The sequence below is a fragment of the Schistocerca piceifrons genome, chromosome 7 (genome assembly GCF_021461385.2).
Source record: "Schistocerca piceifrons isolate TAMUIC-IGC-003096 chromosome 7, iqSchPice1.1, whole genome shotgun sequence".
Taxonomy (NCBI): Eukaryota; Metazoa; Arthropoda; class Insecta; order Orthoptera; family Acrididae; genus Schistocerca; species Schistocerca piceifrons.
This window is the reverse complement of record NC_060144.1, coordinates 336,810,131-336,954,309: the sequence shown is the minus strand read 5'-3', so window position 1 is coordinate 336,954,309 and position 144,179 is coordinate 336,810,131. Positions and strand designations below refer to the sequence as shown.

At 41.0% G+C, this 144,179-nt stretch overlaps 1 protein-coding gene across 4 annotated transcripts; it reads right to left on the bottom strand.

The window, feature by feature from the left end:
- Positions 1 to 40,810: 40,810 nt before the first annotated feature.
- On the bottom strand, positions 40,811 to 126,544 carry LOC124804890 (ADP-ribosylation factor GTPase-activating protein 2). Of its 4 annotated transcripts, XM_047265259.1 has the most exons (13): positions 126,350 to 126,544; positions 125,945 to 126,136; positions 114,346 to 114,477; positions 112,537 to 112,608; positions 97,622 to 97,678; positions 78,346 to 78,471; positions 70,744 to 70,896; positions 70,504 to 70,659; positions 70,203 to 70,333; positions 58,823 to 58,963; positions 54,587 to 54,866; positions 54,038 to 54,259; positions 40,811 to 41,121 (listed from the first exon to the last, which is right to left on the bottom strand). In XM_047265259.1, the coding sequence occupies exons 1-13, from the start codon at positions 126,422 to 126,424 to the stop codon at positions 41,104 to 41,106; spliced, it is 1,755 nt and encodes a 584-aa protein (XP_047121215.1). In that variant the 5' UTR covers positions 126,425 to 126,544; the 3' UTR covers positions 40,811 to 41,103. The 4 variants fall into 4 exon arrangements, with proteins under 4 accessions (XP_047121215.1, XP_047121217.1, XP_047121218.1 ...); XM_047265261.1 differs by lacking the exon at positions 97,622 to 97,678; XM_047265262.1 differs by lacking the exon at positions 112,537 to 112,608.
- Between the last annotated feature and the right edge of the window lie 17,635 nt (positions 126,545 to 144,179).

Sequence of the window (144,179 nt, the reverse complement as noted above, 5' to 3'; positions counted from 1 at the left end):
ACAGACTCTATCAACTTATCAGAACTGGCAGAAGAATGTGATTTATAATCTATACAATCTCTCTTATGTGAAGCCACTGCACTATGAGATGACTCCACACTGGCTTCTGCTTTCTCCAATTGAGGTTCCACTTCATTTTTAAATACTGTAAAATATTCTACAGTCCTAATTTAACTTAATCTAAATCATCTCATGATTGCAATAGTTCTGTTTTGAACATCTGATCTTTGTTTACTGGAGCATTTTGATCTGAACTAATAGTAACAAAATGTTTAATATTGTCATCTACTGTTCTTCCATCACATTTACACAATCATCCAAATCAGCTAATAATTTATCATATATGTTAGTTATTACTTACTTTTCCTGTAATAATATGTTACTTATATCCAGGATGGAAAACACACACACACACACACACACACACACACACACACACACACACACGACTGCAGTCTCAGACAGTGAAATCACACTGCAAGGAGCAGCACCAGTGCATGATGGGAGTGGCGACTGGGTGGGAGTAAGGAGGAGGCTGGGGCGGGGAGGGGGAGGGATAGTAGGGCGGCTTGGCGGACAGTGAAGTGCTGCAGGTTAGACGGAGGGCAGGAGAGAGGTGAGGGTGAGGGGGGGATAGCGGAAAAAAGAGAGAAGTAAAAAGACTGGGTGTGATGGTGGAGTGGGGACAAGGGATGGGCTGGATGGGTGAGAACAGTGACTAACAAAGGTTGGGCCAGGAGGGTTACGGAAATGTAGGATGTATTGCAGGGAAAGTTCCCACCTGTGCAATTCAGGAAAGCTTCTGTTGGTGGGAAGGATCCATATGGCAAAGGCTGTGGAGCAGTCACTGAAATGAAGGACATCATGTTGCGCGGCGTGCTCAGCTACAGGGTGGTTCACTTGTTTCTTGGCCACAGTTTGTCGGTGGCCATTCATGGGGATAAACAGCTTGTTGATTGTCATGCCCACAAAGAATGCAGCACAGTGGCTGCAGCTTAGCTTGTAGATCACATGGCTTTTTCACAGGTAGCCCTGCCTTTGATGGGATGGGTGACGATTGTGACCGGACTGGAGTAGGTGGTGGTGGGAGTATGTATGGGCCAGGTCATGCATCTAAGTCTATTACAGGGGAATGAGCAATGAGGTAACGTGTTGGGAGCAGGGGTTGCATAGGAATGGATGAGTATATTTTGCAGGTTCAGTGGACACCAGAATACCACTGTGGGAGGAGTGGGAAGGATAGTGGGCAGGACATTTCTCATTTCAGGGCACGATGAGAGGCTGTTGAAACCCTGGCGGAGAATGTAATTCAGTTGCTCCAGTTCTGGGTGTTACTGAGTTATGAGGGGAATGCTCCTCCGTAGCCTGACAGTGGGACTTTGGGAGGTGGTGGGAGACTGGAAAGATAAGGCATGGAAGATATGTTTTTGTACAAGGTTGGGAGGATAATTATGGTCTGTGAAGGCTTCAGTGAGACCCTCGGTATATTTCGAGAGGGACTGCTCATCACTGTAGATGCGATGACCACAGGTGGCTAGGCTGTATGGAAGGGACTTCTTGGTATGGAATGGGTTGCAGCTGTTAAAGTGGAGGTATTACTGCTGGTTAGTAGGTTTGATATGGATGGAGGTACTGATGTAGCCACCTTTGAGGTGGAGGTCAACGTCTAGGTAGATGGCTCGTTGGGTTGAGTAGGACAAGGTGAAGCCAATTGGGGAGATATTGTTGAGGTTCTGGAGGAATGTGGATAGGGTGTCCTCACCCTCGATCCAGATCACAGAGATGTCATCAATGAATCTGAACCAGGTGAGGGGTTTAGGATTCTGAGTGTTTAGGAAGCATTCCTCTACATGGGCTATGAATATGTTGGCGTAGGATGGTGCCATATGGATGCCCATAGCCATACTCTGGATTTGTTTGTAGGTAATGCCTTCAAAGGAGAAGTAATTGTGGGTGAGGATATAGTTGATCATAGCGACTAGGAAGGAGGTTGTTGGTTTGGAATCTGTTGGCTGTTGGGAAAGGTGGTGCTCAATAGTGATAAGGCCATGAGCATTAGGGGCGTTAGCGTAAAGGGTCATGGCATCAATAGTAACGAGCAGGGCACCATGTAGTAAAAGGACAGGAACTGTGGAGAGTTGGTGGAGGAAGTGGTTGGTATCTTTTATGTAGAAGGGTAGATTCTGGGTAATAGGTTGAAGGTGTTTGTCTATTACAGCAGAGATTCTCTCAGTGGGGCACAGTAACCAGCCACAATGGGACATTCTGGGTGGTTGTGTGTATAGACTTTAGGAAGCATGTAGAAGGTAGGCATGCAGGGAGTGGTAGAGGTAACCAGAGAGAAGGACTCTGGGGAGATGTTCTGGGATGGGCCTAAGGATTTAGGGAGTGACTGGAGATCCTGCTGGATTCTAGAACGTGGTCACTGTGGCAAGGTTTGTAGGTGGAAGTATCTGACAGCTGGTGGTATCTTTCTGCCAGGTAATCCTTGTGGTCCAAAACAACAGCGGTAGAGTCTTTGTCCGCAGGTAGGATTAAAAGGTTGGTATCAGTTTTTACAAGGTGGACTACAGTTCTTTCTGTGGATATAAGGTTAATTTATATGTTGAAGGATTTGGGGAATGATGGTGAGGCAAGGTTCGAGGTTCAGAAATTCTGAAAAGTTAACAGGGGGTGATTTGGGGGCAGTGGGTTGTATCTAGGGTGGATGGAGGAGTGAACTGAGTTAGGCAGAGTTCAACATTGGTCTTTGGTTGAGTCTGATTGGTAGGGTTGGTGGCAATAAAGTATTTCCACTGTAGAGACCGGGAGAAGGAGAGAAGGTCTTTAACAAGTCGTGCATCACTGAATTTTGGAGTGGAGCAAAAGGTGAGGCCTTTGGAAAGGACTGAATTTTTGTGAGGCTAAGGCTTCTGGAGTTAAGATTCATGACTGTGTTATGGGTCTGTTTAGGTTCTCGATTCTGTGTGGTGGTGGAAGGTAGTTTTGGAGGGCAGGGCAAGTGTAGTATGTTTGTGAGACAGGGTTTGTCAGTTATGAGGGGATGTGGGGCAGGTTTGGAGGTTGTTGTAGAGACGGTGGACAGTGGTACTCCAAGGTGGGAGTAGGTAGTGTGCAGGGTGGAGAGCTTTTTGAGGTGGTGTTGTGTATGTTGCTCTAGTTCCTGGAGGGCAAGAGTTTCAATGTGTGTTTTGGGTTCCAGGAATTTGGGATTGCATAGCGGGAGAATTTTGCACATGGAGAGAAGGTACTGCCAGGAGGTTTGGGCTTGGTTGATATGGTTTTGCAGGCCTATGTCAGTGAGGGCTAAGGATTGGCACAATCTGAATAGGTGGAGGTCATTGTGGAAGGAGGCATGGCAATCAGAAATGGATAATTTGAAGGTGAGGCCCTTTGGGGGGATTCGATGAGTCAAGCAATGACACAGGAACGGTATGTGGGACTGGGTTCTGGCTAAGGATAAGGAAACTTTAATGTACTGACACAGGTGGAAGGAGCAAGGATTCAGCATGGTGGAAAAATGCAAAAAATTACTTGAATAATTTAGAATTATGTCTAAAAAAATTCGCAAAAATACACCCAAATACATGTGAAAAATCACGGATTCTATCCCAGTTAGTACCCCTAATTCCACATCATCCAGTCACATCTGCCATCCCCCGTCTTCACATTTATCCAGACTCAGAGCCGCTACTCACAGTAATAGTTAGCAGCTCTGAGTCTGGATAAATGTGAAGATGGGGGATGGCGGATGTGACTGGATGACGTGGAATTAGGGGTACTAACTAGGATAGAATCCATGATTTTTCACATGGATTTGGGTGTATTTCTGCAATTTTTTTCAGCAGCTCTGAGTCTGGATAAATGTGAAGACAGGGGACGGCAGATGTGACTGGATGACGCGAAATTGGGTTACTAACTGGGATATAATGGTGATTGAGTGCGGGTTGTGGAGGGGGTTCACAGGATGAGATACAAGATCATGTGGCACTGGAACGGTGCAAGGAATAACGTGCGAAAATATGGGAGAGTGACAAGGAGAGTGATCAATTTGAAGGCATTGCATTGATGATATTGGCGGGAGTAATGTGGGACATAACATGCTGCACCAACAATTAGTGTGGTCTAGTAGCCAACAGTTGTGCATGGCCAAGATGGTTGGTAGATTGTGGTCATAAGTAGAGCATGCAGTGCAATTTGTAAGGCAACAAGAGAAACACAAGATAGAAGAAGGATACACATTGATATAGTGATGCATTAGAAAATAGTGACAAAGGATACCAGCACTGGGCTAGGATCAAAGGAAAGCCATCAGGCAAAAATTAAACAATGGAAAATCCTGGATGGAATGTAGCAATATTATGAAAAGGTAAGTTTCTCTTTTTCTTTGATCTCTTTGTAACTTCACACCAATTTTAGTGAGTTTTCGCCTTTCGCTATCGTAGACTCCGTAAGATTTCATCTTGTTTCCCCCTTCTGCACCCACTTCATCCTTCTCATGATTTTTCACATGTATTTCGGTGTAGTTTTGCGAAATTTTTTGGACATAATTCTACGTTATTTATGTAATTTTTTGCATTTTTTTCCACCACCACGGATTCTTGCTCCTTCCATCTGCATCAATACTGAAAAGTTTCCTTACCATCAGATTACCCATCTCTGTCTGCCACCCCTCCTTCCACAATGACCTCTACCTGTTCAGATTCCACCAGTCCTTAGCACTCACCAAGATAGTACTGCTAAAACATATCAACCAAGCCCAAACCTCCTTGCACTACTTACTCTCCATCTGCAAAATTCTCCTTATATGCAATCCCAAATTCCTCAAACCATGACACACATTGAAACTCTTGCCCTCCAGAAACTAGAACAACATACACAATGCCACCTCAAAAAGCTCCCCACCCTGCTAACTTTCTACTCCTGCCTTGGAGTACCACTGTCCACTACATCTATAACAAATTCCAAACCTCCCCACATCCCATCACAGCTGACAAACCCTGTCTCACAGACCTATTACAGTTACCCCACCCTCCAAAACTCCTTCCCACCACCACAGAGAATTGAGAACCTAAACAGACCCATAACACAGTCATGAACCTATCCTCTAGAAGCCTTAGCCCCACAGAAACATCAGTCCTTTCCAAAGGCCCCACCTTTTGCCCCACTCCCAAAGGGGAAACACTTTTTTGCCACCAACACTACCAGTCTGACTCTGTCTAACTCAGTTCACTCCTCCATCCAACTGTGGTCCACCCCCACTGCCCCAAATCCCCACCCATTAACTTTTCAGAATTTCTTAACCTCGAACCTTGCCTCACTATCATTCCCCAAATCCCTCAACATGCAAACTAACCTTACATCCACAGAAAGAACTGCAGTCCACCATCTAAAAATTGATCCCAACCTTATAATCCTACCTACAGGCAAATGATCCACCACTGTTGTTTTGGACCACACGGATTACCTGGCAGAAAGACACCACCAGCTGTCAGATACTTCCACCCACAAACCTTGCCAGTGACCATGTTCCAGAATCCATCAGGATCTCCAGTCACTCCTCAAATCCTTAGGCCCATCCCAGAACATCTCCCCAGAGTCCATCTCTCTGGTTACCTCTACCACTCCCTGCATGCCTACCTTCTACATGCTTCCTTAAGTCCATAAACCCAACCACCCAGGACACCCCATTGTGGCTGGTTACCGTGAGCCACTGAGAGAATCTCTGCTGTCATAGACCAACACCTTTAATCTATTACCCGGAATCTACCCTCCTATATAAAAGATACCAACCATTTCCTCCATCGACTCTCCACAGATCTTGTCCCTTTATCACACCATGCCCTGCTCGTCACTATTGATGCCACCTCCCTTTACACTAACATCCCTAATGCACACGGCCTTATTGCTATTGAACACTACCTCTCCCAATGTCCAATGTATTCCATACCAACAACCTCCTTCTTAGTTGCCATGACCAACTATATCCTCACCCACAATTACTTCTCCTTTGAAGGCATTACCTACAAACAAATCCGAAGTATGGCTATGGGTACCCACATGGCGCCATCCTATGCCAACCCATTCATGGGCCATCTAGAGGAATTCTTCCTAAACACCCAGAATCCTATTGCCATCACCTGGTTCAAATTCACTGATGATATCTTTGTGATCTGGATCGAGGCTGAGAACACCATATCCACATTATTCCCGATCCTAAACTTCTGACCCATTTGCTTCACTTGGTCCTACTCAACCCAACGAGCCATCTTCCTAGATGCTGGCCTCCACCTTGAAGGTGGCTACATCAGTACCTCCGTCCATATCAAATCTACTAACCAGCAGCAATACATCCACTTTGACAGCTGCCACCCATTCCATACCAAGATATCGCTGCCATACAGCCTAGCCACTGGTGGTCATCGCATTTACAGTGATGAGCAGTTCCTTTTGAATTATACCGAGTCTCTCATTGAAGCCTTTGCAAACCATAATTATCCTCCCAACCTTGTACACAAACATATCTCCCATGCCTTATCTTTCCAGTCTCCCACCACCTCCCAAAGTCTCACTGTCAGGCCACAGAGGAGCATTCCCCTCATAACTCAGTACCACCCAGGACTGGAGCAACTGAATTACATTCTCTGCCAGGGTTTCAACAACCTCTCGTCATGCCCTGAAATGAGAAATGTCCTGCCCACTATCCTTCCCACCCCTTCCACAGTGGTATTCTGCTGTCCATTGAAACTACAGAATATACTTGTCCATCCTTACACAATCCCTGCTCCCAACACATTACCTCATTGCTCATTCCCCTGTAATAGACTTAGATGCAAGACCTTTTCATTTATTTAGATTTTTTTTTTTTTTTTTTCCGTAGAGTCCTCAATATGATGGCTTTTGCAAATGTCGAGTACAGTTACAAACATAAAATACATTTAGATCTTAGTCTTACAGGTTGTAATTAAACAGTAAATTGATGCTTGTGAAAATACATAACATCTTACACATATTAATACAGCCAAGGCATTCTGTTTTTTTCATGGACTCTGGCAGTTTATTATACCATATCAGTCCATTAGTATATGGCCTCTGGTCTGTCATTTTTAATTATGTTCTTTGTCGGTAATAGTTCTCTTTGGACCCGATGTTGCGGCCAAGTATATCACTATATTTAGTTACTTCAGTTTTGTGAGAGACCAAAACAGTAATTAATTTATAAAAACACAAAGAGTATCTGGTGAAGTACTTGTGTTGTCTGAAAACATCACGGCAAGGGTCTTTATAGCCTAGTCCATGTATAATCCTTAACCCTCTTTTTTTTTTGTGGCAATAGTACTCTGTTAAGGTGAATGTCTGCAGCAACCCCACATATTTCTGCACAGTAGCTAAGATGGGAATAGATTGTCCCATAATATACAGTTTTAAGCCTGTGGGTGGGCACCATTTTGGACAGTTGGCTATGAAGATACAGCCCATTGCTGACTTTTTTACATACAGTGTTAATGTGGCTAATTAATCAGAGGTTTGAGACCAGATGGACCCCTAGAAATTTACACTCGTTTGCTTCCTCTGCCACTATGCCACATACCTCATTTATGCACGAGTGGCGTGAGCTGCCAGTTGTAAATATTAGCATCTGGGATTTATTTACATTGACGTTTAATCCTTGTGCATGAAAATATGAACTTTAATTCTAGTATCCCATTACTTGTTGAAAATTTGTTCCTCACAGTCTTCACCATGAAATAAAATTGAGGTGTAATCAGCATAATTTACAATGTGCAAGTTAATGGGGTGTACAGTGTCATTACTATGTGCTAAAAAGAGGATAGGTCCAAGAACTGAGCCTTGAGGGACTCCCTGTGTCACTATTTCACTTGTGGATTTAAAGGTTAAGATCTTATTGTCAATTTGAGGTGTAAGTTTCGTACACTGTTTCTGATTCACCAGATAGGTGGATAGAAGTTTCATTGATGCATCACTGATATTGTATGCCCACAGTTTTTTTAAGAGAAGCCCATGGTTTACTGAGTCAAAATCTTTGCTCAGGTCAAGGAATATTCCAGCTGTGTGCATACCTCATTCTATACTGCTATATACTTCGTGGAAAATACTGGTAACAGCAATGTCTGTGCTTAGGTCTTTCTTAAACCCATTCCGAGTTTCAGTAAGCATTTTGTGTCTTGAGAAAAATGTTGTGTGTTGTGGTAGGATGACTGTTTCGAATATTTTACTGAAGGTAGGGATTAGTGATAATGATCTATAATTTGAAACTTCTTCTTTACTTCCTTTCTTATGGATTGGCTGAATTACACTCATTTTTAAGGCATTTGGGTATATGTTTTCATTAATACTACAGTTGATAAGGCAGGTAAGGGGTTAAGTTATTTCATTGGCTCATTTTTTTAACACCACACTTGAGATACCATCCCATCCAGATGAATGCTTGTTCTTTAGCTTTCGTATTGTGTTAAATATTTCCTGATGATTCACCTCCATAAATTCGAGCTCTATACCGTCCATGACATCATTTGGTGTGCCAGCCTGTAGATCTATAATAGGGGATGGTTGGTCAAAAAGAGAGAGATAAAATGCTTGTTGACTAAATTACATACATCATTTGGATCTTTCACTAGATGGCTCTTGAGTCTAATGCTAACTGGTTCACTCTGTCCCTTGCTGGTGGCTTTACAATGTTTACTGATTAGTCTCCAGGATGCCTTACCTATGTTGGCTGAATGCTCTATTGCATCATTGTTTATCTGTTTCCCCAAGTGTAAAAGGTCTGTCTTAAAAGTTCTTTTGGCTTGACTATACTTTTCCTTAATATATGTAGATTTGTTTCCTTACATAAGCAGTCAAGATCATATATATTCTGCTTTAACTTAATCAGCCTAGTTGTAAGTTTCAGCCTAATATTACTTTCAAGGCGAGAGTCTGTTCATACCCTGCTTATTTCTTTGTCCCATACATCCTCCCACCACCACCTAATCCAGTTCAGTCACAAACATCACCAATCCCATCAAAGGCGGGCTACCTGTGAAACCAGTCATGTGATCTAGAAGCTAAGCTGCAGCCACTGTGCTGCATTCTTTGTGGGCATGACAATCAACAAGCTGTCTGTCCACATGAGTGGCCACTGACAAACTGTGGCCAAGAAACAAGTGAACCCCCCTGTAGCTGAGCACGCTAACAAACATGACCTCCTTCATTTCAATGACTGCCTCACAGCCTGTGCCATGTGGATCCTTCCCCCCTGAACTGTGTAGGCGAAAACTTTCCCTGCAGTACATCCCACATTCCCGTAACCCTCCTGGCCTCAACCTTCGTTAGTCACTGACCTCACCTACCCAGCCCCTTCCCTGTTCCCATTCCAGCACCACACAGCCCTCATTCCACCACCGTACCCAGTCTACCAAGGCCCTCCATGGTTAACTACTAATAAGCACTTAGTAAATGGTCTTCTCTAACAGGATCCTCTAAATATTTTGCTTGAATAATTCTGAAAGTAATTTCTTATGTGCACTTTCAGTCCTGTGCTTGAATTTAAAGACTGCCGTGAACCCACTGTAAGTCTTCCAATTGAAGTGTTTGTTCTAATAAAAAGAATTATTTATTTTGTGCACACAAAGGAAACTACCGTGCCTGCACACAGATATTTTTTAATATAAGATGCAGTTAAAATGATAAACTGATAAATAAAGGATTAATATTATTCCACTGAGTATAATTATTACAGAGTTTATATTTCACTGTGTCCATTACAGCCACAGTGGCACACCCTGGAGTGCCCCATTAAAGTGACTTATGGGAAACCATTTTGTTTCAGTCACTCCAGACCTCTTGTAACATACTCTTAAATGCCTTAAGAAACAATACTGAGCATACATCCCTTGATAGAGTAGAAGTTCAAATTTTATAGTTCAACTGCTTACCTACATACAGCAAAGAAATCATTCCAAGCATTGTATCGTAACTTATGTTTCATTTATATGTAGTTGTTCTGATTTCTTTCATACCTCTCATCTTGCACAGTCAGGTTTTAGATATTTTTTAAGCTGGTGAATCAAGTGTAGTATAGCTTTTATTCCTATTTGCATTTAATGTGGATCTTATGTCAGCTTGCACAGTAGTAAGTGAAGACAGTAACTTATCCTCAGCAAATCACTTATTTCAATCAGTAAACTCATTAATTTAATCTCCCATAGCCGAGTCTAATTTTCCTAAATATAGTCCTATTTCTGATTACTGAAAGCATTACAAAGTTTTAGTTGTGGCTCTTTGTAAATTACCATTTGTATTTAACAGTTTCTTTTCTAAACTTTCTATCCTCTTCACCAAATTGGCCTGAACGTATTTAATTGTATGCAAATATTCTATTTTGCATTCCATCCATTCATCTACAAATTTTAGATGTTCTTCTAAGTCTTTTACATGTTTAAATCCTAATTCAACTCCCTTTATAGTATGTCCATCCTTGCATTTAAGTGAGAACTTAAATCCAGTTTCTTTTATGCAGCTGAAAGTGTTTTTGTCGATTTCTGCTTTTATATCTGTTGATTGCTGTGAAATCAATCATAATTATTCTGAAGTAATATTTCAATCTATGAAAACAATTATGGCAATCTCCTGATGAATATTAATGTGAAAAGTTATAATTGGTATGGTAAACTAAGTAATAATCAATTAGTTTTCTTTTGAATGTGCCTTTCGGTAAAGAACTAAATTCCCTCCATTATTTTCTTTCTTAATTGACTAGTGTTCTACAGATTGACTTTGTAACTGGGTATCCACGTAACCACTTCACTCAATCAACTGATAACATCTGGTGCAATTGAGAAATCACCTCACAGGATATTGTACATTAAAGGAACAGACCCCACCAGATTTAAAAAAAGTTGACCCTCTTGGGATGTCGTATGTGAAGTGCCAATGTCTCACAGACCATTGCTGCTTGTCTGCATTGTTGTCTCACCTCTAAATGCCAATGCTGCTTGCCAACTGCTTGTCGTCTTGTTGCTTGTAGTGTGGTTGCTGCATGATAATTACTTACTGTGCCACCTGGGTGTGTCTTATAGAAATTACTAGCAGCAGAATGCAGACTGCCAATTGACATTAATGAAGGAGAGCCTGGGTACAGCACACTCTAGACTTTTTGAATTAATGTCACAGATTCTGATTATGTTTGAAGAATTTGTAATGCTTGTGAATTTTTAAAATTTGCTTTTCATGTGCAATGTTTGATTACGTTCATCTTGAGAACGATTTAGAATTCCTTCACTACTTTTGAATTCTTCTTTATGTTTGATGTATGCTGCCAAAAGTCACTTTATAATGTGCAGTGGCATATTTGTCTTCTTCTTGATTTTTTCTGACAACAGCTTGTTGACTAATATTGTCAAGAAAAAGTCATTTACATTTCTTCTTTGCAGATAATAATAAGTATTTTAAAACTTTTTTTACTTGAAGTACACAGCACTTAGTAACTTTCCAGTGTCATAAATAAACATTTATTGCTTTCAATTATTGTTGATTCTTCTGCGGTGTAAATATCAGGTGGTTAGTTCAGAATGTGCAACAAGTGATGCCCCAAGGGAGGCTGTAATGCCATGACTTTGCTCTTCATTTTTTGGCACTTGTTCTTTAGACAGACAAGGTACATTTTTCTCTGAACGGTGTCAAGAATGTACAGAAATGTCACATATGGGGTTCTATTCAGCCACATATTGTGCAGGAACAACCACTGCAGTCAGCTTATGTGACTATGTGCTGTGGTTTCACAAGCTCCCTCATTCTCGGTCCGTTTTTCTTGAAACACATGACATCTTCTGGGCCTGTTAGATATGTAGAGACATCTGCACATTAAAGTACCTCATTATTTAATGCTCGATTCCAACCTAGCATGAACGCAACTACATCCACACCACTATTTTAATAGAGAATGAGGCGACACCACATGTCACTTAGAAACTTTGGTAACAACTACATCATCTCTAGGCAATTTAAAGATGTGTGGCCTCCCAGGACATAAATCCTTGACTTCTGCTTGTGGGAACATATGAAAGACCACATCTATCAGGCATGTATAAAGGCTCTTTCTGATCTGAAGGATAGTGTAGGACAATATATCGCTATGATCACACTGGATATGCTGCAAGCAACTGCCAACCATGCAGTGCTATGGGTGTAGCATGTTGCCAAGTTGGGAGACCCTGTAGAACACATGTAACTTGTGACCATATCCTATTATGTGTGCCATGACCACCATTATCATGTGTGTGATTGTTCATCCCTTCTCCTGCAAACATATTCCGACTGCTTACGTCAGAAAGTAGGGCTTGTATGTTTTCAGCATACTCTGTGAGCAGACCAATTAATGAACATACTTACCGGCAGGATGTTTCAACATCCTGCGAATGTGTACAGTCCACACTGAAGCACTCAGAATACTGTCAGTTTAATTATAACCACCAGGTATTATATATATATATATATATATATATATATATATATATGAGAAAAATTGCACGTGTAAATCACACCACATATTCACAGTTCCTCAATGTAAATCTTAAGTAAACTCTTAATTCACCTGAGATGAGAAGTAAAATCCAATATTCAGTAACATAACAACTTGAAGTTATTGCAAAGCCTTAAGTTTCTATTATTTACCACATCTGCCTAATCTTGCTCTCATTCGGGAGGACGACGGTTCAATCCCGTGTCCAGCCATCCTGATTTAGGTTTTCCGTGATTTCCCTAAATCACTCCAGGCAAATGCCGGGATGGTTCCTCTGAAAGGGCATGGCCGACTACCTTCCCCATCCTTCCCTAATCCGATGAGACCGATGACCGCGCTGTCTGGCCTCCTTCCCCAAACCAACCAACCAACCAACCAACCAACCAACCTTGCTCTCAGTACTAAATTGCTCACTAATGTAATGACCTTGTCTTCCACATGCAATAAAATAATCCTCAAACTTGGTAAATCAAATTACAATGAAATTATCTTCGGTACATCTTATAGTAGTATCACACTCCAGATGAAAATAATGTTTAATTATTCTTTTTGTAAATCACTTTTTCACAGTACATCCTCATCTTACTCCATACTTGCCAAATGAGAAGGCACATAACAACAAAATGTAGTAAATTATCAATATTATGAAAAGAAAAGTAGCCACTCACCATATAGCGAAGATGCTGTCGCAGATAGGATACACACACGCATGCACGCGCTAAGGCAAATCACACACGTGACTGCAGTCACAGGCAACTAAACTCACACTGCGAGCAGCAGCACCAGTGTACCACAGATGGGAGTGGCAACTGGGTGGGAGTAAGGAGGAGGCTGGGGCAGGGAGGGGGAGGGATAATAGGGTAGGGTGGTGGACAGTGCAGTGCTGCTGGGGAGCACACAGGGACAAGGTGGAGAAAGGGTTGGGCAGCTATGTGCAGTCAGGAGGTTACATGGAGAGCAGAGGAGAGGTGGGGAGGGGGGGTAGGGGAAAATGAAAGAAGTAAAAAGACTGGGTGCGATGGTGGAATGAGGGCTGTATAGTTGTGGATGGGAACAGGGAAGGGGCTCGATGGGTGAAAAAAATGACTAACAAAGATTGAGGGCAGGAGGGTTATGAGAACGTAGGATATATTTAAAGGGGGGGGGGGGGGTTCCCATCTGTGCAATTCAGAAAAACTGGTGTTGGAGGGAAGGATCCATATGGCACAGGCTGTCAAGAAGTAACTGAAATGAAAGATCATTCTTCATTTCAATGACTGCTTCACAGCCTGTGCTTCCACCTACAAATCTTGCCACAGCGACCCCATTCCAGTAATCCAGCAGGATCTCCAGTCACTACTCAAATTCTTAGGCCCATCCCAGAACCTCTCCCCAGAGTCAATCTCCCTACTCACCCTTACCACTCCCTGCACTCCTACCTTCTACATCCTTCCTGAAGTCCATAAACCTACCCACCCAGGACACTCCATTGTGGCCGGTTACTGTGCCCCCACTGAGAGAATCTCTGCTCTTACAGACCAACACCTTCAACCTATTACCCAGAATCGACCCTCCTATATAAAAGATACCAACCATTTCCTCCACCGACTCTTCACAGTTCCTGTCCCTTTACCACACGGTGCCCTGCTCATCACTATTGATGCCACCTTTAATACTCTAACATTTCTAATGCCCATGGCCTTACTGCTATTCAACACTATGTTTCCCAATGCCTGACAGATTCCAAACCAAAAATCTCCTTCCTATTCGTGATGACCAATTATATCCTCACCCACAGTTACCAGAAAGCCTTCACTGACCGTAATTATCCTTCCAACCTTGTACAAAAACATATCTTCCATGCCTTATGTTTCCAGTCTCCCACCACCTCCCAAAGTCCCACCATCTGACAACTGGAGAACATTCCCCTCGTAACTCAGTACCACCCAGGACTGGAGCAACTGAATTACATTCTCTGTCAGGGTTTCGATTACCTCTCATCTCACCCTGAAATGAGAAATGCCCACTATCATTCCTACCCCTCTCACAGTGGTATTCCACCATCCATCGAACCTACACAATACATTACCCCTGCTCCCAGTCCCTTATCTCATGTCTCATACCTTTGTAATAGACCTAGATGCAAGACCTGTCCCATACATCCTCCCACCACCACCTACTCCAGTCCGGTCACTATCATCATCTATCCCATCAAAGGCAGGGCTACCTGTGAAACCAGTCATGTGGTCTACAAGCTAAGCTGCAACGACTGTGCTGCATTCTATGTAGGCATGACAACTGACAAGCTGTCTCTCTGCATGAATGGCCACCGACAAACTATTGCTGAACACACTGCCAAACATGATATCCATTTCGATTACTGCTTCACAGCCTGCGCCATATGGATCCTTCCCACCACCAGCTTTTCTGAATTGCGCAAGTGGGAACTTTCCCTGCAATACATCCTACATTCCCATAATCCTCCTGGCCTCAACCTTTGTTAGTCGCTATCCTCAGCCATCCAGCCCCTCCCTGCTCCAATTCCAGCACTACACAGCTGTCATTCCAACACCACAGCCAGTCTTTTTTTTTATTTATTTCTCTCCTTTTCCACTACTTCCCTCCCCCCGTCTCTCCTACCTGCCCCCCAGCCTGGAGCACTTCACTGTCAGCCAACCCCACATACTATCCCTCCCCCTACCTGCCCCAACCTCCTCCTTTCCCTCACCCAGTTGCACACTCCCATCATGCACTGGTGCTGCTGCTCACAGTGTGGTTTCAGTTGCCTGAGTCTGCAGTCATGTGTGTGACTCTGTGTGTGTGTGTGTGTGTGTGTGTGTGTGTGTGTGTGTGTCACAAAGGCCATAGGCCGAAAGCTTTAAGTGTGAAAATCTTTTTGTTGTGAGAAGCAACTTTCATTCTCATAATATTGTTACATACCATCCGGATTTTCCATAGCTTAATGAAAGGATATGGTTCTATGAGTCGAGACGCGGAATGTCAGGAGTTTCAACATGGTGGGGAAGATAGCAAATTCGAAAACGAAAATGCTAAGGCTCAATCTAGATATAGTGGTGGTCAGTAAAGTGAAACACAAAGAATATAAGGATTTCTGGTCAGGTGATAATAGGGTAATATCAACAGCAGCAGAAACTGATATAATGGGAGTAGCATTCATTATGAATAGTAATGAAAGGCACAGAATGAGTTACTGTGAACAGTTCAGTGATAGAGTTGTTCTTGTCAGAATTGACAGCTAACCACCACCGACAACAATACTTCAGGTATGCATGCTGATGCAAGCAGAAGGTGAAGAAATAAAGAAAGTACATGAGGAAATAAAATGTGTAATTCAAAATGAAAAAGGGAGATGAAAATTTGATAGTCATCATGGATTGGAGTGCAGTTGTAGGGGATGGAGTGGAAGAAAGAGTTATTGAAGCGTAGGAGTAGGAGGTATACTTGGAAAAAGCTTTGACATATGGGAAGATTCCAGTTGGATTTCATCATAGTCAGGCAGAATTCTGAAATCAGATATTGAATTGTAAGGCATAACCAGGAGCAGAAATAGATCACAATTTTGTAAGGAATGAATAAATAAATATGCTTGAAGGTCTCCAAGACTATAGACAATGCGATAATAGGCAGTTCAGTTGAAGAGGAATAGGTATCTCTAAAAAGGGCAATCACAGAAATTGGAAAGAAAAACATAAGTACAAGGAAGGTAACTGTGAAGAAATCATGGGTAACAAGAAATACTTCAGTTGACTGATGAAAAAGAAGGAAGTACAAAAATGTGCAGCAAAATTGAGGAATACAGAAATACAGCACTTAGAAATGAAATAAATAGGAAGTGCAGGGAATGGCTGCATGAAAAATGTGAAGAAATCGAAAAAGAAAGACTGTCAGAAGGACTAATTCAGCATATAGAAAAGTAAAAACAACCTTCTGTAAAACTAAAAGCAAGGGCGGTAACATTAAAACCACAGTGCAAAAGCCACCATTAAATGCAGAGGAGAGAGCAGACAGGTGGAAAGTGTACAGTGTAGGCCTCTATGAGGGGGACGTCTTGTCCGACATTGTGCTAGAAGAAGAAACAGGACTCAATTTAGAATTGATAGGGCATCCAGTATTTAAGAGAGCTGTGGAAGACTTAAGATCAAATAATACAGAAGGGTTAGATAACACTGCATTGGAATTTATAAAATCATTGGGGGGGAATGGCACAAAAACGACTATTCACTTCAGTGTGTATAATGTATGAGACTGGGTATATATCATCAGACTTCTGGAAAAACATCTACACAATTCCAAAGATTGCAAGAGCCGACAAGTGCAAGAATTATTGCACTATCAGCTTAACAGCTTATGCATCCAAGTTGCTGACAAGAATGATATACAAAAGAATGGAAAAGAAAATTGAGGACATGTTAGATGATGATGATGATGATGATGATGATGATGATGAGTTTGGCTCTAGGCAACAGAAGGCATTTCTGAAATCAAGGTTGATAATGGAAGAAAGAATGAAGAAAAATCAAAACACGTTCATAGGATTTGTCGACCCAGAAAAAGCGTTCAACAATGTGAAACGGTGCAAGATATTTGGAACTCTGAGGAAACAGAGGTATGCTATAGGGAAACACAGGTAATACACAACATTTACAAGAACCAAAAGGGAACAACACATCATTCTCAGTCTTGCACTCTTACTAAGATTAAAAAGATTGGGAGACAAGGATGTAGTCTTTCACCTCTACTGTGCAATCTGTACACCAAAGAAGCAGTGACAGAAATAAAAGAATGGTTCAGGAGTGGAATTAAAATTTAAGATGAAACAATATGATGATAATATTCACTGATTATATTACAACTCTCAGTGAAAGTTAAGAGGAATCAAAGGGTCTGCTGAATGGAATGAACAATCTAACGACTAAAGAATATGGATTCAGAGTAATTGAGGAGTCCCAGAAATGAGAACAGAGAGAAACTTAACATCAGAATTGGGGTTCATGAAGTGGACAAAGTTAAAGAATTGTGCTAGCTAGGCAGCAAAATAACCCATTACAGATGAAGCAAGGAGGACGTAAACAGCATGCTAGCACTGTCAAAACAGGCATTCTTCACCATGAGAAATCTGTTAGTATCAAACTTAGGATTTAAATTTCTGAGAATATACAGTTGGAGCACAGCATTGTGTAACAGTGAAACATAGACTGTGGGAAAATTGGAACAGAAGAGAATCTAATCATTTTAGATGCAGTGCTACAGAAGAATGTTGGAAATTAGGAGAACTGGGAAGGTAAGGAGTGATGAGGTTCTCCGCAGAATCGGTGGAAAGGAATATATTGAAAACACTGACAAGAAAGCACAGGATGACAGGATGTGTGTTAAGACTTAGGACAACAGGGAATAACTTCAGTGGTACTAGGGGGAGCTGTAGAGTGTAAAAGCTGTAGAGGAAGACAAAGATTGCAAGTGCTACTCTGAGATGGAAAGGTTGGCACATGACAGGAGAGGAATTTGTGGTGGGCCACATCAAACCAGTCAGAAGACTGATGACTTTAAAAAAAAATGGGCGGGGGGGGGGGGGGGGGCTGGTGATACATGTTATGTACAGTAGTTGCCAGCTGTGAGGTCACTGGTGCTAATAGTATCAACATACATGGGCATATGTTGACTTGGGGTTTGACACACCTGCTTCAACTTTGTGATCGCTATGTCACATGCCACGTTGAGTTACAGCCCACCATCTCTATTAAGGGTGCTTCTTTAAATACGCAGTCATAGAACCGTCTGTGGGAGACATGACAGCAGTTTTGCCACATTCGATCTGGTGACTATTTTCTAGAGAATGTTCAGCTAAAGCAGATTTTTCGGATTAGCATAGGCTGTAAAACCCCTCATGCTCCTTGCTGCACTATTTTGCAGTGCACGCTGTTGCCCAAAGTAAGACTGACCACAATCACAAGGCATCTCGTAGACCCCAGGTGTTCCGAGATATACCGCATCTTTAACTGATCTCTGTAAATGCTGGCTTTTTGGCGGAGGCCTGATCATCAATTTGATTTTGTGTCTATCCACCAGGCAGCTAATTTTGCCTGACACTGAGCCACAGAATGGCAAAACAGCAAGTTCCTTTCCTCACTCCTTGCAGTGGTCTTATTGTGAGTCTTGCTCGAGTTCATGTCATTCATCTGGTGAACATTGTACCCTTTGTTTCTGAAGGCCTAGCAGAGGTGGCTCAGTTCAAGGCCCCCATGGACATGAAGAACTAGGCACATTCTTGGAACATCTCAATGGTATGAACTGTAACATCCATTTCGCCATGGAAGTGGAAAAATGCAATGGATTGCCCTTCCACAGTGTCTGCATCCACTGAAAATAAAATGGATGCCTTAGTCACAGCGTCTACAGAAAACCTATGCACACTGATCTGTACTCCTCCACCATCAGACATTGTCACACGCCACATAAACACACTGTGTTACGAACATTAGTACATTGTGAAATAACAATATTAGATGCTGATAACCTGCCCCCATGAGCAGTGCCACCTATGCAACATCTACAGGGACAATGGCTACAATGTTCAACAAATAAATGAATTGATCTCAGGCAAGAATCACAGTAAGGCCACAATAAGAAGCACAAACTTGTTTTTTTGCCTTCCTATGACACTACACTGGGTTAAGATCAGCCATCTATTGAAAACAAACAAAATCAAATTGATCTTCAGGTCTTCTCAGAACACCTGGGGTCTCATTTGGACAGTATGCACTGCAGAATACTGCAAGAAGGAGCACAAGAAATCTTATCATCTGCACTATCTTTGTAAAATCCACTTTACTTGAGCAAGCTCCAGAAAATGAGCAACAGATCAGATGTAATCAAACCTCTGTCAAGGCTCACACTAATGGCTTCCTGGGCTGTGTCATTGAAGAAGCTGTTGAATTAAAAAATTACCCTTAATAGAGATGGTCACCTGCAGCTCAGCATGACATTGGATCCAGAAATCATGAGGCTGAAGCGGGTGCATCAAGTGCAGCATCAACGTATGCCTATATATGGTGATACCATGAGCACCTGTAACATCACAGCTAGCACTAGTGTGTATTAGAGATCAGAAATGGAGTGAGTATGAGCATAATGATGAGGGTCACCTACACAGAAATCAAGGTGCCACTGTTACATCAATGCTGTATTGGGTGCTTCATTCCTGCTGTAGTTCTGTGAAAATAAAGAGGTTGAGAGTGATGGCACAGCACTTGCTTTCCGCTTGTTGCCTCATTCTCTCTTACTGGCGCATGCAGGAGTGCAAAGCAAGTCATGACTTACTACAGAAGTTGAATGCATGATTTTGGTACTGTAATGTAGCACTGACAAGGTGAAATCAATGGTTATAGGGATCAAGTAGCCTCTAACAGAGCTGGTTTTCATCAGGCTATGAAGGAGACAAGGCTAAAACTAAGTGATGTAATGTATTCAGTTGGTCCATTACAGGAAGGGTGATTTACAGAGAAAGTTCAATGCTATAGTTCAACCTTCCGACAAATCACCTACAAAGTTCGTCAAATGCTAACAAAATTTTTGTATTTTTGTTTATTCCACCTCTGCCATGAGAAAGTGTGCACTCCATCAAATGAAAACAGGTTACAGAGCAATGTCCTGTTATGTCCCTATGACCAAAAGCATGCTATTTGTGTACTATTTTACACATAGCAACTTGTGTTTGTGGGCTAGTAACGAGTTTGTATTCATTCCTGTAACTTTTTCGAAGACTGCTATAAATTAATTCTAATAATTAATCACCATTTACAGTATACACTTCATAATATAGTGCTATCATCAGGACTTGGTATTATGTCAAAAATGTGCATCTGTCAATATAATTTTTATATGTTCTCTAAATAGAGATTAAATATTAAAATAAATTAACAAGAGTTTTCGAAAAATTTTCACTCAAAACACACTATGTTAATGCCTAGCCAGTCATTTATTGGTATAAAATAATCATCATGCCCAATGATTGCGAACATAGGAGCAATGCCACGAGTTCTTAGCTATACTTGCGAACTTGTGTACTTGCTCTCCATTCTACACTTGATGAGTTCACTTACAGCAGACAAGACTCAAGTGACGAGTTTACTGTTATAAATGGACAGTAGCAGACACTTGCAAGTTGAGTCTCCCAGCTCACAGAGATGGCAAGTTTGGATATGACGACCTAGGACCCGCTGGTGAATTTAAAATGAATATGTGGAGCTCATTTCTGATCTCTTGTGTATGTAAGGGTGAACCAGCAGCCCACTGGCAGTCATACCAATCGTTAATGCCCAAGGAGTGTTTTGTCAAAAGCAGATGGCATTTTAACCACTTATAGTAACTTTTTGATGCAAAAACATATTAAATCCTAGCAGCAAAATTCTTAGTGGTTCCTTCTATCTTCTAAGTTTAGTTCTTGATTTAAACTCCTTTTGTTATGGATTTGTATTTCACACCAGGGTCACCGACCAATAGGGTTCTGGGTGGCAAAGCTAAGATGTTCTTTGAGTATATTCCACTTCAGTATATTACTTTACTTTTTCTTTTGTATACTGTTTTTATATGGATTGTGTATCCATATACAGTACAATATATTGTCACTGTGGATGTTTGCGGAGTTGGAAGCTCTGTACCATACTTTCTGTGATGTAAGGTGTCTGCTGGTAAAATTACCAACACATAAAATCATATGCAAAAATACAAGGCAAGTGTGTATTGTTTAAAATGCACTGAATTTAGCATAACAATAATAAACAACATGATTACTCATTGATATATGACGACGAGGGTATATACAACTTCACACCTCTGACTAAAGGAAAATTCCCGAATTTAACTAAGCAAAAATTCTGTACCCTCACATCTACATCTACATCTACATCTACATACATACTCTGCAATCCACCATACGGTGCGTGACAGAGGATACCTCGTACCACAACTAGCATCTTCTCTCCCTATTCCACTCCCAAACACGAGGGAAAAATGACTGCCTATATGCATCTGTACGAGCCCTAATCTCTCTTATCTTATCTTTGTGGTCTTTCCGTGAAATATAAGTTGGCGGCAGTAAAACTGTACTGCAGTCAGCCTCAAATGCTGGTTCTCTAAATTTCCTCAGTAGCGATTTACGAAAGAACGCCTCCTTTCCTCCAGAGACTCCCACCCGAGTTCCTGACGCATTTCCGTAACACTCGTGTGATGATCAAACCTATCAGTAACAAATCTAGCAGCCCACCTCTGAATTGCTTCTATGTCCTCCCTCAATCCGACCTGATAGGGATCCCAAACGCTCAAGCAGTACTCGAGAATAGGTCGTATTAGTGTTTTATAAGCGGTCTCCTTTAGACATAAACCACATCTTCCCAAAATTCTACCAATGAACCGAAGACGACTATCCACCTTCCCCACAACTGCCATTACATGCTTGTCCCACTTCATATCGCTCTGCAATGTTACGCTCAAATATTTAATCGACATGACTGTGTCAAGCGCTACATTACTAATGGAGTATTCAAACATTACGGGATTCTTTTTCCTATTCATCTGCATTAATTTACATTTATCTATATTTAGAGTTAGCTGCCATTCTTTATACCAATCACAAATCCTATCCAAGTAATCTTGTATCCTCCTATAGTCACTCAACGACGACACCTTCCCGTACACCACAGCATCAGCAAACAGCGGCACATTACTATCCACCCTATCCAAAAGATCATTTATGTAGATAGAAAACAACAGCAGACCTACCACACTTCCCTGGGACACTCCAGATGATACCCTCACCTCCAATGAACACCCACCATTGAGGACAACGTACTGGGTTCTATTACTTAAGAAGTCATACGTGGCCTGATCAAAACAGAACCTGCATTATCAATCTGACCTAATATTGTTGTTGGTTTTTTTTCCACCCTGGAAACTGTAGGGCAGTGACACAAAAAAACTTCACAGAATTTATGTTTAAATGGGTTGCAGTTTCTGGCCTCTCTTTGAGACAAAGGCCAATTATAAATTGAAACTTCGAGTCAGTCCAGGTGGTGTGCTTGGCTGGCTAATTATAATCATGTATTTCCTGTGAAGCACATGGGTCTAGGTTCAAATTTTGGTCATGCACTCCGCTTTAACTCATAACTTATAAGCATCTATGGAAGTGTTTGGAGGCACTAGTACACCTGATCATTGTGGTGTTGTGCTGATCCATCATTATGTTAGGCCTTATAGGTATCCGTTCAGGGCTAATTTTTGGTGACCACTCAGTTGACCTATAACAATCACAAGTCTACTGGATGTGATCTAGAGCTACAGCATCTGATGTTGTTGGAGCATAGAGTAAATTGCTTTACATAATAACAAAATAACTAAAGTTACTTGTAGGAATAAGGGAGCATTAAAGAGGATTATTTATTTGTGTGTTTAACCTGTTCCGATTATTATGGAGACTGCATCAGCTAAGAATACTGGGAAGTGAGGAAGATCAGGTTGGAAGAGTGCATACAGGGACAATGATTATTCTTATGTGTCTTCTGCTGGATATGTTATTCTGTTCTCTACCATAATACAGGAGGTTATTCCAGTCTGGTCCCTGTTACTGAGATGGACTTCAAGAAATGGCTGAATGATGGAGTGGGACAGAAAGGATTTTGGTCTGATGGGAATGGGTATTTTTGCAGTATTGTTCAGACAAGTGCTAAGGTCAAGGAGAAATATGAGGGACAGTGTTCATCGGTAAGACACTAGAGAAGACAGAAGTTATGGAAATCCTTGTGCATCTCTGTTAGAGAGAACAGCTGTGCATATGATGGTGAAATGTGATCACAGAGTTAAACTTCACAGATACAATACAAGCATTCACAACCAGTTCCTGGCACCATGAGCTTTCCTGAGAAATGCTGTGTAGGATAACATCACTATAATCAATAATTGGAAGTATAAGTGTTTGTGCAAGTTTGTTTTTCAGGTCAAGAGGGAAGAGCTTTCTATATTTTTGTAGGGCACAGAGAGACGCTGATGTCTTCTTGCACATTGCAGTTACATGCTCAGTCCAGTTCAGATTTTCAACTATTATTACTCCTAGATTCTTTGCTGAAGGATAGACGTTATTTGTCTTATTTAGGGTTAAAGATGGTAGGAATCCTGACATTTCAGGCTAATGAGCCTAGAATTATCAACCAGTATCGCTTGGGTTTTGGAGTAGTTGAGCCTTAACCCTATATGCCGCACCCATTTTGATAGTGGACACAGATTGGTATTGAGATTCTTGATAGTTGTCTCCAGGTTTATTGGTTTTGCACTGAGATGCAACTGGAGGTCTTCAGTGAACACACGGAATTTTCACTAGGGCAAAATTGACGATACACCATTTACATAAAATGATGAGAGTATAGGACTTACTACCAAAATATGGGGGATACCTGATACTACCTGCCTCCATAGTGGCTTTAAGGTGCTGGACAAGATGCACTGCTGATGAGACACCAGGCTGCTAAGTTTGGCTAGTAAAATGTCATAGTCGACAGTTCAAAGGCTTTGATGAAGTCTAAGCAGCAGATGGTAGTTGCTTCTTGAGCATCCATGTCAAGCACCAGGTCACCTGTTACCTTTAATAAAGCGGATGTTGTGCTGTGATGTTTATGGAAGCCTGATGGCATTCATCTAGTAGATACCTTGTAGTTTCTGCATAGTTTATTAGTTGATTGTAGACTATTTATTCTAAGGCCTTGTACAGTGCAGGAAAAATGGAAATAGCATGATAATCAGAGGGTGCTGTGGCAGTGTCCTTGATAAGTAATGGCTTAACTAGTCCCTGTTTCCAGGTCTCAGGAAAAACACTTGTGGTTAAGGAGTAGTTGAAGATATCTGTTATACTGGGCAGCAGTAAATGTAAATGTCATGTGATTAGGGCCTCCCATCGAGTAGACCGTTCGCCGGGTGCAAGTCTTTCAATTTGACGCCACTTCGGTGATTTGCGTGTCGATGGGGATGAAATGATGATGACGATGATTAGGACAACACCCAGTCCCTGAGCGGAGACCACACTGACCACTCAGCTACTGGGGACGGATGTGGGTAGCAATGAGTCAGTAAGAAGCTTCTTCATTTGGACTGTGACGCCGTTGTCTCCAATGGGTGCTGATCTGATACACATGATGGCTTTTTTTGACAATGTTGGAAGTAACATGCTTTAAGACAGAATTTTTTTGTGGCTACTGTTGTTTACCCCGTGAAGTAATCAATGAGTCTATTTCATTTGTGGCTCAATTGTTGTCATAGGTAATGTGAAGTGCCAATTTGGTTTACTGGCTGGAGCAATGGGATCAGCTGCAGCTTTTACTTTCCCTATACCACAACCATGCAGGTTTCTCTACAGGAAGGTGATCTATTTTTGTTGTTGGTGACTGCATGAGCATGCCTGAGTTTTGCATTTCTCACAGCTTGGCTGATTCTGTTCTACTTCTGCTTATAAGTAATATGATTTTCAAATGTGGGACACTGTTCGTATGTCAGATGTGCAACGTTTCAGATTCATTAGCTGTCTCAGTTCCTTAATTAGCCAAAGTGCAGGTTTCTTTCTTACTTTTCCAGTCTGTAACGGGGTATATTTTTCTTACAGTTGAGTAATTCTGTTAGAAAACCCATACAGTTTTTTGTGTACAAGAAAGGAATAGATTATGTCCCCCAAGCTGCTTCTTGTGCTTCTGTAGTAGTTCAGTTAAATTAGTGAGTTTGAAGTCTCATTATGTAGTCAGTTGCAGTTTCTTTCTGGGACATTCTTGCTGGCTGCTGTGGCCGAGCAGTTCTAGCGCTTCAGTCTGGAACCGCACTGCTGCTACGGACTCAGGTTCGAATCCCGCCTGGGGTATGGATGTGTGTGATGTCCTTAGGTTAGTTTGGTTTAAGTAGTCTAGGCGACTGATGACCTCAGATGTTAAGTCCCATAGTGCTTAGAGCCATTTGAACCATTTTTTGGGACATTCTTACAAATTTGTGTTGAAAATGGGCATGCCAGATGCAGATATTTGAGAAGTACGAATTACTCAGTTTGGGGATTTAATTGCAGCTATATCTTTGACAGTGTGAGTACTGTTTGTATGATATATAGGAGCACACTGAAGTAGGGACACATTTGAAGAAGAAAGCATCAGCTTAAATTTCACACTGGTGGGATTATTACTGCAACCAGTGATGATTATACAGGATGGTCTATCTGTATTTTCGGATGAGATTATCTCGAAAACTATACATCGGGTAAGAAATACTACACGTTACCCTCAGCTCCCGCCCCTTTGGGTGGGGTGGGTGGCAACTTCTAAATCTTAAATGGAAATCCCCATTTTTTATTGCACATTCGGATTCTACATAAAAAAGTAATCAAGTTTTGTCTGAAACATTTTTTGTAACCATTGGCAGATGGCACTGAAATAGAGAAAAATTAAAATTGGGGAAGAACTCAGATTTATTTAGAATGATCCAAGAAGGACGCATAAAATTGATTCAAAATGTGCACCAATTCTTTCATTACACCAAATTAAGCTATTGTTTTACAAAATGTATCCTGCCTGCCACAGTTTTTGATGGAGAGAGGCGGATGGTGTTAAAATCTCGTTAGGGAACTCTTCACAATTGCATTACTCACCCAACTGTGGCGCTACTGTGGCCAAACTGCGTACTATGGATTAGTATAAACATCTGTGCAATGCGATCAGACATCACTTCACTTTCAGATTGTGAACCGTAAACATAAACAGACGAAAGTAAATTATTCTTTAGTGAAACATGGCTCACTATCCCCCAACAGAGACTGTTGATATGATGTTAATTTTAGGTGAATGCAATAACAATAACGCTGCAGTTGCGCAATTGTATGCGGATTGTTTCCCAAACAGGTGACATCCAAGCGAAAACATTATTTGAAACTGCACTAAAAGAGCTCAAAATGGATACATGCACTGTCCATTTCGTCATCGCGAATACAATGAAAATGATGCTCGTACTCTTACCTTTCTCGCCTGTGTTCAACTGGATCCCGAAACAAGCAGTCGTGCGATTCAGAGACAAACTGGAATGCTGAAATCAACTGTTCTGAGGATTTTGAAGGCACATTAATATCATGCGTATCATATCACACTGACACAGGCATTAACGCCAAAAGATATGCAAATACGCGTGCATTTCTGCCAATGGTTTTTTTAGATACGTTATGTTCACCAATGAAGCCACATTCAAAAACAATGGTGAATTAAATCGTCACAATTGTCATTATTGGTCCCATCAATCCACAATGGCACAGACCTGTTGACAATCAACACAAACTGACGTTAATGGTCTGGTGTGGAATTTTAAACAGTTACTTGATAGGACCATACTTTTTTGACCGAAATGTTACTGGGGAATCTTATTTACAACTTCTCTGCGATGATTTGTTGGAGCTAATGGAAGATGTTGATATAGAAACTAGGCAACGAATGTGGTTCCAACAGGCTGGAGCAGCTCCCCATTATGCTAAAAATGTGCAGAACCTTTTAAATTTGCGGTACCCTGGTCGCAGCGGACTAATTCAGTGGCCTCCACATTCACCAGACCTGACATCTGATTTTTTCTAGTGAGGTTATTTAAAAAATATTGTTTATGAAAGACAGCCCACAACCCGAAACAATATGGAGCCATGCATTCGAAGAGTGTGTGCACCCATACCACAGCATGTGCTGCTCAATACTGTGGACAAATTTCGCAGACAATTGACTTCATGCATTGTAGCAAATGGGGATGATTTTGAACAAGTTCTTTGAGGCTAATTTCATTAATTAAGCACCCCAAATTGTGGGTGCAAGGGGAGTCACACAAATGAAGCACCCCAACTTGTGAGAGACAAGGGGACTCACACTAATGAAGCACTCCATGGGAACATCATTCTACTATGTCCATGTCGTCGTTCCTGGGCAACGCTAAAAATAGGGTACAGTACATTTTGTATACAAAATAGTTTAACTTGGTTTAACAAAAGAATTGGTGCACATTTTTTACCGATTTGATGCGTCTTTCTCAGATAATTCTAAATAAATCAATGTTCTTCCCCAATTTTACTTTTTTCTCATTTTCAGCACCATCTGTCAATGGTTTAAAAAATGTTTCAGAGAAAACTTGATGACTTTTTTATGGAGAATCCTAATCTTCAATAAAAAATGGGTGTTTCCATTTAAGATTTAAAAGTTGACCCCTGCCCCACCGAAGGGGGCGGGGGCCGAGGCTCATGTGTAGTATCATTTGATGTCCCCCTTTGAGCTTACTAACTTGTCTTACCCACTATTTTTCCCCGATATATAGTTTTTGAGATAATCTCATCCGAAACTTCAGATGGACCACCCTGTATGCTTGTATGTTAATTCGAGACTTGAAACAGCAGTTTCGAAGCAGGCGAACCTGCCTACTTCAGGAGACTTCCAGGGGAAACATATCCAGCACTTTCTGCTTAAGGGATGTAATCTCTACAAATATATATTCCACTTATTTATCTTTATTATTGTCTGAAGTGTGTAGCACAGTAGGTGATAAAGCAGAGCATATGTACACCCCTACTCCATCCCCTCACCAGTTACATCTGTCATGTCTTAGAAAGATGTAGCTGCCTAGATTTAGAGAACTTGCAGGTACACATGGTTTGAGCCAGGTCTCCAAAACAAGTATTACATAGATTTCTGTCTTGAAATACAGAACGGAACTCATTGAGAGGAGCTAACAGAGATTGGACATTTGCATGTGCAATACATTTGTTCGGGCACAAGGCTCGCAAGGATGCTGCTGCTGAACGTTAACTTTGGACCTGTGAGTGTGGAGGAACAAAGTAAACTGAAGCAGTGCTCTGGGCAGGTAGAGGAACAGGGTTCCCAGAAGTGAAAAGTGGCAGGTGTCTTCACGGAAGGAGTAGGAATTGTGGCCAAAGCCAGCTGGTCGTTGAACAGACGTCTGGAGACCAGAGAAGGAACTCACTAAACACAGCTAGAGTAATCTGTGCACAACAATATTGAAAGCAAGATAGATGGAATAAAAACACAGTGTATTATTAAAGGTTGTAATGATGAGTAACAACAGTATATAATGATAAATTCTCCTCCTCTTTTCCTTCAGAGTTTGTCCCACGTGCATGTGGAGGTCCGCTACATGGGTCTGTTATCTCCATTTCGCTCTATGACGGGCTGCATCTGGGTGGATGTTCACAAATTTAAGGTCTTTATGAATCGTATCAGCCCAAAGTTGCTTAGATTGTTCTTTATGTCTTCTGCTGACAACTTCAAGTGTGTAACCCACTTTGGCAAGACAGTCATCACTGGCCCATAAAACATGCCCAAACAATCGAAGACGACTCTCACACATCTTGTCTTGGATCGGTGCAACACCAAACTGTTTCCTAATGCTGTCATTGGAAACATCATCTAACTTAGTGACGCCCACTGCCCACCTTAGCTTCTTCGTTTCCATTACACTTAGGTAGCATTCTGTCTCAACTGTAGTCGGTCAGCACTCACAACAATAAAAGGTGTCTGGTCGGATGACAGTGTGATAGATTTTTAATTCTAAATTATATTTCATCCTGCGGTTGCAAGTGACTCTGGTTGTTGTTCGCCACTTCATCCAGGGTGCCTGAGTTCTGGTGTTGACCTTTTCAGTGAGTCAGCCAACAACAGTGATTGTGGAACCAAGGTACTTAAACTTACTCACGAGTCAGATCTTCACCATTAATCATGATGATTCCAATTTCATGTCTGTCTGATGTCAGGTATTTGGTTTTCTTCAAATGAAGGTGCAAACTGTGTTTTGCCAACTGGTCACCCCATTTTTGAGTTTGGCTCTGAAGATCAAGTTTGTTTTCTGCTGCCAACACCACATGGTCAGCATAAAGTAGGATCCATGGTAATGGCAAGTGCAAGTCAGCTGTCATGGTGTCCATTACGAGAATGAACAGAAGTGGTGATAATGCAGAACCTTGATTACGCCGACTGTGATGGGGAAGTCCTTGGATAGTCCTGAGGTTGTATGGACATAACTTCTTAGCCGTGCATAAAGTACCTGCACCCAGTCAATAAGCTGCTCTGGGACACCATGCTGTCGAAGTGCAAGCCAGATGAGACTGTGTGGCACCCGATCAAAGGCCTTTTCAAGATCTAGGAACGCTAGATGCAGCGGCTTGGCTTTCTCCTGATGTTTCTCAACTAAGAGTCTTGCAGCATGAATCGCATCACTTGTGCCGCAGTTCTTCACAAATCCAGCTTGGTTTCTGGAAATCTTCGATCCAGAACACGCTCAAAGATTTTCATGGCATGGAAGAGAAGTTGAATTGGATGCTAATTGGTGCACTCAGTGGGATTTTCCTTCTTCTTAAAAATAGGCACGGTGGTGCTCTGTTGTGAATCAGTTAGTGTTTGCCCCAAGTCAATGAAGGATATGATGATAAATTACTAAATAAAAACGGAAGTAAGATGGTAAATTAATTGACTGAGTTAGTGCCCTGTGAGAATATTGAAATAATAATGAAATAACGTATTACATTGTTATTGAAAGTGTGAGAATTGAACATAAATTTTATAATTAGCACTAGAAGTAGACCTAAACGAACAAATGACAACAACACAAAACTATTTTAAGGAAAGAATTACAAAAATAACCTCACAAACTAGAACCAGCAACAGTTGTCTTTGTACTTCCTAAAGCATAGGCACTTGAGTTCATCTGCATTGCGGACTGATCTATTCCCATTTTCAGTTTCACCATTATTCTGCTGTAGTTTGGCCACATATTTTGTAGCCAAAATCTCAAGATCACACTGTTCAAATCTTTAGTCTTTCACAAGTGAGATTCAGACATGACTTTATGAGTTTTTTATTGCTCTGACGATTTCAGATCTTTTGCCGTATGACACAAACTGCACTATTATGGGTCTAGGTTTTGAAGAGCCTGGTGATTTATGCTCCACTAATACCTCCATTCCTCATTGAAACAAGGAGCAGAGTACCTGTGCTACCTACTACTGAAAACACATAATGATGTCCACCTCGTCTACTTTTACATTGTTCCATATTGCAGAATGGTTGAATATGGAGAAAATAAGAGCAAACACTCCTTTGAAACTAATTAAATGTATGAGAGTTGGAACTTAAATAGTGGCAACTATTTATTCACAACCGATACAAAAAAGTTACATGTTAGTACCTGTTACTGTCCTTCAAAGTAGTCACCAGCGTTGTGTAGAACCCGTTGCAAGCGATATGAAAGGCGTAGTATACCTTTAGCAGAGTCTGATCTGTTGATGGTGCAAATGGAGCGGTCTACTGCCTCTCGAATCTCTGGAACAGTTCTGAAGCAAATGCCATGGAGTGGTCCCTTCACCATCAGAATCAAATCAAAGTCACAAGGACTTAAGTCCGGGGAGTATGGAGTATGGTACAGTACTTCCCAGTCCCATCGACCGAACAGAACAGCCACAGCTTGCACTGTATGCGCCCGCGCATTGTCATGCAAAACGTTGTGTAGGTTGCACAGAAAGTGTCACCGCTTCTTTCGAAAAGCTGGTCGCAGATGGTGCTCCAAAAACAAACAGAAATACTGTGCATTGACAGTCTGCCATGGAGGAATGTAATGCGTTAGGATAACACCATCACAGTCGTACATGAGAATCACCACAACTTTCACCATACTGGGGCTCTAACGCACTTTTGACTTTCACAGCAACTCATAATGACGCCATTCATTGGATTGCCGTTTCAGTTTAGGCTCGTATGTGTCTCATCCAGTACTACGATATGGCGTAAGAAGGCCTCTCCTTTTCACTCTGCATCTGAGTAGTGTCGTTGCGCATCCATTTCTGCATTTCCGTCAATTCGTGCAGATATTTTTCGCATGCGCAAGTGTTCCTTCAGGATGCGAAGCACGGTCATATGCCCTAATCAGGTTTCGTGGGCGAGCTCACAAATCGTATGGCAACAACCACTGTCCACTAATGCAACAGCATGCACTGCTTCTTCAGAGACCCTAGGATGTCCTGCCCGATGTGCGTCTGCCACAATTTGCCAACCTTCGTTGAAGGCTTTTGCCCAACGTGCCGCTGTTCTGTACGGCAATGCCGATTCCCCGCACGCCTCTTGAAGACTTTGCTGACACTGTCTTGCTGTACGACCTCTGTCACATTCAATCTTGATCCAATTCCGTTGTTCCGTTTCAAAAACATAGTGACACCTTTAGGTTAGACCGCTCGCTCACAAGTGACTGTTTTTCCCTAGATTGTGCGCACGCTGGTGACGGGGGATGGGCAAGTCAATTTGCTCGGAGGTAAGGTTGGTATATCAACATGTGCTATTAGCAACAATAGTGGATTTCATTGCATAGTGTCTCCACAGCAGTGTTGCCACAATTTAAGTTCCAACCGACATATTTATTAATTTATATTTGTCATTTTGACTACTGTGCCATTCTCAAGAAGCATCTGTGACAACTAAATTGCAAAAGGACCAGTCCAATTATAGAAACACATTCTGTTCTCAAAATCTGTAACAGCTAAATTATTCTTAATAATTTATACCATTTCCTACCTGTCTGTGAAACACATTAACACTGGACACTGTCCTCATATTTACATATTTCGTAGCACAATGGAACAAGGATTCCTCATCATCTACAAAAAGACACAAAACCTCGCTAAAAATAAGAACATTATGTCAAATGAGGTGTTTGACATGAAGTCACTCAATGTATTGTACACACATTACCTACTACATAATAATTTCTCTTGAATTCATGTTGTATGGCACCCTTACTTATTGTTGTAACAAAAGCTCTATGAATGTGTTGGGTGCTACTAACCAATGATCATACCTGTAGTTCCAGACATACATTTTTCATGAGAATGATCTCCTCCTAAGAGGAATGAATATGAATTGACATGCTTCACAGTTATGTGCACAACACATGTAACTTTAAAAATAATTTGCCTTACAAATTTTGAGAGCATTAAGTATTCCTCAAATTGAATTGCTCTTTTAGCAGTTCTCATTTATACAGCAGTTACTTCAGAGTGGCACACCAGCTGAGATCATGATCATAAATAAATTTAATAACAGTCCAAGCACAAAATGCTGTAATTACTAAAAGCTGAGATTTTGTTAGTCCATGAGGCAGCAAAGTGGTGGTGCTGCAGCATGGTCTCATTCCCTTTCTTGAGCTTACTCGCTCACCTCAGTGAGCTTCTCACAACAGCTGCTTGCCTGGAGTGACATATAATGTGGTTCAACCCAGAAAAGCTGTTTAAAAGACAGGCTGCACTACAGGTGTCAGCAAGGTTTGTAAACTTTGCTTTCTTGTAACTGTATATATATATATATATATATATATATATATATATATATATATATAGAGGGAAACATTCCACGCAGGAAAAATATATTTAAAAACAAAAGATGATGTGACTTACCATACGAAAGCGCAGGCAGGTCGATAGAAACACAAACACATACATACACACAAAATTCTAGCTTTCGCAACCAATGGTTGCTTCGTCAGGAAAGAGGGAAGGAGAGGGAAAGACGAAAGGATGTGGGTTTTAAGGGAGAGGGTAAGGAGTCATTTCAATCCCGGGAGCGGAAAGACTTACCTTAGGGGGAAAAAAGGACAGGTACGCGCGCGCGCGGAGCGGAAAGACTTACCTTAGGGGGAAAAAAGGACAGGTGCGCGCGCGCGCGCGCACACACACACACACACACACACACACACACACACACACACACACACACAAGCAGACATTTGTAAAGGCAAAGAGTTTGGGCAGAGATGTCAATCGAGGCGGAAGTACAGAGGCAAAGATGTTGTTGAAAGACAGGTGAGGTATGAACGACGGCAACTTGAAATTAGCGGAGGTTGAGGACTGGCGGATAACGAGAGGAGAGGATATACTGAAGGGCAAGTTCCCATCCTCGGAGTTCTGACAGGTTGGTGTTAATGGGAAGTATCCAGATAACCCGGACAGCGTAACACTGTGCCAAGATGTGCTGGCCGTGCACCAAGGCATGTTTAGCCACAGGGTGATCCTCATTACCAACAAACACTGTCTGCCTGTGTCCATTCATGCGAATGGACAGTTTGTTGCTGGTCTTTCCCACAAAGAAAGCTTCACAGTGTAGGCAGGTCAGTTGGTAAATCACGTGGGTGGTTTCACACGTGGCTCTGCCTTTGATTGTGTACACCTTCCGGGTTACAGGACTGGAGTAGGTGGTGGTGGGAGGGTGCATTGGACAGGTTATACACCGGGGGCAGTTACAAGGGTAGGAGCCAGAGGGTAAGGAAGGTGGTCTGGGGATTTCATAGGGATGAACTAAGAGGTTATGAAGGTTAGGTGGTCGGCGGAAAGACACTCTTGGTGGAGTGGGGAGGATTTCATGAAGGATGGATCTCATTTCAGGGCAGGATTTGAGAAAGTCGTATCCCTGCTGGAGAGCCACATTCATTCAGAGTCTGATCCAGTCCCGGAAAGTATCCTGTCACAAGTGGGGCACTTTTGTGGTTCTTCTGTGGGAGGTTCTGGGTTTGAGGGGACGAGGAAGTGGCTCTGGTTATCTGCTTCTGTACCAGGTCGGGAGGGTAGTTGCGGGATGTGAAAGCTGTTTTCAGGTTGTTGGTGTAATGGTTTAGGGATTCCGGAATGGAGCAGATTCGTTTGCCATGAAGACCTAGGCTGTAGGGAAGGGACCATTTGATGTGGAATAGGTGGCAGCTGTCATAATGGAGGTACTGTTGCTTGTTGGTGGGTTTGATGTGGATGGACGTGTGAAGCTGGCCATTGGACAGATGGAGGTCAACGTCAAGGAAAGTGGCATGGAATTTGGAGTAGGACCAGGTGAATCTGATGGAACCAAAGGAGTTGAGGTTGCAAAGGAAATTCTGGAGTTCTTCTTCACTGTGAGTCCAGATCATGAAGATATCATCAATAAATCTGTACCAAACGTTGGGTTGGCAGGCCTGGGTAACCATGAAGGCTTCCTCTAAGCGACCCATGAATAGCTTGGTGTACGAGGGGGCCATCCTGGTACCCATGGCTGTTCCCTTTAATTGTTGATATGTCTGGCCTTCAAAAGTGAAGAAGTTGTGGGTCAGGATGAAGCTGGCTAAGGTAATGAGGAAAGAGGTTTTAGGTAGGGTGGCAGGTGATCGGCGTGAAAGGAAGTGCTCCATCGCAGCGAGGCCCTGGACATGCGGAATATTTGTGTATAAGGAAGTGGCATCAATGGTTACAAGGATGGTTTCTGGGGGTAATAGATTGGGTAAGGATTCTAGGCGTTCGAGAAAGTGGTTGGTGTCTTTGATGAAGGATGGGAGACTGCATGTAATGGGTTGAAGGTGTTGATCTACGTAGGCAGAGATACGTTCTGTGGGGGCTTGGTAACCAGCTACAATGGGGCGGCCGGGATGATTGGGTTTGTGAATTCTAGGAAGAAGGTAGAAGGTAGGGGTGCGGGGTGTCGGTGGGGTCAGGAGGTTGATGGAGTCAGGTGAAAGGTTTTGTAGGGGGCCTAAGGTTCTGAGGATTCCTTGAAGCTCCGCCTGGACATCAGGAATGGGATTACCTTGGCAAACTTTGTATGTGGTGTTGTCTGAAAGCTGATGCAGTCCCTCAGCCACATACTCCCGACGATCAAGTACCACGGTCGTGGAACCCTTGTCCGCCGGAAGAATGACGGTGGATCGGTCAGCCTTCAGATCATGGATAGCTTGGGCTTCAGCAGTGGTGATGTTGGGAGTAGGATTAAGGTTTTTTAAGAAGGATTGAGAAGCAAGGCTGGAAGTCAGAAATTCCTGGAAGGTTTGGAGAGGGTGATTTTGAGGAAGAGGAGGTGGGTCCCGCTGTGACGGAGGATGGAACTGTTCCAGGCAGGGTTCAATTTGGATAGTGTCTTGGGGAGTTGGATCATTAGGAGTAGGATTAGGATCATTTCTCTTCATGGCAAAGTGATATTTCCAGCAGAGAGTACTGGTTGAATCTGGGAGTGGGGCTGAAGGTGAGGCCTTTGGATAGGACAGAGGTTTCGGATTGGGAGAGAGGTTTGGAGGAAAGGTTGACTACTGAATTAGGGTGTTGTGGTTCCAGATTGTGTTGATTGGAATTTTGAGGTTTTGGAGGGAGTGGAGCTGGAAGTGGGAGATTGAGTAGATTGGAGAGACTGGGTTTGTGTGCAATGAGAGGAGGTTGAGGTTTGCTGGAAAGGTTGTGAAGGGTGAGTGAGTTGCCTTTCCGGAAGTGGGAAACCAGGAGATTGGATAGTTTTTTGAGGTGGAGGGTGGCATGCTGTTCTAATTTGCGGTTGGCCTGTAGGAGGATGCTCTGAACAGCCGATGTGGATGTGGGAGAGGAAAGATTAACGACTTTTATTAAGGATAGGAGTTGACGGGTGTGTTCATTGGATGTGTAGGTGAAGGATTAGGTGGGTGAGGGCAATGGATTGTTCAGTTTGGAACTGGTATAGGGACTGATGGAAAGAAGGGTTGCAGCCAGAGATGGGAACTTTAAGTGTGAGGCCTTTGGGCGTTATGCCAAATGTCAGACAAGCCTGAGAAAATAAAATATGCGAGCGTAATCTAGCTAGGGTGAAGGCATGTTTGCGGAGGGAATGTAAATAAAACTTAATGGGGTCGTTGTGGGGGTGTTGTGAGGGTGACATGGTATTAGAAGTTGGAAAGTGTAACATGAGGCTGAAATGAAAATGAAAAATGGGGAGAGATAAAGGTGAACTAGAAAGCAACTGAAGATCTGGTGTGAAAAAAGGCGAAAAAGTGTTGGTTAAAGCTGGGCTATGTTGATCCTGTGGTGAACTTGGGTTGGTAGACAACGATGTGCATAAAGGTTAGGTGGTTGTGTTGCCGCCAAAACACGTTAAAGGGTGGAGAAATTCGGGAAAATTTCGAAAAAACTACGTGTAAATGTATTAAAAGGAGTGGTTTTGTGGTGGCAGATTATGAGAATGAGGCTAACAATTGTCTGACGAAGAAATAATGGCGTTAAAACCTGTGGGAAGCGGCTAAAAATGATCAATGATGTGTAAAAAAAAAAAAAAAAAAAAAAAAAAAACGGAAATGGAAATAAAGCGAAAGTTATTAGAACTAGCCGAAATGGTTGTTTAATAGTTGAAAGGAACTGTTTGTGAACTAGAAACGGTGGATTTTATAGCGGCGGTAGTGTTGAAAGCGGAAAAAAAAATTTTTTTTTTTGGTTATGGTTTGGAAGTTGGTTACGTATTACTGAGTATATATAGGCGGGATAAAATTGTATAGTAGATTACGGTAAAAAGGAGAAGGTGAATACAAAGTGAACCTACTGGCAAAAACAGAAAGAGAAAATAAGACGACAGAAAAGATTTCGAAATGCAACAGGACAATAAAAAACGTGATTGTTGGGTTCAAATTAATGATATGAATATAATAGAGGGAAACATTCCACGCGGGAAGAATATATTTAAAAACTAAGATGATGTGACTTACCATACGAAAGCGCTGGCAGATCGATAGAAACACATACATACACACAAAATTCTAGCTTTCGCAACCAAAGGTTGCTTCGTCAGGAAAGAGGGAAGGAGAGGGAAAGACGAAAGGATGTGGGTTTTAAGGGAGAGGGTAAGGAGTCATTCCAATCCCGGGAGTGGAAAGACTTACCTTAGGGGGAAAAAAGGACAGGTACACACGCGCGCGCGCACACACACACACACACACACACACACACACACACACACACACACACACACATATATATCCATCCGCACATACACGGACACGAGTAGACATTTGTAAAGGCAAAGAGTTTGGGCAGAGATGTCAATCGAGGCGGAAGTACAGAGGCAAAGATGTTGTTGAAAGACAGGTGAGGTATGAGCGGCGGCAACTTGAAATTAGCGGAGGTTGAGGCCTGGCGGATAACGAGAGGAGAGGATATACTGAAGGGCAAGTTCCCATCTCCGGAGTTCTGACAGGTTGGTGTTAATGGGAAGTATCCAGATAACCCGGACGGTGTAACACTGTGCCAAGATGTGCTGGCCGTGCACCAAGGCATGTTTAGCCACAGGGTGATCCTCATTACCAACAAACACTGTCTGCCCGTGTCCATTCATGCGAATGGACAGTTTGTTGCTGGTCATTCCCACACAGAAAGCTTCACAGTGTAGGCAGGTCAGTTGGTAAATCACGTGGGTGCTTTCACACGTGGCTCTGCCTTTGATCGTGTACACCTTCCGGGTTACAGGACTGGAGTAGGTGGTGGTGGGAGGGTGCATTGGACAGGTTTTACACCGGGGGTGGTTACAAGGGTAGGAGCCAGAGGGTAAGGAAGGTGGTTTGGGGATTTCATAGGGATGAACTAAGAGGTTACGAAGGTTAGGTGGACGGCGGAAAGAATGGTTTCATGAAATTACAAACATTACAGGCCTTTACAAATGTCTGCCTGTGTATGTGTGTGTGTGTGTGTGTGTGTGTGTGTGTGTGTGTGTGTGTGTGTGCGCGCGCGCGCGCGCGCGCGCGCGCTCGCGAGTGTATACCCCTTTTTTCCCCCTAAGGTAAGTCTTTCCTCTCCCGGGATTGGAATGACTCCTTACCCTCTCCCTTAAAACCCACATCCTTTCATCTTTCCCTCTCCTTCCCTCTTTCCTGATGAGGCAACAGTTTGTTGCGAAAGCTGGAATTTCATGTGTATGTTTGTGTGTCTATCGACCTGCCAGCACTTTCGTTCGATAAGTCACATCATCTGTGTTTTTAGATATATTTTTCCCACGTGGAAAATATATATATAAAAAGGTTCGCCATATCAGATCTGACTGAAGCTATTAAGCTATTACTTGAAAAAAGTTCTTGGCTAAAACGTCTAACCTGCATTATCACTTTGGCAACACACATGCTACCAAATCTCCCTAAAACACAGTTTCTGACATAAAGTGACAACTGAATTACATTTCATACTAGTCCATTTATTCACAAGTAGTAAATGTAAGCACAGAACCTTTAACCTGCTGTCCAAAGAACCACAACTTTAACCAGGCAATAAACAATTGAAAATCCACAATTTATTCAACACTTTAGTATGCTTGACCAGTACTATACATTTCATCACTACTCAGTAGTCTGAAATACAACTTCATAGTTGGCCACACTAAATTTTAGCCCAGTAGAAGAAAGTAATAATTTTTACTGTAAACGTGAAAACCTCTTGAAACATCATTTTTCAAGGATCTCATCAATTTCTCAACTGCTCAGCAGGAATTGAATTTGTACATTTTCACAAAAGTACTAGAGCACACAGAAATACTTCCTCACACCTCGTTCCTTGAATTAATGTTTTACCGCCATTTAAGACATTTTTTTTATCAGTTTCATCAAATTTCCTATGCCCACAACCTTAAATGGCATCTGATTTTGTTTCAACATATTTATAATTGTCCCGCAATTTACGCATTACGAAAAAATGATACTGGCATAATGTTGGCCACCCAGCGGTGTTTACAAATATTAATGGTTACGTTTCTTGACACCAGGGCATTCAACTCAATGGATTTGAACCAGTAAACGTGTAAAAGTTGGAACAATTTGTGTCGTATCTCCCACCGCTGCCAGGCTCTACTTGGCGCCGTAGCTCATGGGAGTAACTACGTTCGTTCGAATGAAGATATCATGACCAATCACAAGCATTTCCAAACTGTCTCTACCACGCAAACGCAGTTTAGTGATTGTTGTGATCATCGTGACACCTTTGTCGAACCATATTTAGCTTGTTTTGGTGTATGGCCACTTGGAGCGCTAGTTGACACCATCATTCACTTTGCATTGCTCAACTGTTTTTAGTTTAAACACAGCACCGGTTACACATTTTATTCATGCTGAGCAAAACGTGTTTTGAGAATTTATTCTCATTGTCAAGTGCAATATTTACGTATGTATTTTTTGTGATGTTACACAAACAATGTGAGTGATAGTTTGCATGTGTGTGTGGTTTTCTACATAACTGATGAGGCACAGTACCCGATAACCTCAAAAAGACGACTAAAGTGCAAGAGACAAAGAATAACACATATTCAACACCACACAAAATACTTGTTTACATATTTGCACTTGACAGTGAGAAAAAAATTCTCAAAATGCATCATGCTAAGCATGAAAAAATATGAAATTAGTGCAGTATTTCATTATTTAAATAATGAATGATAGCTGCAAGCTTTCAAATACATTGATTATGACATATGAAATTGAGTCAAATGTCCCTACTTCCCAGGCAGTTATCAGTTCCAGTTAAATCAACTGTTTTTATTAGATAATAAACAAGTCCCTGAGAAGTCTTTTGATGCCTGTTAAGTACATATATCATACGTAAAGTGCAAGGTGGTATCCTACATGTAACTTTTACAGCTTAAAATGTTATTTCTTACATTTTACATTTTCCTGTGTTTAACACCATTTTTTTTGAAATCCCTTGAAAAGTGTAAATGCGGAGTTTCTCTGTAATGTAAAAACCTTGGACAAATTTTTGAAGCAGCACACAGAGATGGTAAATGGATGACGAGACCAACCAAAGAATTATATTTATATTAAAAATGAAGAAATTCCTCCAGCTGTATTTAAGGTGTCGATTTTATTTTGGCAACTAGTTTCAATGTTTTAGCAACGTCAACTTCAGGCCCATACAGTTGTTGACGTCAACTGCACGCGGCAGATACTAGAAGTCAGTGGTGAGATATGAATGTATGGGTCTGAAGATGACATTGTTACAACGTTGAAACTAGTTGCCAAAATAAAATCGACACCTTGGAGGAATTCCTTAATTTTTAATTAAAATTTATACCAGCTGACGTCCCACTGTCCTCCATTTCAGCTATGGATGTACGAAGAAAAAAAGAATTATATGAACGCACAGACTAACAGACATGATCATAAATACTGGCTAACATTCTATGGATACATACAAAGAATGAACAAGAACACTCACAAAAAGGATTTGTGGTGTAATAAACAGATAAATTAAAAAAAAATTGTTTTCAAGAAACAGAAGAAGACCTGATAAATGAAAGACACAAAATTATGAACATGTAATCTGAAGTAAAAGAAAGGAAGAAAACCAGGAAAATATAAACACAGATAATGAAATAGGAAAACAGCTAAAGAATGAAGAGGTTGGGGGACAATTTGGTAAGCTTTACATATCAAACTGAGTAACTGGTAGTTAATGAATGCAAGTACATAAGAACAATGTCTACAGTATCTACTTTATTTTAATATTTACATACTGAATCTGTACAATATTTGACATTTTAATTGTAAACAAAATTTTAAAAAAAAAGAAGAAAAAGAATAAAATATCTTTGCACATTCACCAGTTTTTATCTTTCAAATATGATCTGAAAACAAAATGGAATGACACAAATTTATTCAAATAAATTCGGCTGTAAAAATATCAAGGCACACTTTGTATGAACTCTTCCAGGGGCATAGACTAAAGTTTGCTATGCCTCTTTCATGGTGCTTGTTTAAAATGGTACACTCCATCAATACCCGTATCGATCCTGAAAAGAAAAGGTATTGTTATATTAGCTCCAATCCTTCAGGTAAACACAAAAAAACTATTCAATAAGTAGTAGTGGGGGGCATAACATAAATTATATTATTATTTAATTGGATAGATAAAAAAATCTACTCCCCAAGCGGTGGCAAAGCGCTCACACACAAAAAAGGCTGTTGTGATTGACAAGCTTTCGGAGTCAGTGGCTCCTTCAGGTGGATGGTTTGAAAGGGAAGGAAGAAGGGTGAAGGGAAAGGACTGGAGAGGTCTTGGAAAAGGGTTAGATTTTGGGAAAGTGACCCAGAACCGCAGGTAAGAGGAGACTTACCATTTGGGATGAGAAGGAAAGACTGAATCAGTCTCCCCTGACCCACAATTCTGGTTGACTTTCCCAAAATCTACCCCTTCCAAGGCCTCTTCAGTCCCATTCCTTCACCCTTCTTCCTTCCTTTTCAACCCTTCTGCCTAAAGAATGAGCCACTGACTCTGAAAGCTTGCCAATCACAACAGTCTTATGTATGTGTGCTGTCGCCGCTTGGTGAGTACATTTTTTATCTATCCAATTAAATAATTTATATCTAAAAAGAAAGATGATGAAACTTACCAAACAAAAGCGCTGGCAGGTCGATAGACACACAAACAAACACAAACATACACACAAAATTCTAGCTTTCGCAACCAATGGTTGCCTCGTCAGGAAAGAGGGAAGGAGAAGGAAAGACAAAAGGATATGGGTTTTAAGGGAGAGGGTAAGGAGTCAATCCAATCCCGGGAGCGGAAAGACTTACCTTAGGGGGAAAAAAGGACAGGTATACACTCGCACACACACACATATCCATGTGTGGATGGATATGTGTGTGTGTGCGCGAGTGTATACCTGTTCTTTTTTCCCCCTAAGGTAAGTCTTTCCGCTCCCGGGATTGGAATGACTCCTTACCCTCTCCCTTAAAACCCATATCCTTTTGTCTTTCCTTCTCCTTCCCTCTTTCCTGACGAGGCAACCATTGGTTGCGAAAGCTAGAATTTTGTGTGTATGTTTGTGTTTGTTTGTGTGTCTATCGACCTGCCAGCGCTTTTGTTTGGTAAGTTTCATCATCTTTCTTTTTAGATATATTTTTCCCACGTGGAATGTTTCCCTCTATTATATTCATACAATTAAATAATTTTATCAATAATTGATTGTTTCCCTTGATATAAATTATATTATGCTTTATGACAAACTGTAAGAAGCCCTATTTGCATAATGAGTAACAAATCTAATGAATTTAACCTGACGCTATTGACTACAAAGTTAGAATATGGATAGAAGGAGGGCACCTGATGATTGTTCACCTACTGCTGAAACAGTCTTCGAAAGTTTCGCTGCTCTAATGTATTCCTGAAATTTCTCTCTCTCTTATCCAGAATTTGGCATTCTTCCCTCCAGCACTTGTTCATCTTACCATTTTCTTTTCTCTTATTTCTTATATTTTCCCCTTTTCCTAAAGATCTTTTAGTTTCAAAATCAAAGGGTTAAAATTACAAACCAGGCAACTGCCATATCTGCCTTACACATTGCTATTTCAGAAATTAATAATTTGAAGCTCTCCTGTTATAAACAAGAGAGATTTGGCATTCCCATCGGTGGAAAACATTTTGGTTCACACAAGAATCTCCTTCACTTGACCACAATGAAATCAAAAGCCCTCATTGCAAGTGTCCACTGCTATGCACAGTAGCCATACTTTCAGCAAACAACAAATTCATGTCACATAGTATTATAGTCATCTGCCCTCTTTGCTGAATTTTAGCCATCATACCAGCATTTAAGTGAATGCACAAATGCTCATCAGAGTTCTTTGTCTACTGTTGAGCTACAGCAATTTTCTTTCTGCTGTGCCACTACTTTGTCTAGTGTTGAGCTACAGTAATTTTCTTTCTGCTGTGCCACTATCAACTGGAATTCTTTGTTACATCTACCAGTACATGTTTGCATTCTTTCAAGACTGACTGCTCACATTGGTGATGACTTCGGCTGTGGTGTATAGACTTTCTGGTATCCTCTTCAGCATAGTCGTAGTGTTGTCAACAATCACTGAAACACTCAGATGTAACTAGGACGCACAGCCTTAACCAATCACGTGGTGTCATAATGTGATGCTTATCAGACAAGTCTGCCAAGTAGCACTGAAACTGCCCAACTTCAAAATCTCAAGAGGCGGAGATCAATATGCAACAGAAACTATCTGAAAAGTAGAACATAGGGAGTTTTCCATAACAGAGGATACTGTAGACAAAAACTCACAGGGATTCATAATCTACACAAGTCTGCAGAATCACCAAAGCATGAACTGTAGCCACGCAGGCACAGCATGGCTCTCGCAACGATAACCAGCACAGCTCAAGAAATCATCTTGGCATGGATAGCAGAAACAATTAATACTGCCTGCCTTCAATATTTCCAAATTCATGCAAAAAGTGAGTGAGTGCACATAAAGTATCAGCATGCAATATGAAATCTGATTGCGTGTAGAAGCAATGGTAAGCACAGCACGCGGAGGAGTAAACAGCCCTACAGGAATGGCACAAAGGTCATCGGGTCATAATATTAGACACACAGTTAATTTGTACCCAATTAGATAAATGAAATTTAATTAATCTCCCGAGCTGGACATGGGGTCATTCATAGTGCTAATAAATTTATGCATTTAGTCTGGGGTTATGTGGACAATCAGATACCTAGGGACATTCTTGGCTTGCACATTCAACAAATAAGTCACAAAACTAATGCTTATCACAGTAATGTATAAAGCAGATGTTCACAACATACAGATTTGGTGAATCTGATTTAAGAAACTATACTGTATCAGCCATTACAATTGTCAGCAAATCCTCGGGTTTTATGGTACACATAACTTATTATTACACAGCTTATAATGTTTTTTTAAATCACAATCAATTTCATTTACTCTGAAAGATCATGTAAAATAATAACTGAACTAACTCCACAAACAAAGTATTTTGCAAGCAGTAGTTTCTAGTTCACGGACACTCGCAATTTACCAAGCACAGGAATGGCATGTTACATATATACAGTAATTTCAAGGCAACAGTAAATGCACCATCAGAAACAGACATGTAACCAATACCAAACTAGCAGAGATACTACTAAAATTGGCAGAGGAGAAATGTTTACATGTTGCAGATGCCTACCAACACATCCCACAGTTGAACAACATTTTAAAAATTTGCAACATGGCTACTGTTGACAATAAGTTTTCACTTTATTAAGTCTTGCACGAATTTCCAATTCTGGCCTTACACGCCATCTCCAAGTGTAGTAGGTGTCAATACACTCTAAAATTACATTACAAAATTGCAATTACACCTCGTGCAAGATGCAATAAAGGGAATACTTGTCCACAACAGCCAAGGGGGCAACCTTTAAAACATTTTTAAAAAAAATATATGGCTGGGGTACCACTCCATATCAAGGAAATGATCAAAATTTCACTGTACCTGATATCTCATGCTGTCAACAGTCTATAGTGTCATACTATTAATTATTACTATTTAGTGCCTCAAAGACACGTTATCTTGCAGCAACATCCCGAAATTTTCGTACTGTCTGTACCAAATCACATTAATTATTTTGACAATATAGTGCAAGAGACTAAACAGAGAGACTATTTAAACAACCTGTGTGTGAGAGAATCGTAAATTTTTAAAGGTTTATTCCAGCCTCAGCTAGGCAAGGGAGGCAAGCTCGGCGACGTGCTGATCAAGTAAGCCACTGAGCAGTACTGTTGACATTACGTCCAAACGCTCCTGTTGGATGGCATTTGCAAGACTGTACACGGCTGAGGAGCATGCAATAGCTAATGCTACCAACGCAGTATGACTACAAGGAAAGTAACATTTTGTAACACGGACCACTTGCATGCTATCGAGAAACTCTCACAGTGCAAATTTAAAAGGGCTAGCAACCTGTGCTTGGTGTAGTGTGAGCTAGGAAAAGCTGACAAGATGGGCTGAGCTGGATGGTTCACATTTTTGTGTAACACTTGCAAGTAAATGGAGAATATATAGTTCTAGTTAGCAAAGATACCTTTTGCAGAGGTGAAGTTAGCCTGTAAAAGAGTACAGTGATAACCATTATGGAAATATTAGAGGAAGAAGAGTTTGGTAGGTTGAATCTGAATATCAGCCATGTGCAAACCATCGACTCTGTAGTGGCACACAAGAAGGTGGGACACAGCTGTGGAAGAAGAAATGTTGAAGTTTAGCGACTTGTTCTGTGGTCACCAGCGACTCTGGTAACTCGGCACCTTATACCTACAGGGCGTAGTACAAATATTTATAGGAAACTGTATCATATGGTGAGACATTTACAGCCATTAATGGAAGAGTTAACTGAAAAGCAACTGCAAGATTGGATCAAAGAACCCAGTGACAGCCCATGGAACACGAATATAGTTATTGTGCTTAAAAAAATCATTAAATGGAATGAAGATATACAGGGTTTAGGTTCTGCTGTGATTATGAGTTTCTGAATGCAAAACTGTTGGAGATGCTAATCCAATCCCTAATATTATGGAGACCTTGGATAATTTGGGTCAGTGTCATGTTACCACAATGGATCTCTCTAACAGTGGTTACCATCAGTTAGAAGAAGCACCTGAGGATATACCAAAGACAGCATTTACAGCACCATGCAGATATTACCAGTATAATTGGATGCTACTCAGTTTCAAAAATGCATTTGCTACTTTTCATCAGTTATTGGATGAAGTGTTAAGAGGGTTAAAGCCTAAGAACACTATAGTTTATATAGATGACATAATAATAAAACATGTGACATGAATGATGGATGTGTTTAGTAGGTTATAGTCAGCAGTTCTGACAGTGTGTGTGGAAAAGTGCCATTTCGCTCGAACCTGCGTTAACATTCTGGGACGAGTAATTAGTAAACATGGTCTGCAGACCGATCGTTCTTATGGAAGCAAATCAAAATTTTCCATCACCACAAGGAACAAAACAAATGTTGCTGTTCATTGGTTTGCATAACTGCTACTGTCAATTCATTGAAGGATTTTGCGAAAATAGCTGAAACTTTGAACAGGTTACTCAAAAAGGGTGCAAGGTTTCAGTGGACACAGGAGTGTCTGCTAGCATCTGAGAAATTACAGGAGGCACTGATTTTGGATCTGGAATTGGTTTACCCCAATTCTGAAAAAGAGTCCATCCTCACATGCAATGGTTGTAATGAAGCAGTTGTTTGTATTTTGGGTCACGTGGTTAGCGCACCTGACTGTCCAGCAGCGTATACTTTGTGGCAATAAAATAAAGTGGAATGTAGCTACAAGACAATTGAAAAGGAAATGTTAGCAGTCTTATACAGTGTTACAATATGGTGTTACTTGTATGGTAGAAAGTTTGATTGTGGCTGATCATGTGTCCTCGAAATAGTTGCTTTGTCTGTGAGAAATACCAACATGTTAGGTTCTCAAGCCCACAGAGTTCGATTATGAGGTCATCCATAAGCCAAGTAAAAAATGCCGACACACTGAGTTGCAAAGTAGCTCTGCTGTGTACAGTGGGCAAGAGTTTGTAGGAATGGCAACAAGCACAGACAGAGGATAAAGACTGTCAGGTTTTTTAAGTCACAGCCACACTTTATCATATATGAGGATTTGTCGTGCGGGGATCACAAAATGCAGACCACATGTCCAAAAGGAATTGTTACAAAAAGCTCATTACCGTGCGTTGTCAGGTCATGCTGGCCGGCATGCAACAAACAGAAGTATTTTAGACCAGTTTCGTTGGAGAAATAAGAAGCGCAATGTGGAGTAGTATGTCAGAGACAGTGTGCCACGACAAAAAGAGCAGATATTTCACATCAGAAAATCACTTTGCAGACGCTACCAAAGGCATCAAAGGCTTTTCAAATGCTAAGGCTTTAGACAGGTGGACCTTTCAACAAAACACCTGCAGGGATTAGGAACATGCTTACGATAATCTACCACTTTTCACTGTTTCTGGTGATGATAGCAACTGGATACTGAAGTCTGGAGTGCGTGATACCTTAGTAGTGCCTCACGGTGCAAACTCCATTTCAAGAAGTATGAAAGAGCTACCCTGTGTACTGCATTTCTGGAAGTTAAAAATGAGCCATTCCACTCTCAAATAGTGATGGGACAACCAACTGTTTTCAACAACTGATAGGCTAGTCAATTGTTTTTTCATCCCCGTCTTTTTTTTTTCAGTCGAATGAAACCAGTCTGCAGCCATGTCAGTTAGTTTTCACTCACTCGCTCAGTATAAGTGGTTTCATTCAGTGTGTGACAACTGATTGAAACAAGTCTCTGTCAGATGCAACCTTAATATGAATGTTTTCACTCATTCACCTGGTTCGACTGGTTTAATTCAAAGCGAGAGAATAGACTGACATAAGACCCTGTTGGTTACTTCAGATATATGAAAGTTTTCACTCAGTCTCTGTGTTTGAGTGATTTTCAGATAAACACTTTTTCACCTTTTTCTGTGGGGTCATTGAAATGAGCATGTGGCACTGTTGCCTTAGCCTCCTCCTGCAGATGCCAGGACCAGGGTCAAAGCTGGCACGAGGAGGTGGTGTGGTAGCCAGTGCGAGCGCACCATTGCTGGGAGCTGTGCTAGTGGTGATTGGCCGCTGCACCAGCTGTGACACTGGATCTGGCAGCCACAGAATGGTGATGTGAAAAATGCGTGACACAGGTGCAATTTCAACTTTTAATTTTAACCAATGAACATCACTTTTTCTCAGTAAAATATAATGCAAAACATTGCAAAAAATGTGCCAGTGTTTCTTTCTTCTTCACACACCCCTTACAAACTACTATGCTTCCTCGACATTTTACTCCCAATGAAGCGTTATTAGTTACATGTAAATTGCACCTAGAACAATTTAATGCACAGCAACCTATTTATCAGTTTTAAATGGTGAAAAGAAGCACCAGTTTTCCAGTATATGATGAAATGAAGGTGCTTATTGCTTGTTTTCACGTATATCTTAGGGTATGTGCACCTTGGTTTGTGTTGTGTACCATTGCTTTACTAGAGATTTGTTTCATACAAAAACATAACTAGTTAACTCAGTGTTCCCTTCTTCTTCACATACCCCTTAAGAACTACTATGCTCAGTTAGTTGAATGAACGAATGAATACAAGCTTCTACTGACAAAATAACTAAAGCCTGGTTTCACTTGAAAAGCAAGTTTGTTCAGGAAGGCTGTATTGGAAGCGCCGGAGAATACTGAAGCGGTATGAGTTGCTGTACAGAGAAGTTGTGGGAAAACGTGTAGAAAGGCGGCAGTGCAACGGGGAATATCCAGACGTTCCATTCAGTGCATTCTTAAAAGTGACCTCCATATGTACCCATACAAGATGACCTGTGCACAGAAGCTCACTGAAGAACACAAGCAGCAGAGACTACTGTTTGCTCAGAGGGCGGAGGATAGGGAAGAAACCCTTAACAATGTTTGGTTTTCAGACGAGGTGCGTTTTCATTTAGACGGTGTGGTTAACAAACAAAATGTACGCCTTGGGCCACTGGAAACCCACAAGTGCTTCAGGAACGACAACATTATGCTGCGAGGATTACAGCGTGGGCAGCAATTTCCAGTCACGGACTTATTGGACCCTTTTTCTTTGAAGAAACTGTGAACAGCGAGAGTTATTTGAGCATGCTTCACAGTAGCTTCATTCCACAGCTTCTTGCTACTGCGTTGCCCTTCAACACGCAGTGGTTCATGCAAGATGGAGCAAGGCCACATACAGCAAACACTGTGTTGGAGTTTTTACAAGAGCATTTCAACATGCGGATCATTTCACTCAGGTTTCCAGGTCGCTTGAATGACAGACAAAATTCCCCCCCCCCCCCCCCCAATAGTCCAGACCTCAATCAATGTGACTTTTTCTTTGGGGGTACCTCTTTTTCTTTGGGGGTACCTAAAGGAAAAAATTTTCCCGAAATGTCCACGTGATTTAATGGAGCTCAGAAGACTTATTCTTCAACCTTGCAGTGAAATTACGGAAGACATGTGCCATAAGGTAATCACCAACTTCAGTGTTTGTTTGAAGGAAGTTAGGAAACGAAATGGTGAACATATTGAGCATGTGCTGAGTTAGAACAAATCTCCATGGATGGCTCTTCATTGTAGTATATGTTCCTTTCAGATTGTATTGTCAAAGTTTATATTCAAACACAAAATAGTAACACATTTCGTGCGCCACCCTGTAATATTGATCATCAAAAATTATTTGCCGTTTTTTCTGAGGATGTGGTTAGGCAGGATCCTAAGAGCACAGTTTAAATTGCAGCAGCTGAATATTTGTGGCAAGCATGAGTAAAACTTACACTGCTGTGCACCATGCATTTCATGGGATACCCAGTTGAATAAATGTTCCACCAGTTACGTGTGAAACTGCTCAAGCACCTACCTCGCACTTTTATTTGAATGAAAATTATACTTTTTGCCGATCATCTTGTGCTAAGCTGTTCTGATTTTCTCATTATCATACCAAGACTGACATGAATTCTTCAATAGATCAACTTATGTGTTTATGGATTCATGTAAAAGGACTACTCCCATTGGTGAAAACTTTGGTGGTGCTGGACATGCTTATAGTAACCTCTCTGAAGTAGTCTTAAAACAGTGCCAACCAAACACAGCATGGATCTTAACAATAACTGTTGCTGTTTTGGGGAAATATGATAGCTGTGAAAAGTCTTTAGTGGATGTGTTTAATTATTATCTCTCTTTCTAGTTGGTCTAATATGTCCAAAACTGAATTACTTGCTTGTGTGATACATTCTTTTAAAGTTGTCCAAGGCTCGATAACCATCTCGATTTTTCAGTTTATATTCTACTTAGTGTAAATATATATGACTGCAATTGAAGACAAGTTGAATACCAGACTATGGAATGCAAATAAAGTTTACTTTACCCTCCAGAAACTTCTAGCCTCCAAACTCTTGACCAGGAAAACCAAGCAGAACTCTAGAAAACAATCATAAGGCCAGTATTGCAATATGATGCTGAAGCATGGAGCATGACCAAAACAGAAGAGTACCAAATTTCAGTCTTTGAATATAAAGTGTACAGGAAAATCTTTGGGCTAGTATCTGACCAAGCAACACACAGACGAGTTTGAAGATCCAACAAATAACTAGTTAAGTTAGCCGACCAAAGGGTAGGCCAGGTTGTCAGAATGGACTATGGCAGAATAGTCTGTCAGATATGTGACAAGAAAATGGAAGAATGAAGACCCTAGGAAGTCCAAGGAGCAGATGGCACAACGAGGTGACTTCACAACTGCACAGTGCTGGGTATCACTGAAGGGGAGGAAGCAGCACAAGACAGGAAGAACTTGAGGCAGATAGACTGGTGCAGAATCATCCCAAAGAACCCAATGGAATGAGTGAGTGCTATTCTACTTCAGATTTGTAGGTTCAAACTCTAATGTATTGGTTGAGAATGTTGAGTCTTTCACAAGTTCATTGTATTAAGTTTGGAAATACTATTTAATTTTGTCAGTCTCATCTTGAGAGTGAAATTCTGAATTTGGCTTTGACTAGAAAATGATATGAATAACAGTCTGCTCCACTGACGACATGGGGGGAAAAAAAAAAGTGTTGGACATTTATTAATAAATGTCCATCTTGATTACATATGTTATACAACTCACATTACTGGGTTCAGCTTATTGTATCATCAGATCATTCAAAGGATATAGATACAAATAAAATCATCAGATAATCACATAGCGGAGATGCTGACTCGTGATAGGCACAACAAAAAGATCCACACAATTATAGCTTTCGGCCATAAAGGCCTTTGTCAGCAGTACACACACACACACACACACACACACACAAACGCAAGTTGCATACATGTCTGCAGTCTCAGAGAGCTGAAACTACACAGAGAGCAGCAGCACCAGTGCATGATGGGAGTGGCGACTGGGTAGGGGTAAGGAGGAGGCTGGGGCGGAGAGGGGGAGGGATAGTATGGTGGGAGTGGCGGACAGTGAAGTGTTGCAGTTTAGATGGAGGGCAGGAGAGAAGGTGCAGAGGGGGGAGGGGTAATGGGTAAGTAGCAGAAAGGAGAGAAATAAAAAGAAATTAAAAGACTCGGTGCGGTGGTGAAATGACGGCTGTGTAGTGCTGGAATGGGAACAAGGAGGGGGGCTGGATGGGTGAGGACAGTGACTAATGAAGGTTGAGTGAGGCCAGGAGGGTTACGGGAACGTAAGATGTATTGCAGGGAAAGTTCCCACCAGTGCAATTCAGAAAAGCTGATGTTGGTAGGAAGGACCCATATGGCACAGACTGTGAAGCAGTCACTGAGATGAGGGATATGATGTTTGGCAGCGTGTTCAGCAACAGGATGATCCACTTGTTTTTGGCCACAGTTTGTCGGTGGCCATTCATACAGACAGACAGCTTGTTGGTTGTCATGCCTACTTAGAATGCAGCACAGTGGTAGCAGCTTAGTTTGTAAATCACATGACTGGTTTCACAGGTAGCCCTGCCATCAAAGGCACGAGAGGTATGTTGTGCTTATCGCGACTCAGCATCTCTGCTATATGGTGAGTAGCAACTTTCCTTCTCTGGTATTGTTACATTCCATCCTGGATTTCCCATTGTTTGATCATCAGATAATGTGTACACATGGGTACATAAAAAGTGCTGTACTCATGTTGTTGTTGTTGTTGTGGTCTTCAGTCCTGAGACTGGTTTGATGCAGCCATCCATGCTACTCCATCCCGTGCAAGCTTCTTCATCTCCCAGTACCTACTGCAACCTACATCCTTCTGAATCTGCTTAGTGTATTCATCTCTTGGTCTCCCTCTACGATTTTTACCCTCCACACTGCCCTCCAATACTAAATTGGTGATCCCTTGATGCCTCAGAACATGTCCTACCAACCGATCCCTTCTTCTAGTCAAGTTGTACCACAAACTTCTCTTCTCCCCAATTCTATTCAGTACTTCCTTATTAGTTACGTGATCTACCCATCCAATCTTAAGCATTCTTCTGTATCACCACATTTCGAAAGCTTCTATTCTCTTCTTGTCCAAACTATTTATCGTCCATGTTTCACTTCCATACATGGCTACACTCCATACAAATACTTTCAGAAACGACTTCCTGACACTTAAATCTATACTCGATGTTAACAAATTTCTCTTCTTCAGAAATGCTTTCCTTGCCATTGCCAGTCTACATTTTATATCCTCTCTACTTCGACCATCATCAGTTATTGTGCTCCCCAAATAGCAAAACTCCTTTACTACTTTAAGTGTCTCATTTTCTAATCTAATTCCTTCAGTGTCACCCGACTTAATTTGACTACATTCCATTATCCTCGTTTTGCTTTTGTTGATATTCATCTTATATCCTGCATTCAAGAGAGTGTCTACTCTGTTCAGCTGCTCCTCCAGGTCCTTTGCTGACCCTGACAGAATTACAATGTCATCGGCGAACCTCAAAGTTTTTATTTCTCCTTCATGGATTTTAATACCTACTCCGAATTTTTCTTTTGTTTCCTTCACTACTTGCTCAATATAGAGATTGAATAACATCGAGGAGAGGCTACAACCCTGTCTCACTCGCTTCCCAACCACTGCTTCCCTTTCATGCCCCTCGACTCTTATAACTGCCATCTGGTTTCTGTACAAATTGTAAATAGCTTTTCGCTTCCTGTATTTTACCCCTGCCACCTTCAGAATTTGAAAGAGAGTATTCCAGTCAACATTGTCAAAAGCTTTCTCTAAGTCTACAAATGCTAGAAACGTAGGTTTGCCTTTCCTTAATCTAGCTTCTAAGATAAGTCGTAGGGTCAGTATTGCCTCACGTGTTCCAACATTTCTACGGAATCCAAACTGATCTTCCCCGAGGTCGGCTTCTACTAGTTTTACCATTCGTCTGTAAAGAATTCGCATTAGTATTTTGCAGCCGCGACTTATTAAACTGATAGTTCGGTAATTTTCACATCTGTCAACACCTGCTTTCTTTGGGATTTGAATTATTCTATTCTTCTTGAAGTCTAAGGGTATTTCGCCTGTCTCATACATCTTGCTCACCAGATGGTAGAGTTTTGTCAGGACTCGCTCTCCCAAGGCCGTCAGTAGTTCCAATGGAATGTTGTCTACTCCCGGGGCCTTGTTTCAACTCAGGTCTTTCAGTGCTCTGTCAAACTCTTCATGCAGTATCATATCTCCCAATTCATCTTCATCTACATCCTCTTCCATTTCCATAATATTGTCCTCAAGTACATCACCCTTGTATAGACCCTCTATATATGTGCAGATTATTTGATGACAATATTAATATCTGAATACTTTTAATGATCTGACAGTGGCAGTATGATAAAACCGATAATGTAAGTCGTATAACATGTGTGGACAAGACAAACATTTATAAGTAAATAATCTGCTACATTGTGACTTCTGATGTGCATGTAGCTAAGACTTTTATCTTAATTTATTACACAATATCTGAGTCTCAGTAGTGCCATTGCTTCTAGTACATGTCTGTTTATGTATATCATTGTGCGCAACATAGGTGATTTGTTATGCACGTTCTTGGAAGTAGCAAACTTAAACAGTTTTATCCCATTTTCACTGCTACATTGGTGCAGATTATGGGATTCTATTGTAGGTCTACATTGATTCTCATGGCCTATTTCATAATTAGAATTACTTTAAAAATTCATAATAGAAGAACTGGTCATGATGAAACATTATTCACCACATCTTTATCACTAGAAAGTTCGTACTTCTACAGCGGTACGCCAAATGCTTCTCCCCTCCTCTTCCTCCTGTCCCTCTCAACATACAGCCTGCTTCAAATAAACAGGAAGTATCATTTTACAGCATGTCAGTATCAACTGTACCTGGATAGATGACATAACTCCATTTGCAATTGAGCTCAACTTCCCAGCAACCTTTGTTACTCCTTGTCTCACACTCTCTTTGACATCTTCTAGATCTGGTGTTTGCAATTGTGCTGCGAAACTTGAAGGGCGATTGCTTGCTGCATTACCATTACCGAAGAAGTCTGCAGATGAAATGCTAGAAGAACCTTCAAAGCGTGATAGATTTACCTTACGCTCCCACTGAAATAAAACAATTTTAAAAAAAATGTAAGATTAATAGAATATTTTATGAGGAACTCTCCTACACATATAAAATTTAAATTAAAGCAAAATCATAAAGGTACATGTAAAATATTGCTCTATACTTTTCACTATTTTTATACCCTGTTTATGTGAATTCTCGTAATAGTTGGAGACAGAGAGATAAATAGATAGATAGATAGAGAGAGAGAGAGAGAGAGAGAGAGAGAGAGAGAGAGAGAGAGAGAGAGAGAGAGAGGGGGGGGGGGGGTTGTTCAAGTCACTGATAGATATACAATGGTATTGATCACATGGTTATTAACTTACGTTATTGTCATGACTGTCTCCAAAAAATTGGTCTGATGAAATAGCTTTCGCACTTCCAAATTTCTTCTGAGCTTCATCTCCTGTAGAGGCTGGTGCTGGGATGGGATCCTTTCTGTGAGCAGGTTTCTCATCTGTACTGACTACTGAAAATGATGAAGACGGCTGCCTACTTTCTGGCTGCCAAGATCTACTTGAGTTGCTGTATCTGTCACGGCTTGAGCTCCCATCAAGGAACATAGACTCCAAACTTCTGCTCTCACTTGAGCTAGATGGCTTATACCTAGGGTCAGAAAAAATATTTATCACACTTGATCAAAAGGTATTTTAAAAAGTTTATGACAGAAAGCAAAAGAATACAAAATCTGAAATGGTACAGCTGCAAAAGAGAAGGATAAAATTTCAATCAAATAATAGAAGTATACAAACACACCATGAATTTTTAAAACCAGTCGGAATTGTCTTTAAGAGGATCTATGAAAAAACACTGGAAAGTTTATGAGCGTGTGTTTCTACAGTTCAAGAGATGAATCAGAAACACAAGTAATTAATAATGACAATCTGGAATTAAGTAAGTTGAGAAGTAAAAAGCCACTAAAGGTAGGAAGACCATTTTAAAAAGGTAAAGTCATGTGGAATTGTTGGATGGGAGACTTGTGATTGGTTATTCAGCCACCTAATTGGAAAGAAATTCCCTACCTTGTTCGCAATGGCATCTTTTATGAAAGAGCAAGTGGTATGTCTTGAGCATATCTGTCCAGTGCAGGTGGCTGATGAAGTGCATGTCAAGTTTATTGTCATGTTTGTGTTTAAAGAACAGCATCTGCAATACAGTAACGCTGTGCAACAGATGTTAACAACCTAAGCTGTGGAGGATGGTTTCAACAGAAATAAATCTAGAGGCAAAGTAGTGCAAAAAAGACATGCAAAATTGTTTACAGAATGTCTGCAGAGGTACACAACTCTCTGAAACTGGAACACTGTAAATATTTTACACAACAAACAAGATAGATGACACACATGGAACTACAGACTTGATAGCCTCTTATCTTTAATGTAGAAGATATTATCATCAATCGCATAGAACAAACATTTGATTTTCTATGCTACCCAATGTCCTCTCTAAGTGAATATATCTCAATGCATCACGCAACCTGTCAATAAAATTATGTAACAGTGCAACGAGTATGAATTACCACATTGTCTCAGATTCAGAAAGTTTAAGGATTATTTTGACTAACTTGAGAAACAAAGTCTTCAGTCAACCATGTTAATATATTGTAGAATAATGGATCAATGCTATGGCTTCCATTAGACTTCATGAACACAGGAGGATATTCACAATTGATAGAGGGGTTGTACTTTTATGCCACCAAAATAATTGTCAGTTGCCTTAGAGGAAGCTTTTTAGATCTCTAAATTGGGAAAAGAAGAAAGAGGAGGAGATGAAGAAGAAGAAAAAGAAGAAGAAGAAGAAGAAGAAGAAGAAGAAGTATGTGTCTATGGAACATACATGAATCACATTTGTTTGTGCTGATGACATTGTACTGTTTGTCTTTCACAATGAAGGCAGGGACGGAGGGGAAGAAGGAGGAGGGGGGATCAAAAATCAATTACAACAAGAGTACAATAAGGTTCAGAAAAGTCATAAAAGCTGTTGAGTTTTGTATTTATGGCTGCTGAAGTTGACTGGGTGTACAGAAAAAGAAATACAAAAATATAACAGCAAAAACTGACCCAGCATGCTTTTGATAGATTAAATAGGGTTTTAAAAACTGAATTTTTAATGTATTTCAAGAGAAGAGAGACAATGCATTAACAATTTTGACTTATGGAAGAGACAGACAGACTCTTAATGCAAAATCTGAGAACACCTCAGTCAGCAATAGAGAGATAAATGTTGACAATTACTAGAAGAGAATTAACTGTAATGAAAACGAAATCAAGATGGGCAGCACGTACCCTGGAGAATGGAAGGTTCCTTGTTCAGCTGCAGGATAAAGAAACGATGACAGAGGACACCCTTACAGGAGCTGGGAAGATGGAATCTGAAGATGTGCAGGGGCAACATCAATGCATACAGCTTAAGAACATAATTCATGGAAAACTTAAGGAGGCCTTTACCCAATGGTGGATGTCAAATGGCTGCTGCAGGTAGTGATGGTGGAGGATGCAAATTCGGTTTCAATAGATTTGGGATCATATTTAGCCCAACACAATGAATATGTGTTTTACTAGTTTGAAATACAGCTGACTTAAGTGTTTGAGAGCCTTAAAAATCAACAATGGAAGTTTAAGTAAACACTTTGTCTTTTTTTTCTTAGGACACATACCAATGTTATGAGATTCATAGGCCTGCTCCACTTTCTTTTAAGAAAATTACACATTCATTGTACGGACGCAGGGGAAACTTATTAGATTTTTTCAGATTTCATATTTTTATATACATACTGGGCACAGATTCAAATTTAATTGCTTCAAATATCTTCTGAAGTGAGAAAAATCAGAAGAGAGTACAAAGAAAAGATTTGACCAACAACCAAACTTAAAAAGGAATGAAATCACACAACCCTTCTATTCTGTACAGGAGTACTATTTCAACAAACTGCAGTAATGCTCATTGCATCAAGAGTGTCAGCAGACAGCAAGCTTTGATTTACAGTCTGATGTATGTATTCAATTTAAACAGCAGAAAGTCATTCCTTTCTCTTAAAGATTACTCCATCAAATTCTGGCTTCTAAAACAATGAGACATTTGTTCCTTTCATGGTGGAATAAACATAGATATTCTATGTGGGAATTTTGAGTGAATGACGATAGAAGGCGGCTTCCTCTAAGGCAGAGAGCGGGCCGACCGGTGGAGAGGTACCCAGGGGCAGAGCAAAATGGGCCCGAGCAGAAGAGTGGGTAATGAGAGGGGAGGGGAGCGAGAGGCAGAGGGGAGTGAAAGGTGGAGGATAGCAAGAGGGGATGGGCACAGTAGGAGAGATGGAAGGGTCAGGAGAGGAAGTAGGGGTAGAGGGGGAAGGGGAGGGGTAGAGAGGGGAGGGGAGGGGTAGAGAGGGGAGGGGTAGAGAGGGGAGGGGTAGAGAGAGGAGGGGAGGGGTAGAGAGGGGAGGGGAGGGGTAGAGAGGGAAGGGGAGGGGTAGAGGGGAGGGGAGGGGTAGGGAGGGGTAGAGAGGGGAGGGGAGGGGTAGAGAGGGGAGGGGTAGACGGAAGGTATAGGGGGTGAGAGGGGGAGGTGTAGGGGTGAAAGAGAGTGGCAAGAGGGGGAGGAGTGGAAGGAGGGCGAGAAGGTGAGTGAGGGAAGGGGTGGGGAGTGGAGGGGTGGGGTGGTAGCGGACGTGTGTGGTGGGAGGGGAGTGGTAGGAGGTGAGGTAAGCAAGGGGGATGGTCAGGCAGTCTGGGGAGGGGAGGGTAGTGAGAGGGGGGTAGGGGAGTGAGAGAAGGGATGGTAGGGGAGTGAGAGAAGGGATGGTAGGGGAGTGAGAGAAGGGATGGGAGGGGTGCCAGCGTGGGGAGGGGTGCCAGAGAGGGGTGGGGTGCCAGAGAGGGGTGGGGAGGGGATCGAGAGTGGGGGAAGGGGATCAAGACTGAGGGGTCAGGTGGGGATCAAGAGTGGGGGGGGGGGGGAGAGGTGCGAGAAAGGAGTGGGGAGTTTGAGAGGGAAGGTGGACGGGATCGGCAGGGGGTAGCAGTGTGATAGAAGGGAGAGGAGTGAGATGTGGGTGGTGTGTTTGACTGAGGTGGGGTGTGTAAGGGGGAGGGAGGAAAGTAGGTAGAGTGGGGAAGGTAGAGATAAACTTACAGTTCAACTAATTTTATTTTGTTTCTTGGTTACTACTTACTACACTTTATATCTGGAAGGAATGATATTCTTATCTTTGAAATATTTATTTTTTTATTTCACTGACCAAAAGCCAGTGTATTATGATGCTAAATAAGCAGCAGGCAATTGGTCTTTGTGGATTATATTTATAAACATTAATGTTAAATACTATTATTCCTCTTTTTTTCAGTATAATCTTCACAGATTGAAGAATAAGCCACATGACACTTATACAACAAACGGAAAGGGCCCAGTGCATCAAAGTTTTACTCTAAAGCTAGACGCAACAAATCTGAGTTATTTATATATCACTGAACTTGATAAAACAAAGGAGTTAATCTTATTTAATAAATACTGAAACTACAACTAAACAGCTCTACAGTATTTTAAAATATTATAATTTAACTTACATGCCATATACAACAAAATCGTCAAAAAAACCATCACTTTCCTTGTCAAATACAGACTTGTTGCTTGTGGTGCTAGAGTTAATGTTCGGATTTTCTTGTTCAATTGTCTTCATGTCACTGACAGCAGAATGGCTTATCCCCCTATGAAGTAAAATTAAGCACATTAAAAAAAGAAACAGCAAAACTGGATAACAAAACTACATGTTATTGTGTAGGATGATATTATTATAATAAAATTAATAATACATTAAACACACACAAACAGCAAAAACAATACATAATTTTTTTGCAGCACTTCTTTGTATGAGTAACAGTCAAAAAGATTCTGACTTTCCATGAGATGAAATAACTGTTACCATACTGTATAGAAAAACAGCACCAATAAACTGTGCCAAGTGGATACTTCTATGAGGCGAGTAAATACAAATTTTGGAATAGTACACAGTTTTTGTCTGTTTATTATTAGTAACAAATGAACAACTGTGAGGCCAACTGAATTAAGCAAAGGACTGAGTGTGCCTGTCTGTCATTAGACCAACGTACATTTTTTCCTCTGGGAAAAGGAGGTATTCAATATTCTACAGACACTCAAATTATAAAAGGATTTCTGTACTGGCAGCACCACTGGTGTGTATTCAATGGATGCAAAGTAAGCTCTTCCTACCCAGCACAAACTGGGAACAAAAGTGAAACTAATGGAGACAAAGCTCATTCCTTACACCGGTTGACAATAGTGATATTATATGATATTTTCAGATCAACACCGCCAAGTTTTCATTAATTATCAGCTAAATTCATAAGTTCACATTCGCGATAAGTTGCAATTCACATTAGAAGGGATGTTCTCTGAATGGGCAGTAGAACTGGTGGCTAGAGATCCATGAAGCATGTCTACCTGCCAACTCTTATCCCGCAAGTCCCACTATTGGGCAACTGCTGGTCTTTGTGTGAGATAAGCAGGATTACAAGTTATAATTCCTCCTCTAGTGCTACAGAAAACACAGGGTTAAGGTAAACGAGTACTTACACACATGGTACATAGGTTTATATTATCTCTAAGCTATAAATAGCATACCATCTGCCATGCACTTATGTCCAGAGTATAGATATGGATGTAGATCAGTTTATAATAATCAAACAATGGAAAATGCAGGATGGGATGTAACAATATAATGAAAAGGATAGTTGCTACTCACCATACAAGGGAGATGCTGAATTGCAGAAAGGCGGAACAGAAAGACTGTCACACAATTAGCTTTTGGCCAACAAAGGCCTTTGTCAACATTAGACAACATACATACATGCACACACTCTGCAAACGCAACTCACACACACATGAGCACAATCTCTGGCAGCTGGAGCCATCTGTGTGTTGTCTAATTTTGACAAAGTCCTTGTTGGTCGAGAGCTAATTGTGTGAGGGTTTACAATAATCATTGCACAGGAATGTTGGTGTTGTGGGAAGGTAAGACAGCATGTTCAGTGCATATCAAACCGGTGAGCAACAAAATCATGAAAATCCAAGCATGGCAGTGCAAGTGTGAATGTTCACCTTGAGGCACAACTCTGCTACCTGCAGTTTCCAATAGAAGCAGAATGTAATACAACTGGAGAGACCTATGAGCCATGGCTACAGAGTAATGGAATTGGCACTGTCACAGAGTAAGTACACATCCACCAAAGACAAATGACCAATAGCTGTGAAGCATGAAGCCTTCTCAGTCTAACACAGCATCTCTGGTGTCTGCGGACAAATCAGTTTTGTTTGTGTAAGAACTGTTATTTTGCTTTGCTGGAAAAATGATAATGTAATAATAGAGCAGTAAAATGTCACTAAGCACGAAATGTGGAAAAAAAGCTTCTGAAATTTATCTTCTACTAAAAGAAGTGTACGGCAAAGACCGTTGAATCACGTACACGTTTCTGAGTGGCTCAAGTGTTTCTAAGATGGCCATGAAGACACTGTAGATGACTCATTCCCAGAACACCCTTCAACACAAAAAAATGGATGAAAAAGTTGACCATCAGTTGAGTTTTGATCGATTGCTGAAACAGTACCGTTGAAGCCACAAACGATGGTGGTCGAGCTAGGCTTGTTCTGTGCACCTACATCACGCATCCTCCGACAGCCAATGAGCGTTCAGTAGTTCCCTGGGCACCTTGCTGGGAATGCAGTAGCCAATGCAAACATTAAATGTGACTGTGGCGAGTTGTTTAATGAATTTCTATTCCATTTGTTGCGAGTTTTAATCGGTGACGGTGGTGGTAAGTGATAAATTTTGCAGAAGCAAGTGAGAGGCGTAATTTGCAGGATATACACTTTCTTCAAGCAGTAAGCACGCTTGTACTGCGACTGTTGTTTGAAATTGTCAACAATGCAATCCCCATCCATGCCTCGACAAGTGCGAACCGCCATCTTTTATGGACAGGACTATAGTAATTGACAAAGAATGCATAAGGCAAATTTTACAGAACCAATTATAATGAGAAAAGTCTGTGGGAAACTGATGCCAAAAATTGCTGCAATCGAACAAAAAGAAGCTTGTGAAACTGTTTGTACTGACACTTTGTATACCATCAAACAGGATGATTTTGGACAGTTTTGAAGTTATTTTCACTGATACTTGCACAGGTTATGTTTCATTGTATTGTTTGTTACAGAAATGGTGAGGTGTTCATAGCCGCATATCTGCTTGTCTTAATCGCATGATCGCATGGGTCACACAGGCGTGCTGTATCAGCATGTGACTGTGTACATTCCTGGAGGCAGTTTTGGGACAAGTTTCCCAGGCCACAACTGAAAGTTGGAGTTCTTCACAACCATAATTTGGAATGTTATTTGAAGATGCAGCAACAGTAGATGTTTGTCTATTAGTTGATAGGGCATGGACATGACATCCTAATACTGCCCAATTTCCGATGCACCTGATGATGGGGCGAAGACCCCAAAACCATGTTGGTGCATAGCGACTTTGGTCATGCAGGACTTCAGTCAATAGAGTACTTTACAACTGTGGTGGATTTGTTTACCATGAACATGTTGCTGAACAGCTGTGGGTGTCCCACAAACAAAAATTTGAACTATCACTTGTTTCCGCAATGTTTTTGTTTTCCTGGAAGTAATGGCTTATAACTGATTTCTCCGAAGGAACATTTAGTTTGCGGCAGCATGACTACCAGGCTTATCTGGAGGATAACGAACTACTTTGAACACTTCCTCAAAACTGGAAGTCCATGTTTCTGTGTTACTTTGCTGGCTCTCCTCATTATCAGGCAATTTCCGTAAGACATGATCTGGATCAAATGGTATTAGGCCTGAGGCACAAAGTCCACTCTGTTTTCTGTAGAGTTTGTTGAAATCTTAGTCTGTGGCTGCTTCAGAAGATATGGATAAGCATCCTCGGAAATAGTCCCATGACTGTACTACTTCCATTCAGTTGTTATGGCTCACCACGCTGCTTTCACTGGTTTGAAGAAGCTTACATCGAATGGCTGGAGAAGGTGGGTGCTATTAGAGGGAAGGAGGATGAATGAATTATTGTTCCACTCACAGTCTTCGATAATGCATACAGACATGACTGGACAAATTGTCCTCAATCATCATTGATGGCCTATTTTGTTCCTTCAAATAACAGGGCAAAGTGATTGTAAAAAGCCAGCCTTTAAATATCGGTAAATCAAACCATCCACTATCATTCCTAATTAAGAGGGTTCTCCATGGGCCACCTTCTTGCCATGTGTTCCACAAATGCTCAGATTTATGAAGGATATATGGAGGAAACAGTTTACTATCAGCACTTGCTGCCATCATTATCGAAACACTAGATTTCGATGAATCCATAACTTTTTCAGCGTTCTTCCTCCTTTGTTTTGTAATTATCTGCTGCTTGCCCAAATCATCTGACATGTTAGTTTTGTGATAGCTGATTATGTTGTTAGGTGGGAGATTTTCCAGCGTTGGCTTTATTTTGGAGAAATATGTTTTAACTCTCATCTTGCTTACATCGCTTCAATACACATCTCTACAATAGCAACAACACGCTGTCAGGACACGCTAACACGCAAAAGCTGAATACCGTATTTACTCGAATCTAAGCCGCACTTTTTTTCCGGTTTTTGTAATCCGGAAAACCTCCTGCGGCCTAGAATCGAGTGCAAAGTAAGCGGAAGTTTTGAAAAATGTTGGTAGGTGCCCCCAGGACTAACTTCAGCCGCGAATATATGTAGCGCTACACAGGTATGCCTTGCAGGCACAAAGATAAATACTGGCGCCAAAAACTCTGCGCCAGTAAATAAATTAAAAAAAAAAGGTGGAAGACGAGCTTTTTTTCTCTGTCCCGAGTTTTGCCCACTGCATTTTCACACATTATCCAACGAAGTAAATACAAATTCCGTACTGTTCATCTTCCAATGTACCAGAATTTCAATGTACTACGAAAATTCGACTGGCAGGACTGTTTGGGATGTTTGTCAATATGGCCAACTCTTCGTTCTGAATTTTTTCGTACCTGTGAGAAGAGATGGTTGCTAATAGGAATTTTTATGAATTGTGAATCACATGCAGTATTCTCTTCACCATAAGAATAGTACGAATATAAACATTTTGCCATGTATTCTTTCATGTTTGCTGCTATCTCATTTAAATCCTGTCTGCCTAATAAACTACAAAACTAGAGTGAGACAACAGCAAACGCGGAAGAATATACATATCATGTCATGTTTATATTCGTATTATTCTTATGCCTAATAGTGATACAGTCAGAAATGAAGCACGGCAATTGACTAGATTTTTAAATCTAGGATGACTCTAATTTCTGTGCAGAATGTAATGTACAAAAGAGGCATCTGCGAAGATTTTCACACAGAGAACAATTTTAGCTAAACTCTCATTCGGAACATCTTCTATCATACGCAGTCTATTATTTGGTTCTTGTTGATCATTATCAAAGAAAGCAGCAGTGTAAGTAACAACAAATAGCAGTCTCTTGCCATTGTTTCACTAATGAGACAATTCCTCTCATTTTTTTATTGTAAGTGGCGGTAGCGCGCACAAAAGCAAGCCATGCCGCTAGCGGCAACAGGCCATAAACATTCATTATCAGAATGCGACAAACAATGCATGACACAGTACAGTAATGCAATTTCAGCTTATAGTGATGTAAACACCAATAACAAAGAGAACAGCACTTATCAGATCAAAGAAAAATAAGCAATCGATTCAAACCTGACGAAGCACGTGAAAAAGGAAGGGTACCCGTATAAATACGGACAGACCGCCTGACGCGTAGCAATGGCTACCTGGTAAAGCTTAACTGCTAAGCTTATGACTCGAACCAACACTGCTGACTACATACAATGAAACTGTAAAACTCTTTGAACTTTTTTGACTATTCCTGTACCCAGTTCCTATGTTTGGAGCAGCTTTCCAGCCAAAACAAGAATAAAAAACAATGTACGGTGAGCATGAGAAGTCTCTGTATCCCTGTTTAGTATCAAATGTTGTCATGCAGGTTGGTAGCTATGTTATTTCTTAACAATTATTGGAATCAATGATTGAAAATGGCATTTATATGTTTTTTGCAGTCCTTGTCAAGTTGTAATTTGTAGCCATGGCAGATGTTACCAATCATAGTTTCACTACTGAGGAGTGCACTAGTGACAAGTATGTGGATGCATAAGTGACAACAGACCGGGGAGACAATGAGATATGAGTATTAGAGCATTTCAGGAATTGTTTAATAAAGCTCCACCACAAAAGGCAACACTTCTGGATTGGGAAAGATGTGCTTTTCCTTTTTGCAGTGTTAAAGACAGGTAATATTTGGAAGGAAGAACATGAGAGAGAAACATGTGCCACAGTCTCTGATTTGACTGAATAATCTCCTACGACGGTGACATGTAAATGTGCTTCGGTACTCAGTATACCAGGACAATAATGTGAGATCACACGAAAAAAGACCTTAAGGTCAGACCTTTCCGACCGAGGTTTGTAAATGAGTTATTGGATACAGACTGAAAGGAGCATGTTTTAGCACACTGTGCTTTCTTACCTCAATTTCTGAATGCAGTGAACCATGCCAAGGTTATGTTTTCAGATGAATGTGCCATTTATTGCAGCTCACATGCTAGAAATATTGTCGTTTGGGCCAAAGAAAATCCTCATTACACAGTCAAGTTAGAAAAGTAATCCACCTCATATAATGATATTGGCAGCAATCACATCGCAACAACTGCTTGGGCCGTACTTTTTTGAAAGGACTATGAATGGCGCAAATTATTTATACATGTTACAAACATGGTTAATGCCTTAGCTTGAGGAAAGGGGCCTCAGAGAATACATTTGGTTGTAGCAGGACTCACTACGCTCTTGCAATGAGAGGGTTCCTAGGGGTCTCAGAGAACACATTTGGTTGTAGCAAGACATACTACGCTCTTGTAATGAGAGGGTTCCTAAATGATCACTTTTCAGGACAGTAGGTAGGTTAGTGGTTCATCTGCAACACCAGCTCCCTTGAAACGGCCACTAAGACATCCTGATGTCACCCAGTAACAACTTATTATCGGGAGTCATTAGGGGGCATGTATCTTCATGCTGTTATGCTACAAATGAAGACCTGCACAATGCTGCTGGCGATCCATTTCACACTATAACACCACATATGCTCAAAGATATGTCAAGAACAACATGGCGCCACATAGAAATGTATTTACAGCATGATCAGGAACATACCAATATACTCAACACTTAGTATGTATGTAAGTACTTGTGCTAAAACAAATCAAATCAATCAGCATTCAGTACTAGGGGGTATGCAGACTTCTTGCCCACCCTGTATGTACTTTACAAACTAAAAAATGGTTTACAAAATTAAACTTTATTATCAAGTGAAAGGAATCACATGTGGCAACTGAGGTCTGAGTTCAGGTAATCAACAAATTTGCCAGAAAAGCAATTTCATGTTTAAAAAATGACATTTTATTCTTTTGTAACTGCTTACCTTAATGGAAAGTTCATTACATGCCACTGGACAGCAATAGGAAGTACAAAATGACTGACTGATGTTTCATCACAGCAATTACAGTTATAAGTCACAAAATTGTGACTACTCACCAAAAAACTACCGTGAAATCATTTCTACTGATATCTGATTAGTATATCTCAAGTTTGGTGGGCAAGATATTAAAAGATATCCGTCAATTTCTTAAAAGCATACAGCACAAACCTGACCTAATGGAATGGGCATAGTTCCAGTTGGAAAACAACCTGACCTATGACGATATAGATACAACAACATTATACTGACATACTGCAGAACCTTTGAGGTGTCTTCTCCCAGGAATGCACCTACAACATAACTGTCATCACTAGGCTGTGCAAGTCTCACAGTGTGGATGCTAGAACAATGTTATCCTGGAAGACTTCACCACCCGGACAAGACCAATATGTTATTAAAGGAAGTAGGGTGCTTCAGAACTGGTACTTCCTATCAATTGTTCTGCATTTCAATCATTTCACTGTCACAGCCACTGTACAAGTATCTGGCACTATAACTGGCTTGAGGAGAGCACACATCTGAGCTGTTTACTGAGGTGTGTAATTCAGAACAATGAACAGTCAGTCTCAGAACACTTACACCTTTTTCATTATTGGGGGCTGGTAAAATTCGCATTTTGCAATAAATGCAAAATAGGTGCAAATTTTGCCTCAAAATGTGAAATTATTTAATAGAAGCTTCTTCATAGCGAATTGTATCCAGATGAACTGTATCAGAGATGGTTTGAAATAGCTTTATTATCTGCACATAAATATCGAAAATATAACCTGTTTGCAACTGCTGGTATTGTACATCATCTGGCAAAGCCCTGTTTGGAAAGATAATGTGCATTACAACCTATTTGCACAATAAAAAGTGCACGAATGCAACATTGTACCAACATGCACAACGCTCTAGTGCCATGTCAATTGTGGGTGGTTGAATGAAGAAACAAGCCAGGTAATGCAACATAGTACTCAGCCATGCAACACATTATTTTAACACATATGTTTGTTTCATAGCTAAAGTTCAAAAGTTGGAATAATACAGACACTTTTAATATGGAAAATTAGGTGGTGGATGTTTCGAACTGTGCCTGCATCAAATAGCACTAGAGGTTGGGCTTGAACTATGTTGTTAACAATACAATACCAACCTCAATTAGCAATTGTACGGTAGCTGTTCCCAAATGCATCGTGTTGTGCTTTGCTTGTTGTTTTCTTATACTGACATGAGTGAAGCAAATAATCCTGGTCCGTCATGGATTTCGATTATGATCCTTACAACCCCAGATAAGATTGGAAATCCCTGTGGAAATGTGTCAGTTCCGCTTTTGCAGAACACGGGTTTAGGCTGTTACCCCACAAAGAAACACAGGGCTTGTTTCCCCGCACCTATCCTCACACCTACGACAGTCAAAATTATAGTTTGTTAACACTAATCGCTGTACAGTGCCCGCACTCTGCACTACAGAAATTAGAAAACAAAATCCGTCACGTTCTTGACTGCGTCAAAATTGTTTCCCTAACATTATAATAGATTTACCAGTACTTTCGGTTCCACTCCTATGCTAAGCGTCTTGTCAGTTCTATCTGTAGCATTAGCAAGCATGGGTCACAGTGCTATAAACACCCACAAAAGGTCGAAATTAATGTTCTACAGATTTTGTAATCATGGAAAAGGGTGGGAAAAAACAAGTAATGTCCAGAAACAGCATAAATTACACGTGCTGCTTTTTCACAGAACAATCATATTCTGAAAGCTTAAATACAGCTAAACAAAGAAAATAAAGGCCATTTCGGAAATAAAAAGAAAAAGCTGTTGAAGTTTTTGCAAAAGCAAACATTGCCCTCTAAAAGTTCCCAATCAGCCACTTTTTCAACCGTTAGTCTCACAGAAGTAAGGTTTTGTTTGTTTTCACTCATGTAGCGTGACAACATTTTAAATTTGTGCACCTAATCATTCACAAACAAGAAAATAGATGTGAATTTCGACACAAATAGACACGAATTTTGCCAAAAATAGATGCTCCAACATACATTTTCTTGAATGAAGCGAGAAGTGTGTGCACCTGCAACCCCCCTACCCCAACAACAGAAATAAATTTATACTTTTATCTGGTTAAAAATATTGTTTATTGGTTTCTATTAATTCCTATGTTTTTCCTCATTTCACTACTTTTTCATTATTTTGCATACAAACAAGTGGTGAAGTGATAATTATAATTCAATGCCTATGGAGCATTGTTTTAGTTGTACGTCTGTATTCTGTATTTCCTGTTAGAAAGGTCACAGTTAATTGTAATTTATGACAGAAGTTATATCAAGTATTCCACAATGAAGTGTTGTAGGTCTTCAGGTGATTCTAATCTCACACCCTTTGGGAGACAATCTGAGCAGACCTTTGAAACTGCTCGCACGTATCATTTACTATCTAGTAAAATCATCAGAAGATCAAAAGAAATTAGTACTAAATGATTTAGCCAAGTTACCTGTATGGCACAAAACGAGGCAATTAATTCCACACAATAAAAACGTGTGAGGTCCTCCAAAAAAGAACTTAAAAGAATCCATTAAATTTTGGTTACACGATACAGCACACTAATTTAAAGGTTGTTGATTCAGCTAAATACCGAGGGATTACACTCACAAACAAACTGGAACCATCAAAAAGAAAATATTGTGGGGAAGCCAAACCAAAGCCTGTGTTTAATTTGCAGAACACTCACAAAATGCAACAAATCTACTAATGTGACTGCCTATGCTGCACTTGTCCATCTCCTTCTGAAGTATTGCAGTGCAGCACAGGATCCTTACCCGATAAGATTAATATCATGAAATAGGGGAATGGGTGTCCAAGTATATGATATCAAAATTGTTGTGGCAATCATTAACACAAAGAGTTTTTCATTACAATGAGATCTTTTCATGAAGTTTCAACTGCCAACTTTCCTCCTCTGAATGCAAAGATATTTTGTTGACTACTACTACAAACGGAGAAATGACTCATAATAAATGAAAGAAATCAGGCCTCACACAGAAGATTTAGGTGTTTGGTTTTCCTACACGCTATTCGAGAGTGGAACAATCGAGAAATAGTCTGAAAGTGGTTTGATGAATCCTCCCCCAAGTACAAATTGCAGAGTGGTTATACAGATGCAGATATAGGTAATAATCTCTATGCTCTTTCTAATTTTTTACATGTACATCTCCAGTCTGCAGCAAATACAATGTTTTCTGTAGAGGGTACACAGGGAACTTAATAGAGCAAGTCTGAAAATAGATACACTTAATGTATAATCACTAAATACAAAATGGTACAAGTTAACAATGAAGTCATAAAACCAGAGACAGGTTTTGTATTTAGAGCCATTACAAGACTGACTAAATGGTCAGCAAATGATATAAATAGAAGAGTAAAATAGAGGTTTTGAAGGACAAAATACATTTTCAAAAACAAGCTATCTGTATGTCTGAAAAAGTTACAATTTGACATACAGCAATGCATGGGTATACCAAGCAGGACCAAGGAATAGGGACGATGCGGGTATGGGTGCAGCCCCCCCCCCCCCCCCCCCTCAAAAAATCTTCACAAGCCAACCTATAATTCTGCACCTGTTACACAGAGAGATGTATCAATTCAGTATAGTTTGAAGACAGGTAGAACATGTAATGGATATCAAATAGTTGCCAGTGTATCTAGAACCATTTGTTGTAAAATCTAAAAATTGCTTCACCATTTCTGGTAAAAGTAAATACCATTAACATTAAAAACTCATGATATCCAGACAGATGTCAGAAGTATTTGATACAGAATCTTATGATATAGGGGACGCACTGAGTTGCAGAGTGTTTTTCATAACACTGCTACCTCTATGTGGCGAGTTTCAATCTATCCTTTCCATACTGTTGCTATTCCATCCTGGACTTTTCATTGTTTGATACAGAATCTTATTTCAGGAAATGCCAGTATCTAGATATTGAATTTCATATCACATTACACCAAGGAAGGCGAGACAGTGATTAGCACACATGACTTGCAATTGGGAGAGCAACTGTTCAAATCCCTTCCCAGCCATCCAGATTTACATTTTCTGTGATTTTCCTAAATCAATCCATGCAAATGCAGGGACGAGTCCATTGAAAAGGCATGGCTCATTTCCTTTCCCATCCTTTTTTAAACCGAGCTTGTGTTCCATCTCTACTGACCTAACTGCTGATAGGACACTGAACTCTGATCTTCCTTACTTCATATTACATTACAAAATACAAAATCATTGCTGAGTCAGAGAACATAAGAAAGGCAATATTAAATTCTAAAAATAATTGAATATTTCTGTAAATTACATTCGTGAAGTGAAGCCCATTCCAAGGCGTTCAACCTGTTCTGCCTTCTTTGGGTCAACTTGTTTCAACTTTTCCTCCTGTTTCTTCTGTTGTAGACTCAGATCCTTGTACGCCAACCGCATTGACAACATCTACAGAAACAGAAGATTACCAAATAATAAATGTATTGACTTTTTATATCAAGTTCCGTAATTTATTTTCATGAAACACAATTCTGATACAGAAATGGAACTCAGTATAGTGTAAGTAATTAGCTTTGCAGGACAAAGAACATGAATCACAAAAAGGAATGTTTATATACCCGCTTCTCCTCCTCTTCTGCAGCTTTCTCAGCATTTAGTTTTGCTTCTTCGGCTGCTTGCAATTTTAGCTGATCTGCCATTGTTGCTTCCTTTTCAATTTCAGCAAAATTTGCGTTTACTTTCTGTGCTCCCAGACCACCTTTCTTTCCACCAAGCTACACCAAACAGAAGAGCTATTAGGAAAATGTATTTTGACCATAAATACTAATTTCTGTGACTTAATTTATCCTCTGACTTACAGTGCTTCGTTTAGCCTGAGGCTTACGTGTGCCAATGGTTGATTTCCTTTCTTGGAGTTTCTCATTGCCCTCAGGTGCGAGAATGGCATTGACGTTTGGTTCACCACGATTAACATTTGCAGCTCCAGAGGCACTGCCATTTCTTCTAGCAGTCTAATGACCAACAGAAATAACAGCAAAATGTCAAAGACAGTCACAGGCTCGAAAAACTAAATTTATGAATAGAAAATGACACCACTTATTGACTTAACCTGTTTTGAAACTGTCTGTCAAGTATCATCCATTGTTTTGCAAACACTCTTAAAGAGTGATCTGTATATTAAAATCTTAAGATTCTATTTGGTATGTAGCAGCTTAGCTAATGATAAAAACAGATATACTATAATGAATTAACCATGGAATGAAGTGTTAATGATAACACATGAAGTCCGACACCACAAAACACAGTGTAATGATGGTGACAGTCTCAAGAGGGATGACTGATCACAACCCTGCAGTTCAAGTCAGCTAGTTTCCAGTAGTGTTCGTGAGAAAAAGAGACTGGTAGATATACTACTGAAAAAACTTTTGTACCATCCTCACAAATATTGTTGTCAGAAATCTCTTTCTCAATATTTCTTTGACTGCAGGAAGTCGTCGTGAGCGGTATCTGTATAACAGTGATAAAAGTAAATCTGCATTCTCAAAGGGGTGCAAATCATGAATGGGGCATTGTAGCTTGTGTATACTGTCAGTGCGTTAACGTACTTCAATGAGTCTTTTAAAGCTTAACCCTTAACTACTCTAGTGAAATGCTCATACACTAATACTCTAGTGGGGTCTCGGAGTACCCCAATAAGAAAAACGAAACTGTAATTTAAGGAAATTTTATTTTGAATTGCACTTTTATCACTGAATATTATAAACATTTTTACATATTTGAGATATGATTACAAACAATTTTGGCACAATGAAAATCTGTGGTTGGGGGCAAACATGTTTTGAGCATTTTTCACACACCATTTTAGTTTTCTTGTCCACATTTCTTGCACACATGTAGCATCTTGCTTTCCTCATGGGTTCTGGCTCTGAAGATGTTGAGGTAAGAGGAGTACCACCAAGTTTAACAACAACGTCTCGCAGTTCACGAGAAAGGGGTCGGACATCTCGACGTTGTATATGGGGCTTTACTAAATCCATTCCAAGCATTTGTAGCAATTCTCTTCTTTTTAAATAATTTGTTTCGTCAAGTTGTTTGGTGCACTGAAGCAAGACAGGAGCATTGACTCCTACTATGTTTAGAATGGCATAAAATACAGACATTGGCCATCTGCATGTTCGCCGTGATAACAAATAGTTGGCGCACATTTGGTCCAGTGTGTCCACTCCTCCTTTTGTGGCATTGTAATCAATGATCATTTCAGGTTTTTTCTGTTGAGTACTAATTTTCTGATCGTGATGCATAGATGAAAGCAACACAACAGCTCTACCTTTCCGAGGAACGTAAGAACAAATTGTCTTTCCTTCATTATGCTCAAATAATGCAGATTCTACTGGGCGCTTTCTGTTTGGTTTGAATTCTTCTGGGATCTGCGGTTTATTTTGCTTTAGAGTGCCTAAGACAGTCAACTTTTTGGCTTCTAGCTGATCACAGAGTTCAAGTGACATGAACCAATTGTCTACTGTCACATGTCTATTGCTTCCCTCAATTTGTGTTGTTAATTTCGAAACACCCTGTGTTGGGATCGATAATGTACTTTTATTTGTCCCTTTTCCTGTGTAAACAAATGCATTGCATAAATAAAATGTTCGTGAGTCACAAAGGCACATAACTTTGAGGCCGTATTTGGCTGGCTTCTTGGGCATATACATGCGAAATTTGCACCTACCACTAAAGGGTACTAACATTTCATTGATTGTCACGTACGCTCCTGGAGTATAATACTTTTGACATTTGTCTATAAAGAGTTCCCACACATCTCTAATAGCTGCAAGTCTGTCATCAGCCTTCCTAGCATCTCTTGTAGCAGCACAATCGAATCGCAAACAAGACAAAATGAATAAAAATCTCTGAACGCTCATAGTGGCTCGAAACACATCACGACCAGTTCCATCATTAGCAAAAAGCCCAACAACATTTTTGTGATTGGATTTCATTACTCCAGATAAGTAAAGCAGACCCAGAAATGCTTTCAGTTCTATTATATCTAGCGGCTTTATGAACGCTGGCTTAGGAGCTCTGTATTTGTTTGACATGTCATGTATCTAGACATTTGTATTGGTGAGTATTAGTTGCAATAAATCTTCACTAATGAACAGTTCCCAAGCAGATAATATGTCAGTTGAATCAATCGTGTTTGCTTCACGTTTACCACCTGGAAGATGAATAACTATATTGTGAGCACGGGTATGAGTTGTAGGAGGAGCTTCTTTTGACCACTTGTAGCAATGCTTTTTTCCGAAAAAATATTTGTCAGCAGAAGGTCTAATACATGCCTCTTCATCTGATTCTTCACAACTACTTTCTGATGTAGCTTCAGAGGTGGAATCATTATCACTTAGTATAAATTCATCCTCATCTGCTGTGGTATCCTCATCAGATTGCAAAAATGTAGGATCATTCACTATTCTTTCCAACTCATCATCTGTTAATGACCTCGATGATGCCATTCTGAAAAATAATGCATTCATACTCACATAACCTTAACAATTAACGTTATCATGGAAAGTGTGCTGTTTTTGAAGTACTCTAAGATTTCAGTCGGGTAAAACACTAATTGAGATAGTCAAAAACAACTTACGTTAATACTCTGGTGGGGTATTCTGAGACCTCTTTTTCTTTGTCTCACACATTAATACTGGAAACACGGCATTCAACACTCTGCGTTAAAAGGCAGCACGTCACTGAAGATTACCAAGAACACAGGTGCCATCTGTTGTTCTGTTCACGTACTATGTATTGTATTCTATCATCTGGGGTTCTCCGGGGCCCCACTAGAGCAGTTAAGGGTTAAACCATGTGCACAGTAATTTGGCATACACAACAGTGATGGCATTCTGACTTTCAATCACTATTGTGACACACAAAACATTAAAGATCTAGTAATGGTTATCTATGTAATACCACCAGCTGCCGACATATACCTGTAAATTATGCCTCATTATGTCCTTTAAGTAGCCCATGGAAAAAGTAACAGAACACCACTCTGCCTTTTTTTGGAAGCATTTGAGATGGCTGTGTTGACTCAGACAGTATGCTACCACGTCTACATGATTTCCCCCCCCACTCCTCCCTCTCCAGCGACATGGTGCCCTAAGACAGAATTTGCTGACGATTGATGACTGCCACAGAATAGTATGAGGATAACCAGGTACCAATGTGTAGCTCATGCATGCAGTTTCAGGTTATGCATGGAGATGGGCAGCTAGTTTTTGGACCAGTATCAGGTGTGTGTATCAAATAGCTCATCACTTTCCAGTATAATTTGAGATCTGTGCAGTATTGGCTCAGGATCCTCCATGAATCCATTCCTCCAGGGGGCAAGCATCAACTTAGATTAGATTAGATTAATACTAGTTCCATGGATCATGAATACGATATTTCGTAATGATGTGGAACGAGTCGAATTTTCCAATACATGACATAATTAGGTTAATTTAACAACATACTTAAGTTAATAAAACAATTTTTTTTGTGTTTTTTGTTTTTCTTTATTTTTATTTTTTTTATTTTATTTTTTAATTATTTTTTTAATATTTTTGTTTTTTTTTCTTTTTTTTCTTAATTTATATCTAAAAATTCCTCTATGGAGTAGAAGGAGTTGTCATTCAGAAATTCTTTTAATTTCTTCTTAAATACTTGTTGGTTATCTGTCAGACTTTTGATACTATTTGGTAAGTGACCAAAGACTTTAGTGCCAGTATAATTCGTCCCTTTCTGTGCCAAAGTTAGATTTAATCTTGAATAGTGAAGAGCGTCCTTTCTCCTAGTATTGTAGTTATGCACACTGCTATTACTTTTGAATTGGGTTTGGTTGTTAATAACAAATTTCATAAAAGAGTATATATACTGAGAAGCTACTGTGAATATCCCTAGATCCTTAAATAAATGTCTGCAGGATGATCTTGGGTGGACTCCAGCTATTATTCTGATTACACGCTTTTGTGCAATAAATACTTTATTCCTCAGTGATGAATTACCCCAAAATATGATGCCATATGAAAGCAATGAGTGAAAATAGGCGTAGTAAGCTAATTTACTAAGATGTTTATCACCAAAATTTGCAATTACCCTTATTGCATAAGTAGCTGAACTCAAATGTTTCAGCAGATCATCAATGTGTTTCTTCCAATTTAATCTCTCATCAATGGACATACCTAAAAATTTGGAATATTCTACCTTAGCTATATGCTTCTGATTAAGGTCTATATTTATTAATGGCGTCATACCATTCACTGTACGGAACTGTATGTACTGTGTCTTATCAAAATTCAGTGAGAGTCCGTTTACAAGGAACCACTTAGTAATATTCTGAAAGACAGTATTGACAATTTCATCAGTTAATTCTTGTTTCTCAGGTGTGATTACTATACTTGTATCATCAGCGAAGAGAACTAACTTTGCCTCTTCATGAATACAGAATGGCAAGTCATTAATATATAATAAGAACAACAAAGGACCCAAGACTGACCCTTGTGGAACCCCATTCTTGATAGTTCCCCAGTTTGAGGAATGTGCTGATCTTTGCATGTTACGAGAACTACTTGTTTCAACTTTCTGCACTCTTCCAGTTAGGTACGAATTAAACCATTTGTGCACTGTCCCACTCATGCCACAATACTTGAGCTTGTCTAGCAGAATTTCATGATTTACACAATCAAAAGCCTTTGAGAGATCACAAAAAATCCCAATGGGTGGTGTTCGGTTATTCAGATCATTCAAAATTTGACTGGTGAAAGCATATATAGCATTTTCTGTTGAAAAACCTTTCTGGAAACCAAACTGACATTTTGTTAGTACTTCATTTTTACAGATATGTGAAGCTACTCTTGAATACATTACTTTCTCAAAATTTTTGGATAAAGCTGTTAGAAGGGAGATTGAACGGTAATTGTTGACATCAGATCTATCCCCCTTTTTATGCAAAGGTATAACAATAGCATATTTCAGTCTATCAGGGAAAATGCCCTGTTCCAGAGAGCTATCACACAGGTGGCTGAGAATCTTACTTATCTGTTGAGAACAAGCTTTTAGTATTTTGCTGGAAATGCCATCAATTCCATGTGAGTTTTTGCTTTTAAGCAAGTTTATTATTTTCCTAATTTCAGAGGGAGAAGTGGGTGAGATTTCAATTGTATCAAATTGCATAGGTATGGCCTCTTCCATTAACAGCCTAGCATCTTCTAATGAACACCTGGATCCTACTATATCCACAACATTTAGAAAATGATTATTAAAAATATTTTCAACTTCTGACTTTTTGTTCGTAAAGTTTTCATTCAATTTGATGGTAATACTGTCTTCCTCTGCTCTTGGTTGACCTGTTTCTCTTTTAATAATATTCCAAATTGTTTTAATTTTATTATCAGAGTTGCTGATTTCAGACATGATACACATACTCCTGGATTTTTTAATAACTTTTCTTAATATAACACAGTAGTTTTTATAATTTTTGATAGTTTCTGGGTCACTACTCTTTCTTGCTGTCAGATACATTTCCCTTTTCCGGTTACAAGATATTTTTATACCCTTAGTAAGCCATGGTTTGTTACAAGGTTTCTTACGAGTATATTTAACTATTTTCTTGGGGAAGCAGTTTTCAAATGCATTTACAAAAATGTCGTGAAATAAATTATATTTTAAATTGGCATCAGGTTCACGGTACACCTCATCCCAGTCTAACTGCTGTAGGCTTTCCCTGAAATTTGCAATTGTTAAATCGTTGACTGAACGTACTACTTTGGAGGACTGTTTAGTATTGCTGAATGGAGCTATGTCATATATTGTAACTAGCTGTGCACCATGATCAGAAAGACCATTCTCAACAGGCTGAGCATTTATCTGGTTAAACTTATCTTGGTCTATAAAGAAGTTACCTATCAGTGAGCTGCTATCCTTTACCACCCGAGTAGGAAAATCAATAACAGGTGTCAAATTGAAAGAACCGAGTAATACTTCAAGGTCATTTTTCCTATTACCCTTTTTCAGAGAATCTACATTGAAGTCCCCACAAATAATAATTTGCTTCCCCCTGTCTGACAGATAGCACAACAAGGAGTCCAAATTTTTCAGAAATAGATGAAAATTTCCTGATGGGGACCTATATACAGTTACAATTATAAATGTGCCTTTATTTAATTTAAGCTCACAGGCACATGCTTCTATATGTTTCTCTACACAAAACTTTTTTGTTTCTATACTTTTTGCACAATGGAATGGCCTGTGGTGTCTGCTGACCATGAACCCCACCGAGCATGCTTGCAATCAGTTGAAACTTAACAGTGTGACATCACAGGAACCCTCCTCACACATTGGGTAACCTCATGACAACTGCCGTTGAAAAATAGGACAGGCATCAGCAGCAATGTCTCGAGTGCCTCGTGGACAGCAGGCCAAGAGGGATCCACACGTATTAGAATGGGCAGGGTAGAGAAACTTGGTACTGGATCTTACCCAGCAGCAGGTTTTAATTTTACAGAGGTGCAATGATGTGTACTTTGAAACAGATGACCTTCATTGCTTATTTTTATTTCACAATCAGTTACGTTTTCATAGCCTGATAAAGCTTATTCTTAAACACCCTGCTAACCTTAAATCTAAGTCCACACTCATTAACAGAAAGGTGCAGCTAAAGATTTATAAAATTATTTAAAAAAAAATATTTTACAAGCTTGAGCACTAGTAGCATTGATCAAAGACCTGAATTATCTGCAGCGAAATCGAATGGCAGGAATTAGTTCACCTCCTACATCGTTACCCTAAAAATAACCTTTGAAGTAATCATTGTCGTTACAGCTTAGATAACAAGGTGTTGTTATATTGTTTCACATCCATATTACATACTGGATGTAATATGAAAAAGTCACAACACATGGAACAGCACATCTGGATATTGCTGAAGACACTTTTACAATAACAAAATTTGCAACATTTAAATGATGAAATTACAACTAAATGAAGATCGTGGAAACAGCTCTACTTAACAGGTAGCACCAAAGGACTTACTACACACAAACGCTGTCAGAAATGCCATATTCCTTAATACAGGCAAAAAGAATTAATGAGATATGCGTAACACATAAGTAGAAAAGGTACCCAGGTCAGGTTAGTTACTTAGAAAGTGTAATAGGAAGCTCAAAATTTATTGTTTTGATTGTAAAGCTTTTTATTAGTTTGCAATTAGTCTGCTGCCACTTCGTAAGTACAAGTTTCTTCCCGGCCTAGTCATTTTTTCCTCTTTGTTCCTTTCTTTCTTGGATTTTATACTGTTAAAACTCTTTGTCCTGGTGCAGTCTGTTAATCACATGAAATTTACAAGAGCTTATGCAACTTACAGGAACTCAGTCTCAGAGGAACACATACATATTAACACAACTGATGAGTATTTGGTAACTTCAACTCACTTCATGTGGCTGCTCCTCTTCTAGATCACCATATTGAACAGACTCCATATTGGTATGTTCTGCAAAGAAATCTTCCTCTCTCTTTTCATCTCCACATGATGATTCCGATGTAGCATCTATATGCAACTAAAAAATGGGGGTAATTAGATACAAATACTGTTTTATAGCTAATGTAAGTACAATAAAACTGCAAGGAACTTTATATTTTTATTGGTTTAGTTCTCAGCAAATTGTTCACAGAACATCATTTATTAACAAGCACTGATCTCCTACTTGTGCAACATTACTGTTATATGTAAGGTGACACATAGGCTACATTACAAGAACTAGCATATAGGATTAGTTTCTACATGCAGCCATAAACATGCAAAAATTGCCAGATGTTTCAGGCAAGATACTTGATGGGATGGCTACAGCACACAGTCTTAAAAAAATCATTAAAAGTCATTCAGCAATAAAATGCAATGGCATCTCCGATTCTGGTTTCAGAAGGGTGCAAATATTCATTCAATTTCAGTGGCAACTGAGACATGAACAGTTACAACAACAACATAAAATGAAATGCCAGCACCTGAGAAGAATGAGTTAATACTTACAAAATAACAATATAGGAAAGTAAGAATATATAAGGCATGTTTATGGAACTTATTTACATTTCAAAAGGTCATCTGAATGGCAGTTTTCCAAATAGGGAACCACCCTCGAACTATAAACTTGAAAGTAAATGTAGAAATTATGAATACGATATGGAATAAGAAGTTTCTGCTGAAATTTGAAAGGTCAGCAACTTCAGCACAGCAAAATCAGCTGGATGTCAGTGTGCAGGGTATTTGAAATCCAATATCAACATGGTCAAGCCATAAAAAAGGAACAGCAAAGCACTGTACACTCACAACATACTCTGATGAATGAATTTCACACACTTTATTATTCCAGAGGGACATGAGTGAATCAAAGGAATTTCGGATGAAGTAAAGCAAAGCTTGATGTGGCCTCATATACCCAGGAGGAGTCACAGCTGTAACACCTCTTAACAATCATGAACTTAGTTACAGGTTATCACCTGATTCTTTAACATGAAACTTAGTGGTAGAGCACATCAAGTACAATTTATTTCATTAATGTTCACACAGGAAATATTCCAAGGTTTTAAGCAGAGCAAAGTTGATACAGCGAATGACATTCCCCAAACCCATACAAGAAATGACTCAACTCTACAGATTTTAGGACTCATGAACCTATACAACTGTCTTCATTTCAATAAGATACTAACTGTACTTTTAAACAGCAACTGACTCTGTAAGTTTTGGCAATGTATTCCATATTACTTTGTAAATGTTTTTGGGGCTTTTTGCATAATCTTTTCACTTATTTTGGCAAATATACCGTAACTGATTTTATATGGCCATTTTATTTATTAGCATGCCTGCTGAGATCATACGGTGGGCTTGGTAACATCTCAACAGGAACTTATTCTCTCCAGTTGGCGGTACTCACTGGGATTCATAAGAACTCCACTTCTGTATTTACATTCATTAGCACAGGATGGGTTTGATACAAGTAACTTTGTGTGTGTGTGTGTGTGTGTGTGTGTGTGTGTGTGGTGTTGTTGTTGTTGCAAAATTAATACGTTCAACTAACACAGTTTCATTTAAGAACATTTTATTCACATGATATGAACTATTCAATAACAAAACAAATTATAAAGATTTTCCATAAAACATCAAGGATATTTCAAAATACCATGGAATAACAGTTTACATTTTTTTATTTTCTTCCCCCAAAAGGGAAAAAAATCAATCAAATATTCTCTAACAAATAATACATTTGGAGTTGAGATCATACTAGATTAAGACATTGTAAACCTTTTCAGTATTTGTTTTGTGTATTTTTTCTTGACTTATCATAATTGCTCAATCTTCATTTTGGTTTATTTTTATGCTAAGGAAGCTGTTAAGGGTACTGATTGTTATATCAGATTCACATTGTAAAGTATTCAGGAAAGCAGCAGTTTCTTCATAGTCATTGCCAACAATTACGACATCATCATTACATAAAGTATATTTTCATAATTTTTGTGATAAAACACACAAGGACCTGCTCAATGTATTGAAAGCCTGCTTTCTTCATGACTTCCAACACTTGCAATTTTTTTTATGTAGAACTCAGTGATTCTGCAATATTTTGGCATTTTTAGGATGTTCAACTAACACCCACAGACTGTTTCTCTCAAGCAACTGCTATCTTCATTAATACCTTGCCATTTTTCTGTCTCATTTGACTGCAATGCTTCAGAGAAACAGTTTAGATCTTTCTGTTCATCAGCACCAGCTTCTGTTTATATCAAGAATTTACGACTTTCCACCCAGGCTAACTTCTTTTGTGTTTTATGTTTTTCAGTTTATCGTCTTCAGATTTACAAATTTTGCTTTTAGGAAGTCTGTTGGCTGTTACAGTCACCTGACACTTTTTTGGTTTCCTCAGTAAGCTGACTGCCTATGACATTTACCTCCTTTTACTACAGGTAGCACACCTGGCTGTTTCAGGTCTACGAATTCATGCCAAGAAATATCACATTCAACATTATCACTATGGCGAGTACCAACTGCTCCTGGCTTAAATTTTACATCATGACTCAATCCTACCCTCATTTTTGAAGGAATCCAGACTCTAAACCGTCTTTGTCGTTGACATACACAAGTTATCTAAAAATTTTTGTCACTGACATGCCCAACAAATTATCCACAGACAGCCTTGTCAACAAACTTGGAATGGAAATATTTTTTTATGTGAACATAGTAATCTGTGCCAAAAATTCTGAGGTGCTCAAGTTTTCCTACTGCTGATTTTACCAAAGCTCATAAGGGGCTGTGTCTGCAACTGAAGACCTCGCAGCACGATTTAAGATAGAGACTGCTGCATTATAACCCCCCAATCCTTTCAGTAGTTCACTTGCACCCTGCATCACACTTGCAGCCTCAGTCAGTGTTTTGTTTCCATATTTGGCCAAATCATTTTGTTCAGGTGTAGTGTGTGGGGGAATCAGTAATTCTGTTTCCTTATCTCTGAGCAATTCCTTGGCATACTTGTTATTAAGTTCTCTGTCTCCATTGTTTAATGGTATGACCATTAGTTTGGGTTTCATTTAGAAATTATTTAAGCGATTGTATGCTTAATTTTTATGTTTCAGAAAGAAAATTCTGACTGTTGTTGTTGTTGTTGTTGTTGTTGTGGTCTTCAGTCCTGAGACTGGTTTGATGCAGCTCTCCATGCTACTCTATCCTGTGCAAGCTTCTTCATCTCCCAGTACCTACTGCAACCTACATCCTTCTGAATCTGCTTAGTGTATTCATCTCTTGGCCTCCCTCTATGATTTTTATCCTCCACACTGCCCCCCCCCCCCCAACACTAAATTTGTGATCCCTCGATGTCTCAGAACATGTCCTACCAACCGGTCCCTTCTTCTCGTCAAGTTGTGCCACAAACTCCTCTTCTCCCCAATCCTATTCAACACCTCCTCATTAGTTATGTGATCTACCCCTCTAATCTTCAGCATTCTTCTGTAGCACCACATTTCGAAAGCTTCTATTCTCTTCTTGTCTAAACTATTTATCGTCCGTGTTTCACTTCCATACATGGCTACACTCCATACAAATACTTTCAGAAACGACTTCCTGACACTTAAATCTATACTCGATGTTAACAAATTTCTCTTCTTCAGAAACGCTTTCCATTGAGCATCTTTGAATGATTCTGTGCTATTTGGTCCACTAACATTTGCATGGATTAAGTCACCAGTAACTGCATTCATTATTTGAAGGATATTTTATGTGCATGCAGTGTTTCACAAGGTGTCACAAGATCCAACCGATTGCTCTTTTCTGATCCGATAACGTGCATATTCAATACACACTCAGTTGTTTCCAAATAGCCTGCCATCACAATGTCCTTGTTGGCTTTTTCCCAAATCTGAAAGGTTTTACAGTAAAACATTATACTGCATTCACTGCATGTAGATGCTCTGACTGATAACATTATGAGCACATGCATCAGGCAGAGAGAAAACATTTTCCGTTCTAGCACTGTACCAGTCACTGTTTTTTTCTAATTTTGCTATAAACTTTTCCTTGACCAAACACATACATAAAGCACATTATTTTCCCAAGGAAATCATCATCACGATCAAATTCACTGTATGAAACAAAGTACTTTTTATTCACAGTGATATGCTTTGTTGCACCACTGTCACATACCATTTATTTGCATTAATGTAGTTTCCTGTACACACACCATGTGCATTAAATAAATGCAGTGTTTCTGCTCACCTTCTCCTCTTCCCACGTGTTAGTGCTGTCACGAGTGTTTCATAGACGTTCTGTAGTCCCAATGGCCTAGTTGTTTCCATTTACCACACACAAATTTTTGCTTTGCTCACTCTTTTGCTATTTTCTTATGACTTACTTTGTTCCCTTTTGATGCATTAGAAATTACAGATGCACCTGATTCTATTGTACTTTGTTCATGCAATTCAATAGTTCACAGTTTTAGTGAGTAAATTAAAATCCTGGTTTTCTGAAGTTATTGTGTCACAGAGATATTTATAACTACCATATTCCTTTCCTGCTGTAGATAAGATTCACCTATTTAACATTCTATCAGACAACGTACTCCCTTTATGGTTTGTTAATTCCTCATTTAGATTTACAAATGACTTTTGTAGCTTAGCTACATGAGAGCTAATATATATTTTGGTTTCATTGCACATCACCCTAAAAGAAAAGGTCTCCATTAACATGTTTAAATGGGATGAGCTGCTACATTCAAACGGCGCATGTAGTTGTCCCCTATTTCTACCATTACTGCACGTTAATACAAGTTCAGCAACTAGTTTACTTAGCACAGCTGCTATCAGATTTATTGCTATTGCAACATTCTTTCACCATTTTGCATATGTTGCTTTTCGTTCAGTTGTCAGTTCCTGTGGCAACACCACAAGTTTGTGGATATCATTAATAATCACAGAGTTCACATGAACAAAGCACAATAGATATGTCCCATTTCCACTTTATCCAATCATCGGGCCCTTCAAGTTTATCAGTATTGATTGTTGTTTACTTTAATATGGCCAGTTCCATAAACTACTGTAAATTTATTAATTTCAACCAACAGAGTTTCATTTACGATGGTTTATTCACAAGACATGCAACAACCAGTAATAAAATGACAAAATACAATAACATTTTCCTTTTACTACAATATTTGTGATGATAAATTGATCCACAAAAGAGATATTACAGGAAAATAAAGCAATTAAAGGTCTTGTAAGATGACATATGGCCGGGAGAGCAGTGTGCTCACCACATGCCCCTGGTCAGTACTGTTGGGCCTTCATGATCTGTTCAAGTGATTCTTTCTTTTAAGCAATCAAAAGTAATAATGCTAACCCCCAATCTTAAAAGATTTCTTTTTCACACTTTGTGCTATTTTTACATAAGATACATCTGTCATAATTTTCACTTTTAAGAATTTTCTTTCTTCCATTAGCAGAAGGTCTCACTTATTACTTCACATCAGATAAGCTCCCAGTCGTTTGACACAAACTGGAGGAGATAAACATTTTTCTCTGCATCCACAATCGCCTTCTCACACTGTCCAGTTATTTTGACCTGCCACGACAAGGTTGTATGTTCATATTACTGGCAGCTGAAACATCCACCTAAAATCTGGATCACAAGGACCTTACTTACATAGTTAATGAACTATTAAAATTTACACAAAAAAATAATGATAACTGTCACAACGTTCAAACTGAATCATAACTACTATCGGCCTTGTCACCAGTGGGTCTTTTCCCCCAATGAACAATGAATTCACTTATTAATGATAAATTCAGGAATGTTCTTTATCTCACACATATCTCTGATTCTCATTTACTCTGTTGATGGGCCAGCTGCAACCTGAATCCCTTGTTCTAAATGAACACACCTATCATCATCATCATCTTCACTGGAAAAAAATCTTTCCTGTTTTTGTGCCACCTGTTTTATATAGTATTCCTATTTCCCCGCCATTCCTCCGGTATTTTCGGAACTCTCATTCTGTTATTTACAGCACTTGCACTTGCAGACTGTATCTTACTTCATAAAAAAAGGAGGAGAAGTAGGTTGTAACAGAGAGAGGATTGAATAATTTCATCTGTTTTCATGAAAAAAATTGCAAAACTCATCACAGTTACCAGTGGTATCACAATGCTGGTGAACAGATTATGTTTGTATCATATTCATTATTTATACTGAAAGTTGTCAAAAGAGGTGTTTCCAACAATACTTCTGTAAAATATTTTTACATGAAGGAGGAGTAAAATTACAAATACCGCACTTAAAGAACAGTTCTGAAAAATAAACAGACATACACTGAACAAGAAATAACCAGAAATAAAGAATACGTAGCACCGAAACTTTTGAAGATTTTAGAGAGGCAACATTGCATTCTGTACAGTAAGATTACATGTAGAACCACAATACTGCATTTTGTACAGCAACAATAAAAATAGAATCTATGTAGTAACTTCTTTACTTGTATGATGTGTAGTTTTTTCCTTGAATGCTAATACAGGACAGTGAGGTAAGCAGATTACATGAAGTTTATGCAACATAAAATGTGCCTCTAAGAGTGAAATGATTTGCATGCATCAGGGACCCCTCATCTCTTACAATGCAACCACTAAACTAACAAAGGTGTCCAAAATATGTGCACATTCCCCCCCCTCTACCACAAAGAACCTTCTTTTGCAGCCTTTTAAGGAAGTTAGTATACATATCACTACCTCCAAATGTATACTGACAGCGATTAAAACTAGCAGCATGAAGACAGTATGCAACAAACATCAATCAGACATGAACTGTACAAGTGTACTACTACATACCTAGATATGCTAATGATTAGTATTTCAGTGCAACCATAAAAGTTAGTAAGAATACTGCCACCAATATTCTGTACATAAGAAAAACATAAAGTGGGTTTCTCATCATAGTTCGCACATTAATTTTGTTTGGTTGTGATATGATTGTGTTATGCCTTGTGTAACAAAGAGAATCATCACATTTCCGGCAGCACCGGAAATGTGATGTATCGAGATGGCAGCTTACTGTTCCGCAATACTGGTGCTTGTGCTTGAATTGGTTGGGAGTTTCCAACTGATATGTGAATATAGAACAGTTGGATTCAGGAAGGCCACAATCAATGCCACACACAATCTTAGCTGCCCCACATATAGAGGCACAGGCAACAGGAGCATTGTTTGCTTAGCTGTGCAAGAGCGTACAGCAACATCACATATCTTGTGCCATGAAATGGGCATGTTTCCAGCAAGACAAGTCTACACGCAGACAGTGCGATGACACATGGTGCAACAAGGTCCATCTGCATAGCAATCGTCATTGCTGCTTCCCTTGAAATAACACAGACGAATCCCAGTTCTGCACACAGTATCATACAGGATGGGGCAAATACGGGTGGCCCACACAAGCAGATACAATTGGGGTGAATGTATGCATATAACCACACCCTGTGACATGCACATCACATGTACGTCCGCCACGTGATCCACACTGGTTCAGAGTGTAGTGTGGGCAGTGTCAGTGTCATTGGCACTGCAGCAGTGCAAAAGGGGCAACGGTACCCACCCTGGAGCATCAGGTATTCATTGCTGTAAGTTGTGTGACAAAAAAATCATGGAAACAGTGTGGTCTGTTTTTGATGAGCAATTTAATGGTGTCAAAGTGCCAGCAAAGAGTGACATGTGACACTTTGCCCATTGTAGGCCGTACTGAGCTTTATTAAAATCATGCTATTAAGCTAATTTTGGCCATGAGGCATTATCAAGGTTTTGGTTTGGTTTGGGGGATTAATGGGACCAGACTGCGACGGTCATCAGTCCCTTTTTCCAAAAAAATTAAAACCACCCAAAGAGAATAAAAAAGAACAGCAGGAAAGACGTCAGACGACACAGGACAAGAAATACTCCTACAGAGATCAGACAAAACAAATTAAAATCACACAGAGTGACGGTGGTTGGCCGACCATAGAGATAAAAAGGAAAAGCCAACCACCGAGAACACATTAAAAACTCAGTGTAAAATCGTAGGCCAATGGCCAAAATCAACACAAAAGAACAGAACAAACACTCAGAGTAAACGATAAAAACCCCCTGCTCGAATAAAACGTAAAACTAAGCCAGCCATAACAGGGAGCGAATCAGGTAGCGCAAATGTCTGCCTGACCACAGCTAAAAGGGGGCAGGCCAACAAAATGTGCGCCACTGTCAAAGCCGCCCCGCAGCGACATAGAGGAGGGTCCTCCCGGTGCAGTAAATAACCGTGTGTCAGCCGGGAGTGGCCAATGCGGAGCCGACAAAGGACGACTGCGTCCCTGCGGTTGGCTCGCATGGATGACCGCCACACAGTCGTCGTCTCCTTAATGGCACGGAGTTTATTAGGCGTGATCCGATCGCGCCATTCGGCGTCCCAAAGCGCAAAAACTTTTCGGCGGAGGACTGCCCGCAAATCAGTCTCTGGGAGGCCAACATCCGGAGATGGTTTACTCGTGGCCTCTTTCGCCAGGCGGTCAACATGTTCATTGCCCGGGATACCGACATGACCGGGGGCCCACACAAAGACCACAGAGCGGCCGCAACGGGCAAGAGTATGCAGGGACTCTTGGATAGCCATCACCAGACGAGAACGAGGGAAACACTGGTCGAGAGCTCGTAAACCGCTCAGGGAATCGCTACAGATAACGAAGGACTCACCTGAGCAGGAGCGGATATACTCTAGGGCACGAAAGATGGCGACCAGCTCAGCAGTGTAAATGCTGCAGCCATCCTGCAAGGAACATTGTTCGGAATGGTCCCCTAGAGTGAGCGCATACCCGATACGACCAGCAACCATCGAACCGTCAGTGTAAACAATGCCAGAGCCCTGATACATGACCAGGATGGAATAAAAGTGGCGGCGGAAGGCCTCTGGAGGGACTGAGTCCTTTGGGCCCTGTACCAAGTCGAGCCGAAGGCAAGGGCGAGGAACACACCATGGGGGTGTACGCAAAGTGGCCCGGAAAGGAGGTGGAACAGTGAAAACCCGAAGCCCGGAGAGAAGCTCTTTGACGCGGACCGCGATCGTACAACCAGACCGGGGCCGACGTTCTGGCAGATGGACGACCGATCGCGGGAACAGGAGACGATAGTTTGGATGCCCAGGCAAGCTTAAAACATGGGCAGCATAAGCGGCCAGCAAACGTTGGCGCCGTAACCGCAGGGGAGGGACACCTGCCTCCACTAGTATGCTGTCCACAGGGCTGGTGCGGAAAGCACCAGTGGCAAGCCGTATGCCGTTGTGTAGGATTGGGTCCAGTACCTGCAGCGCAGATGGGGATGCTGAGCCATAAGCCAGGCTCCCATAATCCAGACGAGACTGAATTAACGCCTGGTAGAGCCGTATCAGGGTAGATCGGTCGGCGCCCCAGCGGGTGTGGCTCAAGCATCTCGAAGCATTTAGATGCCGCCAACACGCCTGTTTAAGCTGCCGAATCTGAGGCAGCCAAGTCAGCCGGGCATCAAAAACTACACCCAAAAACCTGTGGGTCCCCACCACAGCAAGGAGTTCATCGGCAAGATAAAGCCGCGGATCAGGATGGACTGTTCGGCGCCGGCAGAAATGCATAACGCGGGTCTTGGCAGCCGAAAACTGAAAACCATGCGCTACAGCCCAAGAGTGCGCCTTGCGGATAGTGCCCTGTAGCCGACGTTCAACAGCTGCAATGCCAGTAGAGCTGTAGTAAAGGCAGAAGTCGTCAGAATACAGGGAAGTGGAGACAGAATTTCCCACTGCTGCAGCGAGCCCGTTAATGGCTATTAAAAAACAGGCAGACACTTAAAACAGAACCCTGTGGCACACCGTTCTCCTGGACGTGGGAGGAACTATACGAGGCCGCGACTTGCACGCGGAAGGTACGATACGACAGAAAATTGCGGATAAAAATCGGCAGAGGACCCCGAAGACCCCATCCATGAAGCGTAGAAAGGATGTGATGACGCCATGTCGTATCGTACGCCTTCTGCATGTCAAGAAAGACAGCGACCAGGTGCTGACGGCGGGCAAAGGCCGTACGGATGGCCGACTCCAGGCTCACCAGATTGTCGGTGGCGGAGCGGCCTTTACGGAACCCACCCTGAGACGGAGCCAGAAGGCCCCGAGACTCCAGTACCCAATTCAAGCGCCGGCTCACCATCCGTTCAAGCAACTTGCAAAGAACGTTGGTGAGGCTAGTGGGACGGTATCTGTCCACCTCCAGAGGGTTCTTTCCAGGTTTCAAAACGGGGATGACAATGCCGTCCCGCCATTGCGACGGAAACTCCCCCTCGACCCAAAGACGGTTGTAAAGATCGAGGAGGCGCCGCTGGCAGTCCACTGAAAGGTGTTTCAGCATCCGACAGTGGATGCCATCTGGCCCAGGAGCGGTATCAGGGCAAGCGGCTAGGGCACTGCGAAATTCCCACTCACTGAATGGAGCATTGTAAGATTCTGGGTGGTGGGTGGGAAACGAAAGGTTCCGACGTTCTAGCCGCTCTTTAATGGAGCGGAAGGCCAGTGGGTAATTGGAAGAAGCGGAACTAAGAGCAAAATGCTCTGCCAAGCTGTTGGCAATTTCGCCGGAATCTGTACAAACTGCTCCATTCAGTGAGAGCGCAGGGACGCTGACAGGGGTCCGATAGCCATAGAGGCGTCGGATCTTGGCCCAGACCTGCGATGGAGAGACACGGAGGCCAATGGTGGACACATACCGCTCCCAGCACTCCTGCTTGCTTTGGCGGATAAGGCGGCAGGCCCGCGCACGCACCCATTTGAAGGTGATGCGGTGTTCAATGCAGGGATGTCGCTTGTGACGCTGTAGCGCCCGCCGGGGATCTTTAATCGCTGCAGCGATCTCAGGCGACCACCAAGGCACAGTCCGCCGCCGAGGGGACCCAGAGGAACGGGGAATGGCAGACTCGGCGGCAGTAACAATGCCGGTGGTGACCGATTGAACCACCGCATCAATGTCACCATTAGAGAGAGGCTCAATAGCGGCAGTGGAGGAGAACAAGTCCCAGTCAGCCTTGTTCATAGCCCATCTGCTAGGGCGCCCAGAAGAGTGACGCTGTGGTAGTGACAGAAAGATTGGAAAGTGGTCACTACCACACAGGTCGTCATGCACACTCCATTGGACAGACGGTAAGAGGCTAGGGCTACAGATTGAAAGGTCAATGGCGGAGTACGTGCCATGCGCCTCACTGAAGTGTGTGAAGGCACCATCATTTAAAATCGAGAGATCGAGCTGCGACAATAAATGCTAAACGGTGGCGCCTCGACCTGTTGCCACTGACCCACCCCACAGAGGGTTATGGGCGTTGAAGTCGCCCAATAGCAAGAAAGGTGGCGGCAATTGGGGTATCAGCGCAGCCAGGACATGCTGCGAGACATCACCATCCGGTGGAAGGTAAAGACTGCATACGGTAACAGCCTGTGGCGTCCACACCCGAACAGCGACAGCCTCTAAAGGTGTTTGGAGAGGGACAGACTCGCTGTGCAGAGTGTGAAGGACATAGAGGCAGACGCCACCAGACACCCTTTCATATGCTGCCCGGTTCTTATAATAACCCCGATAGCCATGGAGGGCGGGGGTACGCATTGCTGGAAACCAAGTTTCCTGAAGAGCAATGCAGAAGAAAGGGTGAAGGCTGATAAGTTGGCGGAGCTCAGCTAGATGGTGGAAGAAACTGCTGCAGTTCCACTGGAGGATGGTATTGTCCATTGCGGAGAAAGGCGTGACGGGACTGGGAAGGCAGATTACGCCGCTGGGTCACCTGCCGCCTCCGATGGAGCACCCGTGCAAGTGCTATCCATTGCGTCTGAGGGATCGGCGAGATCGAGGTCCTCAGCGGACGCAAGGATCTCCACCTCATCCTCAGACGCAGAGCTTTTAGGTAGCGGTGGAGTAGGTGCCACCGCAGGTGATTTGGACTTACGGGTCTTCAAAGTCGTTTTCTCTCGCTGTTCCTTTGGTTGCCGTTGGTGAGAGGGCTTATTGGAGTCAGTCTCTGGGACCGAAGAGGATCGCGAAGCCCGTCGACCAGCGACCTGTGGCTTCTTCAGCCACTGGTTGGTGTCTGCTGTGCCGCTGGTAGGAACCTGGGAAGGGAGTGACCCAAGGGATCCCTTCCGAGCGAGAGAAGCCGAAGAAGACTTACGCTTCTCCGACTTAGAAGTGGGGACTGGTGTCCCCGATGGTTTAGTGGGTGCTGCTCCCGAGGTAGATGGTGTGGGAGCAACAGCGAGAGAAGGGGCCCCCATTGTCAAGGGGGCAGGTGAGGTCCTCTGACTCTTGAGAGCTGACTGTATACCTTGCAGCTGAAGGAGCTGGAGCAGGAGTGACAGTGGAGGCATAAGATGACATCACGCGCACGGGATGTAGCCGTTCAAATTTCCGCTTAGCCTCAGTGTAAGTCAGTCGGTCCAGGGTCTTATATTCCATGATCTTGCGTTCTTTCTGTAAGATACTGCAGTCCGGCGAGAAAGGGGAATGAGGCTCTCCACGGTTGACACAGACGGGAGGCGGAGCACATGGAGTATCGGGATGAGATGGGCGTCCACAATCTCGACATGTGAGGCTAGAAGTACAGCGAGAGGACATGTGACCGAACTTCCAGCACTTAAAGCACCGCATCGGGGGAGGAATATAGGGTTTGATGTCACATCGGTAGACCATCACCTTGACCTTCTCTGGTAATGTATCACCTTCGAAGGCCAAGATGAAGGCACCGGTAGCTACCTGATTGTCCCTCGGACCCCGATGAACATGCCAGACGAAATGTACACCTCGTCGCTCTAAGTTGGCGCGCAGCTCGTCATCGGACTGTAAAAGGAGATCGCGGTGAAAAATAATTCCCTGGACCATATTTAAGCTTTTATGGGGGATGATAGTAACAGAAACATCCCCCAACTTCGTACAAGCGAGCAAGGCTCGTGACTGGGCAGAGGATGCCGTTTTTATTAAGACTGACCCTGACCGCATCTTGGACAAGCCCTCCACCTCCCCGAACTTGTCCTCTAAATGTTCGACAAAGAACTGAGGCTTCACAGACACAAACGATTCCCCGTCAGCTCTGGTACAGACGAGATACCGGGTCGAATACCTGTCGCTCTCATTCATAGCCTTTCGTTCCTCCCATGGTGTGGCGAGGGAGGGGAACGATTTGGGGTCATAAACGATACCTTTAAAATGGGCCCTCGAACACTTAGAGACTGCTGGTGGCTGGCCACCAGCAAGAGAAGATGTGCCACGCTTCACTGCGTGTCATCCACCCTGATGCCACCTACTCCGACCAAGGACCCTCCCCACGGGCGCCACCCAGCCACAGCAAAGGCCACCTGGCAGGATGGCCATTGCCGGGAGTCCCGATGCCCCAGGGAGATGGGTATCTACTCCTTGGCATACGTGGGGAGCTAACGGAGCAGGCATCAGTAGAGCGATCCCTGTGTTGTCAGGGGGCTAGAACCAACAGGTTACATGGCGGCCCCACCACAACGGACTGACTACCGTGCTGGATGTTAGGTGACATGTGGTCCATGGTCGCCGTCAGTGCAGAAAGTGGCCCTGCACATTGATTGGCAGAAAGTGCACGCAGGAGCGATCCATGCCCAAGAAATGTAGAGCGGGCAGGACTGCAACGCAATGATGAATAAGCTGGCGAAAGTTCTCAATGCAAGATGGACACAATGCACCAAGTAAGGCGCCCTTCCCCAATCAGCTCGCTCTTCGGAAAAATTTTGAGATATGGAGGTCAAACCCCATAGGGGACCAGCACATTAAGGCCAAAACGTTTGAGACTCCTTTTAGTCGCCTCTTACGACAGGCAGGAATACCGCGGGCCTATTCTTACCCCCGAACCCGCAGGGGGTGCATTATCAAGCACATCTGCAATGTCGTGTACTACATATCATGCTCTTGCAATGGCATGTACTACATATCGTTCTCCTAACATTCTTTTATGTCACATACATAAAACCTAAATACAGCCTACAATGAAAAATGCATTTTTTTGTTAAACACTTGAGAGGCTGTGGATCCTCACGGAAGCAAAAGCTTAGTCCAACAATGGTGTCACGACAGGATCTGCTATGAACAAGCCAAAAAACTTTCCAAAACAAGTCTGCACACAAGAAAATGTGTCTTCAGTTCACCAGAGAATGCTTCAAAGTCCTCCCAAATCAACCAGACGCCTGTCACAAGAAACCAGCATATCACATCAATCTTGCGGACGAATACTCCACAGGGACTTGCACATGCATCCCTACGAAGTGTCTGCTGTTCATGCATTAAAACTAATAGATGCTCCTCAGCATCCCGAGTTTTCAGTGGTTCACTGAGATAACTATGAATGGCCGAGACACAGATCTTTTTCTTATGTCTGATGAAGCCTGGTTTCACCAGAGTGGTTAAATCATTCACAGGTTCCGTGCAGAGAAGAATCAGCGTACCTTCCAAGAAATACCACTGGATGATCAGAAATTGGGATTTGGTGTGCAGTGTCCGCATGATTTGTGGCAGCATTAATGGGGGAGAGAGAGACCTACACAGTTGCACCCAATAGGATGGAGCAACTGTTCAAACAGCTGGCCGAACCTTCGAGCACATATACAAAATCTTCACACCTACAGAGTTGTTAGCAGAGGTCAGTCTGGTCATGGTCTTAGGGGGGCACCCAGATCACTTAATCTGTCCGTGGGCAATTACTTTGTGTGGGGAGCCATCAAGTCTAAGGTGTATCTTAACAACCCTCATCTTCAAGACCTGCAGCACAACAGTTCGGATGAGACTGCAGCAATTACAGCAGTCCAACATCAATCTGCCTTCAGCAACTTGCTGACCAGGCCCTGGTCACTTTCAGCATCTGCTTTAATCAGGTTAGTACTGTATTTCCTTTCCTCTGACATGTTTTTTTGTACCCTGGAACTATGTTCTCCATATCACTCATCGTCATTACATGGTCTTGGCACCTGGTGTGATTGTACGAGATGCCACTGAGTGCCCAACACCATCACTTATGGTTTGTATAACCAATAATTTGGAAAGCAACTCTATCTTAAAATCCTCTGTGATAATATCTTTCAAAAACTAATGCAAGATTGAATGTTGCCTGTGCTGTCCAGACCTATCTTGATACAACTGGCGTTCAGCTGTTCCCGTAATGATCTCCAAATCTCTCAGCCAATGTGCACATCTGGTCATGGCTTATGGAGAGATTGCCATGGTCACCTCAAGTGAACTCAGGTATAGATTTGAAACAGGAAGGTATGATGTGTCCCCTATCAGTCAACCAAGTTCAGTTTGACTCACTGCCTAGTCAGATACTGGTACTGCTGCTAGATGTGGCAACTCTGTAAAAAACTTTTTGCGTTCTGTGTACCATCAAATGACTTACAAATGTAATATGCACTATTCTTATTCCTATGAAGTAAAATAAGTAACTTTCACTATTTCTATCCTTACTGGCAGTTTTAAAGGCCATCAGTTCGTTTATTCCTACATGAGTTTAACAGTTGACAAACTTGTGCACTTCGAAAGTAATCAGATGCATCATTATCAACGTATTGTAGGAACACTTCCTCCACAGTTCTGCTTGTAGATGATACGTCTGAGTTGATCAAGATTCAGAGAGAGAGAGAGAGAGAGAGAGAGAGAGAGAGAGAGAGAGAGAGAAAATAATAATAAAAAAAATCATCCCGACTCCTTGATCAGTACCCTCAGTATCTTAGAAACTTGGTTTCAGCTAAATGGATTGAGTCTAAATATATCTAAGACTCACATGGCGCAATTCAAAATCAAATACTCAAAAGTGTGAGCAGACTAAGATTATTCACAACAAACAAGATGTAGAAGAAGTTGACTCAGTCAGATGCTTAGGGTTAAATGTAAGTAAGAACTTGAGGTAGTATGCACACACTGAGTACCTAGCAAATAAACTGAATAGCTTTGCATTTGCAATGCAAATATTATCAACTGCCACTGATAAGGACCCACTAAAAGTAGCATACACAAGCTGCTTTGAATGTTATTAAGAATACCAGAGCTGAATTATCTGTTAAACTCTTCTGTTCACTCGCATGATACAAGAAACAAACAAAACTTTATGCTTCCCAACCACCACCTCAAACTGTACACACCAGGACTTCAATTCATGAGAATGAAAATTTATAATAAATTAATAGTAAACAAGTTAATGCAGATGAATTTAAGTCCACTTAAAAGAAAGCTATATGAGGCACTGACACTGAAATATTACTCTGTGGATGATTTCATGTAGGACGAACTGGAAATTTGAGCTGAATATGACAGATAAAATATCCCCCAAGAAATTTCTTTTTGGTGTTGTATTATTTTTTATTAGTGTAACAAATCACTGTGAATGTATCATAAATTTTTGACGTGTATACAAACCAAACACATTGCAAATGTACATCATGAGATGAATAAACCACAAATTCCATTGTTATACAAAGAATTTACAGTGGTACAGAATGACGTACTACACAGCAGTATAAAATTCTTTGTGTTAGTGCTAAACAACTTTACAGGTTTACACAACACAATGCAACACACTATATATAAACACTCAGACAGCAAAGACTTTTATGGATCCCTTTTGAATACTTCTGTTTTACGAGTTTGAATTCTTGAATAATCTTTAACTGTTGACATTTTTACACTTTTTTCATCTGTATATTGTTCAAATTTCACATTGTTATTCTCTTCAACTACTTTCTTAATTTAACTGCACTGCCCCTGTAAACCTTCCATGTTTAAAACATGGTTTCTTTGTAGAATGAGATTTTCACTCTGCAGCGGAGTGTGGGCTGATATGAAACTTCCTGGCAGATTAAAACTGTGTGCCGGACCGAGACCCGAACTCGGGACCTTTGCCTTTCCTAAGCCATGTCTCTGCAATATCCTTTCTTTCAAGAGTGCTAGTTCTGCAAGGTTCGCAGGAGAGCTTCTGTTAAGTTTGGAAGGTAGGAGACGAGGTACTGACAGAAGTAAAGCTGTGAGGGCGGGGCTTGAGTCGTGCTTGGGTAGCTCAGTTGGTAGAGCAATTGCCTGCGAAAGGCAAAGGTCCCGAGTTCGAGGTTCAGTCCAGCACACAGTTTTAATCTGCCACAAGGTTTCTTTGGGTTACATTTTTCTATTAAATTTGTATCTTGATTCATTCCAAATCCTAGAGTCATGCACATAAAAATCAATAAATGGAATATGTATGTAAATAAATAAATAAATATTATATATAAAAACAAAGATGAGGTGACTTACCGAACGAAAGCGCTGGCAGGTCGATAGACACACAAACAAACACAAACATACACACAAAATTCAAGCTTTCGCAACAAACTGTTGCCTCATCAGGAAAGAGGGAAGGAGAGGGGAAGACGAAAGGAAGTGGGTTTTAAGGGAGAGGGTAAGGAGTCATTCCAATCCCGGGAGCGGAAAGACTTACCTTAGGGGGAAAAAAGGACAGGTATACACTCGCACACACGCCCATATCCATCCACACATACAGGCACAAGCAGACATATTTAAAGACAAAGAGTTTGGGCAGAGATGTCAGTTGAGGCAGAAGTGTAGAGGCAAAGAAGTAACACTTCTGCCTCGACTGACATCTCTGCCCAAACTCTTTGTCTTTAAATATGTCTGCTTGTGTCTGTATGTGTGGATGGATATGTGCGTGTGTGCGAGTGTATACCTGTCCTTTTTTCCCCCTAAGGTAAGTCTTTCCGCTCCCGGGATTGGAATGACTCCTTACCCTCTCCTTCCCTCTTTCCTGATGAGGCAACAGTTTGTTGCGAAAGCTTGAATTTTGTGTGTGTGTTTGTGTGTCTATCGACCTGCCAGCGCTTTCGTTCGGTAAGTCACCTCATCTTTGTTTTTATATATAATTTTTCCCACATGGAATGTTTCCTTCTATTATATAAGTAAATAAATAAATACTTTGTACAAAATGTCTTTTGTCACTGTGGATAATACACCTTCTTTCCTTGGACTTAAGTAGTGCCCATGGTGCATCACTCATTTCTAGTTTAAACAGCCCAGTCAAATGATACTAGCAATCTAGAGTGACCACTGTGGTGCTACTGCATAGACAGATTTCTTTTTAATTTGGCAGTGACCTGACAGAAAATTGCGCCAATCCTAGGTCTTTTTGTTATCACAGATTCACAATTAGAAAAAGCAATCCAGAAAAAGTTTACCAAGTGCATTTATTGTTTTTTTTACCTATGTGTTTAATTTTTGTGGTGGTCTGGATGATTGCAATGATCACTTCTGTACATGGAAATCATTTTGACATTTGAAGGAGACAGAGAATGAGCACAATGAACCTTTGTGCAAATGAAATTTACTTAATGCTTTATCCACATTTTAGAACTTTTAACAACAATAACTACTTAAAAAACACCATACTAGCAATTTGTCTTGAAATACTTGCAACAATGATCATAACTGAGCAATTCCCGGAAGAGACAATAGATACGAGTACAAGTGAATTAATCTTGTGACTCCTTTCATAATAGCTAGCTGCTCTCAAAATAAGTTTAAAAACAAGATATTGCTAAAAACCTGCATTTTTTACTCACTTCAGCAATGCACCAGACAGTAACGGTACATAAGCAGAAGTGTAGCGATTTGTGATAAGAGTAATCACATTTTTTAAATGTTTCTCAATTCTTGCAGGCCTAAATCTGTGCCTGTCATAGAAGAAATTGCCTCTTTGTTGAGGCATCTTAGATGGTGCACATAAATATAAATAATAATAATAATAATAATAATAATAATAATAATAACAGCAACAATGTTAAAAAAATTAAACAGGTGAATATTGTGCAGGAAGATACCCTGCTAACACACTATGTCCTAAATAACTGTAGTTTTAAATTTTTTTCTCAATGGGACATAAAATGATTGATAAGGTACTCTTCAGTAAGTCTGCAGTACTTGGAAGAAACAAAGGCAGAATGAATATGAAATGAAAACAAGCTGATGGAAAGAGACATAGGACATAAAATGCTATGAGATGGAGCTGAACAGAGTGAGAGGGTGGAGTAAGTGTGTGCACATACCAATTAAATCAAATTAAGCTTTTTACACACTTAAAAATTATAAACAAGGAAAAAATTTTAAAGCGGCTCACCGCTTGGCTGCTGGGAGATAAAACTCCTGCGGCCTCTTGCGTAGAACCAATGTCTAGCTGCCACGACAAGATTGAAACAAATATTCTCTCATGAGTACAATATTATACTGAAGCAAGAAATTAACTTAAGAATAGTAACACAAAAAAATATCACGAATTTAGCTAAATAATGGGAAATTCTTAAAAAGGTAATTAGTAAAATAAACTAGTCTTCGTTCATTATCTATAAGACTTTTCAATATTAACTATACAACAACTAGTCAATTTTAGTATGGTAAGCTTCACTAAGTTATGAGTCTGTTTATCCCTAATGGGATTAATTCAATATCATGAGCTAACAGATATGCGAGGGATTTAAATTAGTGTGAAGCAGTTCTAAATGTCTTCAAATGCAGTACTATTACTAACAACACAATGATACTGCAAATTCTATAAAATGCTGAAAACTATTTTACACTGAAATGTGGGACTTAAAAAAGAGTCCAATCCCTCTCAAAAAGGAATGGTTTCATGAAATTACAAACATTACAGGCCTTTACAAATGTCTGCCTGTGTCTGTGTATGTGCGGATGGATGTGTGTGTGTGTGTGTGTGTGTGTGTGCGCGCGCGCGCGCGCGCGCGCGCGCGTGCGTGTATATACCCCTTCTTTCCCCCCTAAGGTAAGTCTTTCCGCTCCCGGGATTGGAATGACTCCTTACCCTCTCCCTTAAAACCCACATCCTTTCGTCTTTCCCTCTCCTTCCCTCTTCCCTGATGAGGCAACAGTTTGTTGCGAAAGCTTGAATTGCATGTGTATGTTTGTGTGTCTATTGACCTGCCAGCACTTTCGTTCGGTAAGTCACATCATCTGTGTTTTTAGATATAATTTTCCCACGTGGAATGTTTCCCTCTATTATATTCAAAACATTACAGTTTCTTAGAGATATGGTAAATGGTCCTTTTGTGCTAACAGACACACTAACTAAGCAAGAAGCACTTTTCTCAATGCCTCAGTTCAAAGCCACAATGTATTCCTTACATGAAACCATTTTTCTTACAAGTCTGTTTTCAATTCAACATATTTCTTCAACAAAGCCCAACAGGACAATATAGTTTTATTTAGTAAGTAGATATAGATCTGGATTTGGCACTCCATTGTGTGGGAGAAGATAAGGGCACTCACACAAGTGGGATTGACATATGGCACAACTGAAGGACCACAGTGGTTCTCCACAAATTCTAACCACATCCTATACTAATGCATGTCTTGAGGCAATGGTTTACAGATAAACCTCACTGATGAATTGACACAAGACATATAATGACTATTTTCAGCTATAAAAGGGCATGCTTTACTTGGAGATATTTAAAAATCATTGGGTTTGATGTAAAACATTATGATGTCATTGAAAAATCAGTACAATTTTACCTGTGTTCACAAATGAAGAAAACAAACACAGACACTGTCAGCTCTTCATCTTATACAAGTCACCCATTAAAACAAAAGTATAGTGAGCATAAAGAATGTAATGTTCTAGTTAAGAAAATTTAACGTTTTATCACAAAAACAGCATATGTTCTTTTAAGAAGGTTTTCACCATCACCAAAGACATGTATTTAGAAACTGCAACACAAAACAATTTGGTTCTTCACAACCTGAAAATACCAATTTTATTTGGTTATGGTGCCACAGTATATGTTCACAACAATATCTTTCATGTGAAGTACAGTGATGTTAGTGAACACCTTGTCAATAATGACATTGGTAAGTAAAGTATAATCAATGTTAAGATCTGCACTTACCCCATGTTTTGAACTAAATTGCAACGATATTAGTAATTATTGAAACAAAAAAGGTAATCTGATGCAGCAGAATTATACAACATGCAAAAAGACTGGGAGGTCGGTTAAAGGGTAAGACTAAACAGCAACCTCATCAGTCCCTCAATCAAGAGTTAATTCATCTGGCTTGGCTCTTAGCACTATGGGTAATTTATCTGGAGATAGTGACTTTCAACAAGAATTGATCACATGAGGAAAGGATGTACAAGTGGTAAAAGTGAGGCATCAAAGGCAATACTGATGCCAGAACTAAAAAAAAGATTTCTGGAGACGTAAAGATATATGGATTGGAGCCACTATTCACTGGAGTGCTACTCCTGAAATGGAAAACGGTGTGGCAGGAAAAGAAGCAAACCACACCTACAAACAATTAAAACACAGAAAAGGTAGGATGACAGAGGCAATAGGCAAAGAAGGCATGGTCAACGTGGTCCTCGTCCTGTTATGTGGCAGGAGACACCCCAATCCCAACCAGCCACCCAGCCCATCCCCTTACGTAGTTTAAAACATTATATCTGAAAATTAAAACCACAGTCATAGAGAAAATGGAGAGCCAGTACAACCATCTGTCTGTCCGTCCACCAAAATGAGAAGCAAAGACGTCTGAACAGGGGGCATTCCACCAGGATACGAGCAGTTGACTGCGTTATGTCCACAATCAAAATGTGGGGCTAGGAGTAAAATGAAACTTTGGGTCAGTGTGGTACAACGAATGTAGAAAAGACATTTGATGGTGAATTCTTTCCAGGAGGAATGTATGAGGGGGGCATGCAACATTAGTCTCCTTGACAGTGAAGAGTTTAATACAGGGGACATTGCTCTGACATTTTCCATCTCTGAGTGGGCATAGCTCTTACTGGCACCCGCAAATCTGCAATTGGGTTCATAAAAGTGAGTGGAGGATGAATAATCACTTCTCTAGTCAAATGATCAGCCAGTTCATTTGCTGGGACAGCCATATGACTTGAGCCCCAGAGGAAGACAACCAAGCAGACAATATGACTAAGTTCAGTGAGAAGGTTGTGAATAGCAGAGATCAGAGGGTGATGACAGTGACATAGGTCAATGGTCTAAAGACTGCTCACCGAGTCACTATAAGAGGTCTGTATTCCGGAACATTCATAATTTCGGGCCAATAGTGTGTTGGCGCAAAATGCGGTTGGCATACCTGTACACGTCTGTGTTTAATGTGTAACTGCCGGAAGTTTCATCGTTGGATGTCTGTTAGGTATTGTTCAGTGCTGCATTGATTACAACGTTGTGTGGCACAGTTTGCGAATTTCGATATGGCAGAGCCAGAGGAGCAACGCATCTGTATTAAATTTTGTGTGAAACTCAAGAAAACCTTTACAGACACACACCAAATTCTGCAGGAAGCCTACAGTGATGAGTGCTTAAGCAGTACTCTGTGTTATGAACGGTTCACACAGTTTAAAAATGGCCGGACATATGTTAAAGATGATGTTCATTCAGGACTCCCTTCGACATCTACCAATGATACTCATATCAGGAACGACAATAAAATTGTGTGTGCCAATCAAAGAATGACTGTCTGATAGATTGCAGAAGAATGTAACATTTCAGCTGGCTCGTGTCATGAAATCCTAACACAGCATCTTGGAATGCATTGTGTTGCCACCAAGTTCATCCCACGGCTTATGAGTCAAGACCGGAAAGACCTTTGCCTTGCAATCTGTCAAGAGCTTTTGGATCGTGCAAATGAGAACGAGATGTTCCTTAAGAGACTCACAACCGGTGATGAGATGTGGATCTGTGGTTATGATGTTGAGACCAAGGTTCAATCTTCAGAATGGGTCAGGAAACGTTCTCCAAGACCAAAAAAAGCTCATTAGGTCAGGTCAAATGTCAAAGCCAAGCTTATAGTTTTCTTTGACTTTGAAGGATTAGTTCATCATGAATTCATGCTACAGGGACAAACTGTTAATCGATGGTACTACGGGAACATGTTGCGATGTCTGCGAGAAAATGTGAGAAGAAAATGGCCTGAAATGTGGCGAGATAATTCATAGCTCTTGCATCAAAATAATGCACCAGCACATTCATTCCTGCTGGTGCGTGACCATTGCACACAAGACTAAATCACTGTGCTGTTCATCCACTGCACTATCCGGACTTTTCTTTATTTCCAAAGTTGAAAGCCCCATTGAAAGGATGAAGATTTGTAACAATAGATGAGATAAAAGAAAATTTGCAGACAACACTTCGCACGATCCAGCGAGAGGCGTACCAAGACTGCTTCTGGAAGTGGAAACAGCATTGGGAGCAGTGTATCAATTGTGGAGGAGCGTACTTCAGAGAAGACCATGTGCAATAAGTAAAAGGTAAGTGTAGAAAAATTTTGTGGACAAAGTTCTGGAACTTTTTGAATGGACATGCAGTCAAGGAAGGCCCATTTAATAAAATGGAGGGCTCAGTTAATGGCTATCAGCTCTGCTGTAAAAACAGTACATACTTCTAGCAACAAATTGTGTTCCCGACCAGCAGATGTAAAAGCAAATCCTGTGTTATCCATAGTTTAAGAGCCATCAGTGTAAAAGATGGTAGCACCCTGAAACTCCTGAAGAACTAAAAGGAACTGACACTAAAATGTCATGGAGACAACAGCCTTCAGCACAGAACTGGCCACCATGTGCCAAACTGCAAGCATAACAGGTATGCGGGCTGATGCTTGGCCTGTCTTGTCTTTACTTGGTTCTTCTCTGATGTACCTGGTACAGTGCGGCATAGTCAATGTGGCAACACTTTCCTCAATTTACTTATTTCTAGCATGCTGGAACATTCACAGGTCCCGTGGATGTTTGCACAAAAAGAGGCAGTCTAGTGATCTATCATCACAAGCTTTAAAAAATAATGGGTGTGACAGAGGAGAGGGATGAAAATTCTCAATACCTATTATACAGTCGCATAACCAAAGTGTGCTGCAAATCTGTTGTGAAATGACACTACAATAATGTGCAAGATTTCAAGAATTCATTGCGGCCTTGAAAGAACTACAAGGATAGTTTTCCAAAGGTTTTGAGGACACTGCCAATCTTATATCTGTTTTCGAGACTGTTTCCCATTTCAGTTTAAAGTGCCCCTACGTTTGGGCAGATGTAACTGATTGGCCTACTATGTAAGGCCCATTTTGAAGACAAATACTTTTATGTTAAAAATGTAAATGAGGTCTACATTGTTTTCCTCAGGTACAGTTTCCATGTCTGCATAATTAGGCCGCAAAGTTGCTACAGTATTTCGATTAACATGAACGTGTGAAAGACATTTTTTGATTATGAAACTAAAGAAGTCATGATTACATGGCAACTTGAGTGCAAAAATCTGTGAAATTGTCCACATCTGTCTGCATGCCAACAATTTGTACTTGATAAAAATTTCTTCACTGAGCCAAAACTAATTAAATACTGAAAATACATTTTGTCTGCGATCTATGCGAAATATGAAATATAAAACCAAGTCATATGCAGTGTGTTCGCAGTTTACCTCTCCCCATGTTCAGATGGAGTGCTACTGCGGCGATGGGAGAACCGTGCAGCTGTGCTGAGCGCTTACGTCACTCACGGCAGGGAATAGCTCACGAGCTGAGTTCTCGACCGCCCCTGCTTCAGGATCTTGACACAGATTGGTCCTAATTCATGGCCTGGGCACCAATCAATGGGGCAGAGGAGGGGGAGACATGGGAAAACGGGAATATATTCTGAGGAGGGGGGTGGGGGTTCTAGCAGAAAGCTGAAAGGCACATGCTAACTGGTAATATCACCCATTGGCAGCTGTCAGGGGATTTATGCACTACACATGCAAATAGAATACAATAGGATACGTTGGATGAGCAGGAAATAGTCAAATGGTAATTGCACATGAGACCAAGAGTTGGCACCATTGCAATTGAAGAGGGAAGATCCCACTTAGGCAAGGTGACTGTCTATGGGACTAGTTCAAAAGGCATCAGTGGCCCCTTGAACCCCATGATGGACAGGTTCTAGTAATTCAAAAACTGAAGGTGTTGCCAAGCTTTAAGCCCATCAACCACAGTCCAAGCAATACTGGACCAGAGCCCGGTAGATATGGACAAGAAGAGCGACATTGGCACCTCAAGAGATACAGATGAGAAAGCAGGGAGTGTCAAGCTTCCACGTGCAGCTTGCCTTTAGTTGACAAATATGGCACAGCCAAGACCGCCTTCTATCAAAGAAGAATCCCAAAAACCAGGACTGCACAACAACGTCCATGTGCCATGTACCCAAGTAGAATTCAGGATCATGATGGACCTTGTCGTACGGTCAACAGAAAATGCATCACCCACGTTAATGCGGCAGTGAACTGGAAACCATTGTAAAGGCACCAAGTGAGGCCTGTCAGATGACTCCTGGGAGTTGGCGTTCAGCCAGAGCTACAGAGTGAGATCTGTACCAAATGGAAAAGTCATCTAGATACAGTGCAGGGTGACCAGTGGTCCATCAGATGTCAGTAGCTCATTGATGGCAATGAAGGACCGTGGAGAGCTCAGTGTAGCACAAACGCTAACCTGGAACAACTGGTGGGATAAAAACTGACAAATAAAAAATGGTAGGGAGCTTTGAAAGCCCAACATAGATGACAAGTTAAATCTGATGGTGCCAGGCAGTGCTGTACGCCTTATGTAGATTAAAAGAGAGAGAGAGAGAGAGAGAGAGAGAGAGAGAGAGAGAGAGAGAGAGAGAGAGAAAGTGCAACAAGGTGACGACATTTAGAAAAACTCTATTGGATTGCTGTTTCCAATCCAACCAGATGGTTAGTTGTTGAATGTCCCTCCTAGTAACCACACTGATAGGCGGACAAAAGGACCCAAAATTCAAGGATTCAGCATAATTGATGGGCAACTATCCTTTCAAGCAGTTTGCAGCGTATGTTGATGAGGCTAATCAGCTGGTAACTGTTGACGGATGTTGCATTTTTGACTGGCTTAAGAATAGGAATGGTGATGATACTGCTTCACTGTTGCAAAGGAGAGACCGTCCAGCCAAATACAGTTGTAGACCCTGAGGAGCTGGAGCATTTGGGTAACATTCAGATTCCTGCCGGAGGTTCGAGTCCTCCCTTGGGCATCGGTGTGTGTGTGTCATTCTTAGCATAAGTTAAAGTAAAGTGTTAGTCTAGGGGCCGATGACCTCAGTAGTTTGGTCCCTTAGGAGTCTACACACATTTGAACATAACATTCAGATGTATCATCTGACTGAATGAAATCAGGTCCTGAGGCCATTTTGTGGGATGGGGAAAAAGCCTGTAGCAGTTTCCACTCAGTGAAAAATTCATTATATAACTCAGCACAGTGAGGGTTGAAGGATAGTGGGATATCTTCAATTTCTCGCTTATGTGCATAAGAAGAGGATGCCAATGTCAATGCCATTGTAAAGTGGGTCACAGGCTGTTCAGCTAGGTGATATGTCTGTATAAATAACACCATGTAAGAAGAGGTCCTCTACAGTTGTTGATCTTTGGCAGCTCAGAAGATTTTGAAGCTTGGCCCCCACCTGGGATGAAGAGACATCCATTACCAGGGAAGAGATGCAGCACTCCTGCATTCCTTCTAACTGCGTTTATGAAATAGTGAGCCTCAGCACGAAGTCATTCAAAAGTGACAAGACTGGTGTGTGAAGGACGTCACTTAAAATGTTGCAGGGCTCTTTGGCAATCCTGAACTGCTACAGCAATGTCCTCTGTCCACCAGGGCACCAGACGGTGATAGAAGGGACCTGTAGAAAGGGGAATAACAGTTCCAGCACAAGGGTGATCATGATGGAAAAGTCTTGCACAACCTTTTTAATGCAATCTGACAGAGAGATTACCACGGTAACAGCAGAGGCATACAACTGTCACTTGGCTCTTCAAAGCACTCAGTGAGGTAACTGGTCCATCAGGCAGTGGCAAGGAACTGAAAGGATCAGTGGAAAGTGGTCACTGTCACAAAAACAGCCATATAGTGACGAAAGCAGTAAAGCCACAAGATTAGGGGATGAGATTATTAATGTTAACAGATGAGAAGGTGCCACTGGCATCTCTGAAGTGGGTACGAGTCCCATCATCGAGGAGAGACAGATTATAGTAAGTAAAAACCTGTTCAAACAAAATGCCCCTACCAGATGAAGTGGTACTCCCTAAGCGTGGTCCACATTGAAGTCCTCAAGCTGAAGAAAAAGGAGGGGAGGGGGCAACATTTGTGGGATTAAATTGGTCAACTCTACATAAGAAAGTGGCCCTCCTGGAAGTAAATAGATGTCACAAATGGTGAACACTGTGGTTGTTTAAACTCGCACTTTTATTGCTTCCGATGTGGTATGAAGAGGTATCCATTCACTCACTGATGACACCTGTGCAGACTAACGCACAGACGCATCCAGATACCCAGGGCCAGCACGATTCAGAAAAATGCTTAATAACACTGGAGCAATTGGGAATGGTCCAAGTAAAGCGTGTTTGTTGTAGAGCAACGCAAATTTCATAAGAGTGGGAAGTAAGGTGGTATAATTCTGGCAGGTGACAATAATATCTGATATAGTTCTAATGAATGAACATGTTATAGGTGTCCAAGTTATGTGTGAAAGGGCCAGGGGCTCAGTCAAGTACCAGGATAATGCCTGTCACTGATGGGAGTGGAACCACATCAATGAATGTTCATTCAGAATCCTACTGCATGGAGGGAAGTGGCACACCTCGGGGTTGCTGATCCCTGTTTTTCACAACTTTTGCTGGCCGAGATTCTTGCGAAGGTCTGTATGTTGTAGGAATGTGGACGGATGAAGAGCAAGCAGCCCCGGGACGCACAGAATCCTTCAGTTACTGTCTGGTATCAAGCCTCTGATACATAGGTTTCCAGGGAGATGGGTTCTGAGAGGAAGTACTGTCAATCACATGGTGTATATGTGGATAAGAAAAACAATTCCCAGAATTTCCCAGTTAAAAATGAAACTTTACTGGGTGAAAATACACTTTTTCTGTGTTAAACAATACTTTTTGGAAATATCTTTGATGCACAGCAAGATGTACAATGCATATTTTCCTATTATTAAAATCTAAATATGAATTGCACTAAATATAGTATGTTAAGTTTCTGAAGCACTGAAATTGAGATTGCGGTGCACTTTTGTCAATCATAGCTCACGTCAAGTAATCTTCCAAATCAATGTAAGTGGAGATTCAGAGCACAGAACACATGATGTAGTCAGCCAATAGCAACATCACTGTTAGGTAGCATGGCCACACAAACAGGATAAATTAATGGTTTAAATTAACATATACAGTATAACTACAAGAAAAGCTAAGTTTTCACATATAATTTTGGTCTTTGTTTTGTGTTTATTATCTTTTAATATATATTAGACACAAATGTACCACTAAAAATTTAAATAATGAAGTAAATGGCTGGCTTTTCTGGACCCAAAATTTTTCTAAGTGTTAACGGGTCCCTCACATAATCAATAATAATGTCAAACTGTCAATATACAGTCTGTCTGAGGGCACATATTATGTATTGTCAATCCTAGAAACATTGATGAGCTGTATTGATAGACTTCAAAATATTCTCAGTATTGTCAAGATATACTGAACGTGTGAGATCAAATATTGACGATTTGATGCTATTCTCCATTCATTCAGATGTTGACCAAGCTTCATGAACCAGCCATGCAGTGTTAGTGTGCACTGTTTCTTTTTCCATTTGCTGTTATGTATTTTATACCTCGGATTCTATTTTAAGGACTATTTTAACACAAAAGAATTTCAACAGTTCTGTGCAAGGGTAATCACTGTACATGCCACTTTAAAATGGTTAACTGAAGATTCTCTATGATGACATTGTTTACTTCATTAATTTGAAAATATAGTACAGATTGTTGTGTTACATAGCAGTTTTGAAAAATACATCATATCTCTGCAATGACTACTCAGTCTGCGAAATGCCTGTCAATTTCACCAATTATCACAAAGGGGTAGTGGTGGGTGGGTGGGGGGATGGGGGGTGGGGAAGAAAGGTGCCCTGCTAAGCAGATATAACAGCTTAACAAGTTTCCATAGTATGTTATTAATTGTGCCTGCCGATGAACTAAACTCTGTCACCAGATGTCTCAAAGATACTCCTAATCCCTTGTTGAATGCAACTGCCTCTCTCATTAACGTACTTTACTTTTCTATTTTATCTTGTATTGATACTGATAACTTTCCGTACAATCCAGAACTCATCGGAAAATAACATATGAAATTATTCACATCTGTGATTTCGATTTTAGTCAGTAAATTAACAAGTGACCACAGTTGCTTCTATTTTCAACCAATCTCACACCCATTTCCCCTTATTTGTTGTTTTCTGTTGCTTGCAATCTACAGGTCATAAAATTGCAGCACATGCTTTCTTTTGAATATTCGACACCTTGACTTTGTAAAATCCCACTGTCAACTGACAATTTTTGTCAATGTTATTGATCGTGTGACTTCACTTCAATATATTGAAGGTTTGACAAACTAGTATTGTCAATAAATATTGGAAGTGTGCAGGCTCATTTAAGTTTGGAATGAGAATCATAAGCTCTTTGATGTAAGATATCTATTGCACATTCTCAAATGTAACATAATTAATTTCACGTATAAGGAAATTTACTTTGAAAGGAACACTTCTCAAACCACCATTCAAAATATTTTCCTGCAAGATGTTAGAAGTAGGTTCATTTGAACAGTTGCCAGATAGCACCAGAAAGCAGTTGTTATTGCGCATGTACAGCTACGATGATGTAGGTAGCCCATGATTGGTGTTTGCTCTGCTCATACACCCTTCGTCACACTGCTGTTTGGTATTAGTTTGGTTAGTGGAGCATCAAGTGACCATGTGCAGCACTGCAGCATGTTGTTTTGATGGGACATATGGAGATACTGTACTTGTGGCAAATGCTTTTTCATATCCTATCCAGACAAGGAAAGCAAAATAAGAAAGCAGTCCTAGGCATAATATTCATTTAAAAACTGGATTATACAACTCACAGCATCCTAATATTTTACTATGTGGTGACTTTAACATAGATTTTTTTTTTTTTATTCGTACTCTGCTATACTGTTATGTAGCATTTCCAATCAGGTTTACAACCACACAGCACTGTAAATCGTTAGTAAGAATGCATACATATTTCTTGCAAAAATAAAAAAAAAAATAAATAGTTACGTGTATACCCAGGACTGAGGACAATAAGTTTTCCATGACTTTGGCAAATCATACAAAAAATTAACAAGGTTATCTGCAGAGCCAAGAAAAAGAATAACTGACAGTTTATATTCTATTCCAGCAGTAAATAGAAGGTGTTGTCTGGAGTTACAATGATAAAACACAGTGTGCTGCCAGTCTATAATTTAGCAAAGAGTGGCATTCTGTAGATTTAATATGTAAACAACACAAATTAAGAAATAACATCACATTTAGAGGAGGTACCAAACAAGTGTTGAAACATGTCTTGTGATCGAAAAACATTGTGTTTCACAGAATGCACATTTGTAAAATTTTGCTAAAGCTGTCAATATTTTATTCAATACTATTGACTAAATTTCCCTGCCTCGTCATCTTCAAGTGAAGATTTATTCCATTCTGGCCTGAGATGCTGAAGTTGACAGTTATGTGTGCATGTGGTGTGCTTGTGTGAATGATGTGTGTTTCTCTTTTGCTGATGAAGGCTGTGACCGAAAGCTTTATGTAAGTGTCTTTTAATTGAGTCTATCTGCAACTTAACATGTTTTCTTTATGGTAAGTAGTAATTTATCTTTTTCCGTGTTGCTGATATTCCTATCTGGAGTTTCCATTTTAACATTTATGTATGTATACAGCATTAATAGTTCTTACATTATGTCATAAAAGGAAGAGGAAATCAGAATACACAAAGAGCATCAGAAATTCAGAAACCATACTAAAATGTGTGATTAGGATTAAAACGCATATTTGTATGTCCAGATTCACACTGAAGTAAGCCCCAACCTGGTTAAGCTTTTCAGTGAGGTTTTCGGAATGTCAATTTTCTTGGAATACCAGTACTGTATGATCTCATGTTTCATTCTTTATTATGGCATTATGTCATATGTGCCAGAAGGTGAAAATGTGCACTTGAAATTCATCAAACAGTTAAAACTAGCCAGTAATGTGGAGTGAAGCATTTCGCTTTAAACAAGTAGAATGTCATTGTGGAGCAGATTAATGAAAGCCAAATTTTTTTAGCAAACTGACAAAAATAATAACATTGCTCTGCAAGACAATTAATGCTTGATTGCCAATAATGTCAAAATAAAATAAAATCAGAAAACTGGAACTAATAACATATTTTAGTCATATGTTACTATGTGAATGCATTTTAATTCACTTGATAGCTCACAGACACAGATATACGTTTTTGTTTTCATTTGACATAAGAGCTTTAAACAAAGAGAAAACAGCAAAATCGCGAAATGTAAACATGGGTCACTTGAAGACTATTATGTGGATAGTGTATCATGGCAGTGGGTCATGACTGTAAACAGGTGAGAACTTTCAACTGTCTGAGGGGAGAGCAGCAGTGCGGGGGAGTAAGCCCCACCTCCTTCTCAGAGGGCTGCCATCCTATGTCTGCGTTCTGTGCTTCCATGAAAGCCGAACTGACATAACAGTCATAGCGACAGTTCATTCCTGTTGTTGTGGTGAGAATTGCATTCACTCCCTTTATGCACCAGGATTAGTCTCTCTCTCTCTCTCTCTCTCTCTCTCTCTCTCTCTCTCTCTCTCTCTCTCTCTCTCTCCCCCCCCCCCCTAAAAAAATAAAAAAGCAAGCAAGCAAGAAATCCATGACACTAAGCAGACTGGAGTACACAAAGCATTTGGTAGTGCCTACAGTGCAGTTGTTTGCTGCAGCTGGCAACGGTAGTTCGGAGTTGTTGACCTCTACTGGTTATCTTACGCAATTACAGTTCAAATTGGTCCTCACCTAAAACTGCCACGATACAGTGTCTGTATATCATCCCCCACTACACTTTGGACTGCTCTGAACATGTGCGAATCTGACAGCTTGGATGTGACAGAAAAATTTTTCTGGGTAGCATCTGGCTGCTTGCTTTAAGTAACCAGAAGCCGGAGAATGTGCCGCTCATATGTAACTTCAGCTCTGTGCATGTCGATGAGTCTGCTGGCAACTACTCAAACGAACCTAATGTAAACAGTTGCGATGTCATGCTCACTTGAAAGTAGTTTGTTGTTATGAAATATCGAATAGCTTTGTCCTCAGGCCTTTGACAAACTTTGCTGTCAGCAGATGCTTGTGTGCGCATTGTGTTTTGTTGTTGAAAATGGTATGTTTCCTTTGCAACTTAAAGTTTTATTTTGGTGTTTTTCTCTCGTTTATGTTTTATCGCTGCAGAATATTCTGCAGCAGTGGGCTAAACTAAAATTCTTTGCACAAGAGTATCAGTTCTTACCATCAAAATTACAAAAACTTAACTGAAAATTAAAACAATGAAAAATACCCCAAATTCTAAAAATTCCCTAGGTTTTTCTCCGCTTTCTCCCAGATGAAAAAATTCTCAGGTTTTTCCTGGATTTCCCAGTTGTTCTGGGGCATATGCACCCTGCACCTGTAGACGCAGAAGGAAGAAGCTGCTTCCCTAGCTGGCTGTGGAAGTGTTTCCAAAGATGGAGCCGTGAGAGCCACAAGAGATGGTGGGAGACCTGGTATGGAAAAAACTGTGGAAGAGGGCGGGGGTTGACGGTTATGACTTTCACGTAATAGGTAATTATGTCAATAGGATGTAGGCATTAAATTTTTTTTATTTATTTTTTTCCCTCCATCTCAGTTTATGATTGGCAGTCAATAGAGTTACATTCTTGTAGCTTCTTTTCTTGCTTATTGCCTGGACACACTAGTAAAAGTGGAGGATGGTGTTCCATACAACTGACATAAAAAATGACTAACTTTTCCTGGGAGGACATTTCCTTCAAAGGCTAAAATGAAAGCACCTGTATCTGATTATCCTTGGGACCTTTCTGTATGTGCTGGACAAACTGTACGCATAGCTGTTCGACATTCACCCATAGCTTCTCATCAGTCCAGAGAGTAGGGTCACTGTGGAAGATAACTTCTTGGACCATATTCAGTGTTATGTGGCGCAATGGTCATGGTATGTCCCCAGTCATTCACATGTCTGAACAGCTGTACCATTCTTCTGGTTAAATACGATATGTTTCATATGCAAAACATCCCCCGATATAATCCACTCCCATTGAGGGCTCTATCCACGGCCACCATCTAGCCGAAGCTAAGGCATCTGGCTTGAGGGCTGTTGCCAGAGTTCTGAAGCCCTAAGAAGATGCGTTAGCTACTCCTCAGAACGTATGGGGAGCTAGCAGCTCAGGCATCAGTTATGTGATCCCTGTGTTGTCAGTGGCCTCTACTCAAAAGGCACGTAACAACCCAACCAGCTCGTTTTGACTACCGCATTGGCTTTTAAGTGTGTATTTGAGTCTATGCAGCTAGTGTGCTCAGATAAATTGTAACATTTTGTGCAGTACATGCTAAGTACGGTGATGGTGTCCTTCCCCTGTTGGTCCAAACTACGGAAAAATTTTCAGAATGAAGGTCAAGCCCAGAAGGGGGTAAAAATTAAGCCGATAGGTAATGTAAAGCAAAGGAAACCAGAACCTTGGTGATAGTCAGGTCAATGTCAAAGGCTGCTATCATGAGAAAGCACTTAAGAGAAAGGACAGTTGGAGATAAGAGACTGAAGCACAAGAAAGGAAGGTGGTGCCTCAATAGCTTGGGGCCATGCACACACTAACAGAAGAGTCTTAAGTCTACTGAGGGGAACATGCAAGAAGGGGAAAGGGGCTGGGGAGGGGCAGGTATATTGAGTCATAGCTAGAAAAGCAACAGGATAGGGAGAAGAGTGAATAATGAGATAATGGTGACAAGAAAATTTCTCATTCTCAGCTACTGAATACACACAGAAAGAGTTAATTGTTTATAATGCACAAAAAATTCTGCTTTTAGGTTCACACACTATTCAGTTAGTGAGTGAGTGAATAAAACCAATTATTTGTTCTGCTTACTGTAGCTTCAGTAGATTTTCCTGTTGAAGACAAAGGTTTTTGTGGAACACAGAGACGCCATTTTTCATCATCCTAATGCATTGAGAATTACAGATTCAATAAATGTTGATCAGAGAGCTAACATAATCATTTTTTCACATCCTTTTTGAGTTCATTGTTTTCACACTGATATGAACACAAATTTTACGGGAAGATTAGCACTAATTTTTAACAGTGTATTTGAAATCACAATCCTACTTTCTCTGGTGAGTGCACAATATTTATGTTCACTTAGTATTTTGCTTTCCAGAACTAGAAGCTACCTCCCATGAACATGTGTTAATACCTGCCATGTCTGTCTATATTTGCAGTGAGTTGTGTTTTTACCCATCCTGAAATTTTCAGAAAATGTTAAGCTGCTCAGTCAAGTGCAACTTCTATATCTACTGGTTCCTCTAGAATTTACAATACGAAGAGTATATTACATTCCATGTGCAATCCATATATTTTAAATATACTTCAAATGCCTCACAAGTGAAACACTGACTTAGAACACTATTAAGATAAAACTGCCTTAGAATAAAAGACGTTCACACCAACCGAACACTCATTAGCTGTATAAGGGAGTGATGACAATGAAAATTTGTGCCAACTGAGACTTGAACCCAGTTTCCCTGCTTTACACAAGTGGTCACCTCAACCATTGTGGCAATCTGTGCATGACTCACGGTCAGATACAACCCTCCATACGCATTCATACTAGGCAGCAACTTTCAATTACAATGTCCTCCCCTGTACAGGATTACCTGATGTGTATACGAGTACAAGTTGTTATGCACAAACGTTGGTTATGGAAGTTTGGGTCCAGCATGGAAGTTTGGGTCCAGCCATGAGTCGTGCATGGACAGCCACCGTAGTTAAGGCAACCACTCACGTAAAGAGGGAAATTAGGGTTAAAGTCCCGATCCGGCACAAATTTTCACTGTTGTCTCCCCAGATGGTTGTTTGTATTTGCAACAGCGAACACATTTCATGTATTTCATAACAGCTGAAGTCACTGTAGTGCCTGTTCCTTCAGACATGCGTGCATGCCCAAAGGAACACTGCATTGTTCTTCGTAACACCACAGGCACTGCCATATCATATTTTAGTCTTGCACAGTATAAAAGAAAAGGCGTTTTGAACAATTAAAAATAGAACTGTTGCTAACTTTATCTTATGAAGAAGCTTTCAGTTTACAGGATCAATTGAAAACAACAACATTCTGAGTGAGTGTTTTTAAAGTGGACTCAATTCCTCTATAGCATTTCTTTATCTTATGCAGATACTTTTTTTCACTAGAAGAAAAACCCGAATAAGATAGCAGCAGCACTATGAGGGGAAAACTAAGAAGAAGCAAAGTGCAATCAATCTTTTAATGCTATCTGCTGATTTCTGTAGACATGACTGACACAATGAAAGATCCTCAGACTGTCAAACCCCTTGAGAGAAATGAAATCTCCAGGGAAACTATCCTTACTGCTGACCAGAAACATACTTTTCCTTAGACAGAATGAAGTATATCTTGAATAACTGCATAATGTACTTATCCACATCAGTTTGGAATGAATAACCTATTAAAAACTTCACACATTAGAAAAATTCGAGAAATATTACAAGCTCTTTGAGACATTTTCTCATATTGCTAATGAGAGAAGGTGATTAAGGGTTATGTACTGGGTAATACCTGGAATAATTTTTAGCACAGTTAATAAAAGTTATTATTAATGTAACAGTACTATATGTGAAGCACAATTTGAAATGATTAATGATGGCCTGAAACTGTGTTACCTTTGTTCCATGAAGTCGCATGGCCTGAATAGCTAAGTGGTGCAACTTCTCTCTGTACAGTTGGGCAGCACGTGAATTGTATTTCTGTTGCGCATCTGTTGAAGTACAATTATGCTGGCGAAAAAATGTCATCTGAAAAAACAATTTTTTAAATATCACAGCTGAATGGGAACCTGATTCGGTATACACAAAGTAGTTAAGAAAGAGGATGAATGTCTATTTACTAAATGACTAAACAGGAACATCTGGGGCTCCAGATTGTGCAGTGCTTGTTACACATCACATTAAGACAAGAATGGGGGGGAAGAAAGAGACTGGGGAGACAACTGGGAGAAAAGATAGGCTAGAAAGATCTATCAATAGTTCCAATGATACTGGATATAAAAAAATAATAAGGAAGAAGAATGAGACAAAACAGAGGATGAAGAAGATAGGAAGTTAACATACTGGCGTTTACTAAGACCTAGTGAACATCTCGATCTGTTATATACTACACTGCCAAATTATGCCTCCAAAAGATGGAAGTAATGATGATGTAAATTATGAATTTATTATCTGAAGTTTGAAGTAAGTAGACAGGAAGTGCCCTCCATAGCGGCTAGTGCTGAAGGTACAAAAATGTTTTTTCACTCCCCTATGTTTGATAAGCATATTACTTAATTATCTCTTTGTATGCATTAATATGATACTGGAAAGTCCTGGGTGGAACACAAGCACAGCAAGAAGCAAAAGTAACCTATATGCACACAGCTGAGACACTTAATAGTCGACAGGCACACAAACCAGATTAAAAATGTCAAGCGCCTCTGGAGCTAGAGGTAATTTAAGAATGAGCATGCATGCGCATACAAGTTCTCTCTCTCTCTCTCTCTCTCTCTCACTCACTCTCTTTTGAATTAGTGAGTTCCAAAGTACATTGATCAAAACAGCAAGTTTGCTGCCAAGAGAGAAATGTGATTTTAGTGCAGGTCAAAACATAAGTTTCAATTATATGCTTGTTCTTTTCTTACCTGTTTCACTTTTGGAATAATACTTTTTAGTATATTTGGTGGTTATTATACAGGAAGTTTACTTGTTCACTGAATTTTTGATAGTTATAATCTAAGTATGACTTGTTTACATACCGAACCACTTATGCTTTGCACCAAACTGTTAACATCCGCATGTATTTTACATATATATTTTGCTGTATACCTTTTTCTCGTTACGCATCTGAAGATTTGACATCTCTTTGTTGCATTAGAAAATATCTCTTACTGTTTTGATTTCTGTTAGGTGAGGCTTCGGTACTACATTTTGTTTATGTGCGAACATCTGACGTTACAAAGTCTTTCAAAGTGGAACAAACATAATTCAATTAAGAACATTCTTTTAGTTTAGATTCTTTTTCTTTGCTACTGATATTTTATTTGACAGTCAGTGATAACTGTGGGACTCACAGTAGAAAAGTAAGTAGTGGTGGTGGTGGTGGTGGTGGTGGGGAGGGACACCACATGATGATAAAATAATACACAATGCAGAAAAAAATTAAAAGCAAAGTAGTATGTGATAAAACATGAAACTGGGGAAGATAGGCACAAGTTGATTAACGTACAAGTCAAAGATGGTGGTAGAATAATAGAAAATTCCCAGGGATTGGTAAATGTTGTGAATTACTACTACTTTGATAATGTGGAGAAATTGCAACAAAATCTTTCTAAAACATATGTAGCCCCCACAATGAATTACACAGCAAAATGGTGTTTCTTACAACAGAACCTGAAGTCATGAAGGAAATAAGAAGCCAGCAGGAAATTATGAGGTTCCAGTCTCTGTCCTGAAGATGTGCACACACACAATATAAATGCCACAAACAAACATAGTAAATGAGTCTTCAGTTCACTTACTTTTCAAGGGTACCTACAGCATACACTAGTAATGCCCTTACTACGCAGAAAACAAAGAAAACTACAGGCCTGTTTTACTACTGCCAATGTTCTCAGAAAGGATCTAAAAAATTACAAAAGATAAGACTAATGAGTAACATGTATAAATACAAGGGCTGTTCAAAAAGTATCTGACTTTTATTTACAAAATCAATCTTTATTCAGATACAGCTGTTTGACACTCACTCACTTTGTGTTCTGCCTTATGGGGGAAGCCTGTCAGAGAGCTCCACCGCATGAGCATCTAGGGAAGTGATTCCAGTGGTGGTTTCCCGTTGCATTTCACAGATGATAATGAAATGATAATGAGGACAACACAACACCCTGTCCCTGAGCAGAGACAATCTCCAACCCAGCCGGGAATCGAACCCGGGCCCCTTGGCGTGACAGACTGCCGCGCTGACCACTCAGCTATCGTGACAGACTGTTTGACATTAGTCACCTTCAAAACAGTGCTCTTCAGCTTCTACACGCCTTTGCCAACACTGCTCCCACTGCTGGAAGCATCGCTGGAAAGCCTCTTTTGGTATGGTGTACAGTTGCTCTGTCAAATTTTGCACCGTGTTCTGAAATATTGCCCTTTCAGAGTCCTTTTCCGTTCCGGGAAAAGCCAGAAGTCACTCAGTGCCAGTTCAGCGGAACAGAGGGGCTGGTCAAAAAACTCTGAATTAATTGAGAATGATGAGTGGGAGTGTTATCGTGGAAAAAGTGCTGTCTGCCAGCTGCCTCCTAGTCCAACCATCTGCATCTCACTGCTTGACGAAGGCGATGAAGAACCTTTCGGTAGTACACCTTAAGGCCCCCCACAAACGCTACTGCATGCTTGACAATCACGCTTGCACAAGCATGCTTGTGCAAGCTTGCTTGACCGTGTGTAGGGTAAATTAGTGCAGGCATCAGGCTTGCACAAGCAGCTTGATGCTTGACCAAATTTCGATTATGCTTGCTTGTACAAGCCTCCAAGCATGTCCATGCTTGCTCCCGTGTGCCTGGAGTAGGGAGGCTTGAACAAGCACACATCTGTCATTCGAACACAGACTATGGAGAGGTCTCGTTTATTTAGATTTTGTGTCGTTTCCTTCTTCGTTCTGATGTCAGACCGGGAAGTGTTGGAGGAATTTATTAGGTGCTACGAAAGACACCCATGTTTATGGAATATTAAAAGTAAAGAATATCATGATAAAATGAAAAGACGCGGCATATGAGCTGCTTCTCACCAAGTACAAAGAAATAGAACCACCAGCAACTAAAGATACTGTTATTAAGAAAATTAATACATTACGAACAAATTATAGACAAGGAAAAAGGAAACGTGACAGCACTTACAAATCAATGGCTGCAGCAGACGAAGTTGACAGACCTGTTCTGTGGTACTTTGATCTTTTCAGCTTTTTAAATGAACATGAGACACCAAGATGCTCTTCGAGCAATTTACAAGGAATACAGGTAAGTGAGATAGATTGGTAGTGGTATTTAATTACAGTAGCATTGTTACAATTAAGATATATGCCTATGCTTTTATTTGTTTATACTATACTGCAATACATATTGTTTTACTGCTAATGCACAAAATTATGTTGCAAGAAACTTGTCCTTCATTCACAAAGTAGTTCATAAATTCCTCTCTCACATGTTTAGCATCAATTGGAATGTTTCCTGCAGTAGACCTTTGCAATGATAGCATATTAGAATCCTCTGTTGTTAAGCCATAAGACGTCACGAGGGAAAAGGATTAAAATACGTTTCCTCATTCATCCGAGGTAATTATGCCAATCACGAGGATATATCTTCAATTCACTCCGTAAATTTGTATGAGAATACGATTTTCGTTTTTTAAGCCACTCTTTACTCCACATATCGTGTTTCCTCTTTTGTTTTTTCTGTAAAACAAGCAAAAAGTCTACAACAGCAAGCGCATCGTCGTCTGTGCTAGCAAGCACGCTTGCACAAGCGTGATTGTCAAGCATGCAGTAGCGTGTGTGGGGGCCTTTACTGACATTAGTTCCTTCTGGGCATACTCATGATGGATCAAGCCGCTAGAGTAAAAAAATGACGACCAGCATCACCTTCACATTGCTGCAGACCTGCCTCACTTTTTTGGATCTCAGGGATGCGGGAACTATATTTCTGGGTTGTAGCTGTAACCTATGAATCACACCAGTGATCACTGTGATACGAAACGTAGTACTAATGTTCACAGTATTCAGCATGTCCTGATCGATATCTGAATCAAGTCGTTTCTGCTCAGTTGTTAGCAACTTTGGCACAAATTTTGCTGAGATCCTCCTGAGGTCCAAACGTTCAATTAAAGTGGAATGAATGGATACAGTACTAATTTTAACCTCATCTGCCAAGTTTTCTGATCATTATTTGTCTATCCTGCATCACAAGATGGCCTTATGTGATCAAGAACCACATTTGTGGCATTGAGGGCCTACCTGAACATGATTCATTCTTTGATGATGAGTGGTCATCTTTGAAGCAGTTGTACCACTCTTATTTCTGTGGTACGCTTTGCTTCATCCCCAAACACTTGTCAAACCTTGCACATTGTTTCAACTTGAGAAGTGCCAAGATTAAAACAAAATGTGATGCAATAACGCTGTTCCACTTTTACTGTCATTTTGCCCATAACACAAAATATGATGAATACCATGTGCGTGTGTTCACTTGTCAAGAGCTGGCCGACGCGTTCCACATAAAAAGATATCAGGCACGCAGCCTAGACACGTCTATAAACACAGAGACAGAGTGTGCATGCCCTGACACTATCGTTGGTTTCAACAATAAAATATAAGGTCAGATTCTTTTTGAACAGTGCACTTTGGTTTCTGAAGAGGCAGAAGTACAATATCAGCTACTGCAGGGTTCACAAAAGCGGTTCCTTAAGCTCTTGACATGGACGACAGTATTGCAGGCATATTCTTAGCTGTGTAAAGGTTTTTGACGTTTGTTGAGCATAAAATACTACTAAACAAGCTATAAGCACTAGGTGTAACACGAATAGTAGATAAGCGATTCCAGTATAACCTGGAAAACAGGGTGCAAAAGGTAGAGGTAATTCAATGTCTGCTGATGATAAATTTTTAGGAAAACACTTGTTGGACAAACACATCACCATAGGTGTTGCCTCAGGGCAGTATATTACATCAAATTCTGTTCTTAGTATATATTAATGGGGTCTCTGACAGTCAGAAAGACAAGGAGGAAAAGTTCTCTTTGCTCATTACAGCAATGTCATAGTCACTGATAAAACAAAAGAACTCCTATTAGAGAAAGCAAATGAAATCATAAAGGATGTTTACAACAGTTCAGCGAAAGAGGGAAAACAACTCAGTCCCACTGAGCACAGATGATAACCCTATAGATTACGAAACAAACATAGAGTTTTTAGGGAGCAAACAATGTCAATTAACAATTAATGAACATACGAAGATGTCATCATCAGAATGTTATGCTCTTAGTGTTACTATCAGTTCATAACAGCCAATGTCTTGTGGTGAGATACTATTCCTACATCTACACAGCTTTTGGCTGTGGGTTTCTTAAGGGCACAAAACATGGAGAAAATTTTCCAACTGCAGAAAATGGCAGTACAAATAATAACTAGAAACAGTAGTAGGGCTACTTGTACAGAAATATTTTTTTTTAAACAAAACGGAGTATCCTTACCACATCAAGTGAGTTCATCTATACCAATCTGTTGTGCTTATAATAGAAAACATTACTAAGTATTTCACTAACACACTGTTCACAAGAATTAGGGGAACACATGTGATAACTTGACCTTAATGCATTGGTTGAGATCTTTGCTTTCAAAGTAAGCAACAATTACAGTCAGATGACCCTCAGAAAGAAGGGAATATCAGTGTCCCAGTGTTTTCTAGTGAAGTACAGTACATTGATGGCAGTTGTCATTTGTGGACGTTGTCTTCAATAAAGCACATGCAATGCATCATCTTAACGTAATACAAGTTACAAGGGCAAGTTACAAGGGCAGTCCGTTTGACCCTAAAGGTTAGGCCTTCAGACGTGTTAGTGCAGATGTCAATGCCTCTCCATGTGTCGTCTGTAGGTGGTGAACACGCTATAGGGAGCCAAGTCAGTACACAAGGTGAGTTGGGCAAGATCACAGACACATTATAACCCCACGTGACGACCGATATCTAGGCATCTCTGCATTGTATTGTCGTACAGATAATTCAGAGCACTGCAAGACTAACTCAGAAGGGGCACTGCAGCCGCTGTTTCCAATTGGAATGTAATGTTACAAGAAAGGATCATGACCTGGACTTCCTCCTTGAATACACCTCCTGACATAATAAGACCTTCAGTTCTGCCATTCCACGTCAACCGGCAACTTAATCACTGGCAAAAGTGTCCAGATATACTCTGATGCAAGATGATGGGCATGCCCATGTTGCAGAGACCCATGGAGGTCAGTGCCTGCCGAATGTTGTAAGTAATTGACAGATTTCCACAGTTCTGTGATGATGTGATGGTTAGTGTTTAACGTCCCGTCGACAACGAGGTCATTAGAGACGGAGCTCATGCTCGGGTTAGGGAAGGATTGGGAAGGAAATCGGCCGTGCCCTTTCAAAGGAACCATCCCGGCATTTGCCTGAAGCGATTTAGGGAAATCACGGAAAACCTAAATCAGGATGGCTGGAGACGGGATTGAACCGTCGTCCTCCCGAATGCGAGTCCAGTGTGCTAACCACTGCGCCACTGTGATGATGTGAGGAGGCTGCAGTGTTGACAGCCATAAACACCCTGTCATTATCCATGGTCGCCTTCCCACTAGACAGTACATCAAACAGATCCTGCTGGACCATGTGGCGGCTGCTGCATACGACAGTGGCCCAGAATTCCTTGTAATGCCGGGGCCCATGAGGTTAGCGTCAGCAGGGATGTCTTCGTGAAGCCTGGACATTGAGGAGTGAGTCCTGACATAAACCCCATCCTGTATATGTGGGACATGCTTGACATACATGTTTGTGGTTGTCCTGTTCAACCAGAGATTCTCCAAGAACCTCATGGGCTCTCTGAAGAATGGGAACGGATACCACAGGGTGACCTCTGCAGACTTATAAGGGGCAAGCCACATAAGTGTCAGGACAGTGATAAACGCTCACCAAGAGCATATGCATTACTGGAGCTCAAAGTCCAGTGGAAAGCTCCCAGGATGATGGGATGAATGGCTGTTTCCACTCTGTTTTTGACACCTGTTAGACATGTCAGTTCTTTTTATGCAAACAATCAAGGATGTAATGATGTTTTGTTGTGGACTCAATTTGAGAGAGATAAAGGTTTAATTTAGTAACATACCAAGTACTCAATTGATGCTCAGTAGAGTATGGCAGGTACCCAAAGTCACATTCCTCGAATTCTTTTAAGCAGTGTATTTCTACACATAATTAGGGAACAAGAGTCAATATGAACTTTCATTTACCAAGGAAATACAAACAAAAATCTCAAAACATCGTTTTCAATCAAGGAATAAAATCTTACAATGAACTGGCCAAGGTGATGAGAAAGATTATTATAATGAATCTGTTTACAAATGCTGTTAAAATATATATGTAATTCATACTCAAGAAGTAAACAATACTTGGAGGTGATTCTTAAACTTCTCCCGGTGTATTTCTTGCTCGAACAGTCCACGGGTGTACTGCCGGTCCATAGTGTTCAACGGGCACAATAATTCAGCGATCAGACATGTCGCCATCATCAGGCACGCTGACGAACTGAGCTCCTGAGGGCAGGTGGCCGTCCTAAATCCCCTTCCCCCACGAGGCATTCTCTCTGCAGTCTGCGCCCGCATGTCGGCGGTCGCTGAGAGTCTGGCGTCGGCGTCTGTGGTGGCTTCGGTGTAACTGCCTAGCCGCCCGTTCGTTTTCTTTGCTGAGCCTCTTTTTAATTAGACTCAGTGCTGGTCCCCATGCCTTGCTGAGGTTACAGCCACAATCTCTGTTGATGAGTCCATCCCTGGTACGGATTTCAATAGCCTCTCTAATGACGCTGTCCCAGGATTTAGACGTCTGTGCCCAGACCCTGGTATTTTGGTAGTCCATTTCGTGATTTTCGGACAAACAGTGCTCTGTGACTGCCAACTTGTTGGGGTACAAAAGTCGAGTGTGCCTCTGATGTTTTCAGCAACGATCTTCGATGGTGCGCACTGTCTGTCCAATGTAAGTCTTCCCACACTCACAGAGAATCTGGTATATGCCAGCCTTCCGCAAACCGAGATCGTCTTTGACACTTCCCAATAATGTTCGTGTTTTATTGGGCGGGCAAAAGACAGATCCTACTCGGTGCTTCCTCAATATTCGTCCTATTTTCCCCAATAGTGCGCCAGTACATGGTATATAGGCGGTGGCTATCTCTTCCTACGTGACTTCGTCCATCTCCACACGCTGTACTGTAGAGGTGGGGCGGAGAGCGCGTCTGATCTGCCATTCCGATAACCTGTTTTTTCGAAATACAGTTTTGAGGTGTTCCAGCTCATCGGGCAGACTCTCTGTGTCCGACATGGTGATCGCCCTGTGCACCAGTGTTTTTAGTACCCCATTCCTCTGCAAAGTGTGGTGGCAGCTATTTGCATGCAAATGCAGGTCAGCTTGCGTTTTATTCCTGTATACCCCATGGCCCAAAGTGCCATCCGCTCTTCTTTTGACCATGACGTCCAGGAATGGTAACCTTCCTTCTGCTTGGATGTATGGAGTTAAGGTGTGTAAGGAAGTCTAGGAGCTTGTCCCTTCCATGGGGCCATATCACGAATGTGTCATCAACATAACGTAGAAAACAAGCAAGTTTATATTTGGATGACGCCAAAGCTTCCTCCTCGAAATACTTCATATAGAAATTCGCGACCACAGACGAAAGTGGGCTCCCCACTGCGACTCCTGTTTGCTCACAGTATTCTCCATTAAACAGAAAATATGTGGAGGTCAGAATGTGCCTGAAAAGGTCGGTCGTCTTCTCGTCAAATTCCTGTGCAATGAGCTCAACTGACTCTCGAAGAGGCACCCTGGTGAATAACGAGACAATGTCAAAACTCACCAGGATATCCAAGTCTTTCAGCTTGAAGTTCTCGAGACGTTTTACGAAATCCATAGATTTCCGAATGTGATGAGGGCATTTACCCACATAATGGCTAAGTAGTTCTGCCAGGTATATGGCCAGCAAATATGTAGGTGCCCTAATGTTGCTGACAATTGGGCATAATGGCACCCCTTCTTTGTGGACTTAATGGACTCCCTGAAGTCTTTTCTGAAGGTATTTGTCAGGAGTGTAGCCTTATACGGAAGTGAAACATGACTGACAAGAAGTTTGGGTAATAAGAGAATAGAAGCTTTTGAAATGTGCGACTAGCAATGAATGTCCAAAGTTAGACGGGTAGATCAAATAATTAATGAAGAGGTGCCTGAATCAAATTGAGAGAAAAGAAATTTATGGCACTACTTGACTAAAAGATGGGATTTGTTCGTACGACACATCCTGAAGCAATCAAGAAATTGTCAGTTTGGTAATGAATGGTAATGTGGGCAGTAAAAATTTCAGAGTAAGACCGAGGCTTGAATATAGTAAGTAGGTCACATACAGATGTAGGTTGTCTTAGACAAGCAGAGAAGAAGAGGCTTGTACAGAATGGACTATCAAGGAGAGTTACAGTCTTCTGACTGAAAACCAGAATAGCAACAAGACCAATACAATTAATGTGCTAAACAGTTCTCTTACTGCTGTACCACAACACTGAATCGAGAAACATACAAGCTAACAGCAATGATGGTAGAAAATACCTCAAGCACCATAACCGTAGCGGCATAATTTGATCCCTGACAGCTGGCAACATTGCAAATGGTTGCAAGTGAGAACAATAGCCATCTATGGAGCTCTGGCATCACTGAGGTGTTGCCTTAGAGACATTTACAAAATTGTGTAACGTGACTGGTTGCAGTGCACATGAAGAACTGCTGTGCCCAGCCCACTGCAATGTCAGGGACCTCCATAAAGTCATACGATTATAGAGACACTTTGCACAAAGTTATACACACTTAACTGGAGGATTATTGTTAGACAATGCTAACTGAGGGCAACTAGAGTAACTGATATCCAGCATTGCAGGGTTTGTAACAGTAAAGGTCAGTTTCTTTTTAGGCCGATCAACCTTGTGACTTAGATGCAAAAGCAATAGACAGTGAGGGTCACATATTAATAATGAAATATGCTGACCAATTACGTTCAGATCATAACAACAGCTCAATCATGGATTTTACAGAAAAATTACAGGATTAACACTGTGAAGAGATTTATAAAGCAGACACTACAGCTGGAAAATTTAACTCTTGCTTAAGCATATTTTGCATTTTTTTGGTCTTGCTTTCCCATTAAACAATAGAAGATAAAATTAAACAGAAGCTGGGTCCATTGAAGAGTAACACCTTGGATTAAAGACTGGAGATTTGTTCTAATGTGTTTCCCCTAGCTCTTGTTCATTCTTAATTTTAATACCTGTCAATAACATTCACACAAGTGCTGCATAGTAGTATATCTTTCACACATGTATATTGAATTATTAACTGAAGCGAACAAGTGTAACTGATCTTTAGAGAAACAGGCATATTTTAAATTATTCTGAGTCTTTTACCAACACAGAACTCCACTTCGGACAATGATCAGTTTGATACTTCTTTCCTGAAAACTGCTATACCATGTAAATTTTAAATCTATGGCAAACTCATTCAAATACAAGTAACAAATATATTAAGGAGTGAATGTTGTACGAACTAAGTGTAAATATATCACACAGTTTTAGGTATGGCAATGATATTTGACAATAGATTTAGAAATTATTACCATTCTTCTGACCTCCAAACATCATAGACTGATACGTAATTTTAAGTGCAAAGGCAACTATTTCATTTTAGTTCACTGCCAACCCAGTGGACAGAGAAAGAAATTTATCATTCAGAAGTCAGACTTCCAGCTGTACTTCTACAGCAATCTACACTAGGGCCTATTAGTGAAAAATAAATTTTTGGCTAATATAACAATAGTTTAACATGAGTATAAACCCCTACACGTCTCTCATAGTGATCGTGATGGTAAGATTAGACTTACTAGAGCATGCACAGAGGCACTTGATCAATCTCTCTTCTTACACTCCATATGAGTATCCTCTACCATGTGCTTCATAGTGGTTGCAGAGTATGGATGTAGACGAAGAAATGTCATTGCTGTACACTCTTTAGGGGATGTATGTAGTAACAGTGACTAACAATTTAATAACACTGGCATATATGCTTGTTTCTTAATACATTTTATTCTACACTCCTCCAAATGAAAGCAAATTACATTCTACATGCACACAAAATAATGCCTTACAACAGTATACGAGCTTAAAATAATGTATTTTCTGGACGTAGTAAGTTCTTTGGTACCTAGAAACTTTCGAAGTAGCATATATAAAGGCCATAACTGAAGTAGCAATAAGCATTGAAAAGTTAGAAATCACAGTGTCTAATTTGTCTCATGCCCCATAATCACATTTGAAAGGTATATTAGTGGCTCTCACTACAAAGAAGAGGGACGTAAGATACATTTTGTGATTGAGATGTCTAACAAACTAAGAGATACTATCGGCTATGAGCTTTAGGATCTTGAATACATACAGCATTTGCATTTCCTCCTAACTGCATCTGTCGTAACTGAAGCCATGTCCAATTCGTATCCAACTGTGTCGATCGAACAAATGTCAAATGAACGCCAAGGCTTCTGTGAACTGCTGAACAATCAATGCATATGAAGACGCCGTATGTAACACTTGCCCACGTTGGATTCTTCGCATCACAATCGAAGCAAGACTGTGCAAGAAAACAAAATCAACAATGTTAACTTTGGTAAATAGTGCTTTAGGTCTAACTTGGTGACTTAACATATAGCACCAACAATCGGGAGGAGTTTAAGTAAGACTTCTAATATAATAAATAATTGAATTAAATTTAAAGCAAACGCTTGAACAGAAACAGATGCGAATAAAAAATACAGAGCACTTTTTGTTACTTCACATACTGCACCTTGTTTGTTGGTATTGAGCGTAATCTTTTAAAAACCAGCTGGATGTCATTTTTACTTGGGCACTGATCTGACATTGTACCGTGTGTTACCTAATTTTAGAAAATTCCAGTTCCTTTACACAGTGTAAAAAGTGAAGTGAGCTGTACGTACGTAACAGATACATTTAATGTCAGACGTCAGCATACCCACAATGCACTTGTCACTTAGTTCAGGCGCGTACCGTATAGATGGCATGCACTCCAACAGAAACATAGGAGTGTCTAAATTTCGGAAGTTCGTCTGACATTGTGCTGACGGCTGAAATCGGAAAGCGATCACGTGACGTCCCATCTCACTACTTTTGAGATGCCACGTTGGGTCCGTTGTATTTGGGTTGTTTCCGTATTATAACTTGCGATTTGTGAAAGCATCCCGTTTTAAACGGCGCAATGAAAATTTGTCACAAACACGTCACTCTAGATACGATTTGATATACAATGTTATACAGCTATGAAGGTCCTAAGGAGATTTTAATATAAACAGTGTTATAATTTCAGAGTATGTACAGTCGCTGTGGTCCTGTGGTTGTAAAGCAGAAGGTAGCAGCTTCGTGTAATAAGGATTGTGTTCTGCGATATTCGGTGTTGAGCGTGCTCTTCTCTCGGTAATGAGTTTATTCCATTTCGTGTCGATCAAGAATCGAAAATTTGAAATTGGTGCGAGTGGAGTAACCAGCAGTGACATTTCATTCTTTCTCGTCACACGTATTTGACCTTTTTTTTACCGAGTACGTTGGGATTTGCGAAGGTGTGATTAGACAGCAACGTAAGAGCACAGCTTACATTTCTGCGAATGAAGCGAGTAGCAGTCTCATTTACTGTCTCGCTTATCACTAGTACTTCGCTGCTTATTCGGAATATGTCAGGATTTTCGAGGATCTGTTTGGATAGGAACCTAACAGCACAGCTTACATTACTGCGAATGAGAGGATCAACAATCATATTTACTGTCGCGCATATCACAAATATTCAGCTGCGATCGAATCCTCAATAAAGCTTTCGTAAATTTGTCGGTCAACACAAGTATCGCGCCACACAGAAGGCGAGGAACGTCACGTGACCGATTTCAGGTGAACAGAGGGATGTCACGTGACCGCTTTTTCGATTTCAGCCGAATGCTAGACGCACTACCGAATTTTAATTACTCTTGAAATATAGCACCACAGAACACACGTCACACCAGGGGAGAGCAAATGCGGGCGCTCGTGTGCGCTCGCATTGCTGGCCCCTGGGCGCTATCGACAAGCAGTTCCCACTCCATCTCTCTGTTAACGTCGCTCCATTGTTACCGCACGCGCTGCAAGACGATCCCATTTACTTCGTGTCGTTAGTGTTGTGGATGTCACAAGCCTCTTTTGCGTTCGTGGCAGGACAAATTTAGCGATAGGAAAATGGTTGAAGAGCAATAAAGATCCTCAAAACAAAAATAGGTCGAATCCCTACGCTCCGAAACTCAGTGGGAAGAAGGTTACTTTTTTACTTAAAGTCTCTTTTGTAATGCTATTCTTTCGGCATGGAAGAAGTACAACGTGAAGAGACATTTTCAACTCCTTCACGAGAAATTCTTGATCGTTTTGGATAGAGAGGGAAAGAAGGCCTAACTTCTTGAATTAAAACGGAGGAGAGAGACAGAAATAAGTTCATATAGATGTAGATCATTCCTTGTAAATATTATTATTATTATTTATAAAGCATTATGTGGTTTTGCTCTTGTTTTTACCTCATCCTCGTAACGTCTTTACAGGAAGAAAACCATATCTTTCATATTGATAGTGAAATGAGAACGAACTATCACATAGCTCTTAAAATAGGCAAAACTGTTTTGCTGCTGTCGGAACAATCTTGTGTCCAGGGACTCTGTTTTTGAAATATTTTCTCGTTCACGGAGAACACTTTGCAGACGCATCAAAGAAACGGCAAACGACATGGAAATTCAACTGAAAGTTAAGACCAAAGTTAGTTTTCTCTGTCTCTCTCTCTTTGGCTTCGGATGAAATCATAGATGTAGCAGATGTTGCTCAGATTGCTTAATTAGTGAGAAATGTTGAAGCTGAGTTCCAGGTCATGGAGGAACTTCTTGACTTAGCGCCAGTGCTCCACCAATGAATAGCAAAAAGTCTGGTGTCGTTCCTTTGGTACGAAAGATGGTGAGAGCAGTTGGCATCCACCCGGAAATACCAGTGGTACACAGCGTTCTGCATTAATTTGCTGGCAAAATGTGCTAAAATAAGCGATGTCATGGGCATTGTTGTAAAAACAGTTAATAAACTGAGCTCGTAAGGTTTGGGCCATCGGCAGTTAAAGATAATACGCATACCATAACTCCAGGCCCACTATGATGTATGATCCTGAGTGAAGGATTATACACGAAAATATGATAATTCTGGCATTTTTACTTTCTGAGGGAGAAACCAATGCGTAACAAATCAACTATGCATACATTACTAGGTTACTATCAAGCGATTACAAAGTACTTGCACAACAATGAACTACTCTCACGTTGAGGATTATTTAGTTGAGTGTAAGAACGTCTTCCGATTCACGCGCTTCGCAGGGACGTTGCTGTGCAGTGAGTTCATAATAGCTCTGTATGAGCGCGCGCGCGCGTGTGTGTATTACAATTCGGCTTAATGCTTCAATATTTAACTAACGACGGATTTCGGCTAGGTCCTTCCTGTGGTGTATGATTTGTCATTACATGAGGCTATACCGGCAGCTGAGCTGTGTTCTGTTTAACAATCATTCTCAGTTCTTCGTGCTCTAGTTCGGTACTCAGCACGTTTGTCAAACAGCATATAACATTAACATTTTGCTTTAATTTGTGTAATTTGTTAAGTGGGCGCAATGATAATCAATGATATGTGTGAGGTTTCTACGCCAAAGAAAAAGAAGATGCAAAGAGATGATTTGCCAAAAAGTGAGAAACCTCAGCACAGGCTTGAACAAAATCACACTGCACGAGAGGTGGATCAAGCATTTCGTTCATAGATAGCAAATGACCCTAATTATTACTATAAGGCAAAATGCAAATACTGTAATGATCCTATAGTAGCTACTCTAACTGTATAAAAGAGACAAATGCAACTAAAAAACCATTTTAATAAAATGAGTGGTACCACTGATATCACCTTATGAAACTCTTAAAAACCTTGAGATACAACTCCACAGGATAGAAACCAACTATGTGCTTATTACGGCATTACTCAGAGCAAACATTATTCTTAATCTGTTTCTTTGTCACTCTGTTGTGCCGCTTTGAGTTCTAAAAGCAAATTGCTGCGGTTGATAAAGTAACTTTCAGAAGGGCCATTTGTGCACTTTTTGAATGTTTCACTAGTTATAAATGAAATAAGTCTTGAAAAGGAGACATTAAGAGAACATTTTGATGAATTTGGGGCTGTGCTAGAGGCTCTGTTAAACTATGATAGTAGGTTTAATGACTCAAATCGACCTGAAACTGATTTTAATATTTTTGCAACTCCTTTTGCAGTAAACGTTGAAAGTGCGCCTCCTGAATTTCGGATGGAGCTCACTGACTTTCAGTGTAGTCCTGTGCTCAGGGAGAAGTTTCACACAGGAGAAAATATAGATACGGTTCACAGGAACTCCCATGAGCACAAATCCTGAAGATGTTTCGAGTAGCTGATGGAGTCTGAGGTATATTCGGGACAACGTGCACTGAAGCACCAAAGAAACTGGTATAGGCCGACATATTCAAATACAGAGATAATGTAAACTGGCAGAAACGGCACTGCTGTCGGCAACGCCTCTACAAGACAATAAGCGTCTGCGCAGTTGTTAGATCGTTTACTGCTGTTGCAATGGCAGGTTATCAAGGGTGAGTTTGAACTTCGTGTTATAGTCAGCGCACGTGCGATGGGACACAGCATCTCCGAGGTAGCGATGAAGTGGGGATTTTCCTGTACGACCATTTCACGAATGTATCGCGAATATCAGGAATCCGGTAAAACTACACATCTCCGACAACGCTGGGGCCAGAAAAAGATCCTGCAAGAACGGGATCAACGACCACTGAAGAGAATCGTTCAGCGTGACAGAAATGCAACCTTTCCGCGAATTGCTGTAGATTTCAATGTTGGGCCATCAACAAGTGTCAGCGTGCGAACCATTCAACGAAACATAATCGATATGGGCTTCCGGAGCCGAAGGCCAACTCGTGTACCCTTGATGACTGTACGACACAAAGCTTTACTCCTCGCCTGGGCCCGTCAACACCGATATTGGGCTGTTGATGACTGGAAACATGTTGCCTGGTCGGACGAGTCTCGTTTCAAATTGTATCGAGCGGATGGACTTCTACGGGTATGGAGACAACCCCATGAATGTCAGGAGGGGACTGTTCAAGCTGGTGGAGGCTCTGTAATGATGTGGGGTGTGTGCAGTTGGAGTGATACGGGACCCCTGATACGTCTCGATACGACTCTGACAGGTGACACGTACGTAAGCATCCTGTCTGGTCACCTGCATTCACTCACGTCCATTGTGCATTTGGACGGACTTGGGCAATTCCAGCAGGGCAATGCGACACCCTGAACATCTAGAGTTGCTACAGAGTGGCTCCAGGAACACTTTTCTGAGTTTAAAGACTTCCGCTGGCCACCAAACTCCCCAGACACAAACATTATTGAGCATATCTGGGATGCCTTGCAACGTGCTGTTCAGAAGAGATCGCCACTCCCTCGTACTCTTACGGATTTACGAACAGCCCTGCAGGATTCATGGTGTCAATACCCTCCAGCACTTTTTCAGCAGAAGTCGAGTCCATCCCACGTCATTTTGCGGCACTTTTGCGTGCTCGCGGGGGCCCTACACGATATTAGGCAGGTGTACCACTTTCTTTGGCTCTTCAGTACACATGTGTAAAAGTGTTTTCTAAACAATGAAATTAACAAAATCAAAGTCCGCACCCGGTAGCTGAGTGGTCAGCTCGACAGACTGTTAATCCTAAGGGCGGGGTCCATTCCCGGCTAGGTCGGAGATTTTCTCCGCTCAGGGACTGGGTGTTGTGTTGTCCTAATCATCATCATTTCATCCTCATCGACGCCCAAGCCGCCGAAGTGGCGTCAAATCGAAAGACTTGCACCAGGCGAGCGGTCTACCCGACGGGAGGCCCTCGTCACACGCCATTATTATTAACAAAATCAAAGACTAGCGGTAGACTTACTAACGTTATCTGACTGGAGCAATGCGCTTGATGACCAGCAATAGCACTCGAAACCTCGAGATGTTAGTAAAAAAACATTCAAATCCAATTGCAGAGTGATGACAACAGATATATCTTTCTTTTTCGTGACTAGCACACCAGCCCCGAACGTGAGAGTTTTCCTTAAGTTTACATTATTAAGTTAATAGACGTCAAACAAATAAAAAAACATGTGTTCTTTGCTTATTTCTTTATGTCTGTGTTGTATTCGTTATGAGGAAATGAAGTCGACGAGACTGATAGTTTAGTTTCTTATTCTTGATCCCGACCCCCCTCGCCCTATTTCTCCGCTGAACACAATGACAGAATTTTGATCGTATCTTATGAAAGGTGGCTGCACTGAGTCACAGCGCCAGAGATTGCGCCAAAGATTATTATTCCGCCGCCTCCACTGGTGCAGTAGTAGCTCAGAGGTTGCTGTGGGCAGTGCTTGTTGAGAGGATGTCGAGAGCAGTAGTAGTTCAGAGGATGTCGTGTGCAGTTATTGTTCTGTTGGGCGAGAGAGTAGATGCTGTTCGGTTGGTGTAATGTATAGATGGAAGATGTTGCAATGATCACAGTGTATTTTTCGTCAATATATATGGAGGTAAAAAAAAAAATTATTTCACATTTCCTTAATGACAATGCCTCTTGGTCGCAGGTTCAGTCAACAAAGCATCTGACTCGTGTTCATGTATTAGACTTGTAATTCTGGTTTCTAAGTGCAATTATAGTATTTCTGGTTTTTCAATTAGTTCATTGTAAATGGTGTTTAAAATATCTTGTCGTATTGAGGAAGAACCGTGCCAGATACATGTACGTTGAATCACACTTCCGCACACAGAACAGTTACACTTGTGCTTTGTTGTTTCGTAGCTTTTATAGTTGCAGGGGACTTAAATTAATCAATTGTGTTAACGAAAATTTCCTTTCATTCTTTATTGTTATTTTATGCAGTCACATTGCGTACTGATACTAGTCAGGGCCAACTGGTTACGAGACTTCGTAACCGGACACACAGCTACTAAAATTATTGCATTTTAATTAAGCTTCTATGCACTTACTGCTGTCGATCTGTGCGATGTATTACTTTGCGGGGCTACTGTGCTTATTACGGCATTTCGCAGAGAAAATGTTATTCTTTATTTGTTTCTTTGTCACTATGTTGTGCCTCTATCGACCTGCGGAGGGCCAGCCGCTTTTCTCTCGCCTACTGGTGTCATCCGAACGTGTTTTTTTTTTTTTTTTTTCCGAACCAATGAGCGCGATACCTTCCGGCTCAGAGAAAAGCGGAACATTAAGTACGAGCTGGTCGCGCTGGATAAAAAAAAATAAAAATAAAAAAAACCATCACTGATGAATTTCAGAAAACAACATGCCTGTTTTACAACCTAATAATTGACATGAAAAACCTTATGTGACAAAATGGTGTATAAAAGCATGCACTCTAGGGTAAATTCATCTGCTTTTCTACACGACACAATTGTTGCAAGCTGTAACTACATTTTCTTTAGATGGGTCTCTTGTGTAACAGAAGAGAAGTTACAAGCACATGTTATATTTGCGTTGCTCTATTATAATAATTTGGACAACGAAGAGAGCAGTAACGCTCACACTGCTCTAACCACGGGGATTAGAACAGGAATATCTATGAGCATTCCGCTGAAAAGGATATTTTTGTCACCAACATACACTACCTCCACGTACTACACTTACTTACTTCTTATCCTGCGATGTACTTGGCTTCGTATCTGTACCACTTATTTAGGCTGATGCACAAGAGGTTAACGGAAAAGAATGAAAGGGTGCTATTTTCACACTTGACAGTACGTGAACACAACGTCTTTTCGCAACACGACGTCATTTCGCGTAGCCCCGTACTGAAATGAAGGCGAAGTTACAAGATACCATAAGCGATATAACTAGCGCAACGTAGAATCAGAATTAAGGAAATGAAAAAGTTTATTAATAGCCAAAGTAAACCTCATCACGGTTATTCTTGATAAATTCTGTGTGGCAAACTGCTGAGAAGCGGAACAACAAAAGTCCCACGGAACATCGATCACAAAGATGGAAATACAGAAACAAGAAAAGTGTCATCCAAACATCGACATTTATTTTATAGCAGAAATATATACATAAAATCATATAAAACAAAATTTACATGGCAATACATAGAGCATGTTTACGTTTTCCATTACGTTTCCTTATTTGTAGGTATCAAATAACGTCAAAACAACTATTTTTTTCTCCTTCAAAAGAGTTAAAAAAGTTAATTAATAAAAACTGCTTCATCAGTTTACGTTCCTATTGACATACAGTTGCAGCTTTTTATGTGTTCAGGTTGTGTGATAGCATATGTTTTGACGTCCCATTCCGTCACGTGTAAATCAATATTTATTCACAAATGTAAATTTATTTCTTTATGTATGTCATTAGAGGGTAGAAATATGTTCTTTCATTTATTTTTACTGTTTCAACCATTTACTTAAGCTTATGGCAGTAAACTGCTGGCTTTAATGTTTTGAGAAACCAGTGGGTTCTTAGAAAATAAGTCAAATAGTATGTATGTGATATATAAAATGTTCATGTAATACTGTATTTTTTGTGACTTGTCCTATGTTATTAGTACACCACTTATACAACATGTAATCAACAGGACCAAATAAAATTTCAAATCATAACAACCAAATCAAGTAGTTGCAGTTACTAATAAATACGTATGTAAAAACAACACGTCTAATATTAAATTTTCGATCTTAATGCAAAATATAAAAAAGTAGCACGATGCTGAAGTCATGAGACAATTTCCGCTTGATGTTGGCAACCGGTGCAGTATGCTATCTCACTCTTGGTTAAACCTACTTTCCACACAAAGAAATCACCGACTTCAGTACAATGAACATTATTGTTTGAAAATTCTAGTGATCCCTACATATCTTGTACAAAGAAAAATCGGATGTTGCAGTGTAACTAGTTTGTAACAATATTTTTAAAAGGATGGTTGTTATGCACCATATAGCCGAGATTCTGAGTCGCAAATAGGCACAACAAAAAGACTGTCGGAAAGTTAGCTCTCGGCCAATAAGGTCTTTCTCGAAAATACACAACAAACGCATACACACATTCACGCAAACGCAAATCACAGACACATGACCATAGTCTCTGGCAGCTGAAGGCAGACGATTTTACTTTTTTTTCAGGAGTGTTTCAGAAAAATATGAAGATGAAACTTCCTGACTCTGAGGTATCCAAGAACGACTCAAGACCTGCCTCCACAGCTTCATTTCTGCCAGTAGGCCACCTCTTCTCCCAACTTCCGAACTTCATAGAAATTCTCCTGCATACCTTGTGCGAACAGCAGTCCAGGAGTTCTTTTGCAACGATCAGCATTTTGAAGCTTGTGCTGCAGAAGTAGATTTTTGTGGAAAGTTAGTAACACTAGTCACTATGTACAGGCTCCATCTGACAATATTTTTACAGAGATATAATGTCGTACCGTAGTACAATTCACATAGTTATTAGCCTTTCAGACCAACGGCCTTGCCGCAGTTGTAACACCGGTTTCCGTCAGATCACCGAAGTTAAGCGCTGTCAGGCTTGGATTGTGACCGTCCGGTCTGCCGAGCGCTGTTGCAGACGGGGTTCACTCAGCCCTTGTGGGGCCATTTGAGGAGCCACTTCATTGGGAAGTAGTGGCTCCGCTCACGAAAACTGACAACGTTCGGGAGAGCTGTGTGCTGACCACATGCCCCTGCCACATCTGCATCCAGTGACGCCTATGGGCTGAGAATGACATGGCGGTCGGTCGGACCGTTGGGCCTTCACGGCCTGTTCGGAAAGGGTTTCGTTTTATTGGACTTTCAGTCCGCAATGGTCAGCTGCTGACATTCAGTATCAGAATGCTTGACATAAATAAATACAACTGGGTAGTAGCGTCGTGAATGGAAAGAAACTAAAGAACTCAAAATGAATTTCCGAAATACAGTCTGGAAAGATTTGCGCTATACCATTACTGTAACTGAAAATTATAATGTATTCTGTAACATAGTCTTAAGCTACTTTGAAAACGGTTTTGCCTAGAAATTTTGTACATTCTTTGGCAGATTTCCAATACTATCTTTGATTATCTGTAAACCAGTACCTTCCAGAGACTGAATCTTGGTCTGTGTTATCTACTAGAGTGCACTGAGGGAAGTGAGTCTTGAGGAACTTGTCCAGCATCTCACGTGCTGTTCTTGTACGAGGGGATACCCAAAAGAAACCAAACTAATTCTGTGGTGGGCAGCGCTTTTGTAGTACCGCGGTTTGCAATATTCGATGTCCTGTTTTGTTGCACTTTATGCCAAACCATACTGGGCTTACATTTCAGCAAGATGGCTAACAAGGTCGCTCGATCTGTCCCTAACTGAACACGTTTGGAACATTATTGGCAGGGCCCTCCAATAAGCTCGAGATTTTGACAACCTACCGCGCCAATTGGACAGAATTTGGCACGATATCCCTCAGGAGGACCTGCAACAATTCTATCAGTCAATGCCAAGCCGAATAACAGCTTGCATAAGGGCCAGAGGTGGACTAATGCGTTATTGGCTTGCTCAATTTGTGAATCTCTTTCTCTTGAATAAATCATTGAATTTTTTCTGAAGTTGTAATAATTTGTTTGTGTGTACATGTACATCACATATACCGACTTCCAACCCATTGCTTCGTGGTGCATTTTGTGTGTGTGTGTGTGTGTGTGTGTGTATGTGTGTGTGAAATCTTATGGGACTTAACAGCTAAGGTCATGAGTCCCTAAGCTTACACACTACTTAACCTAAATTATCCTAAGGACAAACACGCACACCCATGCCCGAGGGAGGACTCGAACCTCCATCGGGACCAGCCGCACAGTCCATGACTCCAGCGCCTAGACCGTTCGGCTAATCCCGCGTGGCTGCAATTTTTTTTTTTTATTGGAGTGTATAACAACACAGAGAACCAGACGTGCGCTTCCAGCTATTGGGATACTATAATTAAGGAAGCCGTCGAGACTAAATTGGCAAGTGGCATTATAAACAGAGATGGAGATTTTTACTTAAATTCTGCTTGTAATCCTGCTCTTTCCCTGGCCAAGCAAAAGAGAGACAGAATTAGCGCTAACTGATCACCCTTTGGTAACTAATATTTGGTATCAGTATCTTTTGACATTAGTCATCTTAGGTTGTATGGTGGCGCTTGTTGCTTACAGTGTGTGTGCTGCCTTTCTGCACAGGGTAGACTGGGATAAAACCCCACGTGGCGTGAAAATCCGCATCGAGTTTTTGTGTTGCCTACCATCGATTTAGGAGTTGACCACCTGGTGGCAGGTCTGTCTTAGGTAACTTTTTGGTCCGTGAAATTTTGTCGCGGCAGGTCGCTGCAGTGGTGAGAAAATGAGGTATGTCTATTTCTTACTACTTACATGTAACTTTTCTGATGAGCATTGTATAATGTAGGGACGGAAATGAAAAATAAAAGCACTACTCGTTGACACTTCTGCATTTATGGTTCAAATGGCTCTGAGCACTATGGGACTCAACTGCTGAGGTCATTAGTCCCCTAGAACTTAGAACTAGTTAAACCCAACTAATCTAAGGACATCACAAACATCCATGCCCGAGGCAGGATTCGAACCTGCGACCGCAGCGGTCTTGCGGTTCCAGACTGCAGCGCCTTTAACCATCTGCATTTATGCTTCACTTTTTCGTGGAAATAATTGTTCTAGTTGATCTTCAAAATCAACAATGGCGCATTTGTCGGAAAATGAAATGGGGCAAATCTCCGTAGGTGTGTCAGGGTAAATCCCCGCAGCTCCAACAATTTGACGATAATGCATCAATGATAACTCACGCAAAAGATGGCATTCAACTCACACTGCCAGAAGATGGCACTCAACACGCACTGCAGAGACTATCCCCCCTGAAGATAAAAGTGATATCGCTGTCTAAAATAAAATTTAGGGGAAGCCTTTTGACAAAGCATTTCTGGAACTCAATAAAGAACAAATGGAAGAAGAAAACATGGGAAAACAAACGCTTGCTCCTGAGAAGGAAAGACGTGCCAAGGAAAGAAACTGAACGACGTAAGCTAGACATAATTAAACCAATGCCAAAAAAGGAATAAAACAGATCAGGCAGCCATCTGATTATACTTCATAGTCAGATTTGGATTTTTAACATCATGACAGGAGCTCGGATATGGATATGGACTTACTTTTTGGCGAAGGTACATCTGAAGAAGAAGAGCATGGGATTTCGTGGAAGAATCAGAGGACCTAACCAAGTACCAGGTGATAAAAAAGTCAGTATAAATTGGAGAACTGAATAAATCACGCAATAATGTAGATAGAGAGGTACAAATTGACACACATGTCCGACAGATGGCGCTTCATCTGATCAGAATAGCAATAATTAGCATAACAAAGTAAGACAAAGCAAAGATGATGTTCTCTACAGGAAATGCTCATTATGTCCACCATCGTTCCTCAACAATAGCCGTAGTCGAGGAATAACGTTGTGAACAGCACTGTAAAGCATGTCCGGAGTTATGGTGAGGCATTGTCGTCGGATGTTGTTTTTCAGCATCCCTAGAGATGTCGGTTGATCACGATACACTTGCGACTTCAGGTAACCCCAAAGCCAATAATCCCACGGACTGAGGCCTGGGGACCTGGGAGGTCAAGCATGACGAAAGTGGCGGCTGAGCACACGATAATCACCAAACGACGCGCGCAAGAGATCTTTCACGCGTCTAGCAACATGGGGTGGAGCACTATCCTGCATAAACATCGTACGTTCCAGCAGGTGTTTATCAGCCAGGCTGGGGATGATGCGATTCTGTAACATATCGGCGTACCTCTCACCTGTCACGGTAGCAGTTACAAAACCAGAATCACGCATTTCCTCGAAGAAAAAAGGCCCGATAACAGTAGATGTGGTAAATCCAACCCATACCGTGACTTTCTCGTAGTGCAATGGAGATTCCACGACAGTTCTAGGATTTTCGGTAGCCCAAATTCTGCAGTTGTGGGCGTTGACAGACCCTCGGAGCGTGAAATGAGCTTCGTCGGTCCACAACACGTTACTCAACCAATCGTCATCTTCCGCCATCTTTTGAAACGCCCACACCGCAAATGCCCTCCGCCTCACTAAATCGTGAGGTAACAGTTCATGATGCCGATGAATTTTGTACGGATAGCATCGGAGGGTACGCCTCAGTGCCAACCAAACAGTAGTGTATGGAATGCCGGTGCGACGTGCGACTGCACGAGCGCTGACTTCCCCGTGCATAGACGAACCCGCTAGTCTCCATTTCTTCCTGAACTGTCTCAGCAGCATTACGCCTTGTGCTCGGTCGGCCACTACGGCGTCTATTGTCTAAACAACCCGTGGCTTCGAACTTCGAAATCATTCTCGCCACAGCTGCATTTGTCAACGGACCTTTACCCGTTCGAATCCCCTTCCTATGGCGATAGGATCATAACGGTGAACTAGCACATTCCCCATTCTGATAATACAGCTTCACTAAAAGCGCTTTTTCAGGTAACATCAAAATGCTGCGACTGCTGGCGCATCTAATTCTCTCTCTCTCTCACTGACGTTTTGCTGTCCAGCGCCATCTGTCGAACATTTTGTGAACTTTATTTTTTTTTTTTGTTCTAATAAAACCCCATGTCATTCCAAGCATGTGTGTCAATTTTTACATCTCTATCTACATTATTCCGTGGTTTATTAAGTTTTCAAATTTATACTGATTTTTTGATCACCCGGTATACTATTTACTTAGCATCTAGACAGCTTAGCCTCAGCAAATGAACTCTTTCAGGTTACCATCCTTTCGTGGAAAGAACTGTTTTTGTAGAAGTTTTTTTTAAGCATTATGTCCAGATTTAAGGGACATTTCTGTTCAATATTGTTTTGAGTAACTTGGCAATAATAAGACAATGTTACAGAGGGCTATTTTAAGCGTTTTTGTGATGCACTCTCTATTTTAATTCATGTTTATCTCAAATGGGGCCAATTCCCACAATGCAGAGCTATAAACTGTGTGGGTTATAGGTAACAACCCAACCTATGACTTCAGTTTGAAATGGTGGGGATTTTATCTACACCTTCCATAATATTAGAAAAACTAAAAATTGCAGGGCTTCACCTCCACCTACTGTATGCCATATTATGGTTCTTGATTGGTATGGCCCCACGTACAGAGAGTTTAAATATCATTGCACAGTGCTCTGTCGTAGAATTTGTATCTTGAAAATAACAGGGTGTGGCCCTGCAGAAATATCGGCGATTATCGAAGGCGTGGCCCGGCTGCATCTGCGTAAGTTGTTTCTTCAGGATTGGCTATACTACCAAATAAATGCAAGAAAAATGTACAAAATACTAGAATCAGCACTGCAGACATTATGCAAAATGGTTAGGCAAATGTGGGATTATTTACTTGTATTTGTCCTAATAACGTGACGAACTCTGCACATCTTGTTCGACAACAGATTAAATTTCGTTTCAGTATGGTAGAGTAGTACCTGCACATGCATTCGTAGCTGAGGTCGCTAATGCGCACATGTGCGGTGGCCCTAGATTCCGGAGGTAGGCAGTTTGAATTCTGGCGGTGAAACATATACAGGGTGGTCCATCGATCGTGACAGGGCCAAAAATCTCACGAAATAAGCGTCAAACAAAAAACCAGAAAGAACGAAACTTGTCTATCTTGAAGAGGGAAACCAGATGGTGCTATGGTTGGCCCACTAGATGGCGAAATCATAGGTCAAACGGATCTCAACTGCGTTTTTTTTAAATAGGAACCCCCATTTTTATTACACTTTCGTGTAGTACGTAAAGAAATATGACTATTTTAGTTGGACCACTTTTTTCGCTTTGTGATAGATGGCGCTGTAATAGTCACAAACATATGGCTCACAATTTTAGACGAACAGTTGGTAACGGTAGGTTTTTTAAATGAAAATACAGAACGTAGGTACGTTTGAACATTTTATGTCGGTTGTTCCAATGTGATACAATGATACATGTACCTTTGTGAACTTATCATTTCTGAGAACGCACGCTGTTACAGCGTGATTACCTGTAAATGCCACATTAATGCAATAAATGCTCAAAATGATGTCCGTCGACCTCAATGCATTTGCCAATACGTGTAACGACATTCCTCTCAACAGCGAGTAGTTCGCCTTCCATAATGTTCGCACATGCATTGACAATGCGCTGACGCATGTTTTCAGGCATTGTCGGTGGATCATGATAGCAAATATCCTTCAATTTTCCCCCCAGAAAGAAATCCGGGGACGTCAGATCCGGTGAACGTGCGGGCCATGGTATGATGCTTGGACGACCAATCCACCTGTCATGAAATATGCTATTCAAGACCGCTTCAACCGCACGCGAGCTATGTGCTGGACATCCATCATGTTGGAAGTACATCACCATTCTGTCATGCAGTGAAACATCTTGTAGTAACATCGGTAGAACATTACGTTGGAAATCAGCATACATTGCACCATTTAGATTGCCATCGATAAAATGGGGGCCAATTATCCTTTCTTCCATAATGCCGCTCCATACATTAACCCGCCAAGGTCGCTGATGTTCCACTTGTCACAGCCATTATGGATTTTCCGTTGCCCAATAGTGCGTATTATGCCAGTTTACGTTACCGCTGTTGTTGAATGGCGCTTCGACGCTAAATAGAACGCGTGCAAAAAATCTGTCATCGTCCCGTGATTTCTCTTGTGCCCCGTGGCAGAACTGTACACGACGTTCAAAGTCGTCGCCATGCAATTCCTGGTGCATAAAAATATGGTACAGGTGCAATCGATGTTGATGTAGCATTCTCAACAACGACGTTTTTGAGATTCCCGATTCTTGCGCAATTTGTCTGCTACTGATGTGCGGATTAGCCGCGACAGCAGCTGAAACACCTAGCTGGGCATCATCATTTGTTGAAGGTCGTGGTTGACGTTTCACATGTGGCTGAACGCTTCCTGTTTCCTTAAATAACGTAACTATTCAGCGAACGGTCCGGACACTTGGATGATGTCGTCCGGGATACCGAGCAACATACATAGCACACGCCCGTTGGGGAATTTGACCACAATAGCCATACATCAACACAATATCGACCTTTTCCGCAATTTGTAAACGGTCCATTTTAACACGGGTAATGTATCACGAAGCAAATACCGTCCGCACTGGCGGAATGTTACGTGATACCACGTACTCATACGTTTGTGACTATTACAGCGCCATCTGTCACAAAGCGAAAAAAGTGGTTCAACTAAAACATTCAAATTTCTTAACGTACTACACGAATATGTAATAAAAATGGGAATTCCTATTTAAAAAAAACGCAGTTGATATCCGTTTGATCTATGGCAGCGCCATCTAGCGAGCCAACCACAGCGCCATCTGGTTTCCTCCTTCAAGCTAGCTGAGTTTCGTTCTTTGTAGTTTTTTCGGTTGATGCTTATTTCGTGAGATATTTGGCCCGGTCACTATCAATGGACCACCCTGTATACCCCAATGTCCTATTTAAATTGAAGGTGGAGGGGAAAGATTGGAAAGGAAAGGGGAGGAACTACTATCAGCTGCATGGCGATTTTATGTTGGATTGGAGTCTACAATTGAAAATGTATGCCGGACCAGGACTCGAATCCGGGGCCTTCTGCTCACTAGGCAGTTACGTTAACCGCTGCGTCGCCCTGACACAGTGTTTATCGTAGATGCATCGACTGTATCGGCACTCTCTCCAGCTGACCCACACTCCTACCTGGCATCAACTATCCACAGTTCCCGTCCATTTCCACCATCTCGCTAATTTTAGATTCCCATAGAGATCGAGCATATGGATTCATTGCTCATCGAGGTGAATCAGTTATATGAGTGCTTGGTGTCTGTTCTTTCGGACATGTCTGAAAGATCAGACATCATTCGGAATCAAATGTTCAAATGTGTGTGAAAACTTATGGGACTTAACTGCTAAGGTCATCAATTCCTAAGCTTATACACTACTTAAACTAAATTATCCTACGGACAAACACACACACCCATGCCCGAGGGAGGACTCGAACCTCCGCCGGGACCAGCCGCACAGTCTATGACTGCAGCGCCTCAAACCGCTCGGCTAATCCCGCGCGGCCATGCGGAATCCGCAGCTGTGAAACGTATTATGTAAACTGAAGGTTGGAGTTATGGATCCGTCAGTGTCCAACTGCGGTCTGCGAAACAGGAACTGATCGTCTCACCACCCCGTGGGATAAATGTCAACTCGTCTGGTAGTTACTTTTGAATGGAACCCTTCGATGGTCCATTTGTGGCGCGTGTTCGGTTTTCATTCGACTGTCTCTTATATAAAACTCATGGCAGTGAAATGGTGAGTAAGGCCAGTCGCCTTTAAGAAATCAGAGTGGTAAAACGGGTCGACGTGACATAATGGCGGAGAGGAGATATAGTGTTCTTAGTGTTCCGGCATCTCCTTGACCATACAGTGAATGAAGTCCCCCGATTTGTTGGTTTATCAACGCAGATTAGCCACTGTCTCAACAAGGAATGGTGTACCGCTCATAGCGTTGTAGACTAGCGCAAGAACAGTGATAGTCGTAAAAAGATCCTAACCGAAACGGAGCAGAGACCAGTGTCACGTCTATCAATGACTATCGGCTTCAAAACCGTCAGGAATTGCTGCTGTCAGTGAAAGCAAGTCCGTCCCAACCAGTTGCCGAGAGAACATTACGAACAATATTAGTGTGATGTCTCCTGAGAGGTGACAAACTATTTAAGGGGAGGTTTACTATCTTTTGGATAAAAAAATCGATTTTTTAAATTGAATTTTTGGATCTATAAAAGTGTTTAGAATCCACCCCTGAAACGGTTTCTCTGAATACGGAACAGAAATATTTGTTATTCGCTGTTGAACAAAAAAAGGCACCTGCCTGAAATCGGCCTTTTTCACGCACCAGTTTTTTTTCTTTCGGAGGACGAGTTATTGCTCCGGTGCTTGGGAGGAAACGCACAAAATTCAAATGAAAGTTTGAACGCGTGTGTTTGGAAGTTAGCCCCAAGCATTTGCATTCTGGTGTGAATACTGTGGAGATTGCGACTTTCCTGGCAGTGAGCAGCTTCAACGAAAGGTATTCAGCAGTTCTGAAGACCATGACAACGATGGACGTCACCCTGGGACTCTGTTTGACGCAGTTCGCCAAGCATTCGGACGACCACCGGATTCAAGCGGCCTAAAACCGCTTGTCACTGGCCGAACGAGCGGCTCTGGAGCAGCTCATTATGGCCCAGATCGAGCAGAACGAAGGACTAGTTTATGGACCCGGAGTAGCAGATTGAACGTAAGTTGCATAATATTGCATTTATATGTAGTCAAAACTTTAAACGAATTTTTCTCGAAATGACTTTTTTTTATGGCGCGATATGGTAACTTCAAATCTACTGAACCGATTGGTATGATTGTTTCCGACGAGGCTAACTAAATTGTCTAGGAGTTGGACCTCTTTTATTTCGATCCATCAACTATAAATATTTTTACTCGGCCGACGGA

Excerpts from the sequence above, each read along its gene's own strand:
- LOC124804890 (XM_047265259.1), bottom strand. The coding sequence starts at position 126,424 with ATGTCAGATCAGTGCCCAAGTAAAAATGACATCCAGCTGGTTTTTAAA. Across the intron at positions 126,137-126,349 it reads GCTCAATACCAACAAACAAG|TCTTGCTTCGATTGTGATGC; the intron begins GTGCAGTATGTG and ends TTTCTTGCACAG. Across the intron at positions 70,897-78,345 it reads AAGAGGAGCAGCCACATGAA|ACTGCTAGAAGAAATGGCAG; the intron begins GTGAGTTGAAGT and ends GTTGGTCATTAG.